Source organism: Rutilus rutilus (assembly GCF_951802725.1).
Source record: "Rutilus rutilus genome assembly, chromosome: 17".
NCBI lineage: Eukaryota > Metazoa > Chordata > Actinopteri > Cypriniformes > Leuciscidae > Rutilus > Rutilus rutilus.
The window spans coordinates 16,448,679-16,558,285 of NC_140230.1; the positions used below are offsets into that span (position 1 = coordinate 16,448,679).

The 109,607-nt window shown below is 38.3% G+C and overlaps 10 protein-coding genes across 19 annotated transcripts; 4 read left to right on the forward strand and 6 right to left on the reverse strand.

The window, feature by feature from the left end:
* Window positions 1-14,575: 14,575 nt before the first annotated feature.
* On the reverse strand, window positions 14,576-16,085 carry LOC311306821 (transmembrane protein 100). The gene has a single exon (XM_084435402.1). The coding sequence runs from the start codon at window positions 16,076-16,078 to the stop codon at window positions 15,644-15,646; it is 435 nt and encodes a 144-aa protein (XP_084291528.1). The 5' UTR covers window positions 16,079-16,085; the 3' UTR covers window positions 14,576-15,643.
* Window positions 16,086-24,824: 8,739 nt separating this feature from the next.
* On the forward strand, window positions 24,825-29,003 carry rcvrn2 (recoverin 2). Its single transcript, XM_084385866.1, has 3 exons — window positions 24,825-25,518; window positions 27,917-28,028; window positions 28,299-29,003. Exons 1-3 carry the CDS (start codon window positions 25,138-25,140, stop codon window positions 28,382-28,384), a joined length of 579 nt encoding a protein of 192 aa, XP_084241992.1. The 5' UTR covers window positions 24,825-25,137; the 3' UTR covers window positions 28,385-29,003.
* A 2,627-nt stretch (window positions 29,004-31,630) lies between these two features.
* On the reverse strand, window positions 31,631-39,561 carry LOC311306745 (germ cell-specific gene 1-like protein). Its single transcript, XM_084435300.1, has 7 exons — window positions 39,086-39,561; window positions 36,562-36,875; window positions 35,291-35,470; window positions 34,287-34,334; window positions 33,990-34,142; window positions 33,729-33,840; window positions 31,631-32,936 (listed from the first exon to the last, which is right to left on the reverse strand). The coding sequence occupies exons 2-7, from the start codon at window positions 36,755-36,757 to the stop codon at window positions 32,564-32,566; spliced, it is 1,062 nt and encodes a 353-aa protein (XP_084291426.1). The 5' UTR covers window positions 36,758-36,875; window positions 39,086-39,561; the 3' UTR covers window positions 31,631-32,563.
* Window positions 39,562-39,648: 87 nt separating this feature from the next.
* atg12 (ATG12 autophagy related 12 homolog) lies at window positions 39,649-46,512 on the reverse strand. 2 transcript variants are annotated; one of them, XM_084435301.1, is made up of 4 exons: window positions 46,376-46,512; window positions 45,467-45,603; window positions 40,399-40,461; window positions 39,649-39,873 (listed from the first exon to the last, which is right to left on the reverse strand). In XM_084435301.1, exons 1-4 carry the CDS (start codon window positions 46,476-46,478, stop codon window positions 39,814-39,816), a joined length of 363 nt encoding a protein of 120 aa, XP_084291427.1. In that variant the 5' UTR covers window positions 46,479-46,512; the 3' UTR covers window positions 39,649-39,813. The 2 variants fall into 2 exon arrangements, with proteins under 2 accessions (XP_084291427.1, XP_084291428.1); XM_084435302.1 differs by lacking the exon at window positions 46,376-46,512 and adding an exon at window positions 46,200-46,358.
* A 1,623-nt stretch (window positions 46,513-48,135) lies between these two features.
* On the forward strand, window positions 48,136-52,157 carry cdc42ep5 (CDC42 effector protein (Rho GTPase binding) 5). Its single transcript, XM_084435716.1, has 3 exons — window positions 48,136-48,287; window positions 48,428-48,495; window positions 50,153-52,157. The coding sequence occupies exon 3, from the start codon at window positions 50,161-50,163 to the stop codon at window positions 51,064-51,066; it is 906 nt and encodes a 301-aa protein (XP_084291842.1). The 5' UTR covers window positions 48,136-48,287; window positions 48,428-48,495; window positions 50,153-50,160; the 3' UTR covers window positions 51,067-52,157.
* Window positions 52,158-53,057: 900 nt separating this feature from the next.
* Window positions 53,058-59,698, reverse strand: grwd1 (glutamate-rich WD repeat containing 1). The gene is made up of 7 exons (XM_084435715.1): window positions 59,398-59,698; window positions 58,321-58,438; window positions 58,030-58,192; window positions 57,020-57,230; window positions 54,728-54,870; window positions 54,449-54,640; window positions 53,058-53,670 (listed from the first exon to the last, which is right to left on the reverse strand). The coding sequence occupies exons 1-7, from the start codon at window positions 59,609-59,611 to the stop codon at window positions 53,362-53,364; spliced, it is 1,350 nt and encodes a 449-aa protein (XP_084291841.1). The 5' UTR covers window positions 59,612-59,698; the 3' UTR covers window positions 53,058-53,361.
* Window positions 59,699-60,577: 879 nt separating this feature from the next.
* LOC311275568 (uncharacterized protein) lies at window positions 60,578-63,463 on the reverse strand. The gene is made up of 5 exons (XM_084384689.1): window positions 62,875-63,463; window positions 62,589-62,701; window positions 62,335-62,403; window positions 61,864-61,995; window positions 60,578-61,669 (listed from the first exon to the last, which is right to left on the reverse strand). The coding sequence occupies exons 1-5, from the start codon at window positions 62,885-62,887 to the stop codon at window positions 61,322-61,324; spliced, it is 675 nt and encodes a 224-aa protein (XP_084240815.1). The 5' UTR covers window positions 62,888-63,463; the 3' UTR covers window positions 60,578-61,321.
* A 1,378-nt stretch (window positions 63,464-64,841) lies between these two features.
* On the reverse strand, window positions 64,842-74,129 carry flcn (folliculin). Of its 3 annotated transcripts, none has more exons than XM_084384811.1 (13): window positions 73,948-74,129; window positions 73,611-73,658; window positions 72,170-72,370; window positions 71,938-72,084; window positions 71,635-71,856; window positions 71,356-71,522; window positions 70,231-70,322; window positions 69,652-69,815; window positions 69,447-69,560; window positions 69,148-69,271; window positions 68,425-68,550; window positions 68,190-68,292; window positions 64,842-65,536 (listed from the first exon to the last, which is right to left on the reverse strand). In XM_084384811.1, exons 3-13 carry the CDS (start codon window positions 72,368-72,370, stop codon window positions 65,329-65,331), a joined length of 1,668 nt encoding a protein of 555 aa, XP_084240937.1. In that variant the 5' UTR covers window positions 73,611-73,658; window positions 73,948-74,129; the 3' UTR covers window positions 64,842-65,328. The 3 variants fall into 3 exon arrangements, with proteins under 3 accessions (XP_084240937.1, XP_084240936.1, XP_084240935.1); XM_084384810.1 differs by having other exon boundaries at window positions 73,861-74,119; XM_084384809.1 differs by lacking the exon at window positions 73,948-74,129 and having other exon boundaries at window positions 71,635-72,084; window positions 73,611-73,750.
* Window positions 74,130-74,763: 634 nt separating this feature from the next.
* leng9 (leukocyte receptor cluster (LRC) member 9) lies at window positions 74,764-80,310 on the forward strand. 5 transcript variants are annotated; one of them, XM_084384813.1, is made up of 8 exons: window positions 74,780-74,821; window positions 74,996-75,062; window positions 75,216-75,302; window positions 76,766-76,856; window positions 77,061-77,191; window positions 77,283-77,440; window positions 77,527-77,695; window positions 78,601-80,304. In XM_084384813.1, exons 3-8 carry the CDS (start codon window positions 75,236-75,238, stop codon window positions 79,602-79,604), a joined length of 1,620 nt encoding a protein of 539 aa, XP_084240939.1. In that variant the 5' UTR covers window positions 74,780-74,821; window positions 74,996-75,062; window positions 75,216-75,235; the 3' UTR covers window positions 79,605-80,304. The 5 variants fall into 5 exon arrangements, with proteins under 5 accessions (XP_084240941.1, XP_084240939.1, XP_084240938.1 ...); XM_084384815.1 differs by lacking the exon at window positions 74,996-75,062 and having other exon boundaries at window positions 74,764-74,821; XM_084384812.1 differs by having other exon boundaries at window positions 74,783-75,062; window positions 78,601-80,310.
* A 722-nt stretch (window positions 80,311-81,032) lies between these two features.
* ttyh1 (tweety family member 1) lies at window positions 81,033-108,395 on the forward strand. 3 transcript variants are annotated; one of them, XM_084435569.1, is made up of 15 exons: window positions 81,033-81,796; window positions 85,700-85,868; window positions 90,443-90,672; window positions 93,522-93,633; window positions 96,181-96,521; window positions 98,052-98,147; window positions 98,400-98,472; window positions 100,060-100,135; window positions 101,379-101,434; window positions 102,046-102,138; window positions 102,243-102,335; window positions 102,437-102,576; window positions 104,352-104,519; window positions 106,629-106,707; window positions 107,719-108,395. In XM_084435569.1, exons 2-15 carry the CDS (start codon window positions 85,734-85,736, stop codon window positions 107,800-107,802), a joined length of 1,776 nt encoding a protein of 591 aa, XP_084291695.1. In that variant the 5' UTR covers window positions 81,033-81,796; window positions 85,700-85,733; the 3' UTR covers window positions 107,803-108,395. The 3 variants fall into 3 exon arrangements, with proteins under 3 accessions (XP_084291695.1, XP_084291697.1, XP_084291696.1); XM_084435571.1 differs by having other exon boundaries at window positions 104,352-104,412; XM_084435570.1 differs by lacking the exon at window positions 106,629-106,707.
* The last annotated feature ends 1,212 nt before the right edge of the window (window positions 108,396-109,607 follow it).

The following is a 109,607-nucleotide window of genomic DNA, read 5'->3' on the forward strand; positions in this document are numbered from 1 at the left end:
TCCGAAGATCCCGAAAAAAATGTCCGTTGGTGCTTCAGTGACTACTTCGCTCGGAGAACCTGTCAATCACAGCTGTCAATCATGACGTTACACCGCATCACGTAACTAACTAAAAACCAACTTATTTTTGAAACAGACACTTGAATTTACATCAGCGTGATAAAACCAACAGCAAATGAAAGAAACCACCTTTGGAAAAAGATATTTGAAGTGTAATTTAATTGTTTAGTTGGTCTCACGTCCCGGTGAATAACACGTGGAGGCGGGGCTTATGACCTATACTAGGACCAGTCACCGGGGGGCGATCGAGACGTTTTGGCTTCACTTTTCAGGGCTTGTGCAGCACGCTTGGGTCGAACAGACCGGTGGTGGAGATAGGGGAGTCAACAAAAGCTGCCCTGTCTGCCTCCTTCATGTCCGTCAAAAGGGCTGAAGGCGGCGACAAGAAGCCGGCGTCCTCAGAACTGCGATGCAGCTGCTTGTTCTGCTAAAGGCATTTCAACAGCAAAGATTCTTCTATTCCGGAGATCAGCGAAGTGGTGATTTCGCTGAAGGAGATAATATCTGGTTGTCCTAGGCGAGGTATGGGATATTTATAGGCTAAAGCCACACCCATTTTGGCGGGCTCTGACGTGTTAGGGCGGGAAGTGCCCTGAGTGGTTCACGTGTCTGATCCGCCTCGCCATAGGTTTGTGCAGTTGCCGCAGCACAGCCAATGACCGTGCTGGACGCTCATCTGTGTCTACTGTGCATTTTTGCTTCAATATTCTTGAGAAAAGGAGTTTTCCCATAGCGTAAGCTAGCCTTGCGCAATACGAGAGACCTCTCGAAAGGGAACTCCCTTTTCTCTGATTTAAAGCTACACTGTGTAGGATTTACTCCCATCTAGCGTGAAATTGTATATGACTACCAACTGAATATTACTTTCTAGCCCCTCCCATTCTGTGGGCGTTTTAACTCCTACGGTGGCCTTATTATTTCAAATCTGCCGGCAGTCGCGAGTAATCTCCTTCTCGCATTCATCACGGTGCCACTGAGTGTAAAAATACGAAAGGCGAAGCTTGAATTTCCAGGTATGTCCCTCTTTGGCTAATGTATTTTCAAGATGGATGCGCAACATGGCTTCCATCATTCGAGCGACTTGTTCGTATGTATTCTAAATGGCAGATTATACACTTACGAGAATACTTGAAACTGCATGAGCCAATGGTCATCCCGCAGAGAGAAATAAACCAATACCCATGCAGCATAACTGCACGAACCTATGGTGTGAAAGCCAGAGCCCGCCGAAATGGAAAAGTCAGAGAAAAGGAGTTTTCCCATTGAGTCTAGCAACGCAGTACGAAGTGAACCGTATCAATAGGGAAACACACATTTCTTAAAGCTGCAGTAGGTAACTTGTGTAAAAAATAATTTTTTACATTTTTGTTAAAACGTACTCGGTTACTAAACGTAACCTCTGTTCTCTCTAGAGAGGGAACGAGTATTGCGTAAGTAGCTTACGCTGCGGGAAAGTCTCCTTTCTCGAGATACTGAAGCCAAAAAATTATCCTTAATTTTTAAAAATCTTGTCAACGCAGTGCGGCAGCCTGCAGACCTAGGGCAGGCGACTCGCGTGCCCATTGGCTGCTCTGCGGCACCTGAAGCAGCCTATCGCTGAGCCCTAGGCGTGACGTCACGTCCAATGAGCGCGCTTGGCGCGCTTAATGCGTCACAGCCCGTCATTAGGGGTGTGGCTTAGCGTATATAAGCAGGGCTCAGAGGCTGCTTCACTGGTTTCTGTCGCATGAAGCGAAATGAGCTCGTGGCGCGAGCACGGCGGGTTACGCAATACTCGTTACCTCTCTAGAGAGAACAGAGGTTACGTTTAGTAACCGAGTACGTTCTCTTACGAGAGGTTCTCTCGTATTGCATAAGTAGCTTACGCTGCGGGAACTCCCTTGTCAACGCCGTGCGCGCGCCCAGCATCCTCTGAATGAGTCCCAGGGAAAGCCCGGGGAACGCGATAGCGGAGCTGGGCGGCCAATAGATAGCACAGTAATCAAGCACATACTATGGGGGCATGGAGCGGCACAGCCGGTCCAAACTGACACTTCCCACGTAGTGCAGCTCAACCAGTAGAGCTAAATCACACAACGTAGCCCGCGCACAGACAGTGGGCTGGCTACGCGAGACTTAGACTGATAACACTTTAGCCTGCAAGGCGGGAACTTCCAGGTTCTAAAACCTAACAAATGTGGAGGGGGAGGCCCAGCCTGCCGCTGCACAAATGTCATGAATGGGAATCCCCCTGGACCACGCCCACGATGAGGCCATGCCTCTGGTGGAGTGCGCTCGAATGCCCAGTGGGCACTGCAGGTTTTTAGACGCATAAGCAACCGCGATAGCGTCCACTATCCATCTGGACAGGGTGTGTTTCGAGGCGGCGAGACCCTTGGTGCGCCCACCAAACGAAACAAAGAGCTGCTCTGAGAGCCTGGAGGCGGCGGAGCGAGAAATATAGTTTCTCAACGCCCTAACCGGGCAGAGGAGATTACTATCTGCCTCGCTGCCAGAAATCGGCAGGGCTGAGAGAGAAATGACCTGCGCTCTGAAGGGAGTGCCCAATATTTTGGGAACGTACCCATGCCTCGGTCTGAGAATAACTTTAGAGTCATTGGGTCCGAACTCGAGGCACGCGGCGTTAATGGATAACGCGTGAAGGTCTCCCACACGTTTGACTGAAGACAGTGCTATCAGAAAAACGGTTTTGAGCGTGAGGTATTTCATATCCACAGTTTCCACGGGTTCAAAGGGATGTGCTTTCAGGGCTTCTAAGACCAGTGAAAGATCCCACATAGGAACCGAAGGGGGTCGTGGGGGGTTCATCCTCCTCGCTCCTCTAAGGAAGCGGATGACGAACTCGTTCCTTCCTAATGCGCGGCCCGGCTCTGAGACAGAGAGCGCTGAAATGGCCGCGACATAAACTTTGAGCGTGGAGGGGGACCTGCCCGCGTCCAGCAGCTCTTGAAGGAAGCACAATACTTGCGAAACCCCACATGTCTGTGGATCGAGCACTTTGGCAGTGCACCATTTGTTAAACACCGACCATTTAGACGTGTAGAGCCGCCTCGTGGAGGGAGCTCTAGATTGTATGATCGTGTTCATCACCCCTTCTGGTAGATCAGCATGTAATTGTTGAGGCTCCACGCATGCAGAGACCAGCGCTCTGGGTGGGGATGCCAGATCGAGCCGCGGGCTTGAGAGAGAAGGTCTCTCCGCACCGGAATCGGCCAAGGGGCTGAATCTGCCAATGTATGAGTTCCGGGAACCAAGCTTGGTTCTCCCAGAACGGGGCTATGAGGAGCACTGTGTGGCGCGCTTCCCTGACTCTCTTGATGACCTGAGGCAGCAGAGAGACCGGGGGAAAAGCATATAGCGGGCCGCTGGGCCAGCGCGTCCTCGCTCTTTGAGAAGAATTCTGGGCAGTGAGCGTTGTCTTTTGACGCAAAGAGGTCGACCTTCGCTCTGCCGAAGCGGCGCCACAGTGACTGGACTGTTTGGGGGTGTAGAGACCACTCCCTAGGGGGAACGTTGTCCCTGGACAGTCTGTCGGGGCCCTCGTTCAGATGGCCAGGTACATGCGATGCTCTCAGAGAGCGCAGAGAGTGCTGAGCCCATACGAGGAGGCGTTCCGCCAGGGCGCAGAGCGTCTTTGATCTGACACCGCCCTGGCGATTCACATAGGCCACTACTGATGTATTGTCCGTGCGGACTAGAACATGGTGACCATGGAGGAATGGGAGGAAGTGTTTGAGCGCTTTCTCGACCGCGAGCATCTCTAGACAGTTTATGTGTAGGAGATTCTCCTGGTCTGACCAGCGGCCACAGACCGGTCTGCCTTCGAAGAGCGCTCCCCAACCTAGGTTGGACGCGTCTGTCGAGACAACTTTCCGGTGTGAGATCACCCCCATAATCACTCCAGTGTGATACCATTCGGCTGCTAGCCAGGGCTGCAGGGCTGAGACGCAGCCCTGAGTCACTCTGATTAGCGAGCCGCCGGCCGCCCAGGCTCGATGGGGTACGCGCGTTCTCAGCCAGCGTTGAAGCGGGCGCATGCGCAGTAAGCCCAGCTGAAGCACTGCCGCAGCTGAGGCCATATGCCCCAGGATGCGCTGGAATGCTTTGAGCGGAACCCGGCTGCCTTTTTTGAAGGATGCGGCGAGGAGACGGATGCGGCGGATGCAGCCACCGAGTCCAGTTCTATTCCAAGAAAGGTAATTGACTGACGGGGCGAGAGCGAGCTCTTGGTCCAATTGACCGAGAGACCCAGACCTTCCAGATGGCTGAGAAGCGCTGTTCTGTGAGACACAAGTTCTGTCTCTGACTGCGCTAGAACAAGCCAGTCGTCCAGATAGTTCAGAATTCGCATTCCCTGACTTCTCAGGGGAGCGAGAGCCGTGTCCATGCATTTCGTAAATGTACGGGGTGCTAAAGACAGGCCGAACGGCAGGACTGTGTATTGATAAGCTCGACCGTCGAAGGCGAATCTCAAGAATGGCCTGTGACGGGGAGTTATCTGGATCTGGAAATACGCGTCTTTCAGATCGAGAGAGATAAACCAGTCTCCTGGGCGGATCTGCGCAAGGATCTGTCTGGTTGAAATCATCTTGAACGGCCGTCTCATGAGAGCCTTGTTCAGATGTCTCAGATCTAAAATAGGTCTTAATGCTCCGTCCTTCTTAGGAACGAGGAAGTAACGGCTGTAAAAGCCTGACTCGCTCAGGGAAGGATAAACCTGTTCTATGGCCCCTTTGCGCAGCAGCTTCGCTATTTCTGCTTGAAGCAGGTGCGCTGCTTCCAAACTCACTTTCGTCTCCATCTGCGCTAGAAAGCGCGGGGGGCGACAAGCGAATTGAAGCGAATAGCCGTGTCTTATAGTGTTCAGCACCCATTCTGACGCGCCCTGAATAGCTTCCCATGCTTTTGCACGCATAGCTAGGGGTCGAATGGTCTCTGGGTTCAGATCGCCGCACTGCGCGGGATGGGGAACCTGTATCAGAGAGGATGGGGCGGCGCGCGCGCCGCCGGTGCTCGGACACGGGGGCTGATAAACAGAGTTGGCCAGCTGTACAGCGTTTAGTAGCTCGATCCCGGAAGATGGAGCGCGTTCTGCTGTCAAACACCCCTGGCGCGAGAGCGGCGTGGGGATTATGGTGTCTGAAAGTGGGTGCGCGTGCTCGTGAGCGGGCGCAGGATTTACACTTATAACACGGCCAGTGTTTGGGAGCTTTAGAGGGTCTGTAACCCGTATGGCAGAGCGGGCAGCGGGCAGGTATGAGCACAGAGTTGTGGGCACATTTACTACACTTAATGCTCGAGCGGAGTGTTTCCGCTTTAAGAGATAGCGCTCTGGACGCGTTGCCATGGGAACCCTGTCTGTGTGAAGCAGTGAACACACGGGAGTGGGCACTTTTTCTACACTTAATATCCCTTCGGCCTGAGCCGTAGCAACTTGAGGTAACTGAGTGGCAGAGCAAGCAGCGGGTAGGTGTGAGCACAGAGTTGTGGGCACATTTACTACACTTAATACTCGAGCGGCGTGTGTCCGCTTTATGAGAGAGCGCTCTGAGCGCGTTACCATGGGAACCGTACTTGTGTGAAGCAGTGAGCACATGGGCGTGGGCACATTTTCTACACTTAAAGCACTTCTACTCTTTTTGAGATTTATCTGGGTCGCCGTGAAAACGGCGTTTGTGTGCAGGCGAGCGAGTGGTATTACTGGCTCGTTGGCTGGTAGAGCGCAACCTAGGGCGGCCGCCCTGACGTCGCTGCGAAGTGTTGGGAGGCCGAGAAGAGCGCTGTGTAGAGCTGCGCACAGGAGGCTGAGTTTGAGAGCGGCCTGTGGCTGGGCTCGAGCGGCGGGGCAGGAAGAGGTTCATAGCCTGCGACGCCTTCTGCACTTCGGAAAAGCGATCCACTATCCCGCTGACCGCAAGGCCGAAGAGGCCGGTGGGCGAGAGTGTGGCATTGAGAAACACAGAGCGCTCTGACTCACTCATATCCGCAAGCGTCAACCAAAGATGCCTGTCGATGACGGTGAGCGCGGCCATAGATCTGCCGATGGCTTGTGCAGCGGTCTTGGTAGCACGGAGCGCAAGGTCCGTAGCGCTGCGCAGATCCGTTAAAGCTGAGTGATCCGAGCCCTTCTTGTCCAGCTCACGGAGGAGGTCGGCTTGTAGGATCTGAAGTATAGCCATCGAGTGCAGGGCGGAAGCAGCCTGGCCGGAGGCGGCGAAAGCGCGGCCGGCGAGAGCTGAAGTAGTCCTGCAGGCTTTGGACGGCAGGGCAGACTTTGAGCGCCATCTAGCAGACGGCGGGCAAAGGTGCGTTGCCACAGCTTCCTCAACGGCGGGGATTCCAGTATAGCCGTTTCCGGCGGCCCCGTCCACTTGGGAGAGAGCCGAGGAAACTGGCGAGCGGAGTCTGGCGGAGAATGGCGCATTCCAGGATTTAGAGAGCTCAGCGTGGAGCTCAGGCAGGAAGGGTGCTGACCTAGAGGCAGGCGCTGGGCGGCGGCTAGGTAGAAAACACCCGTCGAGACGATTGGGCGCCGGCTCCTTAGGTGGGGACCAATGCAGTCCCATCCTCTCGACCGCTTGAGTGAGGAGGCGGAGAAGCTCCGCGTCGACACTGGCGCGGGATCTGCCAGACTCTAAAGTCGAGGAGGCGGAGCGGTGAGAGCCCGACCAATCCTCGCTGTCAGACGCAAGCAGAGAGCAGCTGTCAGCGGCGTCATCTGCATCATCTCCCAGGACGACGGCAGTGCGGGCAGAAGCCGGCCGCTGCGCGTCGGTGAATGGCGGGGGAGAAGGAGAAAGCGAGGCTCGCGGGAGAGGTTCCGGCGAGCACTCAGCTGTAGCGTCTGGTTCAGGCGGCCTTTGAGAGCGACGTTTCTTCTTACGTGGCCCGGAAGAAGTGGCCGGAGAAGGTGGAGGTTCTTCAAATTTAGCGAGTCGAGCCCGTAGGGTCGACATCGGTAACTCCTCACACTGTTCGCAGCCGCCCTCGGAGAGAGCGCGGGCTGCGTGTTCGAAGCCCAGGCAGAGAGCGCACACCACGTGGCGGTCTCCGTCGCTGAGCGCGGCTCTGCACGAGCCACAGGATGAGCGAGGCATTTGCAAAAACGCCTCGCGCTCTTTTAGATGCAAGTGTGTCACGAGGCGAACACACAAACACACAAACACAGAGCGGAAAAGGATATAGTGCCGGATAGCACAGCAGGCAGGGAAAGCTGAAGGCGGCGAAGGCGGCCGGTGTCCTCAGGCTGAGATCCTCGGCGTGCTGGTCGCTTGCTTCGACGGCGGCTTCCTCAGAGATCAGCGATGCGAAGAGCTTCGCTGAAGAGACAGAAATCAGTGAAGCAGCCTCTGAGCCCTGCTTATATACGTTAAGCCACACCCCTAATGACGGGCTGTGACGCATTAAGCGCGCCAAGCGCGCTCATTGGACGTGACGTCGCGCCTAGGACTCAGCGATAGGCTGCTGCAGTTGCCGCAGAGCAGCCAATGGGCACGCGAGTCGCCTGCCCTAGGTCTGCAGGCTGCCGCACTGCGTTGACAAGATTTTTAAAAATTAAGGATAATTTTTTGGCTTCAGTATCTCGAGAAAGGAGACTTTCCCGCAGCGTAAGCTACTTACGCAATACGAGAGAACCTCTCGTAAGAGAACTGTCATTATGTCCTGACAGTAGAATATGAGACAGATAATCTGTGAAAAAAATTAAGCTCCTCTGGCACCTCCCAGTGGTCCTATTGCCATTTGCAGAAATACACTACTCCCGGTGAGAAACAACCAATCAGAGCCAAGAGGAATGTCTTAGCAGTGTCAATCAAGCTCGTGTACACGCTGATAACACCCCTCTCTTGCACAGCGCATACCATCGTTCAAAATTAAGATTGCCGGTGTGCCGCAGCTGTGCTAATGGCAGACAAACAACCAAAACTGCCAATTTCTCGAGTGGCACCTGCTCATAACAAAGACAGGTAAACGGAAAAAGACAGATGACGATAAACAAGCCCGTCGGAGCCCATTGACTCAGTGTCAAAACTCTAGCTGCATAACATACAGATAAAATGTCACGCACTGTGCAAAGCAACAATTGAAACCTGCTAATTCACTGGCTTGTCATGTTGCTGAAATAATGTACTAGCAAACCTTATTTAGCATTACATATTGCTAGAATAATTACTTACTGTAACGTTAATTACCGTTATATTATCTTACTAGCTATTTATAACTTATAGAAAGAGTGCAACGTTATAAAGTTACATTACATATATTGCAAAATACGTAATGATTTGAGGACCAAGTTTGTAGTCAAAGTATGGGCAGGCCATTGTCAATGTAAAGCATATTGTTGATGTTTCATCCCTACCAGTGAATGTGCCATAACTGTTTATCCGCCGTCATCGGTGGCCCTGCTTACTAGCCTGCACGTTCATGGCAGGCTCCGTTGTAGGGGAGGAGCTGTGGAGGGGGGGCTGTAGCGCAGCAGAGAACAAGGGGGAGTGACCTGTAAGTTGTGCTTGTTCAAATTTTCAGGCTAAGTCAACGTTTTCTAAAAACTCCCTACTGCAGCTTTAAGACCAGTGTCATTACAATAGGCACATTTATTCAAAAGTTATTAGTATTTTTGGAAATTTTGTTATAACTTTTTTACCACATGGTGGCGCTGCCCCAAAATTTGAGTACCTTCATGGCATGGTGCCAATGACTCATACCGAGTTTCGTAACAATGCGCTAATGCATTCATAAAGTATAGCATTTTATATCACAATACTGTATTGAAGTTAATGGCAATTTCATGTTTTGTTCTATTATAGCGCCAACAAGAGGCACAATCCCATTATTTTGTTCATGTGTTCTCAGAGTGAGCCCATACATTTGTAGGTCAAATTTGGTGAAAATATCTAATTTCGTTTTGGAGTTATAAACATTTATATATATTAACACATAAGAAATCTGTGTATAAAAAACTCAGGAACCTAAGGAGATGAGAATAAGTAAAAATAAGTCAACCACACCCAGAGTTATAAGCATTTGAAAAATGTATTTTACCACTAGGTGGCGCTGGTTCAAAACTTCTCTGGCTCCTTCAGTGCATCGTACTGATGACTCATACTGAGTTTTGTAACGATACATTCATGCGTTCATAAAATACAGCATTTTGGTACAAAATTCAAAATGGCGGACGCCTAAAATGGTCGATATGGAATCAGTTGACTCGGCATGACATCCTGAATCTAACGAGACCATTTCTATGATTTTTGGACAAACCGTTCAAATGTTATAAGCTAAAATAGCTATTTTTCGTATATCTCCGGACCAGAGGGTGCCACTGCGCCGAAACGCAGCATGTAGCCTCAGGTCATGCTTGTGATGACATGTACCAAGTTTGGTCTGAATACGATAAAGCATTCCGAAGATACAGCCTTACGTCTGCTTTTGCAAGAACTACGTAAAATTAGTTTGCACGGTATCCGTGAACGTTTGACGAATCAACATGAATTCCATAACTTTTTGTCGGCATGGTCTGAAGATGATCTGGTTCAACTGTCATGAAAATCGGAGCAACGGCCTAGGAGGAGAAAAAGTAGGTTTTCAGAGAATTCAAAATGGCGGACCAATTTTCATGACGGAAAAAACATCAAAGGGTGCAAGACTGAATTGTCTTGAGCCAAGGAATTAGAGGAAACAAGAATTTTGTTTCTAGCCCTTACAGTTCAAAAGTTATTAGCATAAACATGAGTGAAACTTTGGACAGATGGTGGCGCTAGAGGGATTGAGACTCCAAATTTGCTATGGTACAGTTCAGATCGTCCTCTATCAGTGTGCCAAATTTCATAACTTTGGCTTAACTATTGACTTCCATGACGGAAGAATAATAATAAGAACGCCAACGATTTCAAGAGTTGCCAACGCACTTTCAGTGCTTGGCCCCTAATAATAAGGGTAACAACAAACATGTGAGAATGATCAGGTAAGGGAACCAGGAAACAGGAACACAAAGCACAAGACAGAACTAACGAAAAGATCACAAAACAAAAGCACAAGGAATACATCATTTGTGACAGAAGATTATCATTATGTGCCTGAGAACAACAGCATGCTTGTGTGATATTGTTATTTAATCCTTTCACTAATTGGCTCAGTGTAGACCACAGATATTTGATACATTTAAGTTTCTTTCATTTTGTGTTTCAGTATGACAGTCGAAATGAGACGGTAAGCTTTTTTAAATCTAATTTCTTCACAAAGTGTTGCTGGTATTAAAAGTGAATGATCAATTATTGATATGATGTTGTACATTAAAAATGACAAATATTTCCATTGCAAATGCCATTCAAGGTGTCAAAATATTTTTCTCTTTCCATATCTTCGAACTCGCAGTGTAATGGATTTGCAGGCAATGGAGGCAGTTTCTGGGCCTCTAAATGAGGGAATTGTCTCTATCTGCAACATCTGCAAGTCCCTCTTGGATGCACATGTAGATCCCAACACTGGCACATGCTCCAATTACAAACAAATCAGGAAACATATTAGGCATGCTGAGAAGCGCCTGAAAAAATCAGAGACAATGATTAAAGGAAAACTGGGATGTTTGGATGAACGCATGGAGCAACTTACTAACGAAAAAGGAAATGTTGAGCAACGGAACAAAGAAAAACGCACGGCCATGGATAAATTACACATCGAGAAGAAATCTGCCGAAGAATCATTAAAAAATTCTAAAGCAGCTTTGGAGCAAGCTAAAAAAATTGTAGCATTAAGAAAAGATGAAATAAAAAGAGAGACGGATAAGAAGAACACAGGTAAAGGTGTAGCAATTGCAGGGGCAGTAGTGACTGCAATACCAGTTTTGGGATGGATTGCTGGTGAGAAATCATCTCTGATTCACTACTCTTTATTTCATCATCAATATAATGAGTAAAACTAACCAGTATTGGTGGCTGATATGATTTCTTGCTTTCCTTTAGGGCCAATAATGATGGTTACGGGAGCATGTGTATGTGAGGATGCCTCAAAGGCTATACGCGATGCTGAAGATGAGCTAAAAAGAAATGAGTCCCAAGTGAATGACAACAGCATAAAGGTGTCTAATTACCAATCCAATATCTCTACCATACAGAATGAGATTAAAGAGACTGATAAGACGCTGAATAAAATTCAGAGGGAGATTAAAGAGGTGAAGCAGCATCTAGAGGTCACAGCTGATTTTCAGCAAATAGTCAGGGAAGCTGTGAACCTTCTGAGTGTTCTTAGTGGAAGAGCCACTGTATTGGAGAGGCAAACTCAACGTTTCATCCTCTCTGGGCCTGTGATGAAGTGCATGGAAGATGTGATGAAGGCAGCAGGAAAAGTTGGAGAGAATCGGCTCCTTTATAGTCAGGGTGTACCAGACTCCATAAATACTTTGAAGGAGAATGTTGGAGGACTGCTAGCTTTATGCAACTCACCCAAAGATTCTGAATATGACAGCTATTACTAATCATCTAAATGTAGAATGCATAGAAACTACCTTACAAGCAAGGCAAGAACCAAATAATGACATTATAAGACTTTGACATGCAAAATGTGATATGATAAACAGATGACGATAAACAAGCCCGTCGGAGCCCATTGACTCAGTGTCAAAACTCTAGCTGCATAACATACAGATAAAATGTCACGCACTGTGCAAAGCAACAATTGAAACCTGCTAATTCACTGGCTTGTCATGTTGCTGAAATAATGTACTAGCAAACCTTATTTAGCATTACATATTGCTAGAATAATTACTTACTGTAACGTTAATTACCGTTATATTATCTTACTAGCTATTTATAACTTATAGAAAGAGTGCAACGTTATAAAGTTACATTACATATATTGCAAAATACGTAATGATTTGAGGACCAAGTTTGTAGTCAAAGTATGGGCAGGCCATTGTCAATGTAAAGCATATTGTTGATGTTTCATCCCTACCAGTGAATGTGCATGGAAGATGTGATGAAGGCAGCAGGAAAAGTTGGAGAGAATCGGCTCCTTTATAGTCAGGGTGTACCAGACTCCATAAATACTTTGAAGGAGAATGTTGGAGGACTGCTAGCTTTATGCAACTCACCCAAAGATTCTGAATATGACAGCTATTACTAATCATCTAAATGTAGAATGCATAGAAACTACCTTACAAGCAAGGCAAGAACCAAATAATGACATTATAAGACTTTGACATGCAAAATGTGATATGATAAACAGATGACGATAAACAAGCCCGTCGGAGCCCATTGACTCAGTGTCAAAACTCTAGCTGCATAACATACAGATAAAATGTCACGCACTGTGCAAAGCAACAATTGAAACCTGCTAATTCACTGGCTTGTCATGTTGCTGAAATAATGTACTAGCAAACCTTATTTAGCATTACATATTGCTAGAATAATTACTTACTGTAACGTTAATTACCGTTATATTATCTTACTAGCTATTTATAACTTATAGAAAGAGTGCAACGTTATAAAGTTACATTACATATATTGCAAAATACGTAATGATTTGAGGACCAAGTTTGTAGTCAAAGTATGGGCAGGCCATTGTCAATGTAAAGCATATTGTTGATGTTTCATCCCTACCAGTGAATGTGCATGGAAGATGTGATGAAGGCAGCAGGAAAAGTTGGAGAGAATCGGCTCCTTTATAGTCAGGGTGTACCAGACTCCATAAATACTTTGAAGGAGAATGTTGGAGGACTGCTAGCTTTATGCAACTCACCCAAAGATTCTGAATATGACAGCTATTACTAATCATCTAAATGTAGAATGCATAGAAACTACCTTACAAGCAAGGCAAGAACCAAATAATGACATTATAAGACTTTGACATGCAAAATGTGATATTTCTGAATGAAAGCATTGTATAACAACAAACAATATCATAGTAAGACTTTTGTATTTTAAATGGTAACAGTAAAAATAATAATCAGAACATTTATCTATAAACATTTTAAGTAATATTTTATGCAATATTTTAAGGCTGCAAATATAATATAATATTTTAGGCTGCAAATATTAGCAATATAACAGGCTGCAAAATTTTAAGTTTTAATATTTCTATATAAATATATATCTGGAAAAAATTATTATTAAAATGTTAAAATACAGTACAATTGCTGAACAAATTAAAATATTTATTTTTAAAAAGTGGGGCATTTTACAGAGTGATGAATTGTTGAGAAATATATTCCCAGATCCTCCAATGAAACGGTATATATATATATATATATATATATATATATATATATATATATATATATATATATATATATATATATATATATATATACTGTATATATATATATATATATAAAAAAATTGTATATCTATTTAACACCCACTTGAAAGCTCCTGGTTAGGGGTTAACCCTAAGGGTTCATTTAAATATCACCATTGTAATCACTGTGATATAATATTGTGCAAGGTAAAACGTTTTTATATGTAAAAACAAACAAGATAAATTCTATTAAACATTTTATTAATTGCCAAACTACTGATGTTATTTAGGCTAGACTGGAATGTCCTCAATGTACGGTTTGGGGAAACAAAAAGATGATTATTGAACATAAATATGCCATTAAGAGTATCAAATGGCAAAATATTTAAAAAGTAATGCATAATAAACCCATCTACCCGAATACTGTATCGATCATGTGAATATTAGGCCTACTATTAGGAAAGGGAATAAAGAACTTAAACTGAAACAAAGAGAGACGTTTTGGATTAATAAACTAAAGGCTAATCCAAGATTACTATTATTTTATTTTTTACATTTGAAGTGGTGTTTTTGAGTATGGAAATAAACTGTATTGGTGAATTTAAAATGCTATAAAGAGATGTTGGTCACATGACAACTGTTTACTAATCAGATGATGTAATAACTGATAAATGATTCTGCTTTCACCATTTGTTGTGCTGCTGAGGAGAGCATTGGCCGAAATGCCTAAAAGTGTTGAGATTTGTATATGTAGCCATCCGATAATAAAGGCTTTATAATTTAAAAGAGTGCCATTGTCATTGTAAAGTTTTCTTTGATGGATTATTAAAACGTTTATTTAAAATGTAATGTTTGAAAATACATTTGTAGTTTGGTAAGTGTCCACTATGCACATTAGACAAATAGATGACAGTCATGATAGTTTTCAGGCATGCTTTTTTAATATTGCTGTAACTGTAAGTTGAGCTTCGTCTGCTGCAACCAAATAGATCATATTTTGTTTTGTTTTTACAGCTCCTCATTTTTGTCTTCAACCGATTGCACACAGATGGATCATTTGAACATGAAAATGAGAAAAGTTAAGGACTTGCCAACGTCAGTGCAAAGCTGTGCATGATTAAAGTACCCTATATTTTAGCATATTAGCTTTCTTTGATTAATGTTTTTTCAATGTTTTTTCTACATTGTATAACATATTTATGTAACATTGTTCATTTTCTCACTAATATTAGTGCTAAAAACATTAATGATAATACTATTATATAATATAACAATAATAATTTATCACCACTACTGCTAATAATACATATCATCATCATGATATAAAAAAGAATAATAACTTGATTATTTAAGTAAATATACATCTTTATGAGAGGCAGTATAACATTTTACAGTATTCAGTAAATCACTGCAAAGAATAATACAAGTGACCAGCAGATGGAGACAGATATTACCGTTTTTACACTGAACAATTAATTTGTAAAGTTTCAAAGATGTTTTAACATGCAGTTACACAAGTTTGTCCGTTACTGTAAATTTGCCTCCCTAATGATACTTTAGAGCAAGAAAAAAAATCTTTTAAGTCTGTTCAACCATTTCATTGTTACAATTTGTTAATTTACAATTAATTTAAAATAGCACTGGCACATGGCATAAAGTAAAATTATTAGTAGTAAGAATAACAATGTTAAACAAAATAACACTTGAAAAAAATCTGTAATGCCTTTTTTGTAGTAGATCATCGTTTATAAAATCCAACTTGTGCTTTCAGAAAAACATTGATAAATGACCCAAATAACACATACATGATGTTTGCACAAACCAGTGCATGCATATGTAGAAAGGCAGTGGGTTTTCTCAATCACACAAGCTGTTAACAATTTTAGATACCCCATACTGTATATTTGCTAAACTATGCAGATGCGATGAATTTGGGCCTGTTGTCATTTTATTGACAGCATATGGCAATGAAGAAAATGTAGTTTATGTAATATATTGATAAATCAAAATAAGTACAAAAATGGATTCAAGGGCTTAGGTTTAAAAGTTAAAAAGCTGTGGAATAATATTAATTCAAACTTAAATGAAAAATGTAAGTCTAATAGTCCTTTGAAGAGTGGTAAATAAACTGTTTTTAATAAATACACAGGAATGCAGAAAGAAATGTCTCTTGAGTGTTCTGAAATCACACAGGACATAGCCAAGTGTTTCCTGTAACAGTGAACCCAATGAATTTCCTGTGACATTCCTACATGATTAAGCAAACAGTGATGGAGAAAAAGAAGGATGAAGCAGCAGCAGACTCATTCAACGAGAACAAAACTGCTATGTATTTTTTCTCTTCACTGCTCTTTTACACCGTGACTCTTTTTAAAACAACTTCCGCATAATCATTAACCAACACTAAATTAGCTTCTGCCCTCTCTCTTCTGGCCATCATTCTTCTCTTTTTCATTAAGAAACGGAGGACAAAGATCACGGCTACCAGACTCAAACTGGTAAGCAGCAGTACCAATCCAAGAGCCAGAAGGTGTGACGGACCACTGTTCTTGTACTCCAAATGGTCCCATAAACCCAATGACACGATACTCAAACCAACCAGAGTGCCCCAAACCCCAAAGGCCAACATACAGGTGCCACAGGACAGCTCCGCTCCCCCCGTCACCACCGTGACACCGGCCACAGAAACCAACCCATTTGGTAACGTTACAGTTTGAGATTTTGGATCATATTTCACGGATTGGGACGGGTTAGGCTGGGATGAAAGGTCCTCGGATGTTGCCATCATTAATGTGCTCCACAAAAGTAATATCTTTCCAAAGTTGCCTGCCTCTTCTGTTGATGTTTGATTTTAACACAATAAATATTTTAGGAAGCAGTTGTCCACACAGACTGTGCTTCTTCTGTGGTTGTCCTTATCTTTCCTCATAGGGTTGTGTCAGTCATTTCTATACTCCCTATAAATGATACAAAAGCACAATATACATCAGCATAATAGCCTATGCATAGAAAATGACATTGTGATGACAACAAATAAAGTTATAAATTATAGAAAGACTACTATTAAGTGAATCAATATCCATGTATGAAAATGTAGACCACATACATTTTAGAAATATTGATTGTTTTTTTAGCTCTCATTATAAGAATGACTTATGTCAAAATTAGTATTATCTATCAGTATCTTGGCTAGTTAAAAAAATTATAATAATCATTAAGTGTCATATAAAGTACACTACCAATCGTAAGTTTGGGCTCCGTAAGTTTCTTACGACTTCTTTCAATAACATTTCAAAAAACGTATACCGACCCCAAACTGTACCTTAAAATTAAAATGTTATAAATATGTGTTGATTGAATACAAACATATCAAATGCATAAATATGTATTTAGTCAAATGTATAAATTTCTCACCTTTTTCTTGCATGTAAAGAGTCACACCAATATATTTGTATTTCAAAACATGAAAAAAAAAAATTGTGTTATATTATATAAAATATTGTTAATCCAGTCTTTTCCCTAAATTTCCCCAGTGTAAAAAATGTTCTCCAAGGACATGTTTTCTCTCAGGCAAGAACATGTTAAATGCGAGTGCGGTGCTCTACGACCATTCACATAGTGTATCACTACTTGCAGACCAGCCTGTACCCACCACAGAGCCGGTGAACTGTTGTTTTTATTTTCCTTATCATTTGTTTGTTTCCATCGCCCCTTTGTGTCCCTAAGGAAAGCGATGTCTGTCATTAGACAACATTATGACCCATTAACTTGTATTTATCTAAGACTCCCTCCCTTCCTCTGCTCCCACCCTCACTCCTGCCTTTGCTTAAGAACCGGCTGCATTTTTAAAAGAGGTATTGTTTTCTAGGCAGAAAGTTTGGTTTTTCCTTCGAAAGAAATTTCCCCTGCCCTTTTGACATTTCAATCGCTATCCTGTCTGCGTGCCTCATTCTTTGCAAACAAGAAATTAATTTTGTTGATTTACCTCTGAGATATCTCTCATAATCATTTCCAAGCTCAAAAAATATCTGAAGCCAGTTGGGTTTGAGTCTTTTCAGTAAAGAAACACTGAATTTGTTTATCAGTGACATCTGTTCTTGTTTAGGTATTCCTAAAGATCTACTCATTCAAAGCCCAAGTTGATCCGTTGAACACCCAAAGGCATAAGATGTTCATTAAACATTTGAAAACACCTTGATGTCGGTAAACACTTGCATTAGAGGGTGTTTCCTTCCAAATCTTGTGGCACAATTGTTGTTTCAAATGACTGACGAGTCAGCCTGTTTGGTGCTGTGCACCTTCAGGAAAGGGTACAAAGTATTTTTGATAGATTGTTTATTATGTTGTCATTTTCAATGATTCACTACAGTGACATGAAACCACACTCACATAACATCCACAACAACTATAGGCTAAATATCTACTAGTCCCAGCAATCCTTGTAATTTGCTGTTAATGTGGGCACATTGTAATTAGCTCTGACAACTAATCCAATAAATGTGCTCTGGAAATTCCTGGAATAGCACAGAGAAAATCCCTGTGCTAAAAGAAGGAACAGTTGCGTATGTCTGGTGTTTCCAAGGGAGTTAAATAAATCCAGGGTGATTAAAGGCAGGGCAGACCTGTATCAAAAGAATGTTTTGGAAAGTTTCAAATACAGCTTAAGATTTAAATGGGGAAATGTATGGGCACAGGGGGAAAGAATCCAGACGAAATGTGAAATGTTCCCTTTTTTGTCCTGTCAGCACTGTAAACGGTTTAAATTGTATGCTGAATAGACTGGGGGCCGTTTACAGGACACCGTTTTCAACTAAAAACTGAAAACTTTTCATGCGTTTGGGCCGTTCATTTACATGACAACGGCATTTTGGGGGCCTGAAAATGCAAGCTTTTGAAAACGGGTTTCAAAGTGCACGTTTTTGAAAAAGATGCCGTTATCGTCTCTGTGTTAACTAATAAAAACGTGAATTTTGTGAAAATGGTGATGTCATGTGCATGCGTATTACGTGTTCAGTCTATAGGCGCATGGTGTTAGCCTATACTTTACAAAGTGACATCGCCAACTAATGGGCTGGCAGCATAATACAGTGTTTTTAATTGTCTTTGTGGATCCATGTGAATCCATGGGGATCTTTGTGAAAACGTTGTCATTTGTCCACGAAAAATGCACTCATCAGTGCCAAACTCGTCAGTTTTGATCAACAAGCATGTGCATTTAGTTATTGTGCAAATTGTAGACAATTGTACTTTTGCACAATAACTAAATGCACATGCTTGTTGATCAAAACTGATGAGTTGATTCTCAGTGAAACTGTCAATCTCTTCACAACTTCTAAATATTCTTTCATCGTGTAAGCCATCACATGCAAAATTATCCATTCAGTTATCCAAATCTGACAGACATGCATGTATTTTCCATAAATATCTGGCATGGTACGTCTGCTAAATTGACAAATGACCTGCCATTGCAATAAAATAGGAATCACAATCAACCAATCAAGTTTGGAAGCATATATGGAGTTTGCCAACAACACGATCACTACCATTTTTGAACATGGAGGACCTTAGTTTTATTACAGCATTTTTTATACAAATCGGTATTGTAAAGGTAAATGCAAGTCTATTGGTACATTCTACAGTATATCCACACAACAACCTCATGTTGGTGACAGAGCAGCAGTATTTAGCCATCAGCAAGAACAAGAAATTTGCAACATGGTCATTGCCAACAATTCCATCAGGCTAAGAGATCCAAATTGCGACATAAATGACAATGATGTCTTTGCAAATATAAATTCTGTCAGCATTTCCATATAGACAGAGTTTTGAAAAGACATCAAATTTGACATTTGCCATTTGAGAGAAATAGTAAAAGAGTAAATGAGCTGTGGTAGTATGTCCAGGTAAACCATTGGTGTGCAGTTAGTACATTGTCCAGTGAGTTTTACTGTACTTAAGATACCTGTATATATTTCTTAAAAGTTTTAGATACCCATTAGAAGAGAAAACATTTGCTAATCTGTCTAGAATAAGCCATGTAAAGTTAACTTTACATTGTTACTGTTTTACTTTATTGAGAATAATGGAGTTAGAAAGACATGAAACAACCCACATTCTAGTTTTTGAGGACGAGGTTGGGTTCAGTCTGGCCAAAGGTCAGAGACGTGCAGCCTCAATCTCATTGGACACCGAGCAACAATTGGCACACCAGGCCAACGTGGGGGTAATATTACAATGTGTGCTGCCATTTCAGAGAATAGTGTGAGCACACATATCCCACACATTGGGCCCTATAACACCCAACTTCTCCTGGCCTTCCTTAACACACTTTCCAGAGACCTACATGAATAAGAAAAAGGTTTAGTTAGACCATTTTCCAAATTTATGTTATCGTCTGGGATAATGTCTGCTTCCACCGAACCAACATTGTTAGGGAATGGTTTGCTGAACATGAAAGAATAACAATGTAGTTCCTTCCACCATAATCTCCATTCCTGAATCTGATAGAAGAGTTTTTTTTCAGCATGGAGGTGGAAAATATATGAACATCGACCGCAAGTCGGTGTCTCTGTTAGATATCATGAATGCTGCTTGTGAGGACATCAGGTGATCACTGCAGGGGATGATTGCATCACTCAAGGAAATTTTTTCCCCGGTGCATGGCAAGGGGAAACATCAGATGTGATGTTGATGAAAATCTTTGGCCAGACCAACAAGAGTGACAGGATTTCCACCTAGATTTTTTTTTCCATAAATGTGTAATAAAGACGGAAGCAAATGCAAGTGCAAATGAGTGTTTAATTAACATAAGTTCTCTCAGGAAAGTAAGATGGGTCAGACGAAGACTCAGTGCAGGCAGAAGATCTCAAGAGGCGATGATCAGACACAGAACACAGACAGCAGGAGAGCGTGACGCAGGGACTGAGACAGGCGATCCTGAAGTGATGAGATGAACCAGTGGTGAGATCGGAGTGAAGCAATCCAGTGTCCAGGGAAAACAGGAAACATGGGGAAAACAGGAAACATGAGGAAAACAGGAACAGGCATCAACACTAGAAACATCAACCAACAATCTGACAAACACAAGACGAAAGACAGGGCATTAAATAGGCTAACTAGATGGTCTGCAACTGCTGCTGATGATGATAACGAGCGGTAACGCCCACATGAAACAATCAGTGCAAACGAGACACACACACATACACAAACACACAAGACCAGAATGAGACAGCGGATCTACCAACCGTGACAAAATGTAATTTTGAGGCAATTTTCTGTTTAGTATTTACAGTAACATGAAATTTACTGTAATATGAAAAATACAATTGGACAAGTAAAAGGTTTCAGTTTACATGTAACACATTTGTTCAAAAATAAATGCACTTTTTGTTTTGGTGACATTGACCAATTTACTGACACAATAACTAGGTTTTGAAGCATGAATGAAATACTTTGGGTGAGTTATACTACATTTTACAGACATGCAATGGAGTTCTGATGTTCCAGCAAACAGTTTTGACAATTGCCCTTACAGTTTAGAGAATGTTAAGACTGTTTAGAAATATGTGCCAAAGCGATTGAGAAAAACTGTAAACATGTGAGAGTCAAAAATCATTAGCTGTTTGGTGAGACACAATTTTAAGCCTAAAAAAAAAAATTTGACTGTTGGGTTGCTTTTTTTAATGTATGTCTATTGTTTATGTCTAATTTATATTAATATTCCATAAAAAATAAGAATGATCAATTTTCTTTTTATGTTTGCTTTAAAGGAGTTGTTGATTATGATTTCACTTTTCTAACTTTAGATAGTGTGTAATATTGCTGTTTGAGCATAAAGGACACCTGCAAAGTTACAATGCTCAAAGTTCAAAGCAAAGGGAGATATTTTCTTTTACAGAAATCGCTTTTTAAGGACTACAACAAACGACGGATAGGGACTACACCAGCTTCCTTCCGGGTTAGTGACATCACAAACCCTCAAATTTACATAAACCCTGCCCCTGAAAACACGCAACAAATGGGGTGAGTCTATGAGAAGAGGAAGAGTTATTGTAGTAGAGCTCAAGCTGTCGCATCCGTCTTTTCACATTTATTGCAATACAGTATGTAACACAAATGCAATAGCATGTCACTCTGTAGGCATCTTACAACAGTTCCCACACGAGCGATTTATAGATTATCATGACAGAATATGCGAATCAATGACTTGAAGATAGTTAACTCCACATCAGCTACATAAATTCATCAACTAACCATTCAGAAATGTCCTGTTGCATTCTACATGTTGTCACTTCTTCTTGAGTCTCTATATCATTGTCCGACTCCAGTTTGAACATAAAAGGCAGAACAGTTTCTGACATTTTAGTGCATACAAGCTGCTAAGGACACGAGCTGTTGAAGCTCCGCCCTCTGTGCCAGGAGCAGCAGCTCATTTGCATTTAAATGGACACGCACAAAACAATGCGTTTTTGATCACCCTCAAAAAGGGACAATTTTAACATGCTATAAAAAAATATCTGTGGGGTATTTTGAGCTAAAACTTCACTTACACACTCTGGGGACATCTGAGATTTTACATCTTGTAAAAAGGGGCATTATACCACCCCTTTAAATGCTCATGACATGTGTTACCTGCACAGCAGTCTTTTTCTTTACATTTGCATGAAGTTTATCACTTTTTCATACTCTCAATGCATTCTCCGGTCTCTGCTGTTAATCCCACGATCCACCACCCAAGCGTTTTGCTCTTTCATAGCAATGAATTGAAAACACCCCTTTGCTCGCTCCTCAGCAGTGTAAACGCATCGTTATGATAGAAAAAGCAATGTGGTCGATAATATTACTATGGAAGAGGTGTGTCACTAAAGCCCAGAGAGAAGTAAATGTCTGTTACACGCAGCTAAAATACTGCCAGTATTTATTTAGAATGACCCAACAGAATTGTCGTGTGTCACAGGTTCAACAATCTAATGATATTTACAAATGAACCTAAACACAGCTGCTACTAAAACAGCTAGTCACTAAACCAAACACGACCTCATGAATTTATTGGAGTAACAACAGTTTATGTGCAAGTGAGGACACCACAATCAGTGAGCAGGATAAAGTCATGTTGCTTATGAGTTTGACACCGAACTAAAAAAAATGCATAATACAGTAAATTAGAAAACCAGCACCAGAGATGACAACAGACCCAATAAAGGACAGATGGCAAGAAAAGTTGTAGAGAGGTGAGGAGTACAGGAATGAGATTAAAAGAGGGATTGTTCCTGGAAATGAGGGTACGGCAGATGTCAGGTCCAGGCTTAATGATCCCCCGATTACAACTTGCAAATGAAACACCATCAAACAAAACCCAGAGGTGTTTCGAATTAACCTCACTGAACTTGATATTGACATCAGCAAAAGCTGCTGTGACTGGATTCACGCTCAGTGAAAGTGTTGACAGTTCGTAAATGCTTCTTCAAATAAAACAGATAAAGCTGATTTTTTAAAAAGCCATATAAAACATATAGCAGGTGCTGCTATATTTCTCAACATTATACTTCTCTTATAATAGCTTTGGATTGGCCCTGCCGTGGTTTCCCATGTACACTTATCTAAAGTAACATTAAATTGAAACAGAGGTAAGACACACCCAAATTTAGATTGGTCAAGCAGCATTTGCTGTTCTAAATGGAAATTCACTTCTTGTCTTTGCAAACCAAGTAAGCAAACCAAACTTGAATTGATGCCAAATATTAGTCGTCACTAATATGACGCAAAACTTGCGGTAACATACGAATCTATTTAATCTACTTGGGAAAACAATTTCAGAGTCAGTCAGAATAAAATCAAATGTTTAAAAATTATAGAAATATTTACCTGGCAATGAAAACTACACACGGCGATCGTGTGGGAAGTCTACCTACAGACTCCTCCAACCTTTTGCCAGTTTTCCTTTTAAACCCAGATAATTCAATATGCTTACCAAATGGTGGTGTCTGTCATTATAATTAGATTTTGGTCCCCTATTGAGGGGTTCACAACTGTGAGATCAGAATTTGTAATTGAATGGGTTCTTGATACCTGTAGAATAATACTTATTTCCATACAGGAGGTAGTTTGAATGGAGGATCTGGGGGAGGGCACACTTTTAAGGGGCACACCACATTTCTCATATTTTATAACTTATTTTAGCTTTTCATTATGGCTGGGAGAATGAGACCATTTTACCAGGCGCACTGAGACTTTAAATGATACCAAACATGTATAGTTACTTTTTTGTACACACTTAACATTGTTTTTTGGAGGAGGAGAAGAGGGGGAGCAGGGGGAGATGATAAGACTATAAAAATGAGGTGTGAGCTGCACTGTGTGCTGCATCTCGGATGTTGCTGTTACATTTGCAAGAGAGAGTTCAAATGGTAATTCTCATGAGAGTCTTTTGTTTTCTCGAGGGGTAGCCCAGACTTGCTGGCACCCGCCTTACAGTCACAAAAGGTCAGTTTGGTTGTCTGGATGCTGCTTTCTGTGCCAAAGTGCATGGATGTCTCATTAAGAGGACTAAGACAGTCAGTTGAGGACATGACTGTATATTCAGGACTCATTGTTAATGACTTTACCACTGCACTTTTGCTGCTGAAATGATTTGGAGTCATCTTATTCTTTCACAATAATAAACATTTACTTGTTTTGTGAATTTGGGTTCTATACAATTGCCTTATAGTATTTCTTGATATCAGTCAGCTGTGATCCAAACAAAATATGTCGCCCACCTAGAAAGTTCTGTAAATAAAGGTTCTCTAGAGTTTACCTGCAAGGTTGATTAAAAGAAAACCAAAATTACTACTATATCACATATTTATTTACTGCCATTTTTAATCATTTTTAATTTTATAATTAGTTAAATATGCGATTTGGAACAATAGCTGGAAATTGCACTTCAATGCAATGTATAAATTCATAAACACACATATAGTAGAAGGTGTGAAACCTTACTGATTTGTGCAAAGTTTTCTTGATTTCAAGCCAGTTTCGCAATTTCAACATGTTAAATAAAAATGGAAGTTATCTAAATAATGTTAAAATTGTGACATATTTAAAAGAGTAGAATTAAAAATAAGGCTTGATACGTCACACAAACTAAATGTTTATTTTGTGTGACGTTACATGTTTATCATCAACAAGCTTAAGATGTAGGCAAGTGACAGTTTTATCAACTGGCCCAGAACTCATTTACACAAACGATAGATAGATAGATAGATAGATAGATAGATAGATAGATAGATAGATAGATAGATAGATAGATAGATAGATAGATAGATAGATAGATAGATAGATAGATAGATAGATAGATAGATAGATAGATAGATAGATAGATAGATAGATAGATAGATGTTGTTTTGATTGTATTCAGGGTTATTACTGTAATAATTAAAGGAAGGGGATAGTCCCGAGCTGTTGATTTGGGGCTCAGAGGCTCAGCCATGTCAAATCCCTCTTTAGCGACTTAAACCTGTATTCAAAGGTAACAGCCTAAGTTCACCTGCCCCACCCTCACTCACTCATTTACTCACTCAGCCACCGTCATAAATCAGTGGTCATTCTTCCCTCTACATTTGAGAGCTTCATTACAACAGACATTGTTCATTCTCTGCTAACTCATCTATAAATCCATCATTTTCAAAGGAGTTTTGAGGGACATTTTGGGGACATTAATTACAGGCACCCAACAAAAAAAGAGATTCTCTGAGAACATCTCAACAAGAGCAGCTTCAAAGTAGAGCGTTTCTCTGATTGGGAAAGGAGGACCCGACAAACAACACTTCCCGAACCCCTACCTGTGCCCTCCACCAGCTGCCAAAAATGGGGAATGCCAAAAGCAGTGCTATGTCCAAAGAGATCCTGGAGGATCTCAAACTCAACACCAAATTCTCAGAGGATGAACTGGCACAGTGGTATGAGAACTTCCAGAAGCAGTGCCCGTCTGGCCGTATCACACCAGAAGAGTTTAAGAAGATCTACGAACGTTTTTTCCCAGAAAGTGACGCCGCATCATACGCCCAGCACGTCTTCCGCTCCTTTGACACGAATGATGATGGAACGTTGGATTTCAAGGAATACATCATCGCTCTACATATGACATCAACTGGAAAGACGGAGCGGAAGCTGGAGTGGGCCTTTTCACTCTTCGATGTTGACAAGAACGGCTACATCACCAAGTCAGAAGTGGGAGAAATCTGCCAGGTAGGTCAAATGATATCTTCACAAATATGAAACGTTTGTGGCACTGTTGTGTGGCTTCCCTTCAAAATCATAGCATAAATGAGTGAGTGTATTTTTGTAGGGAGACTGGGGCTAGTTGTCACACTATTTTACTGCAGTTTCTCAGAGTATCACATATTATAGAACATTTCACCCTTATTCCCCAGGAAAAAATGTACCTTTAGTGAAAACATGCCCCAATATGCAGGGGATGTTGTCACACAGGGGCAAGTTGTCACAATGGAACCTGCCATTAAAAAGCCTATCATTTCTGCAAAACATTAATAAAAAAAAAATGTAGAAGCAATGTTGTACAATTTTTCAATGTATAACACTTAAAGAAGCGACAACATGCTAAGATGCCAACTTACCCCAACCAGTCATTTATAATAAATATGTGTCCTGAAAAAAGTTCAACTTTTATGGTTAAACTCTCTCTTCATTACAGCTGACTGTTCTGAATGTATCCCAGTGTGGTTTTAGTGTTCACTTGTTACAAATGATAATATTAACATTTTAGAGGACAAAATTATTCTGATTTAAGATGTTTGAAACACATTAGACTCAAATCCTTATAGTTACTGAAATACATCCCTATGCAGTCTTAATACAGACCACTTCCCCCATGTGACAACTTGCCCCTGCCCCAATATAGTGCAGATGCATTCTAACCTTTCTCCTGATCAATGAACCAGACTTTAAATATTATCTCTATTCTCATTCTAAGTTTTGTTTTGTCAGCAATGTACTGAACACAAACAAAGCACAAGGCATCATTAAAAAAGAAGCCAAATGTCTTATCCTGTAACTTTGAGTTAATAAGCCAGTGCCTTGGAGCATGGCTAATGGAATTGGCCGATCCCAGAATAAGCTTGAACAATAAATGCACACAGAGGCCTTTTCGGAGGTGGACAGACAGGTGGCTGGGGAGATTACGGTGTGAGAGACCTTTTTTTAGAAAGACTCTGGATCAGTGGGTCATAGAAGTCACAGTAAACAGTGGGAACATAAATTGCATATTACATGTCCAGAAGGACAAACATGAGAAAAAAAAAAGCAAGAAAAGAGTCACGGCGATCGGTACAGTAATATAAATTAAAGCATTGGAAGAGAGTACACCACCACGAAAACTTAAGATGCAATATGGATACTATTGGACAGGAGATACACTTACCTTTTTGATGCATTGTTTATGGCATTGTTTATGGCATTAAGGCATTTGTGGATGTATATTAAAATGGTTATTCTCACACAGCTAGTGTCAGATAAGCATTGACCTCATACTCAGGCTTTGTGATCACTGGTTTAGTGGTTTATAAGTGTAAATGTCTCTGTCATCATGCCAGTGACTGAATGCCAAAGAGTAGCTGATTAAAGACTGGGCTTGTTGAGGCCAGTGAGTGGTTTTGGCAGGAGCTTTGGTACTGCATCTAATCTGTATTATTCTTACGTGTCTTATGTGTCAGAGATAAACATCTCCTCAGATCACTGAACCACTCAGATCCAGGTCAGCTGTGGTCAGGCAAAACTAAAGTCTATGTTAATAACCCTTGGCATTAGTGGTCCTAATCTATGATTACCTCCAGACAAGCATCATCAGAAGAGCAGATGGTCATTCATTTGACACTCCCAATTATGGCTGATGAATAATGAATAATGTAATAAAATATTGCATAGCCTGTATTGAAATTTAAGGTGTTTACTTTTGATGTATTGGGGAGAAAATGCTATGAGATTGGGAAATGGTGGCTAGACTATTATTAATAATATTATTAAAAGGCAAACAGATTATATATATATATATATATATATATATATATATATATATATTATAACAATGACCACAACAAATAATATATATATATATTAACATCAGTTAAATTTAAGTCGTTGTGTTTGGATATAAACCAACATTTTTCAAGTTGATTGATGTGCAATTTTCTTTGAGTTCCAATCCCATAATGTGTAAATGAAAGAGAAGTTTTAAAAATTATTCAGGTTACACTATATTTCCACTTTGGACATTCTACTAAGTAACTTTGCAAGTTTGTCAACTAACTCGCATTCATTTCCACCTACATGGCAACTAACTCTCATTAGAGTATTAGTAGACTGTTAGGTTAGGGTTAGTAGAATGAGTTGACATGTACTTATAGTCAGTAGAATTTCTGTTAGGGGAGCATCATAATAAAATGTTAGCAGATATTAAATAGACATGACTGGTATAGTTGATATGTAGTTGCAAAGTTACTTTAGGTAGAATGTTTAAAGTGGACTATCGAAAAAAAAGTGTTACAGGTATTCAACAGAGCATGAGCATTAGTCTGTTATTTTTCCTCCCTTCTCAACTTCACTTTTCTTCCATCTTGTTGATCTTCAGGCTATCTTTAAGCTGATCCCTAAAGAGGCCCAAGAGGATCTTCCAGAAGACGCAAACACTGCTGAGAAGAGAGCAGACAAACTGTGGTCGTACTTCAATAAAAAAGATAATGGTAATGTCTTTGTTTTTATAGTTTTAGTTTTTAAATAGGCTAACTGTTTAACTATTTGTATATCTTTTAAAATAATACAATAGATGTATTATTATCAAATATCTGCCATCCCTGGATACATGGTAAAAGTTTCAAGTCTGTTACTTGAATATACATTTTCATGATGGTAGATGGTACCATTGTAATGTCAAAAAGCTGCTGTTAAAAGCTATGTAATATTGTCCAGTAACATTGAGGGTTCTCACCCTCTCTTTCTCTTTTTTTTTTCAGAGCGATTGGCTGAGGGCGAGTTTATTCAAGGTGTTCTTGACAATGAAGATGCTATCCACCTTATTCAATATGAGCCTAAAAAGTAACAATAAAACGAGAACAATAACACTGTATTTTTATTATCATGTGGTTTCCTTTTGTGCTCCCTCCCCCCCCCCCCACCCTTTCTTTTTCATTTAGTTTGTTTTTAACTTTTACCCCTTTAATCTGGCCACATCTGTCTGTTTCTTGTATTAGTGTGAAATAATTTTGTCAATATCTGAAAGCCCATTAACTGCAAAATATTTGGAGCGAGTCATGATAGATGGAGTGAGGATAGGTTAAAGTGATTATTATTAAAGATTGTAAACTGATAGTAAAGTGTCACTGCTGGGAACATTATGTGTTGAACTGTGTGAAAATACACTTTCTGAAAGATGAAATTATAACATATACTCTTGAGCTGTAAGCAATCTTTGTTTTCTTTATAAAATGAAATGAGAGCTAGATAATTCATTTTCCTCTTGTAAAAGAAGTAAAATGCAGATGAAGGCCAACTAAAAAAAAAAAGAAAAAAAAGAAAAGAAAAAGAAAACAATTTATCATTCAGGATGATTGCACAATATATTCAATAATGTTTGTCATTTAAATTGTGCAAATCTGTTTTTTGATGTCCGTAGCTGAGGAATTAAACTAAAACAATAAAAGGCTACCATGAGTCTCACTATTCTGAGTCAGTATTTGTGAATTTGTGTGTAATTGTTTGGTTGAGGTGAAGAGTTCAAGTAAACCGCTGGAATGGGCAGCACATTAATCTCTGATGGTCTGCTAGCGGCCGAGAGGTTTAACATTCTCGTGGCAATATTTACCCGTAATCCTAGATTATCTTTGTGTGTGTCAACGCAAGGCAAATTTGGGCCAGATATATACTTCATGCACAACACACAGGTAAATGCGAGTCTGTATGTGAGAACTTTCTAATATTGTGTTGAAGAGAGTCATCATTATGCTCTTTATAACACTGTTTACTAACCGTTCCTTTCCTCACTGTCTTAGTCCAAGTCAGGATTACTAACATAATCGCCTGTCCAACATTGCAAAGTAGACATTTCAAAATCTCCAACTTCACAGTCCATCCTCTCTCTCCAGTCTCTTTAACTCTTTCTCCGCCATTGACGCGAATTTCCAGTGTTATGCCCAATTTCAACTCCTTGCAAAATTATTACCTCCCTCGTTGACGTCAGTACTTGATTATCTAATCCTAACCCCACCCCTAATCCTAATCCCTCCCCCACAACTAATTCTAAACCTACCAATACTAGGGGGGTAATAACTTGGCGGGGATCAGAATTCGACACAACACCTGATTTCCGTGTTTTCACTGTTATATGGTAAGGGGCGCTATTACACATCGTCTGAAAGAGTAGGCTACTGAATCTCCTGATCAAAAACACACTGGTCCCTACATACACCGGGTGCAATGCACGAGGCAAGTGTTTTTTGCTAGTTTCAGCCTGACGCAGTTATCATTTTCACATCCTGTGCCACATTGTTATAGCAAATGCATTTGCATCCATTTGTGCGCCCATGTCTGAAAACGAGATATGTTCAGGCACATTGTTGACGCGTTGCTATTTTAAGGCAACTGAAATAGACTGCACCATTAACCAACAAAAACCTGGTCTAAAGTCAATGGCGCAGTATTTATTTATTTTTTGTTAATATGAGCCTAGTTGGGTGCACAACGCGCACACATTCTGCTTATTACACACACAGGGCACAGCAGCACACAAACATGCAAAATATTACAAATAAAAGGATTACAATGTAAAAGATTATTATTGTGTACATAAAGATATGGTGGAATCCGGCTTGTCCCATAGATGGTCTGCTTGCACGCTTTAACGTTGCGCACGAGCTGATCCGTTTTTCCTCTCTGGAGACGCGTTCAGTTTTTCTGCTTGCAAATTCCGCCATGTAAGTAGCGAATCGCCATGGTGCGAGCACAACTGGCTTTTAAAGGGAATGGGAGATGAGACTCTGATTGGTTTATTGCACGTTACGTCCAAAACACATGGACTACTCATTAAGAGAATAGGAACAACCCTTTTAGACCATGCCAACCATTTGTCCCGTCATTAAACTAGCAAAAGTGAATTCCGACACGCCCTAAATGCACTTGTGCCGTGCACTTTAGACCATGCACTTAGATCATTAAAATAGGGCCCACTAACACAGGTGAAGGGAAGAAGATCAAGAGATAAGCAAATGCATTTGTAAAATAACGCGATCATCAATATTAAACAGCATATAAATCAAAACTGCTTAATGTTATATGAAATGTCGACCCATGACGAGCTATGACTGAGCAAGCATTAGGGGTGTTGATGGACTCGATCTACTCCATGTTTTGATCATTGTTCTGAATCCGATCCAGACGTAGTCTGACAAAATCATGATTTTCTCAGCTTTTTGCTCAAAATTTTCTTAAAGGAGAACTCCGGTCAATTTTAACATTGAGCTCACTTTTTTGTACATTTGGAGTGCTGTCAGTACAGAGAACAACGACAAAAATCGGTGTTGCCTACACCGTGTTATCCTCGTTTTAAAATTTGCACCCTGTTGACTTCAATGGGGCAAGTTTTAAACCTGCTTTTAGCCTCTTAACATCCTTGATGTGTCATTACAAGTGCACAGGTCATGTGAGTGATTCCTTCTGAGTGAACGATTGTCGAGTTCACGCGCATAGGTTTAGTACCTATGATCACGCGCGTGAACTCGACAATCGATTACTGTGGACTTCGACCGAAAACAGGATGTAAATACAGGTATGTGCGCTGGCTGAATAAACATCATTTTTTATATATTTCTTTCACATCTACTGCAGTCAGATTCACCCGCGTTCACTCCGAAGGAATCACTCACATGACCTGTGCTGTGTAATGACACATCAAGGATGTTAAGAGGCTAAAAGCAGGTTTAAAACTTGCCCCATTGAAGTCAACAGGGTGCAAATTTTAAAACGAGGATAACACGGTGTAGGCAACACCGATTTTTGTCGTTGTTCTCTGTACTGACAGCACTCCAAATGTACAAAAAAATTAGCTCAATGTTCAAATTGACCGGAGTTCTCCTTTAATGAAATTTACCCACCGTCAAGTATAAAAAAGAATGCATTAAGCTAGAATAAAGTGTTTTGTTTGTTTGTTTAAAAGCAGAGGGTCTGTTCTTTCTTTTGATATATTGCATGTTCAGATATTTATAATATTCCGGGGGCCATGAAACTTGTGAACATGATCCAAAATGACGGCGGGCAACTTTTTTCAAAAACACTGGCGGGGAAAGAGTTAATATAGGCTATCATTTTTACCTTTGTTTTGCCATATTGAACATTTGTGATAATGAACTTGAGCCGTTAGAAATACAAGGAACACAAAGAATGTCACATTGGACAACAGTGAATGTAAGTTACAATATCATTTACAGTAATGACTATACCATGCTCTACTCTCAGAAGTAGTAGAAAACCTCTTGACACAAATTGATGGATGCAACAATTCCACATTTAGTAAATATTTCAAGCATTTTAGATTTTGTTAGTAATAATATTCTTTTAAGCAAGTCTGTACATTAGCCAGATGGTTTTCTGAGCAATTAAATTATTAAATAACACAGATATAGCATAAAAGATTAGACATAACAGAACACATTTTTGTTTAAAATATAACAGATGAGATGCATAACTAAAAATAATACAGGCTTCGTGATCTGACACAATCTCAATGTAATCCACTCAAGAGTTTCATACCTTTCAATACATAAATAAAATTTCCTGGGATTCTCACACTTGGAAATCCAATCACTGGATGATTTACACACACCTTTCTCCTTTCTCACATCTGCTGTGTGTCTACATACAGTATCTCTCACTCATACTGACTGAATTTCAGCCACACACATACCCAAAAAAATCATCTATAGGGACATTTTGCATAGACAATTTTTGCAAGTCAGTCAGTTAATCAGACAAACGAAACATACAAGGCCTTTGTTGTAAAAACTCAAAGGTATATTTCACCCAAAATGCAAATTCTGACATCATTTACTCACACTATTGTCGTTCCAAACCCGCATGACTGAAAAGTAGATATTTTAAGATATGTTGCAGTGTTTTGTAATGCCAACCAAAACTATTTAATTACCAACATTCTTCAAAATATCTTCTTTTGTATTCCACAGATAAAATAAATGAATCGAGGTTTGGAACAACATGGGTTTTGGGTGAATCAGCAAGGAGAATCTATTCCTTTCATGGCCTCCTTCATCTCATCTATCTCTCTCTCGCAGTCCTCACACGTATCCGGTCTGCATCCCCCAACAAGCACCAGGGTGGGCACATCTTCCTCTTGCACCATTCTCATGCTTCCATTGGATGCCCACACAGAGTCCATCATCCCATTCGGGCACTGTAACAGGCCACTAACGGAGTAGAGCCCGCCCCCTGGGACCACCTCATCGTAGGATGGAGCGTGGGTTGTAGCGCGGGCCTCTTCTAATCGAAGTCTCTGGCGGTGACGCATCTCAATGACTGTTTTGGTGTAAGAATTAAGGGTCATAACCGCAGCACCCATGCAGCAGCTGAAAGACACCCATGCCAACCTTGGAGTTGAGAAGTGAGAGAAAGGACCATGCAAAAGAAAGAGGGAGATTAACAAAGATCTAGACAGGATTTACAGGCTTTTGTCAACATTCAGTGAACTATTTCTCAAAAATATCTAATTTTTGACATTCAAGTGGCATTTAGCATCATGGACAAACCAGGGCACAACATGTCTTCTATATTTGGATATATATTAACATACTGTATGTATATCATATAGCTTTGACGTTCCATATTTGTAATATATGAAAACTTGAACGATATTTGATATATAATACAAAGGGGAAGCGAAAAAATCTTTACAAATATTATATTATATATTTGTATAGTTACATCATGTTGCTATTATTTGGATATTTTTAATGGTGATGATTAAATAATGACAGAATTTTCATTCACTATTCATTCGCTATTTTTTTTTTATTGCTGCAAATTGTAAACTATATTATCGCACAGTATATCCAACTTTATATCTGCCCACATACCGTGTAGTACACTCAAATAAAGCAATATTTACTACATAAATAGCAAATCTCGACTGCTTGATTGCTTGTATCCTTGCAAAACAAACTATATTAGGTGATCACCCAGCTCTAATCTACTAAATGCAACTAAAAGGCATGAAAATACTTAAGATATGATAAACATTAACATCATGATTTTCTGCAAAAGCTACTTTGAAACAATATATATTGTGAAAAGCGCTATACAAATATACTTAAAATTCAAACTACACTTTTAATCGGATCCCAACCAAATCAAAATGAGATATTGTATGCAAGTGTACTCACGCAAATGACCAACCGTAGTCCCAGGTCTGAGGTCTCCAGTCTTTGGGCCCAACAATCACAGTCAGCTGAAATACGGTGGTGTACATCATATGAGCCACCATCCCTAACAGTCCTGAAAGATAGAACTAGAGGGAATTAGGACAATATAAGATGACTGGTATCTAGTCTATGTAATGCAAATGATCAAAATATAATTCTTTAACAATAATTACCAAAAACTGCAATACCCAAATGTACCACAAGAGAGAAGCAATCTCTTACCTGAGAGCACAGTGCACATGGCTGCAAAAGCGTTGATTTTGAGCGCATGCATTTCTTTATGAGCACACAACACTTCCACCCACATGAGTAGGAACCCTATCCCCAACAAACTGATGTACATGAACTCAGCAATCATTGACAACCACAGAACACCTGCAGCAGGCACAGAGGAACACATGCATGGTACACTTACTTATATGAGCATATACTGTACAAAGAGAGGGAGACTTATATATATATATATATATATATATATACATATAATTTCATGAACACACACATGCACTGCACTCTCACCATGAGTCTCTCCAGGAGTAAGATCTAAGAACCGGCGACATCGTTCTCCTGTAATGTAGCAGAATGAACAATTATATCAATGAAATCCAATGTCTGACACACAACAATACAATTATTTTAATGACATATAAAGCATTTTAAAATGGGTGTACCAGTTTGGTTTTTACAATTTCTTTGACACTAATTTGGCACTAATTTTTCAAAACTCAAGACATTAAACTCCCAACCAATGATCAAAATACACATTTTTCATTTCATTGCAATGATCTAAGTGTCAATTAAAACAACTGCTCAAAATGATAAGTAACTGCTGCATCACTACATAAATGCATAGCTTTATGAAAATTTATGAACATTCCATGTTATGATCAAAAGGTTTCTGGATCCACTTACACCAATTACTGTGGAACATGAACCAGCTGGACTACATTATTATTTTGGATGTAATACTTCATCACCATTCTTTTTCAGACACTGTTTCTATGGCCCCATGTTTGACATTTGACATTGACATTTGACATTACTGTGCAGGCCCTTGTTGAGAATCCAAAAAAGTGGTAGCCCGTTACAAGTGATTGTTTTGTGTCTAGATTTTGAAAAATTCCATCAATGTCCTGAAATTAGTATTAAAGTTATTTAAAAAAAAAAACGCCTATGACTTTCTTTCCTCCATAAAACACAAAATAAAACATTTGGCAGAATGTTCATGCAGCTCTTCTATAAACTCATGCACTATTGCAAGATTTGAAAAAGAAAAAAAATGCATTGCTGCATCTCTGAAATCTTGTACACATATTCAAATATAGCGCAAATTCTGCATTCAGTTTCATTGTACGGGAAAGAGCAGTGTGAAAGTGAAGCCTAACATCTCCTTTTGTGGTCCACAAACAGAATGACATAATCGACATTGTGACTTGACGGTGAGTAGATAATTTTAGGGTGAGATAATTTCCATTTTTGGGTGAACTATCCCTTTGATGTCTCTCGATGAGACTTTTTCTTACCATCAGCGTGTTTTTCACAAGACTCCCAAAATCCTGTGTGGAAATATCTGAAGGTGTACTTGTCTTCTCCCGTCTCCCAAATGTAGTGAACTGCGTTGGCCAATTGCCTTTGACGAATCCTGGCCAGTTCCTCCCTTCGCTTTGGTGGTAAAGTGCCCCGTGGATCTGGGGTGGGGCTTTCTGAAAAGAAAAAAGAAAAAGACAACCAATTAGCCTGTTAGTTACCTAAATAAGTGGAGTGTAGAAGCACTGTAACTTTTCACTGCTCGTATCACTCCACTTGTCTGTGTTACAGAATCCAGACAGTCCGTCAGTCATATTGGAGATTATTCATTGACTCTTTCTACAGACTAGCCTACATTATTACACCAGTAGGTATAGACAATCTTTATAAAGTGTTGGGGCTAACGCATTAATAAAGTGAGTTACGTAATCAGATTACTTTTTAAAAGTAACTAGTAAAGTAATGCATTACTTTTAAATGCATTTTATCTTGGTTACTTTTTCAAATAAGTAACTCAAGTTACTTCCCAAATCAGGACTAATGTGCACATAGTAAACATAGTTATTGTAGTTAGACTAAATGTAAGCATGTGTTTACTCATCGCACTTGCATAAAGACAGATTCAGTATTCCTCAAAATGAATAAAACAACAGCGAAATGCAAACTCAGAATATTACGCAAACCTGCGATAAATAAATGTGTAAAAAACACATATATTTTATGTATTTAATCTCACTTTATAAACCAGTGTCTTTGCTGCTGACTTTCCATGATACAACTGAATTAAGAAAAGCATCACATTTGTGTTTAATTTTGTTTTTATTGCTGAAATGAACTGTTTGTTTCAGCTGCGCCCTACTGTACAGCCGTGAATTTGTATTTCCTTCATCCTGAGGCTTATTCGTTTCACTTTTGGTGCGAAAGGGCCTTTACATTTGCTAAAAATATATAAAAAAAATTTTTTTTTACTGTTTATGAATGAGTCATTGAATCAGTCACTCAACCAATTCATTCAAAACACTGGCTCATTCATTCAGGAGCAAAAAGCTACTGTTGCTTGGAGATACTTTCATTTAATTTGGGACTATTTATGTTGATGGGTCAAATATGCAGAACAATATTGTCTCTAAAAAGTAAGTTACTCAGTCATAACTTCTTGTAATATCACACTCTCAATAGTTATGTTGGTCTGAATATCAGCACGATTGTGATTTATCACACCGGTAAAATCAAACCAGAAGATTAAGGTGCATGTGATATATCATACCTGTAGTGTAAGGCTCACTATTGTTCTGGCCGCAGTTCTTCATCTTGACAGGTGAAAGGCAGAGAGGTTTGACCACCTTGTGCGTTCCTTCACACCAGTAAGACGTGCAGAAAGCCAGCACAGATAAAGCAAGGGCAAGGGAGGTCAGGAAAAGAGAGAGCAGGGAGCGAGAACGCCTGGACATGTGGTCCAACATGCTACCCAGAGGTAAGGAAGGGCAAACAGGGATGCCAGTGTCCACGCACAAAAAAAAATCTTTTGGGATGAGAATGAAATTGAGAAAATTATATAAAGCAGAAATGAGAAAGAGATCCCTGTGACAGATGGTAGGATAAATGAAGATGTGGATTTATTAAAGGAGAGGGTCAGACAAGGAAAGAAAACACAGGCGTATACATTTAAACTTTGTTCTTGGCAGATGTTTATTAACCAAAGCAACAAATGAAAAAAAATCTTGCAGAGTTCTAAAAGACAGATTACATTAACTACACAAACACATCTTACTACTTTAGCACTACGTGTTACACGGTTTGGCATTCGTATATCATTATTAGATAGATTTTGTTAGCTAACAGATTCATTATTTGTTTGATATTTTTACATTAAGTAATTAATTATTATTTTCTATCGCCAAATTCTGTAACGCAAATCACTTCATGAAATAAAATTTCTTGATTAGAATTTTTTAAATATTAAAATATTTTTTATATTAGTGATCTGTTATGTTGCTTTGAAAACCAAAGGCAAATAAATGTACTAATTACTTCTTCTAATATGAATCATATACATTTCTTCTCATAGGTTTATACCCCTTGCGGAATATGTAAGATGTTAATAATTATAATAAAATAAGAGGGATCATAAAAAATTGCATGCACTGTTTCACATTAGAGACAAAATAATCACTTAATTTACACAAATGAACCAGTTCAAAAGTTTACATACCCTTGAATCTTAATACTGTGTGTTGTTACCTGGATGATCAACAATTTTATGTTTTGACAGTTGTTCATGAGTTGTTGGCAGGAGCAGTTAAACTGCCCAATGTTCTAGTGTTATTTTTATTTTTTTATTATTATGTTTATATTTTTCATTTAATTTAAAGTTGTGTTTAATTTTAAGTCATTTTGTTGCGTTTTTTTGTCATTTTTATACGTTTTTATAAATTGTTAGTTAATTTAGTTCTTTAAACTAAATGAAAATGAGAAATGTTGCAGCTAGATGAGATACAATACGTTTGTTTTACTTTAAGTTAACAAACATGTTTGTTTAATGGTTTTAGTTTTAATTTCAGTTATGATAATAATCATGCACTGTTCTTCAGAAAAATCGAATTATTTTGTTTTCTAGCATCTTTTGGGTTTTTTTTTTTTTACTCTTTCCAGCAGAGACCATATGATTTTGAGATCCATCTTTTCATAACGAGGACAATTGAGGAACTTACAACTATTACAAAAGGTACAAACATTCACTGATGTTCAAGGCAGCACCATGATGTATTAGGAACCTATAGGGTGTACATTTTTCTTTTTTAGTTTAAAGATCATTTCATTTACCACTTCAGAGACTACATATTTCCCAGAATACAAAATAATCCAATTCAAAAAGTTTACACCCCCTGCACCATCTTGAACATCAGTGAATATTTGCACCTTTTGTAATAGTTCTGTAGTTCCTCAGTTGTTCTTCTGTAAAAGATGGATCTCAAAATCATACAGTAACTGTTGGAAAGGGTTCAAATATGCAGAAGAATGTGCAGGACCTGAAGAACAGTAGGAAGTTTTACTGCCTGTTATGTTTATTCAGAACAGTACTAAAAAAAACATGCAATTTTGCAAGGGGTATGTAAATTTATGAGCAGAACTGTAATTTAAAGGTAAATCGTGTTTATGAAATGCAGAATAAATGATACGGAACTATTACTGATATTCCCTAACGCATCATCCAGTCTACACTGAATGGGATTAAAAATGAGAAAAGGAAAGAGAGGGAATTCAAAGGATTACGTTTGAAGTTACGTGATGAAATTATTAGTTAAGCTCTTGCATTAAGTCTAACTTTACTTGTAATCCTCTAATAATCTGTTTTAATCTGTTTGGGCTTTGTAGGTGTGCATGTTTTTTTTATTTTTTTTTATGCTTTTAAGGATTCCTTTGCATTATTTTTATCCTTAAACTCACATTAAATTCAGATATATGAGCATGTAAGATAAAAACTGTAGTTTAATATATCTGAATAAACATGACTACATTATAGATTACATCAACAAAACTCATTTTCAAAACTAAAAACAGTTCTTTAAGGCAACATTTGCACATTTTCACTTTTTACAGAAAAACAGATCCTAAATGTAATTTTATTTGAATGTGTTTGTAAGCGTTACGAAAGGCATTATGTGTGCTAATCAAAAGAAATGCTTGAATCATGAGTAGTACCAGATGTATCTGCAGTATCGAGAATTAAATGTAGCTAAATTTCACAAGAAACTCAACATTATTCTGCATTAAAAAAAGCTGATTTTTACCTGTGCACATTAATCTTCTTACATCATGTCCATCGTAATAATTCCCCCCTGTTTCGATCCATTCATTTTCATCTTTTTCTTCCTTCTGTGCAGTTGTTAAACAACTCTTTGGTTCAGCATGCAGTTTCCCCTTCTTACCCTTCTGCGATTATTTCTGCTTTTCCCCTTTTTTGGTACAATCCTGCCCAAATCTCCTCCTTTTCCTGCCTTTCCTTGAAAATTGGTGTCACACTCTACCAAGAGCATCCATAATCCCTCTTCAGTCCATCTGTTAGCGCCATCTCCATCTTTGTATCCTGTCTTCTTTTACATCACTCCATCCCACCCTTTTTAAACAACCCCCTGTCCCACCTGTTCTTCACACCCCTCTGTGTCTCCACTTACGTGACCTGTTGTGTCCTGGGGCATTACCCACCCCTCCTGTAAAAAGTAATCACTGTGTACTACTGAGAATTACATATTGTCCTTGTCCCTGTAAATCACTTCAACACAAGCTTAAATATAAAAAACATTCAGCAGAATTTGTTTTAAAAAGCTTTAAAAAAGTCCCAAGAGATGATGCATTGTTTTATAATATTATTTACACTTTATTATTTACAAAAAAAACAAGACATGAAAAATGTATACGTTATAAAAACAATGATGATGCGTATGGGATGTTTTTGTTACTGTATGTGTACAGATGTATAAATGAAAGGTGGAAACGGGGAAAAAAGAGAGCTGCACGGTCAACCCCAGGCCTGGGACTTGCAGTAATGGAGAACTAGTTTCCCATCACTTCCAAAACACTGTAAAACAGAGTAGAAGAACAAGGTTTACCTATTAAATCAGAGAAACACATTGTTCCTTCACAGAAATCCCCACCGAAATTGCATTAACCTATTATATATTCATTATACAGTATTACACAGGTCATGTTAAAAACAGAAACTTGAAACTAGTCACTTGCGTATAGAGGACTGTTACGAGTTTCAAGTCTTCTGAATAATGCTGAATTTGTCAGCAAAACAATGTTACATGTAATTACATGTAATTACTGTAGTAATGACAGTAAATTATGCATAATTACATCCAACTAAACCCAACCATGCTTCTAATCCTAACCCTATAGTAAGTACATGTTAATTGATATTACCTGATACCTCTTGAATGTATAATTACACTGTGACTAAGACACATTAAAATAAAGTGCAACCAAATGGCCATCTGAAATGATTCCAGTCTACTTTCAATTTTCTTAAAAAGCCAGATGGGGGCAGAGTAGCATTTGGCAAAACACACACACGCACACACACACACACACAAAAACATACCTCAAAAAGGACACCCACTTCTTGGTCTGGTGATGGAGCAAATGACTGATTGACATAAATGAACTGGTGGAAGAGCAGAAAAATAAAGATAAAGCATTCAGTACAGAAGAGCAATAAGAAAAAACGAGTTAATCTCCTTTTTTCTGTTTAATTTCATGAGTAAAATTACTTTGATTGGGTTGGTTCATAAATACAATTATTTATGAGAAAAATTACATAAATTATACATTCAAACATATATATACAGTGAGGAACATAAGTATTTGAACACCCTGCTATTTTGCCAGTTCTCCCACTTGGAAATCATGGAGGGGTCTGAAATTGTCATCGTAGGTGCATGTCCACTGTGAGAGACATAATCTAAAAAAAAAAAACCAGAAATCACAATATATGATTTTTTAACTATTTATTTGTATGATACAGCTGCAAATAAGTATTTGAACACCTGTCTATCAGCTAGAATTCTGACCCTCAAAGACCTGTTAGTCTGCCTTTAAAATGTCCACCTCCACTCCATTTATTATCCTAAATTAGATGCACCTGTTTGAGGTCGTTAGCTGCATAAAGACACCTGTCCACCCCATACAATCAGTAAGAATCCAACTACTAACATGGCCAAGACCAAAGAGCTGTCCAAAGACACTAGAGACAAAATTGTACACCTCCACAAGGCTGGAAAGGGCTACGGGGAAATTGCCAAGCAGCTTGGTGAAAAAAGGTCCACTGTTGGAGCAATCATTAGAAAATGGAAGAAGCTAAACATGACTGTCAATCTCCCTCGGACTGGGGCTCCATGCAAGATCTCACCTCGTGGGGTCTCAATGATCCTAAGAAAGGTGAGAAATCAGCCCAGAACTACACGGGAGGAGCTGGTCAATGACCTGAAAAGAGATGGGACCACCGTTTCCAAGGTTACTGTTGGTAATACACTAAGACGTCATGGTTTGAAATCATGCATGGCATGGAAGGTTCCCCTGCTTAAACCAGCACATGTCAAGGCCCGTCTTAAGTTTGCCAATGACCATTTGGATGATCCAGAAGAGTCATGGGAGAAAGTCATGTGGTCAGATGAGACCAAAATAGAACTTTTTGGTCATAATTCCACTAAACGTGTTTGGAGGAAGAAGAATGATGAGTACCATCCCAAGAACACCATCCCTACTGTGAAGCATGGGGGTGGTAGAATCATGCTTTGGGGGTGTTTTTCTGCACATGGGACAGGGCGACTGCATTGTATTAAGGAGAGGATGACCGGGACCAGGTATTGTGAGATTTTGGGGAACAACCTCCTTCCCTCAGTTAGAACATTGAAGATGGGTCGAGGCTGGGTCTTCCAACATGACAATGACCCGAAGCACACAGCCAGGATAACCAAGGAGTGGCTCTGTAAGAAGCATATCGAGGTTCTGCCGTGGCCTAGCCAGTCTCCAGACCTAAACCCAATAGAGAATCTTTGGAGGGAGCTCAAACTCCGTGTTTCTCAGCGACAGCCCAGAAACCTGACTGATCTAGAGAAGATCTGTGTGGAGGAGTGGGCCAAACCTGGTGAAAAACTACAGGAAACGTTTGACCTCTGTAATTGCAAATAAAGGCTACTGTACCAAATATTAACATTGATTTTCTCAGGTGTTCAAATACTAATTTGCAGCTGTATCATACAAATAAATAGTTAAAAAATCATACATTGTGATTTCTGGATTTTTTTTTTTAGATTATGTCTCTCACAGTGGACATGCACCTACGATGACAATTTCAGACCCCTCCATGATTTCTAAGTGGGAGAACTTGCAAAATAGCAGGGTGTTCAAATACTTATTTTCCTCACTGTATATATATATATACACATACATACATACATACATACACACACACACACACATACATACACATTTATATAAATAATATTTATTAATAAAAAGGTTAATGCAAATGTATTTATTAAACATATTTATGAAAACAGACAACAGATATTTAACTTGACAAAATGTTTGTCAAAATGTATTGTCTAGGAATGTAGATCTAAAGCAGTGGTTCTCAACCGAGGGCCAGGGCCCAATAGCACAGTGAATGGCAGCTCTGGTCCTGGAGTACCGCAGCACTGCACAGTTTAGAAAAAGCCACTTGAAGGCAAGCCTGCAACTTTAGGCAAAAAACAAACAGAAGCGGTACACAGAAAAGGAGACAAGAGGCCTTTTTTAATGGATGTCAATGAGAGAGGCTTCACTACACTGAATAAACCGCTTTTGTGAGGAAATAGCTTATTTAATGAATGGACAGTCTGCTAATCTTCCACGTGTTTTATGCCAAACAATACTTTTTTTGGTAACCGTATGTAGATTTTACTATAATAGAAATGTTATTTTACAAGAGAAAGCAGAGTAGGGAATGTCACAACAGGTAGGACTCATTTACGGCATTACCACCAGCAGGTGTGTAGTGGCATTTAATAATTGTGTTGTGTAATATTGAGTGATATTGTATATTGTCTAAAGAAAATAAACAAAACATTTTTGTGGGTACAGTGTAATATCATATAGTTATAAACTCCTTTCCAATTGATTATTTAATTAATTAAGGTTTATACATAGTTTCCATGACAGTGTTTAATATAAATGTTTTCATTACTACAAGATGCCAGTTTGCTAAATTTCAAATGATTATTAAACAGAAAGCACAAACTATGCAAAAGCGGAAGCCCTTCCGGCGCACTCAGTGTCCGAATTCACTGACCCGTTTTCATTCACTCCCTCAAGTGAACTCATTGAGACGTGGTCTGGGAACCACATGTTCATTTTCTCGTATTTGAGGCGTGGTTTACGAATGCCCAGAGCCGTTTATTGGGCGCTACGAATGTCTATCAAATGCGCCTGTACGTAGCTCATAGCCAATCGTTTCAATTATACCAGATGACGTATGTAGAGCGACAGAAATTCGACAAGGAAGAAGACGATGGGTCAGAGATTTATGTGCACGATGGCGTTCAGCGACTAAACTACTTAGAACACTATCTAAAGGCCTGTTCACACCGGGACGAATTTCGCGCGCGATATTCTCCGACGTTTAACGCCTCGTGACTAAACAAAGGGCGCCAATGTGAGTGTGCACACCGGCGCGAAAAACGGCACGCGTAAAAGCGTCATTTTTTAAAAAACGCCTCGGGTTCGTTTTTTTGGTTTGACGCGCCGCGTCAAAAACTATCTGACCAATGAGATTGGCACTTTTGTTCACGTGTCTGGAGCTTCTGAAGTTACAGTAAAACACAACTTGAGGGCGCTCAAACACAAAACGGTCTTGCCGAGCACACATACGTAACGGCGAAGAAGATATACACCAAGTAGCGTCTACACTGCCGGGAAGAAATAAGACGAGGAAGATGCAAGGCAAGATGAATGTAGAACTGCTGGTCTCGGTGTCGGAACATAAATAACTATATGACAAACGCGACAGCGACTACAAAAATCTTGATAAAAGAGAACTGTTATGGAGTGGTTTCTGTTTTACAGTAAGCGCCATCTAATGTCAGGGAATGAATTTGCATGTTCACTCGGCACATCGTCAGCGAAAATCGCGTTGAAAAACGCTGGCGAATAACGCGCGCCGATATTCGTCCAGGTGTGTAGGGCCCTTAAGGCTGCAACGAAAGGTAACTTCGCGTCTGATGCCATGTTGGATCCATAGATATAAACAAACTGCTTCGGTGTGTCGCATAGACGTCGTCATCGTCTTGCTGCTCCCTCCCCGTTCTGTGATTGGTTCCCTTTTTGAGGGGAAAAGCAGCGTGAATGCCCAGCAGCGTGAATAAAATCGCGCTGCGCGCAAGGCAGCATGGGGAAACCCAGGCTAACTATATGGAGTAATGTAGGGAATAGTAAATGAGGGTATATGGGGCGATTTCAAACACAGCCCATCTCTGATTTAGACGTCTCCCTAATCAAACACACCTGATTCAACTTATCAGCTCATTAGTAAAGACTCCAAGGGTGCGTCTCAATCAGCTCCCTAGCTTGTGAATCAATATATCATGTACACAAATCCGGCCGCTGGTAAGGACCCTGGTTTGCTACACATTGGTACAGTGATTACTCAATTTCCGGCAACATGACTAAATACAATGTCAAAGTACAACATTGTAGAATGCTGCAATCTTGCAACATTTCAGCTGAATATTAATAATAAATGCTAACTAGATGCGTTCACTACCTGTCTAGCGATGTGCGTTTATGCTGACATAAATCTTCTATCGCGTGTCATTATATTTATTGAGTTGGCTTGAGCATTTTATGTTTTGTGCTTCAGAAATGTGACGAATTTTCCAGTAAGGGTGCATAGTGAGCATCGATGCTCCCTGGTTTTTGCGGTGTATTGTGGGATTTTTAGGGAGCAAACGTTTCGAAAGGATTTTGCGATTGAGACAGCCCTTTTAATGGCCGTCAGATATTGTGTTGGACAACAACGGGAAGCATACGAGTCAAAAAAGTTAAGCCCACTGCCCAAGCATACTTCATTTTTTATGTTCCGTGTCTGCACAGCTTTCATAAGTACACTAACTCAACAGGATGAGCGCAGACGGGCATCTTAACACAATTGCTTTTCCAGACTCTACAGGATATCATAGGGCAGCATTGAGTCGTGTCATTTACAGGATGTTTACTCAGAGGAATAGAAGAAAAGTAGCATGCATGCAAAAGTTAAACAAGAACCCAAAAAAATGATAATAAAATAAAACGGAGAATGATATACTGCTTTGTTTACTGTTCTTGGAACAGCGTGTTGTTTTGTATCGCCCTGTACAACAACTGTACAATATATGCACAGTTGCGTATTGCCACCTACTGGACTCTTCTGTCTCAACATTCACCTTGCACATGCGCTGTTGTACGCGGACCCTCCTGATGGTGAAAATTATGTCTCAATATGAATATCTTTAAGAAGCTTTCAAACTGGGAAAAATTAGTGGTTGTGTTCTTTTGTTAATAGGCACAGTGGTCTGGCAGAGGAGGGAGAGTCCACTCTGCCTTACACTGCTTTTTAATGAAGGGAGTTGGTCATGGTGGGGTGAATAACATACCAATTGTTCACTAGGCTCCAGTTTAAGAAAGCGTGAGATGAATTGAGCGAGTGACTGTACGGTCCTCCCTTTCTCCACGGACCATTTTTTGGTCTTCATGATGGGCGTATCACCGACAGCCTTCAACAGCACATCAACTGAAAGAAAAAATGATAAAATAATTCACAACATACTCAGAAAATCATACTTATTAAGAAGCTGAAACTTATTATAGATTGCTCTTTTAACAGTGTACTTAAGTGTGTTACGAAACACAATTGTACTCTTAAAATGAACAAACACACAGTCCAACTTTACATTGAGTGTCATTAACTACTAGTAACTTTAAGTTGTATTATTTCGATTCATTGTGTACATGCATGTTTTACATTGAACTTATATTTAAAAAAGAACATGCATGTAATTACAGCTGTAATTAATTTAAATACATCTATAATTAAACTGCTGACAGTTTCCTTATCCCCCCCAATCAATAATGCTGCTAAAGGATCTGCAATTAAACATTATATAAATACAATAACAGGGTACGATATGGCCATAGTCTCCACAAAGGGGTTCCCAACGTCACAATAAATTGTGATTATAGTCCTCTGTATTATCTTGTCACCTGTTGATTCTACAAGAATGTTTTAGGCCATTCGGTTAATTAAAATAGCGATTATGCCTAATTTTCTTTAAAATCTTAACAAAAAAACAACTCTTACAAACACTTTCATGGTAAAGAAGCACATGCCTGCTTGGCCAGCCATTGGCTGCCTACATACAAACGAGAAGTTCATTGGCTGGCAGAGCTATCAATCTTTGCGAAAACACGGAAGTAGCTCGCGGATGACCTGCCGAAATAAACACTGCAGCAGCGTTTAGAAATTAATTTATAACAGTTTCTCAGGTCATGTATATAGCTCATACTCTTTTTCTTCTCATCCGATAATCCAGTGTGTTCAGTGACAGTTTGTTGTATCGAAGGTTCATCTTTTTGATTTTCTGTAGGAGATTCTGCGTTGTCAGACATCCTCCGACGTACACGACTGGCAGCAACACTGGAAGACTGCGCATGCGTCCTGAGCTGAGCTGAATTTTCAAATTAAAAGTCTCTGAGGGCGTTGTGTTTTTAAATAGGCTACCATACAAAGCACATTTTATCTAGTTTATATAATTAGCTTCCATTCAGTTTAGTAAATTAAATTCGTTTTAATTTAGTGCCAGCAGATTATAAGAAACCGTATATGCTAATCCAACCACAGGTTGGCAACATTTTCATAAGAATGGTTATAGATAGTTAAGAGTTAAGATAAGAACTTCTGGAAAGCTTTTTGTTAGTGTGTAGGTCTGACAAGTGATGAATAGATATTTATGCATGCTGGTATTTAAGAGATCTACTGATATTGCACTTCAAATGTAAGTAGCCAACACTTCTTGACTCCACAGACTTTATCCCTTAACATTTTTTTACTCACAGTACAACACTAAAGGAAAGTATTCCATTCAAAAGATTGAGAATTCACAGGGGAGCAAATATAAATCCATGTATAAATAGGGCCTATTGTTCAGACTTATTTTGGCATTGTAAAGATAAAAATGGATTTTGTTTCATTCTTGAAAATGGATATTCTCTAATCCAGTGAACCACTCCTTCAGTAATGCTGGGTTTTATACGTGACCTCATACACTGACAACACTTCCAGCCATTCATCATTGTATTAGTAACCCTAGTGATAGTGTGTGACATAAGCTGTGCTAAGAAAGAGGAAGTGATGTGATGTGATTCATGGCTCAGCTGCAGCATCCTTGAATTATCTTTCCAGGCAGGATATGTAGGCCACCAAAGCAGAAAGAATGTCAGTTGCAGCCTTTAATCTACAATTCATTCAAAGATCTCAGTTTTCTTAACCCTATAGCGTCATATTTGATGCATGAAAGGAATCTAAATTGTCAACTAAATTAAAACTTTGCCGAAAGACCTGTTGTATACAACCTTCTGTCCTCTGATTGATACATTTACATAATTTAGCCTATATATAAAATGTATAATTTATAGGCTATATAAACATTTATAAAGGCCTATTTTTTATATTGCGTCTAAAGGTTGAATAAACTGTTCCATTCTCAAATATTTATATTATTTCATGTCACGCTTTTAACACAAAGAAATCAAACATTTGTACTTCTATTATAATATTAATGGTGAAAGTGATAGGCCCATACATGGAGATACAAAAACAAAGCAGAGCATTAGAACAGGTTCTGCTTCGACAAGCTCTGTGCAAAATGTTGACAGACGGGATTCCAAAATGTGTTTTCATTGTGATTCACCCATGGCAATAAACTCAAACACACAATGTACAAACAGTCCCACACAATGGTGTAACAGTAACTCTTATATTTTAAATAGTCTCCTCTCCTCACAAAAAAAAAAAAAAGTTCATTACTTTTTTAAATGACCAATTGCCTTGCTCAACTTTTCATTTTTCACTTGTTCAACCCTAACAAGCCCCACTTTTACTCCTAATTCTACACTTGAGTGAGGTTTAAAATTCAAAAAGAAAAATCATGTGAAATCATTCTGAAAGGAAAACAATGCAGCGCTGCGTCAGTCAGTAAATACTACTTTCATTCACTATTACAGCTGTTGCCAAAGCTCTCCCATGTAAAACTCACGTCACTTCCTTGCCCATCCCTAAAGGAAAAAAAAAAAGAAATATCGGAGAGAAGAGCGACGCCAGAAAAGTCTGTAAAAGAAGGAAAGCGATATTTAAAGAATCATTTGGTTAAAAGTGGAGAAAATAGGTACAATCCCGTTGACAAGCACACGGTGATCAAAGTAAGTCTAATTCCCTCGTTTGGAAGGAAACCGATTCGGTAACTCCGTTGGGCGCGTAACTTTTGCAGTTACTCCCACTTTAAGAAACCTTCATTGCATTAAACTATAAATATTATTTTTTGCTTTTTGCTCTATTACAGCTTCATTTGGACAGGGCGACGCTTTCCTGGGCAACAGGCAGGTCTTCTGCTTAAAAATTTAATAGCTGGTAAGTTACTTGGCTGTAATTACTTTATTTCGTTTTCATCGACTGTGTGTAAAATGTGTATAAAGGTGTTTTACCTCAGAAAGTACGTTAAACCTAAGATTTTTACTTTATACCCGTGGTTAATAGATCTGATAAAGACGACTAGAACTGATACCCTTTCCAGCTGTTGCAGTTGTTTATGAAAAGGTTAGGACCAGTCTATGGTTAGGAGTCGGACACACATTTCGATAATTACTCTCTCTCTCTCTCTCTCTCTCTCTCTCTCTCTCTCTCTCTCTCTCTCTCTCTATATATATATATATATATATATATATAGACTTCTCGGATGATAAAAAGAAAAAAAAGGATTTTAACAACTAACGTTAGGCCTATAAAGAGTAACTTTTATTTAATTATTAAATCATTTTGGCAGTTAATAGTATTATAAACTATCCCTGGGCTTCAAATGTGTTCTATAGGCTCCAGAAACGAGTGACATTTCTGTCTGTCAATTAATTCATCGATTTAAGTTTTTAAAAGATGTAGGATAACCGTGGGCACGCTTATAATGTTTCTCAGACTTTGCGTCCCAACCATAGACTGTAAAAAAAAGAAAGAAAAAAAAAGGTCTCAACCTCGCGAGAATGCTCGAGGCAAGAATGCATTTAATCACGCTCTTCACTTACAAGTCCGAGCTTGGATTTGGCGTCTGTCAACTCCTCTTTTTCACAACCTTTACGCAATCATAGCTCTTTTTTTGTGCAACGTAATGATTTCATACCTGTTTATTGATAAAATCCATAAATATACAAATTTAAGACCGTGAGTCTTATACTGTAATCTCACCTCACCCAAAATAGAGCAGTTGAGTCCCACTGGATTGAAACTTCAGCTTTTACAGAGAAAACAGTCTGAGGAAAGAAATGTTGGAAAGTCAATAACAAGCAACATTAAATTATATAATTAACTATAATATAATAAATAAAGTGATATAATATATTCTATTTATGATTTAGGGAATTTAGAAATGTGGATATCAAGCAACATTATATAATTATAATATAATACCAGCATAAGACAAAAAGTTGCTGCCTTAAATTTCAACTTGGTTGTTTAAGTCATTTCAACTTAAATGACATTAAACTGACTTAAAAAAATGAGTTGAATCTTGTATGAAAGTTATTTTGTTGAGTTAAAGCAATGTAAAAACATATGTTGTCAACTTTTTGATCATATAATTTTTTACTGTGTTATTATATTAATATAATACAGTTAATATAGTATAAATGAAATTTACGAATGTGAATAACTAGCAACTTTAAATAATAATTAACTATAACATAATATAATATAATATAATATAATACACTGCCTGACTACAAAAAAAAAAAGGATTTAAATATGCAAGTGTCTTCCTACATGGTTGTTTAAGAAATGAAAAGCTACACACTCCATCAGTTAGGGTTAGAAGAACTGTTGCCAAACATTTAACATGCTAGAAACATAATAATCACTGCAATAATGATCCAATCATTGACTCTTAAGCAGTTGTCTATTTATATCCAGACAGCAACTTTTTTTGGGCGGGGCAGTGTATAATAATATATCATATATTTAGTTGTTTAAATGTTTTTATTACACCTTTCCCTTCATCTTACTTTGCAATTTTGCTCCTCAGTTGCTACCATGCCACTCCACAAATCATCTCGAACCCCTCGTCTGGACCCCACCATGATCTCTGCTCCCCTGGGTGATTTCCGTCACACCATGCACATTGGTCGTGGTGGAGACGCTTTTGGTGACACCTCCTTCCTGTCCAGCCATGGCCCCTCTAGTCCTAATCCCAACTCTGTGCAACCAGTCGGGGAAGCCACTGTAGAGACCACAGACATTCAGATGAACCATAATGATGATATTGAATATGCCAAAGAAGATATCGGTCCAAGTGAGCTCCGGCACGCCGATTCAGTTTCCTCCTTTGACCTCGACTTTGATTTAGGGCCTTCGATTTTAGGAGATGTACTGGGAGTGATGGATGGACTGACCATGGGTTTTCACAAAGACAGCGAAGAGGTGTTTAGTCCCAGCAAGAGCACAAGAGATGTGATGATGTCGCCAAGGAGTGCTGCCAATGAGTTGAATGAGAGGATGAGAATGGAAAGCGTGACCAAAGAGGTGATCCAACAAGATGAGCAACTGAACGAGATGAACGGCGTGAAATCAAAAGGGCTCAGGCCTAAAGTGCGATTCAGCGACAAGCGTGATGAGATCATCGGTCGGCAGGAAGCAATTGAGGGGCTAGACGTGGAAGGTGAAGAAGAAACGAGCTTGAGACCAAATAAGGAGATGCAGGAGATTAGTGGGAGAATAGTTTACGACAAAGACCCAAGACAAGCAGAGATGGTTAATCGGAAGGAGGACAACTCTCCAAGCATCTCTTCCTCAATGAGCTCAGAATATGAGGGAGTCTCACCATTGGACCGGAGGAGAGAAAACCAACATCTTTCAGAAACAGATTCAGAGGAGGAGGGCGTCAATGGAGAACAAGGATACACTTTTGAGGACGAGTTCGATGATGAGATTGGCCTATAAGAGGACATTTGAGCGATTTGAGGACCAGAAATAAGTCATTAGCAGAATTGATGGATCATGTGAACAGAATCATTCTTTTAAAAAAATCCAAACACGGAGAGTTAATGAAAATTTCCTTCTTGAGGTAATAACCGGACTATTTGGAACTCTCTTTTCCACACTTTTGAAGTTTACGATGGTGTTTGCTCATTTTCAAGTCTATTTTATGAAAGAAAGACAATCTGACAATCTTATCTTTTTATTGGATTTTATAAGTACAAATTTTGAGAGTCTCCCATGGTCAGTGTCGACCCAAAGAATAACCCAAGAAAAATGTTCTGCATATATTCCCAAGGTATATAAAACTGTTTAATATTTCCACTTAATAGTTCTGTTATAGGGCACTTTACCTTCTTCAGTTAACTGGATACAGCTTTAATCTCAATGGAGAGTGAACACCTGCAGTACAGACTCTTTTTTTTTTTTTTTTTAAAGCCAAACACCACATTAATTATTGTTTGTATTATGGTTATATACAGTGCCTTACAAAAGGCACTGGAGATGTTTTCCATCTTTGTCTTGCTTAGTACTGAAAAGCCAGCGAAGAAGCTTTTCTTTTTGTGGGAAGTTGCAAGGTTGCTGAATGCATTCACAAATGCTGGAATTTTCTCCTGGGAGTTTTCATTATTACATATGCATACATACATACATATCCTAAAATGCAATAAGGAATCAGATTGCTTTTTGTTTTTGGAGATGTAGTCTTTTAGAAAGTGTAAAAATGAAATGCACACAATATAGTTACACACTACAAAATAGTCTTAAAGCTAAACAAGTGCAAAATGCATAGTTTTTAAACTGTGAATCAAAACCAAAACTCATATTCTGGTTGATCATGTAGCTTTTGACCAGATTCATAAAGGGAAGCATGAAAAGCTTTAAGAGGTTGGGTTTATTTTTTTAAAGCAATTGCTTTTATCTTGCTTTCACATTTGTATGATTTGAATACTATAACGGACAATCAGTAATTATTTTACACTCAAAACCACTCTGCCAATTGAAATAATGTAGATAGACCAAAATGTGTAATTAAAGTTTTATAAAACTGCAAACTAGCATTTTGTATTCTTTGAATGTGCTGATGGAAGGTAAATGCATTTCTGTAATGCTATTTTTATTGATATATAATTTTTATTTTAAAATCAGGTAAATAAATGAATTCTTTACTATCTTTATCTCCCTCCCATTTTATTTTGATAGTATCAGTGAGGGATCATTTTTCCTGATGTTTTTATTTATGTATGTGTAGGTGGATGGATTTTTAGTTACACACAAAACTTTTCAGAATAATTCTAAATGATGTTATGTTATTTTTGTAATTCCTGTTCTCCATCTACAAACGCCACATTCATGACCATCATCAACCAAGGATCAAAGTAAAAAGCTAACAATTGCTGGAAGTGGAGTACTTGCAATTTCTTTTTAAAATTTGTTAAAACCGTAAACAAGCTATTTCTTCATACTTACACTGGAGGGCATCCTTTTATATTAAAACCATTTCCTCTTTGAATTCATTAGATATTAGTTTTCATTTCAGCCTTGAGGGAAAATTCAGAGCACTCATTGGCTGCATAAAAACCTAAATTGTATTTAAAACTTTTTTAATTCAAGATTCGCATATAACGTGATTTTATCTTATCAAATTTCCTTCAGTACTCTTTAAAATTGTTTTGTGCAAAACATATAAAAGGAATTGAGGAGTTTTCAATTTTTTTTCATGAAGAAATAAGGACTAACAATACATTTTTCTCTTTATTATAATATGTGAAAAGGCTACTATGGTTTTTGAAAATGAACCTTAATAAAAACCTGCAGTCTGCCTTCAGACCGAAACATCTTCCTGTTATGTCCATTAATTTGCCTGAGAAAACAATTCTAAACGTTTTTTTTTTTTTTTATTACTGAACTGAAATGTGGAAAATATGCTGATTGTAAAATAAATGACGTTAACAGACAACCAATAGACTTGATGATTCAGAACGGAGTTTTAACGAATTAGTAATTTGTCACATACAATTACATCATTTCTGTCTCAAGAAGTTGAAAAATTGGTTCTACAAGTACAGGAAAAGGGTGGGAAAATGATAGAAATGCATACAAGTCATGCATACCGAGATGTTCCATTTATCCATCTATGTATATGTACATTAAAAATTATACACATGCACACTGTTTCTGCCTGAAACAAATCTGTCCAATCTGTCTGTTTCACTCACTCACTCTCTCTCTCACACACACACACACACACACACACACTTAAACCGAAATAGTTCTGAAGATGTTGAATCCTGACAGCGCTGTGGAAATGAGAACTCCAGGAATCTGTGGGTGCCAGTGGACCTCCTTCACTTCTTTCTGGCCCTGGTGAAGGAACAGTAGCTGTGGTGGTAGCTGTTTTAAGCCCTCTGCCTGTCCTCCCACGTCACATGATTCCACTGACAGATCCCATTGGCTGATGACGTCATCAGCTCCAGAGGCGGCAAACACACTAGAGTCAACAGGGCTCCACTGGACCGATGTCACGGGTGCACTGTGCTGCTTAAAACTGGCCACTGGATGTCCAGTCTGAAAAAAAATTAAATAATCATAATAATAAAAAAAACATATCTATACACTACCAGTCAAACCTCTATGGTCAGCAAGATAAAAAAAAAATCATTTACCAAGAACCAATTAAATAGATCAAAAGTTACATATTTTTCTAATGTTAATTTTTTTTTATATTTTAAATAAATACTGTTCTTTTGTACTTTTATATTCAACCAGGAAGAAACATTTATCCTTTAAAAGAATGTATCATGTTTCCCACTAAAACATTAAGCAACACACCGTTTTAACAATAACTAGACATTTTTCTTGTGCACTAAATCAGCATATTAGAATGATTTCTGAAGGATCATGAGACACTGAAGACTGAAGTAATGACTGCTAAAAAAATACACCTATAATAATCACAATAAAGTAAATGTCTAAATATATAAAACAGAAATTGAATTGAAATAATATTTTACAATATTACTGTAAATGCAGCCTTAATGGTGGGCATAAGAGTTGTTTTATTTGTTTGTTTGTTTTTCATAAATCCTAGAGACCATGAACAATTAATAGCTATATATTTGAAAATATCCGAACTTTACAGCATTTTTCAGAGTACTGTAGTTTGCAGGTAGGTTGTTCCAAACATCCTGGAACAATATACCAGGATAACAGTTCTGCTATGGGTTTATATGACCTCAGTTGCGTTAGTCTCTTCACGTGATCCCAGACTGACCTGTTTCACTTTGCTATTTTCCTTTAGTTGGATAATTAAACCTTATATTAAACCTTATATGCTCATGCTCACCTGGAACTGCCTTAAATCCCAGACTTTCAGGAGGCCATCATCTCCTCCAGACAAAATAAATGGTTCAGTCCGGTTCCAGCTGATAACATTGACATCTGAAGAATGAGCCTCATTGGCTGAAAGCATAGAATTCGGTGGTGCCCTTAAGTCCCAAATGCGAATGGACTGATCCACTGAGCACGATGCAAAAACCTGGGGGTGGGAGAGAAACACTCATTTAGACATTACATCCATCAATCAATGTCCACTCATATCATCTTACTCTGTAGACTGACACACCGTGGCTTCAGTAGGTGACCACTGTAGGTCCTCAACAGACTTGCTGTGTGAGCTGAAAGGCCGTTGGTCAATCTTCCAAGTCCCACCCTCCTGTGGCTCCCAGACATGAATGTTCTTCTTGCAGTCGCCGCTTACCAGGCGTCCTAAGGTAGGTAAACATTAAATTATTTGAATCTTAGTAGTTCCTTTAGTCGCTAGACATTTATTTATATAGAGATAAGACCATGTACGGTCTGTCATATACACTGCGTTCCAAAGTATTGTGCAAGTGACATATCAGTGGGATTTCAGTACAATAAACATTTAATTATACAAAGAAAGTGTTAGTTTTATTACTCTCTAGATAACTGGTATCAATCTCAGACAGGTTTGTTAAGTAGTTTGCCAGGTCTACTTAGGTAAATGGAAAACCTTCTTAAAGAGGTTGTTTCACATTATTAAGCAAGTTACAGTTCTCATGCAATATGGGGAGGAAGAAGGATCTTTCTGAAGATGAAAAGCATGGAAGATGTTGAAAAAGGCACGTAAACTCATATTTTGTGGAAACTGAACGGATATTGTCGAACTATTATTGTCGTGATTTTAAGCAAAGAAGAGCTCGGTCAGAAAAAGTCAAACAAATGAATTGCATTAAAGGGGCAGACCATCAATTGTAGTACTAGTATGGAATTCTTCAGTGAATAAAACTATTTAAAAATGAGTCTTCATTTATTTCTAACTTTATGCACAACTGCCAGCAGTGGCTTTTTATAGCTGACCTTTCAATTCATTCTCACAAATCTTTTGATAGTTCGATAATCTCCATTCAGTTAGTTGTTTTCATGCCTTTTGCAAGAATGCACCATTTCATGCTTTTTCATATTCAGAAACATCTTTCTTCCTCCTCCCCATTGCATGCACTGAGACTTGCTTAATAATGTGGAACAACCAGAACAAGACCTGGCAAACTACTTAAAGGGATACTTCACCTCTGGGAAGATGAATGTGTATTTAAAATAGGTCATTTAAGTAGCAGAAATGTGAAGAAATTTTTGAATTTGGAGCTTTCTAGACTGAGAAAAGCCAGAAAATGTATTTTTGGCTTATGTGGATGAAAGACAACAACTCCCAGAATGCACTTGCTTCGCTGCCTTAGGAGGCCACGCCTACCGGTAAGAGTGTGCACTGCAGTTGAAAACAACAAAGCTAGCCTACGTGATGAGTTTGCGAGGGATTTAGAGATCGTCCAAAATGTCCGGGATTCGGCTTTTGCGTTCTACAGTCGCCATTCATTCATCATGTTTACTGTGGCGAGCAGGACGAGGCTGACGGCCACGGGAGAACGGCGCGAGGCCGGTGGCATCATTACTGAGACGCGCCGGGTCTCGCATCTCTCACGGAGGATCGGGAATTTTTCTTAGCAATGGTAAAACGCACATCAACCGATCACTTGTTTAGCGTTCATGTAAACACTACATTCAAATTCACCAATCGGAATGAATTCAGTTAGATTGAAAGGTGTGCATGTGAACAATGAATGGCGACTGCAGAAAGCAAAAGCTGAATCCCGGACATTTTGAACGATCTCGCCCGCCGGACAAGTCTGGGAAAAGGAGGATGGTTACTTACTCAGCTTTCTCCTACTATTCAGCTTTCTCCACAGAACAAGAGCCTTAGCTTCCACAGAAAGACGGCTGACACTGTGTACATTCTGTGAGCGAGATCCCACCCTGTATGGGCGGGCTAAAAACATGCGGAACAACGCCATCTACTGGCTGTAGTCTTTAGCCTCAGGACAGAAAATCCTCCGATGACGCAAAATGACGATTTTTGCGTCATCGGAGGATTTTTTCCAGACAAAAAATACATAAATCTCTTGTCTCAGGGGGATATGAGGGTGGAAAGCACGGTAATTCGAAAATACTACAGGTTTTCTACTAATACAAAGCTTAATGCTAAATCCGGAAGTAACCCTTTAAAAAAACCTGTCTGAGATTGATACCAGTTATCTAAAAAGATATGAGAAACAAAAACAAGCACTTTCTTTGAAAAACTAAAATCTGAATGTTTATTGTACTGATATGTCCCTTGCATAATAACTTGGAACAGTGTATAAAGTCACAATCCATAGTTGTGTTGAACTTGAAGCGGCGCTGCGCAGACAGATCAGTGTATAACATCAAAGTACCGCGAGAGGGATTAAAAAGCACATGGAGCCGTCTGCTCTCTAATCGATCTCATGGTACTTTGATGTCATACACCAGTTGGTCAGCGCTGCGCCACTTCAAGTCGAACACACCACATATTACCCACCTGGTACCTTGGGTGACCAATCAATGGCAAATCCTTCTGACATGTGACCAGTAAAACTGAAAAGGGGCGTGGCTTCCTTCTGTTGCTTGATAAAGGCCGACATCACTGATGAACTATGTACTGCCTCAAGCTGAGGTCGGAGGTCAAAAATCTCCACCTGGCCTTTCTCTGACCAGACAGCAGCCAATGCCTGTTCCCCTCGCTGGGTGACCTATTCAAGTATTAAGATAAGAACTTTAAATGAGTGAGAGATTTAAACGGGATAGGCTGGATTAAATTTCTGATATGTACATTTGTAAACATTTGTATGAACATAAAAAGATTGGACAACTGAGACAAACTGAACAAATTTCACAGACTTTGGACAAACAGAAATGAAATGTAGGCCTGGTTTCACAGACAGGGCTTAGATTAAGATAGGATTAGTTCATTTAAGACATTTAAAAAGCTTTTATACACATGCCTTAGAAAAGGAAAAGAAAAAACATTAGTGGTGGTGTGCATCTATTTATTTATAGTTGCTTTCAGTTAAAACAGCTCAAACACGCATATTAGTCTGGGACTAGGCTTAAGCCTTGTCTGTGAAACTGGGCAAATTAGTCCCTGAACAAAAGGAAGGGTCAATATCAAAAATAGCAGTCCTCGTTGCAGTTTATTGCACTGCTCACCTCTGCAGTCCTCATGGCTCCTGCAGCAGGATTCAGGTTTTACAGAGTCAGTACTAGAAAGGTCTCTTTAATGTCCCAAGTTATTGTAACTGTGACTTTAATTGTCTACCACCTGTAAACTGTAAGTGTCTTGAGGACTGATCCACAGGTGCATATGCAATAATTGTTTATGGGTCATTGAACAAGCATCAAAAACATGGTCTAAACCCTGATCTAAAGATCTGTAAATCTTGTTTGGATTTTACATAATTATCTTTAAAACAATGCATACTGAAAAAGGGACGTTTCTTTTTTGCTGAGTTTATAAATAAGTAGATTAAATATGAAAGCAACTTGACTTACTCTGACTCTGTTGATCCCACCGTAATGTGGCATCATGGCCAGTTCCAGCTGTGGTTTCTTATCCTCGTCTTCCTCGTCTTCATCACTTTCTCCATCACTGCTTTCATTTTCATCTTTTTCTTTGTCAGTTTCATGAAGATTGTGCATGCGCATGACAATAAGCCTGGATTGAGATTGAGAACATTTCATTATCTTTAGGTCTTTGTAAGAAGCCAAACATAATAAAGGTATTAGATGTTTGCTGAAGTTAATGAAAAGTAACAAGCTCTGCCAGTATTGTTGCCAGTTTACCTGTTGCTTAACGCAGTGTCCGCCTGTGTTCCAGCACAAAGCACCATCGAGAGAGGAAACTGCTCCCTCCCCTCTCCTTCACCATCACGCACCACATCAAAACTCAGACATGGGGCACCTGCAGGGGAAAGAGAAGTTCACCTATTATATATGCATTTAAGAAGAGAGCAAGTATGGTTTTGGAACAGATATAGCTGGTTATTAACGTAAAAATGCTTCTATTTTAATTCACGTTAATAAGGCTTCGAAACATTCTCACAAAACCTGTAAAGAACTCATTTTCACTAAAATGAGTATTTCACTCATTTTAAGATTAGAAAAAAATAATTTGCTCAAAGAATAATCGGTTTGATGAAGAACGCCTTAATTTTCAAGTACATTTCCCCCAAATCCCATTCTTACTATCATGTCTCAAAAATGATAAAAAGTACCATTTATGACAATACAATTTGTTTGACTAACTTTTATGTTAATTTTGTAATAAAAATAATTGTTTAGCGGTATTGTTTTATTGTGCAAAATTTGTATTGTAATATGTATTACGACATGTCAGAATGCATTAGTGTAATGAGAGTTTGTAAATTGTCATAAAAATAATGCCTCAACTCAAAATATAATAATAATAATAATAATAATAACAAAAACCATAACAATTATTATTATTATTTTGAGAAAACAAAGCCTACATTGCCATTAGGATATTGTGACAATATTTTCAGGACAATTGCACATTATTACCTGACATTTTAATTTTCAATGATGATACACATGTGAAATACACTTTAGGATCACATACCCAGACATCTCTTACCACAGATGCAAACAAAAAACTGTGGTAGTTTCAGGGTATTGTAGAATTACAAACAGATTGCAATACAAACACCATGGTCATTCTCTTGACAGAACTTCAAACTGTACCACGACACTAATACTACATGTCCAAAAAAAATGTTATTGCCATAGTACTTTATTTTGTTGGTAGATGTATGAAATATGTTGCATAGAGCAAACTACATCTATGAATAAATGGCTCATGCTTGTCTATGTTTAGTGGTCGGACATGTTCAGCAAACTGACCGGTCTGGCACTCGTGATACATGCGGTAAGCGGAGCGGTCCATCTCGAGCTCTTCTCCCGGCTGGAGCGCCTCCAGACCGGGGACATAAACTTTTTCCTCTACGTCCCCGTTCTGTCCACCTCCCTCCACATCATCCTCATCGCTTCCACTCGCCTCCATGTCCTCAAACTCATCATCCTCCTGAGGCAACGTGTCTTCATCGGCCGCGGACATTTTGAGAGAACGGACTGTTTCCGCTTCACGTCACGTGGTTTAAAGCGCACCCCGAGCCCTGTACAGAGTTGGAAAACACCCAATTCCCCGGGCTAGCGGGAATTGTTGTCCCAGACAGAGTGTTTTCCAGAAATCCTTCTTATTCTTATATCTCTAACATTTAAGTCATCTTCCAAAAATCTGGCCATTGAAATATAATCTATGCCATCCTAATCCGTTCCAATCCAGTAGCCTATTGGTTAAAATGAACTAACAATGAAAAATTCTAGTAAAGCATTTAATGTCAGTTTCAGCATTTACTAATCTAAATCAAAAGTCGTATGTTCATATTATTTAGGCTAATGGTCAAACATGAACTAACAGTTACATACAAACTAATGTTAAGAATAATAAATTCTGTAATAAATTGTTAATGTTAGTTAGGCTACTGATAATGTTAACTAAAGGGACCTTATTTTAAAGGCTTGGTCTAAGTCTTCTAACCTGGCCATCATAATCTTAAAATGGCCAGCATTCTCTTTCATAAAGTCCAACTGAAAAGTGCCCAAAATCCATCTAAATCCATCTAAGTAGATTTAAGATTGGATTTTTTACCCTCCAGATGGGTTGGTGCTAGTTTGCATGTGGTTTGGATAAATATTGTGCTAATCCAAACAAATGCTGAAATGTAACGGGGCAAAATCCTGCAACATTATGAACAACCATGTTTAATTTCAACAATATGCATCTAAAGTGTAATTTATTGTGTTTTATGTGTGTTTTCGAGATGTATCAGCCCTAGGCTATATTGTGGACAGCAGAATTGTGTGAACAATAGGTCTCTGTGCTGTCTTGCTATTTGTGCCCTCATCTGCAAGTCCCTCCTTCCAGCTGATAGAGTCCTCATTCAAACACTCTGACAAACAAAAGCGTATAGTCTCTTTCAGAAACAATCGCAATAAATAGACAGTTCAGGCAAACACCGAATTAATCTTAAGAAGATTTTATTCATGTATAAAAATCTATATGTAAAAACAGACAACACACGTACACCAAAAATGTTAAATTCATTTGAGTAAAACATTGCTTGTAGTAGTAACCTTCTCTATGCAAGACGATACTTGTAAACATGACTTGTGTAACCCTATGTCTTTTCTTTATCAGAAAGTAGCAGGTGCTGTGGTTCCTATGCTACAGTTGTATTTAATATGGATTGAATTAACTGTATTACATGAGTGTAGCTGTTCGCTCTTGAACACTGAGCGATAAGCAGAGCTTTTTGGCTTCATCTATTCTTTGCTTTTTCACTACATTCAATGTTAAAACATTCAGTCAACAGGTTTTACCTGAATTATCATGGATGACACACAATTCACTGTATAAGATGATAGAAATACTGGATAAGTGATAGAAACAATCTGTGCAAAGACATGATGGAGGAGAAAAAAACATCATTCACATACTGTACATAAAAGAGAACCTCATATTAGCCATGTGCCGGTTTCCAAAATATCCCTTTTCTCCAACAGAACTGATCCATAACTGCATCCAGCCACTTTATCCAGAGGGCATTTCTTCGAAATCTCATGCAAATGGCAAGCTTTATTTATCAGTGTAAAACAAAATTAGCATCCAAACTGACTAAAATCAAGGCAATATTAGCGGTCCTTTCAAAGTGAAGCCTTCTTCTGGCCAAGTTTTGTGGCATATTTAAAACAGATTTCTTGACTTTCACCAGATCAGACTTGATATTATCCATAGAAAAGATAAGCTCCAGTGAGTGAAAGTTGCGCAACGTGTATAGCTGTTGGTCGGACCTCGGTCGAGCTGTATTTTACCCGTCTCTCCTTCTATCACAGGCTGTTGCTCATCCACCGGTTCACGACTCTCCACATTCTCTCCCTCCTTTGGATTTTCTTGATCCTCTTCGCTTGGTGTGGGGAAGATGCAGTTATGCTCTCCGAAAGCACAATTCAAATCGAGCCATCGTGTGAAGAAGGATGAGGTGAAGGAGAGAAGTCCTTCAGGCGATGATTGAACAGATGGGAAATCAGAAAGATCTGGACGATCCGGGAATTTCTGTTTACAAAAAGATAGGGTTAGGGTTATAGGCTACTGACTTCAGATGACAGATATACAGATGTTCAATCTGTCAAGCCTACAATAAAGAATGAAAAACTTACTGATACAACATCTGATAAAACAGTGTTGTAGCAAGAAGTATGGTTTGATCAAAGTGTGTTAGAAAGAAATAACTTTATATGATGATATACCACTTTTGCTATGCTGTCCAGCGTGTAAATCAGCTCACTGATGAACCTGTACTTGAGGTGAACTCTACTGAGGTGCTGGAAGAGCTGACTCCAGGAATTTGACAGGAACACGGCAGCACTGAACACACAGCACTAAACACACACACACACACACACACACACACACACACACACGAGCAAAATGGGTTCTCTGTAACAAACAATAATGACTATCATAGTAAACATTTATGATGTTTGTTGTCATTGTGACAAACAAGGATGGCTAAGATGATAAATCAGGAGAAATTCTATAGTTTTAAAAACATGTGACAAGTTCTAAGAAATGTAATCTATCTACTCCTGTTCATACATTTGGGGGGAAAAAAATATACATAATTTTGATTTAATGATTCATAATGACAAAAAATGTCATCTAAATTGTATCAAAATTGAGCGTCACGTCAATGACCCGTACACAACTGTCATTCTTACCGGCTCATTGCACAGCGCGCTGTCGTTGAAGTAGTGAGACACGACGTAGTTCTTCGGAAACACTTGTGGCTGCAACACATTTAAAATGTCATTTTACATCCTTTGATCTTTACTAGGTTGCATGGGCTTCTCACACGTTACCAAAACCACAGAACAGCAATAAGGTCAGTGCAAAATGACACGGAGAGATAGCCTAAATGAGATTGTGAACTTTCTAATAAACAATGAGCAGTTTTTTAAAGGGCGAAACTCACGAATCCGTTCGTTCTTTCAAGGTTTATAGAGTCCTGCAGATTTCTGATCGTCGTCTTCATAAAATCATTGCACCCACTTCCTTGAACAGTCAATATTGATAATAGTAACAGCACTGAAAGGCAAAGGTAAACAAAGGTTCAGAGCATTAAAAGCCGTAAGATTTTTCAAAACAACTACGCATTTTAGTGTCGCGAACACCATACACACTGTCTGATTATACAACCATTTTAATACGCGCATCAATTGATGGACCTTCGTGTCAGTGCTGCGCGCGTATCACGTTACCTGTTGGTGACATGCTTCTACCGGCCAATGCGGCCCATATTCCCCATGTTCTTCTTAACCAAGTCCTTTTGCGCGACAGATTGTTGCAGGAAAGTTATGGAAGAATCTCAGTCTCGGTGGGTTTCCCAACTGCCTCTTTCAGAGACTACTAACCAACGTCTCCTCTTCCTCTTACTGCTGCGCTTTCTCCTCGATCCCTCATTGACAGCTGCACTGCGTTCTGTCCCTCTCTGGCTCAATCCCAGTCAGTCACTTGGAAACTCCCAACTTCCCAAGTCTTCTGGGGGGAAAATTCTGATGGAGAGCAAGATATTCCTCAATTTCCTGTGAGATGTTAGTTTCCTGTTGATTTTACTCTTACTTTCCTTCTTCCTTTATAAATCCCTTGGTTTTGAGCCTTGGCAAGCTAGTGAGCAGCACATTTGATCTGTTGTTGTAGGTTACTGGAGCAGACTGTGTTGGAGGCTGTTTGCTCACTGAAAGTGAAAGTCCTGGTGGTTCAATCTCTCTCCCCGCTCTCTTTAAAGCTCCCCACCCCTTTACCTCATTAAACAGCATGCACTCCCCCTCTTCTCCTCTCTTTATCTGTACTCAATGCACGGCCTTTCCCGGGCTTAGTCATAGTCATGCAGTCTGTTTTTAATTTCCCTCCTCCCCACTCAAGTGTCCATGTCTGTTGTTTTCTCAATCCCACAACTCATCAAGTGAAATGATGACTAAGCACATAAGCTTTCATGTCTGTAATAAAAGGATGTTATATGTTAACATGTTTATGTAATTCATACTGTTCTAAATTAGTCAGTTAGGCATGTGATGCCTATAAAATGTGAAGATTCAGCTATGCCGTCATTTATATAGACAAAGCAGTCAGATTGTGGTGCATTTAGTTCAAATAGTTACATGAAAGATTGCATCAAAGAAAGAAATGTTCTTAGTGCATAATTAATGAGTGAAATAAAACATTTTCTGTATTGGGAATTATTTTTAGTAGTAATGTTACAATGTAACGAGTAAACACAAAACAAAAATGAGAAAGTTTTATGCAAAGTAAAGCTTGCCTTGTACCATCTGGAATAAATAAATTCATGATTATCTATGCAAGTAATAGATATCGTGGCAATGATCCAGCAATTCCTACTTTGCCATCATCAATCAACCCGTGCAGACAGGAAATAGTATCCTGCAATCCTCTGAAGGGTGACATTCACACCTACACAACACATTTAACTGAATTATTTTTTTTATTTAACCTGCATTGATAGATTCATTACACATTTTTAAATCTAAAATGATTTTGCACATCCAAGATACCTAAATATGTGTGTGTGTGTGTGTGTGTGTGTGTAGAGTGATATATCACTTCTGCTCTGCACGGTTTACATATAGGAGGAAATAACCTGATCCTTTCAGTTACACTCATGCAATTGTGAAACACTAGTATGTCCTTATGTAAGAGGTGCTTATGGTAGGGGTACATGTTAGAAGTGTTTATTACAAAACTTGAGGTCCTGTAGCACTTTGAAACAAGTTGTAAAAACTGTAATGGGTTTAGGGTCATTGCTAAATATTTCAGAAATGTTCAGCAATTAAAGGGCCAGGTCACCTAAAAATGAAAATTCTGTTATGATTTACTATCATGTCCTGCCAAAGAAGATATTTTGAATACATGTTTAATAATGTTATTATTAACTATTTTTATAGTTAATAATAATGTCAATAACTATTTTTGTCCATACAATGGAAGTCAGTGGAGTCCAAAACAACACTGGACCTCTTTTTTTTTTTTTTTTTTTTGCATGGGGAGACATTTATCAAAATATCTTCTTTTGTGTTCCAAAAGAAATGTGAAAATTATTCACCACAAGATGATCACGATTGTGGTCATTAGCTGGAATAATCACATTCCACTAATGAATAATTACATCACTTAATTAAAAAAAAAAAAAATTAAGTAGCACTTTACAAGATTTACAAGCAGCATACAGTCTTTATTTAGCATGTGTGAGTTTAAAATCAATTTATTTAAAATAAGTTAACAAATAAAATTGCTGATAAAACAGACATTTTCTCTCAGACATGTCAGATGAACAGAGATATGTGATGATGACGTGAACTATAATGGACATTAACAGCATTATGTCAACTGATACTCTGCCTCGTTCCCATGAAATCAGTGTACCATGTGCTATATTAAACACAGTGAAAAAGACAGTAAATGGACATGTCTAGTCATGACTGTAAAAAAAACATTCCATTTAAATGCATGCACATGCCTTAAGTAAAAGGTTTTTTTAGGTTTCAATCCCTATGATAGCTTTTACTTTCTCTCTGTACCATGCAGATACTCAGGCTTGGCCCCTTTTTCCCGTAATGGACACACAAACACACACACACGCACTCACACATTCCTTTCATCTAACTCTAGCAATGAGTCTATTGTCCCCTTTCTTTTTCTCACTGGCTCAAAGTTCTTTCTCCACCTCTGACTGCAGTCATCAGATGGCTCTTGTAGAGCTTGCTGAGTCCTGTCATCCAAAACTTAAGAAGACGCACATTGTCCTCTTCCCCGGGCCCCGTGGCCCCCAGCAGGGCCAAAACCTTTTGAGTGTCCTCTTTACCTCTGCCATCCACCTTGGAGAACTTAAACAACACTTTTACTTTGCTGTAACAGAGAAAAAGAAGAGCATGTGGTGAGAGGAAGCACAGAAGGTTAGCAAGGGAACAATAAACAGACAAGACGAAAACAGGACAAAGAGGAAACTGGAAAGAAGCGAGTAAGTGAATAAGAGAGAGAGAGGGGGGGGAAAGGAGAATTACAGGAAAAAGGAGTACAGGCAAAATATTTCACTTTGTGATTGCTACCTGACTTTTCTAAACTGTCTCAAATAAATATAATGGCACATTCCACAAATGTATATTTTGGTAACCGTTCATTCATTGTAGTAAAAGCTATTTTTAATTATTCATTCATTTTAACTACCAAAAAAGTATTATGTAACAGTGGTCCTAAATCTTTGGCGCAACCAAAAACTCCCACATTTCAGGCCCTATTTTGTACACAATTGTGGAAAGTGCCGTATATAAATACTGTAACAGTACTTCAACAGTTGGAACAGTTTTTTGAAAGAAATGAATACTTTTTTTCAGCAAGGAAGCATTAAATTAATCAAAAGTGGCAGTAAAGACATTTACAATGTTACAAAAGATTTCTATTTCAAATAAATGCTGTTTATATCTATTCCTCTGAGAATTTTGCTAAAATATATCTTGCTTTCCTCAAAATATTAAGCAGCAAAACTGTTTTCAAACTTGATAATAATAATAAATGTTTCTTGAGCAGCAAATCGCCATATTAGAATGATTTCTGAAAGATCATGTGACACTGAAGACTGGAGTAATGATGCTGAAAATTCACAGAAATAAATGACATTTTAAAATATATTAATACAGAAACCAGTTATTGTAAGAATATTTCACATTATTACTGTTTTGCTGTATTTTTGATAAGATAAACGCAGCCTTTGTGAGCATAGACTTCTTTCAACTTTTTAATGGTATATACATACAGTGGGTACGGAAAGTATTCAGACCCCCTTAAATTTTTCACTCTTTGTTATATTGCAGCCATTTGCTAAAATCATTTAAGTTCATTAAGTTCAAAACACAGAATTGTTGACATTTTTGCACATTTATTAAAAAAGAAAAACTGAAATATCACATTGCTCAGTATTTAGTAGAAGCACCCTTTTGATCTAATACAGCCATGAATCTTTTTGGGAAAGATGCAACAAGTTTTTCACACCTGGATTTGGGTATCCTCTGCCATTCCTCCTTGCAGATCCTCTCCAGTTCTGTCAGGTTGGATGGTAAACGTTGGTGGACAGCCATTTTCAGGTCTCTCCAGAGATGCTCAATTGGGTTTAAGTCAGGGCTCTGGCTGGGCCATTCAAGAACAGTCACGGAGTTGTTGTGAAGCCACTCCTTCGTTATTTTAGCATTGTCTTGTTGGAAGGTGAACCTTCGGCCCAGTCTGAGGTCCAGAGCACTCTGGAGAAGGTTTTCGTTCAGGATATCCCTGTACTTGGCCGCATTCATCTTTCCCTCGATTGCAACCAGTCGTCCTGTCCCTGCAGCTGAAAAACACCCCCACAGCATGATGCTGCCACCACCATGCTTCACTGTTGAGACTGTATTGGACAGGTGATGAGAAGTGCCTGGTTTTCTCCACACATACCGCTTAGAATTAAGGCCAAAAAGTTCTATCTTGGTCTCATCAGACCAGAGAATCCTATTTATCACCATCTTGGAGTCCTTGAGGTGTGCTTTCATGTGTCTTGCACTGAGGAGAGGCTTCCGTCGGGCCACTCTGCCATAAAGCCCGACTGGTGGATGGCTGCAGTGATGGTTGACTTACTACAACTTTCTCCCATCTCCCGACTGCATCTCTGGAGCTCAGCCACAGTGATCTTTGGGTTCTTCTTTACCTCTCTCACCAAGTCTCTTCTACCCCGATAGCTCAGTTTGGCCGGGCGGCCAGCTCTAGGAAGGGTTCTGGTCATCCCAAACGTCTTCCATTTAAGGATTATGGAGGCCACTGTGCTCTTAGGAACCTTAAGTGCAGCAGAATTTTTTTTTTTGTAACCTTGGCCAGATCTGTGCCTTGCCACAATTCTGTCTCTGAGCTCTTCAGGCAGTTCCTTTGACCTCATGATTCTCATTTGCTCTGACATGCACTGTGAGCTGTAAGGTCTTATATAGACAGGTGTGTGGCTTTCCTAATTCCTAAGTCCAATCAGTATAATCAAACACAGCTGGACTCAAATGAAGGTGTAGAACCATCTCAAGGATGATCAGAAGAAATGGACAGCACCTGAGTTAAATATATGAGTGTCACAGCAAAGGGTCTGAATACTTAGGACCATGTGATGTTTCAGTTTTTCTTTTTTTAATAAATGTGCAAAAATGTCAACAATTCTGTGTTTTTCTGTCAATATGGGGTGCTGTGTGTACAATAATGAGGAAAAAAAAAAGAACTTAAATGATTTTAGCAAATGGCTGCAATATAACAAAGAGTGAAAAATGTAAGGGGGTCTGAATACTTTCCGCACCCACTGTATATACACGTACTGTTTATATACAAATGTAATAAATTAGACAAAATTATATAAATCAAAATGAAAAGCAACTCTTGAGCAAGCATTTTTGGATAAATTAGTTGATATTTGTATGGAATACAGACTGTCATCTGCTTCTAAAAGGATATATTTTAATGAAATAGTGGTGTGTATATATCTAAAGAAAAAGTGCTAATTTACTTCATCCACTCCTCTTTCAGACAGAGGAGGCAGAGAGAGACCACCTCCACCGACAGATTCTCATTAGAAAGAGCCACTTCGATCTTATTCAACAGAGTTGGACCTAGGAGAAAGAAAAACCAAGAAGGAAGCCACATTATATATATAGTACAAATGCAATAAATAGTGTGTCTGTTTGAATAGGGGTATACATCTTTAAAGACTGTGGCAATCCTACATGTGCCCATGTGTTTACCTTTATCCGTTGGTTGTGTGTTGGCACTGCTAATGTTGAACTGGTAAAGTGAGAGAATGTCATCATCCGAAACAGGATTTACACACCCGCGCTCAACGTTAAGTACATCCACCAGCAGAGAAAACTCTGGAAGACAGATTGAGAGAGAGAGAGAGAGAGAAAGAAAGAAAGAGGGAAAGGGGTTTCACCATTAGGATTCTTAATGAGTGTTGAACTTTGAGATGAACCTGACACTGAGTTATGAAACAATTTCACTATGTTTAGTAAGAAAACAGTCACACAGAAGTTGAGAAATATGTTGTAAATCACATTCCGACAAAGAAAACACCAAAACACTTTGTTTGAGGCCTCTGCTACATCCATGTGTGTTTGTCTTGATTAAAATAAAATACAATCATGTTATAAAAACAATATGATCCCCTGAATTGATGGATAAAGATTACGAGAGCACTGCTGCCATTTCTCAGTGTCACTTATGCATAGTGTTACTGTTTGTGTATGTTTGGCTCAAAGTGATCTCAGCTATGGCAGCACTGCAAAGATGGAATCAGAATACAATAGGTTAATGGGGCTCAAATCCCTCAGGGCTTGGATCTTACGTGTCTTTTAATGTGGTGTAGACATACGAAAGTTAAACGAACTAGCTGTGTCAAGCAAAAATATACAAAAGGGGGTTTGCAGTGAAACAGAAAAGAAACAGCAGATTATTTTACAGTACAGTACCTGAAGAGCTGACATGGGCTGGGATTGGTACATCTGGGCTAAGGCCAAGGAAGTTGCATCGATATGCTTCCTCATAGTGAGGACTGTACGGAACTGCTCGGACACAGCCAACTGGAAGCAAAGCCTGTGAAATAGTCAGAAACTGAATTCAGGATACGCTTTTAAAGATCATAAGAAACAAATTCAGTTAAGAGTGTCCAAACTTTTGACTGGAAGTGTATAGATATAACACAGATGTGCTTTATGGTGTAGACCTGGAATCACTTGATTAGTGTGATGGAAATAGGTATTTAGCTGACCTTCAGCACATTAAAAGCTGACTGGATAAGACCAGGGTCTGCACCTCTCCATATGACTTGGTTTCCCATGAGAACGTGCCATGTCAGTTGTCTGAAATCTGTGGTACCCAGGACCTGCCAATTAATCCAAAATAGCATAGTCAAATTTAATATTTATATATATTTTTTCAAATTGATGTTGGTAACAGAGTAAACATTTATTTGCCTGTCTTAAATGTCTCAATGATTTGAACTTCGGCCCAATAAGGTCCTCTTGTCTTCCATCATCAAATTGAAAGTCTTTAGTCTGTACACTCTCTGTTTGGCTGGCCTGTGAGTTTGATCCACCCCCTTCAGCACCATCCCAGGCACTCATCTCTTCCTCTTGCTCTGTGAGAGAATTGTACAAAATTTTGCGGTGAACCTTTTTTAATGCTGAAGTCTACAGTATAACCTTAGGTTATGCAGAGTCATTGCTATCATTCAGACTATAAAAGATGAGCAAAAAGCTGAACAATCGAGAGCTGTTTGTTTGTCAGTCTCAGGAGCAGAATGTTGGAAAAGGAAAATCTGGGCCAGACACCCAGTTTAACGGTTCAAAAATCAATTTGTTTTAAAAATCAATTTAGCAGACACACTAATTAAAATATTCCTACGGAATCAATAGTAACCCATGCTAAAAAAACTAAACTGAGCTGTGAATAGAAACATAACATTTATCACATTTTTAACTAAACAAAATGTTTATCTTTATTCCTTTAATGTTTTTTTCAAATAATTATTTTACTGTGTGTATTCATTTTACCAGTTTGTCTTTCAATGAGAACGAGTGTGTCTTCTGTTGGTGCTCCTTCTAAAAGCTTCTCAGTCAACCGACTGCCACAAGCTTTCAGCAACCTACAGTATAGACAATTAACAAAGTAAGAGGAATTATTATGATTTAAAAATACAAAATAGATAGGCCTAAATAGTATGTGTGATTGCTGTGGTGTTTTCCAAAGAAAAGAATCACTAATACTATTGCTCATACACATTTAGGGTTAGAGATTTGACCAAACTCCTAACCCTAAATGTTAAATGTTTGTCACAGGTACATGAATGATACCTCAAACAGTGCTGTGAAATAAAGTGTAAAATAAGAAATAATGTTACATTGTGAGATATAAAGTAGCAATTTGAGTTATAAAGTCACAATTATACAAAATAAAGTCGTAATAATGAGAAATAAAGTCAAAATTATGAGAAATGCATTCAAATATTTTAAAAGTCACAATTATGATAAGTTGTAATATTGAGATTGAAAGCAATAAAGTCGCAAGTAGGAGAAATAAAGTTAGAATAAGGAGCTATAAAGTCACAAATATGAGAAAAAGTTGTAATTGTGAGATATAAAGTAACAATTATGAGAAATAGTGACAATTGTGAGTCTCAATAAATTTGTAATTGTGAGACATACTTACAATTGTGAGACAAATTTGAAATAATGAGAAAGAGTTATGATTATGAGAAATAAAGTTACAATTGTGAGGAATAAAGTCGAAATTGTGAGACAAAGTCGCAATTATGAGAAATAGCCAATTATGAGAAATAGCCAATTATGAGAAATAAAGTTGTAATTGTGAAAAATAAAGTCACAATTATAAGAAATAAAGTTGTAATTGTGGGATATAAAGTTACAATTGTGAGATATCAAGTACCACTTATGAGATATAAAGTTGCAATTGTAAGATATCAAGTCAGAATCGTGAGATAAAAAGCGACAATTGTGAGATATGTCACAATTGTGTGAAATTAAGTCACTATTTTGAAATAGAAAGTCACAATTGTGAGACATAAGGTGGCAATTAGGAGAAATAAAGTAACATTGTGAGATATAAAGTCACAATATGAGTTATAAAGTCAAAAATATTCAGAATAGAATTTTACGCACCAGCTGAATGAGGAGTGCAGACTAGCCCACAGGTTTTGGTGCTGGGTTAGAGATGTGAGTGAGCGAGCTGCGTTGCCGCTGCGCTGGTGGGGGAACACTGCCGGAGAAAAGGCACTGTTCATACGCACAGCCCTCTGAGGACACACACACTGCTCACTGTCAAACACCTGCAGGGTAACAAACAGGACAAAACATTGTATTTTCAACACTGCAAGCAACTCATCACTCCAAGAGGCACTCCGTCAATCACGGTACTAAAGTGGGTCTGCAGTCCAGTACCTTGAGTGCTGTGTTCTGTAGACTCTGAATGGTTAGCCGCAGGTGGCGCAACAGGAATGGCCAGGAGTTGATGAGGTAGATCCTGTCCATAGCTACCACGACAATGCTGTACCAGCGCTGGAAGCCCCGTGCCAGGCTGTCTTTGATGAAAAACGTATGAGAAAAAACAAATCCATGCTGTTCGTCTCCAAAGAAGATGGGCCCCTCTCGACCAGGACAAACCTGCAAAAGCAGATGATATAAAAAGTATCTCATAGATGCATTTTTTTGTTTATTCATTGATGCAAACAAGTGTATACATACCTCACAGCTGAGGCTGCGCACACATGCCTGTCGCACCACACTGAAGAGCTGTGGCTGGCGTGGATGCTGATGGCTCAGATAGCGGATTCCTGTCTCACTGTCCACACTCACAAAGCCTGGGTGAGATGCAGGTAGGGAGCGACAGCCCTGGTGAGAGAAAGACAGATATTATAGAATATTAGAGAGAAGGACATTTGAATATATTTGGGCTGTGACAAGAATACTTTCTCACTTCACACATGTCTGCTCTTTGTGTGGCAGAGCTGTTGGCTCTCATGGTGAGACCTTCGCCCTCTCTGTCGCCCTCTCGGTCCCTGTCACCAGGAATGGCTGAACCAGGAGATGGGGATGGAGGGTGGACGGCCTCTGTACAGAATAGCGTCCGAGGGCCATGGAGTTCACAGAAGTGGCAAAGGGCAACTAAAGCGTTCATCTGGAGGAAATTGAAAGGTTATATGAGAAAATGCAATATCATCTATATATATATGTATATATAGGCCCTATATATATATATATATATATATATATATATATAGTCACCTTCCTAAAATAATTGCCCAAGTCATTTTTTCAGGTCTCTCAGAAATTGAACTGAACCTAACTTCAGAGGTTAAGTTGATTTTCGTTCTTTTTGATGCAGCTGCCATCTTGAAAAGCTTGTAAAATTGCCTAAGTCTCATTGTCTTTTGACTTAGGCAAAATAAAACAGCCTAAGTCACACTCTTGACATAGGCCATTATACTAGAGGGGTAGAATTGCATGATCTGTTCAACTGAGGATGTGGGCAATTTTACCAGAGGTGGCCAGCATCATGAGGAGATGACTAATGAAAAAAAAAATGTGTCAAAAAATGACTTAGGCAATTATTTTAGGAAGGTGACGATATATATATATATATATATATATATATATATATATATATAACAGTTTGATTTTGATATGTTTATAGACCACAACAGACATTTAATGCATAATGTTAAAGGGACCTAACAGTGATGCCAATGACTATGGTATTAAACATAACATTATCAACTGTACAGGCAAAACCATTGAACATTTTGAGATTTTGCTTCCATAACATATCTTCTTCCAGACTAGTGGAAAACATCCAAGTGTTACTACACTTTTTCTATTTGTGTCTGTAGATTTCATTAAAACAAGTTTAAAGGCTGTTTTCTCAAAATTAGTTTTTTTTATCTCGTGCGCTGAGCCAGAAATCTCCACTTAAGTAACACTTACAAGTTTCCTGTTTTATATTCCTATATATATTCTGAGGTTTTTCGCAGAGGGGTATGTTCATATATACATTCGACTTACTTATATAATATCTTATTCCTAAAAGTATGGTGATTTTTTTCTTGAGTGATGAAAAGATATCTAAAATCCTCTCTGTTAAAAGTAGGCCTATGTCCACAAAATGAAACAAGATCCAATGTTCAGATTTCTATTCTGCAAAAGATGGCATTTTTTAATTAGATAATGCCTTATTTGCATTTTTAAACATAACATTTCAGGAAATTTAAAGTGTTAATGTGTTAATGTGTTGTGATCAACTGGGGAAGTATGGTGACATATTAGGTAACATTTTTACCTTATTCACATGTGGTACCATGACTAAATCTAAATGCAAGCAAAAATTATTTATAGAAAACACAACAACACAATATCCTTACCTTTATCAGCTGAGTAGAGCTTTTGCGCCGACTGGTACTGCCAGTCAACTATTAAGAGCAAAACATTGCAATGGGGTATTGACAATGGCAACTCTCTAATGTTACAGGTTTTGCATGGCTATCAATGTCGCTTACAATGTAACGTTAATTTGTTACAAGTAAACATAAATGGCAAACTATCCTCGCCGGTGTACAGTTTACTAAATAGTCGCTGAAATGCGATCGTAATAATTAGTTTTAACGTGTTTACATTGTTAGGTCCATCCTTTTTCAGTCTTATGCATCATGTGATGGGGAAGTCACGCGCTAAGATCACAACAACGTGTGCGTGACTCACACAGCTGCTCTTGTCTCTCAATGGTCATCGGTACAGGCCAAATAATCCACGAATACGGTTTTCTGTTGTAGTTACATGGTGGCGCCATGTATATGTTGGTTATTTCGAGTGATATAATTAATTATGGGCTCTACCGTAATCCGCTGAATGCCTTTTGAGATCCCTGGTCAATGAAAGAATCTTCTGAGGAATCGGATCTTTTCGACGATTCAGTTGAACCGGTTTACAAAACCAGTCTGAATGAATCGCTCATGAATCATAGGGATAGTTCACCCAAAAATGAAAATTCTGTAATCATTTACTCTCCTCAAGTTGTTCTAAACCTGTGTAAGATTCTTCGTTTTGCTGAACATAAATATTTTTATTTTGATGCCCCACCACAACCTTTTGGTTACAAACATTCTTCAAAATAGCAGAAAAAAGAAATCCATACAGGTTTAGAACAACTTAAAAGTGAGTAAATGATGACATAATTTTCATTTGATGGGTGAACCATCCCTTTAACATTTCATTTCTCCAAAAAAAACCTCCAAAAGTTCAGGCGAGATATGTGTTTTGTTCATTGTAAATGCAATTTATATTTAATGTTTTTTTATGAGTGGAATCATGGCTGCAATAGACTGACCTGGGACACATTAAATGACAATATATTTATTATTAATGAAACATCTGAAACACGAATACACCGTAGTGTGCTGGCATATTGGAAAATCGAGTATTTATTATGCGTTTGAATCAGATTTGTATGAACAAAAGTGTTCTAAAGAATCGATTCGCTGAAATGAATCGGACATCCCAATGCTTTTGGCAAAAACTACAATACCCATGACCTGAAACCGGAAGTTGTGTTTGTGGACATTGCCCTAGCAGCATAGTAAGTAGACTTGAAAATAATAAAGAACTACATTATAAAATGTACAGTGAATGTTACAAACAACAATAAAAACAGTATGTTCAGACAACAAACATTGGTTTGGCGTGTAATGCATTTGGTTAAATCATTCGCGCAAGAATATGAGTCATTACCAGATGATGTCATCATGTACAGGTCAACATTAACACTAACCAGTCGACTCGACTTCGAACCTAGTTTGTCTTACTCTTTATGACTTGAGGTAGGATGGTTCATGCTCTTCATTATGCCAAAAAGCTTTTATACATAATATATATATATTTTGTCTTACCGACTACAGTACAATATGGCAAAATTATTGGTGTTAGGTTGCTTTCTAAATGACTGTTAATGTAACATACATTTTTTCATGAAGCTCTGTTGAAGCTGTCAAATATGGAGTTTGAGGAAGAGAGAACTCAGAGAGACATCACAGAGGATTCTGGCAGACAAATCCTCATAGGTAAGACATAAGTTACATTTATTTACACTTAACTGAGTTACACATGACATCGGGAAATTAAGTTGATAAAATATAAAAACCATGTTGTAATTCTAAAGGTTATATTGAGCATTTTATGGTTTGTAGTGCTAGTAAACTGTTTCATTTGTTGTCATTTTTACTATTTTAAAAAATATATTACTTCAAAATTAGCTGAAAATGACAAATTGATCTACTTTGATGATAAAACTTTTAGGTCACCGCCTATAACAAATACTGGAGAGGTGGAGGCTACAATGCAAATGACCTGAAGATGGCAGTGAAAAGCCTTTTTAATTTATTCATCATTTCTCGCTAAGTATAGGTTTGTTTTGAACTAAATTGCTGTAGGCTCACTGTAAGTGGAGAGTAGAGAATATAATTTTCACAAAGTAAGCTCTGCTTCTACACCACAAGTCTTAAGAGCACTTACAGGGACACGCCATTATTGTGCTATTTCCAGTTAAAACCTCCTGCTCCAAAAGCTTTCAAAGGGGAAAATTGTGCTGTGTTTCTGTTGAGGCACCCAAATTGTCATCTTTTGTTACATGGGGAGTTTTAGTTTGTAGTCTGTACCAACCTTTCAGGTAAATGTTGTACATAGAATACCGTTCAAAAGTTTGGGGTTTTTAAGATCATTGTTTTTGAAAGAAATCTCTTACGTTCACAAAGGCTGCATTTATTTGATCAAAAATAAAGTAAATACTGTAATTTTGTGAAATATTATTACAATTTAAAATAATTCATAATAATTCCTGTGACGGCAAACTGAATTTTCAGCATCATTACTCCAGTCTTCAGTGTCACATGATCCTTCAGAAATCATTCTAAAATGTTGATTTGCTGCTCAAGAAACATTCCTTATTATCATCAGTGTTGAAAACAGTTGTGCTGCTTAATATTTTTGTGGAAACTGTGATTCCAGGATATTTTTGATGACAAGAAAGTTCAAAAGGACCAGCATTTATTTGATTGTAAAAGTTTTTACTGTAACTTTTGATCTTTTTAATTTGTCCTTGCCAAAAAAAAAAAAAAAAAAAAAAAAAATCATTGAACTGACACCCAACTTTCGAACTGTAGTGTGTCTGTTTATTTTGCCACAACGGGTGTGTAAAATAAAAGTGTAGGTGGTGGGTGGAGTTGAAGACATGACTCACGAGTTCAAGCATGCTGCTGCACTGAAACCAACATTTGCTCTTAGACGTTTATTCTGTCCCTTGTAAACTTGCCTGTTTATCTCCATTTACATCTTCACAAACCACTACATGATGTATACCTTAACTGCTCTGGGAGAACTTAACTTTTATTGTCCAAATAGTTATAAATTAATCTTATCTTGTGTTATCAGTTGGTGCATGAATGTATTCATAATCATACTGCTGTATATTCACTTTGCTGTGTGAATGATTTTACTGAACCTTTTTTTCCATTTCCCTTCGTACCAGATGAGATGAAACAAGAAACTAGCCAAAACATTTGCCAGCACTTCCTCTTGGGCAGATGTCATTTCGGAGACAGATGTCGACTGTCTCACAGGTCTGTCAATCACTCTGGATGATAGAGATGCAACTAGCGAACTAGCCTTATGGTAGACATGCTTTATTATCTGTATATTTTCATTTAAACAACAGTTGGTGTCGTCTTGTAGCTGCCATAAAAGATGTAAAATTTGATAGATGTTGGGCATACTCATTGAAGCTTGGTGGATAAATAATGCATTGCTCTTTCCTGACTTCACAGCATGCTTGACGTCCCTCAAAGCAAACACTCAGAGGAAGATGAAACAACCATCACAGAAAAGCAGAGCAAGAGCCGGAAAAATGGAAAAAAGATTAATGCTGAAAAGCAGCATATAAAAACTGAGAGGGAAGGTGCGATGATAGATTTAGTGAGGAAGTGCAGACACACTTTACCTTCCAAATTCACTCTTCATGATTACAAATAGATGCCTTTCTGTCTCAGGGTGTAAGAAGAAGCCACGCATGCGTACAGCCGATGATGTCATCTCCAGAATTATATGGGACGCCTCAGTGGACCCAGCTGATTTTGTAGTTGGTCACCTGGATCGCTTCCTTGGGGTGCTGGAACGCCCATTCTCTGACTTCTCATGGGACACTCAGGTGTGTTACATCAGTACTAATGTGGTTCACTATCATGTGTCATGTATGGTCACACCCAGCCTTAACACTCATTTGTTCCTCTTTAGGTGTGTGACTGTGACTTCTCTGAGGAGTTAGCTCTCCCTCGTCACAGGATCCAGTACTTCACCTACAAAGGCCAGCGGTTGTGGGATAGAGACAGTCGCACTGACAGGGTGTTCGGCTCCACTGGGCAGACTATTTTGCCCCCTTTTGCCGGTGAGAATCAGCAGCAAGGTGAGCGACAGTAAGGCTAGGGACTTTAAGCAACAGCTGCTGAGGGAATGGCAACGGCGAACGGAAGTAAACTGTTAACTGCCGTAGCCAAAGAACACATAAATCACTAAGCAACAATAAAGAGGATGGCGTAACGGATCATTTAATTATATGTACAAAAAATGTCATAAAAACAGCAACAGCAGGATTGCTTTTGGAATTAAATGATATACAGATACCACATAACCATAAAACATAACATTTAATGATCTAATCTGTCACACATTAATGACTACGGCAAATCAGCTGTTCTCCTGTAGTAGACAGTTACAGGAGAATGTCACGAAGTTGCAGTTAAAGCCGCGCATGCGCAATACAATGCCAGAAAGCCATTGCCGTTCCATCAGCAGCTGTTGCTTAAAGTCCCCTACTATTATTTTGTCCTAGAAAACAAAACAGGCTCTTGGGCAGATGTCATTTTGGGGACAGTTGTCGACTGTCTTACAGGTCTGTCAGTCACTCTGAGTGGTAGAGACTCAACTAACGAAGTAAACCTCATGCTAGACACATTCACCAGTATTTTGCTCTGTATTGTCCAGCAGTTGGTTACTGGGTCAATGCCATATAAGAATGTACACAATAAAAAATAAAGTCCAGTTAAAAAAAAATTGTGTGTCAAGTTCTTAGAGATGTCAGTTTCATGTCAGTTTCTTATGGTTATGAATAACTTTAATACCATTTTCAAGAAAGGTTTCAATGTAATGACTGTTAGTTTGACCTTTTTTTTTTTTCTTTGTTATGACATAAGGACTTTATGCCTTAATTTTAATACAGAAATTAAAACCATGTGATTTTTAACAAATATAGGACAAAAGAATAGCATCATGCCACTTAATCGTAATATATTGGAATTATTTCATTCTCAGACACACCTGATACTGGACAACATGAAGAGACCACCAACACAGCAGATGTTTCAAATGACCAAGAGCAAGCAACTGACTTTTCTGAAGAACAGGATGAGGTTGTAACTACAATTACAACAACAAACAATAAACAAGAGCTTGAAGATGCCATGGATCACTCATTATCCGAAAATGCCGAGGAAGGAACCAGTGATGACATCTTACCATTGCAACAAGAATCTGCACCAGAAAACAAAAAGATGGCAGCTACTGAAGATCTCAGTTTGAATCATTTGGCAGAGGAGCTATCCATCACTCAGAAAGAAGAACCGGCTGAAATAGTGGAGGAATGGAAGGAGAGCTGGGATGGAGTGAGTGGTCCAGAACCAGAGCCGGTATCATTCGTTCAGCCACAACCACAGCCGAGGCGTCCACCACCACGCAGACCCACTCACTTCATCTGCTTCCGTGTGGACTCTCCCGCTGCTCTCCTGGCCTTCCAGCGCATTCAGAGGAAGGTCCTCTCCCACCTTCCTCAGTCAGAGCCGCTATGGGTGACCCCGGAAACTTTACACATCACTCTCTCTCTGCTTGTTCTCAATAGCCCAGAGGAAGTCAGCGCTGCTGCTGAGCTCCTGCGTACCACAGTCAGAAACTCCCACAAACCCCCTATATCTGTGTCTTTCCCCCTAAAACTAAGGCACTTTAATGGGACTGTTCTCCATGTGACCCCACAACCCCTGTCAGATGTCCAGAGCCTGAATTCCCCTCTCCAAGAAGCCTTCCAGGAGAAGGGCTGGCTTCACCGCCATTCCCGATGCCCTTCGTACCATCTCACCCTGGCGAAAGTGGGGAAGCCCATGACAGACAAGATATTTGAAGGGATAGGGGCTGTAAAACTGGCCAAAGACGTGAATTTCGGCAAGCTTGAAGTAAATAAACTCTATCTTTGTGTGAATGGTCACACAAACACAGATGACGGTTTCTATCAGGTTGTATGTGATGTGCAGCTGCCCAATGTGTAAATGTGTCAGAGATGATGGTTATTAAATAACTACATAAAATACTTGATGTATTTTAAACGTGTTTTAGACATACAGGTTTCCTACAGCATGACTGATTATTTTAAATCTAACAGTTGGAAAGACAATGAATTTAAGCATTTTAGAAATATGTTTGCAATAATTTCTAAATTATCTCTGTTGCAGTGAGAAAAGCAGACACAATTCTTTATATTCTTTCTTCACAAACTCAATCAAGTTTCGACAACACAAGCATTACCGACATTGAATGTTCTTTATATTTAGTCATCTTTTGATATCTTAGAACTGAATAGCTTTGACACTTGAATTTGAAACGGTTTATTTCTGTACAAATATAACAAGGTCTTCTCTTACTTGAGGTTTGTGTGTGCATTTCTTAAACCTTGTTTAGGTAAAGACATACAGCATTCACCTAATACTATTTCTTCGCGTTCCTGTTCAGTCATTCATTGCAAAATGTTGCTAAAGTGACTTATTTTTGTATGACTTATGGAATTGGACGTTAGGGCGAGTGTGTAATTTTTTTTTTGTTGAAAGTGGACTGCATATAAATAAGTAATACACCATGTATTTCAGCTATGTTTTTATAGCATAAGCTCTCAATTATTCAAGATCAAACAAACAACTCAGAACAGCTGATCATTTAGCTCCTGGAATGTCTTGAGACCTAGTATGTCCAAACAGAGACAAAAAACAAAACAAAAAAACCCCTAAATGACACATTTTATTAATATTTTTTCTTGCATGTATGCGTGTTACAGTAGCAGCTCTGTCTGAGATGTCAGTGAGGAAGTCTTGCATACATAACATAATTTTCTTTCCTCCTGGATACATGCCCACATATATGAATGCTTGTGCAGTCTCTCCATCCCTCCCTTTTGTGCTTCTCTATATAGCACCCTTCCCCCATCCTCACTCGCTTTCTCTTTCAGTGACACAGAAAAACCAACGCCACCCTCCCTCTCTCATGCATTCACATACCCCCCCCCCCCCCCCATACTCCCTTGGCACACAAATACCCATCTCTCCATCCCTCGCTCGATCTGTTGTTTTTATTGTATTTTTTAAATCCTCCTATCTCGGTTAAACCTCTGGGGCCACCGAGAGTCTAGCATCCCTTCAACCCTTTGTTTCACCACCCATCACCTACTTCATTTCTGGTAAATAATCATAAGCATTTTCGGGAATTCCCTGAGAGTTTGTGCAAAACTGAACGGATTACATTTGCAAAACCAATATTGTCTTTTTTCCCCCACAAAATATCCTCCTGTATATGGAGTACATGTGGTTTTCTCACAATCAATCACCTTTCTTTTACTCGCTGTCATTATGAGTTGTTGTGCACTCTAAATACAGTACATGTGTAAATCCCTCCATCCCCTTTTGTCTCTAGCACACAAACACCCACACACTCACACACACACACAGAGAGAGAGAGAGAGCGAGAGAGAGAGAGAGCCAAGTTCAGTCCTGATCATTGGGACCCTCAGGACCACACCGTTTTTTTTTTTGTCATTCACTTACTTAAATTAGACTCTATTGAGTTTTAAAATGGCACAATTAAAATAAATACACCATTTCCCATCCAAAATATTTAGCCAGTTTTTGAATAGCCATAGTTAGCTAGTATTTAAAGCGAACACACTGAATGGATTTCATTTGCCCTGGATGTTATGGATTTGCTACTTCTGCAGACTGAACATTTATTTTCTGTGGAAACGACATCGACGACATAGTTGTGGATTGTTTGAACGCGAATTCTGACTGAGAACAATTAATTTCTGAAGTTTTTTTTAATGACTCTGGGCGTCTTTTCGCGCGACTGTGGACGGTGATTCAAGTTCTCAGCGGGTTTCAAATAAAGAGAGTGGAACCGACGGATAGGCGTCGGGATTTGAAGGATTCATCCCTCTCTCTTAAAACATCCCTCAGGGATTCTCGCCTCGATCTCTCTCTCAAGACCTGTTTCCCATCTATCAGCGAACACAAAGACTGGGCGCACACTGGAACTGAAAATACATAGTTTTCTCTTGAAGCCCAATACAACAGATCTCATCACTCAGGATGCAACCCGTTTTAACGGTCAGCTGTCTCAGTAATAGCATCTAATCGCAAAGTAAATCACACGAGCGTGAGAGACGTGGAAGCACCACATTAGGCTGCTGCAAATTAAGGTGGGCAACCCTTTTTAAATGTGCGATATAAAATTGTATAGCCTGCTGTGCGGTTCAGTTGCCTTGTCAATTGGTCTGTGCGAAAATGTATGACAGTTCATTTATTATGCGAGTCCATTCAAACAAAAGATTCATGTAATGTGTCTTGGCGCCCTGACAAAGCGCTAGCGTGGTTGAATATGATTGCCATAAACAAGTAAAGTCAGAGAGAGATCGATTGGTCCAGTCTCGCACCGGGTCAACTCACATAAGTGCAATCAATCAGTTCTGGCCTATTTTTTGTCTGGTCATTTTGAAGGTTTCATCAATATCTATTTGATTAGGATCAGTTCTGTTGTGTGTGGATTGTTGTATATTTACATATACCTTCATAATAGGGTCCTTTAGTTATTGACACTAAACACAAGTGGATACAAACACAAACAATGGCCTCCAGTGACCTTTATGAAGTTCCTTTGGACCCTCCTTTGGGCCATCTATCCGTTCTGAGCCACAGCAGCACTAAAAGATGTCCAGTAAAGCAGAAAAAGAATGATCAGATGTGTATAAAACACATGATTAAGTAATCATTTCAACAGAGGACAATAATAGCGTTTTTAAATGTTAATGGTGTGTGACAAACTATATCATACCCTCATCATTGGCCTTTTATTGGACAATTATTTCAGATTTATTGCTTTCGAGAGATATTCCAGGCTTTGGATATTCATGGAGTTATAAGTAATTAAAATGCTTTTATTTATTTATTAATAGCATAGTTCAGTCTTAGTGACCAATGATCAGTTCGTTCATTCTTTATTAAATCAGACTACTGAATTAACGACACTGGCAAAAATATTCTGGGAGGTGCATATATTTAGAATTTTGAAACTCTACTGTTATTAAAATGTTTTGGAAAAATGTTTCAAGGACATGGTACCATTTTTAGGATACACATATGTATCATTGTCATACTCACTATGTTAAAATTTCATTTTTTATGGTTTATTGCTCATGAAATATCATAGGCTAGAGCTAAGCCAAAAATGAACGCTTCCTCATAGTATCATGAAATGGCAATTCCAACAAATCGAATTACTTTTCAGTGAGCTTAAAATAGCTTGCTTTGGATGACAAACCATCATAATTAATCCTGGAAACCATTTTTGTTTTTTATTTAGCATACTTCTGTTGTGGTTAATTACAGTGAAGCTAAAGAAAGGACGATTGATGTTAAGCAATATTCAATCCAGAATAGAAAAGAATGAAAAAGAAGATGGACAATGTTTTGTCCCTCTATTGTTCTGCACAAAATTGTTCTTCCTTGCTCCATTTCCAAACTCACATTATTTTCCTTGCGTTATGCAATGCGAACCATCCTTATAACAAGCTGACAGAATGCATCATGTTCAGATGTGCTAGCGTTCCAGTCTGAGTCACAGTCTGCATGTTTAACCGTTCCATAACACCGTTTCACTTTAATTTGGCTTTTGTTCACATATGCATTCGAGAAGAGGACACTTGTGATAATGTGTACCAACCATATACCACAATTCACCAGCTTATTGTCTTGACCCACTGCATGCTGGTAGTCTTCTCTAAGAGTAAATCAATAGGCCTAGCCTACAGACATCATTATGAACAAAAACACATCAGACACTATCGTTAGGGATATTTGTGATGGAGCCTGCAGTTTCTTGTTAATTTATTGATGTGAGATGTGAACTGTTTTGGTGGGATTAAGTGTTCAGATATGACAGACATACATTTGACAGACATGGTTTCTGTTAACCAAAAGATCTAGACAACTGGGGCAGGGTCAGCTGTTTGTCCAATCAATGCAGGACAGGGGGTGAATTTGGTAGACCTGGTAGACACTATGTCATAGTGATGTAGAAATGCATAAAACCTAGCCAGGTCATTTGAATTTTACAAATTCAAGTTATGAAGTTATTGGAATGTATCCCATGCATGTATTCCATAAATCAATAAAGGACTTGGTCTATGATGAGTTATTACTGAAAATCTAGATGAAGTCATCTTGTTTTATCATGAGATCGTAATTTAAATACAATGTAAAAATGACCCTGATGATATCATAATGATTTTTCCCATCTTGAGAACAAGATTTCAAAATATGAGCCTCATAATTATTGTGTATGTCTGATGAATGGTGTAGCACCCACTCACCCCCCTCCAAAACCCCATAATGATGTTTCAAATGTATCAAGATCTAACAGTTGCTCAAGTATCCTCTTAGAAACCTCTTCTCTTAACATTGATGATCTAATCACTTAATCCATGTTGTTTCCCAGTGGACCTCTGTACTGGTAATGAAAACATTTGTGTGTGTGTCTATCCTTAACCTACTTTCAACCTATTCCTTGTTTCCCCTGTTATTTCCGCATGTTATTCCCTTTTCCTCTTTGCTACATTCTCCTCCTTCTTGTTCTGGTTTGTTCAGAGACTTCTAAATGATTTTTCCTCTTTTATTCCCCACATCAAAAGATAAAAATCAAGTAAATAAATCAAATCACTTTATAGTCATTCAACCTGGTGAAAACCTGTGGTCATAATATATATAATGTACAGAATTAGTCACCATGAAATCAAAATTGAACATTTTTATTGTTTATGGGATATTACAGTTTATTAAAAATAACCCCTCGTAATCTTTAATCAAATTAACTTCACCCTCTTGCAGCGACATCTCTTCTCTGATGATGTGTTTGCTGGCGTGACCTGTCACTCACATGACATCACTGCAATAGCAAACCACAACCATCCAATGAACCATCCAATTTTTTTTGTTTGAGAAGCCACTTCACTCATAAATGTCACGCAACTTCTATTTCATGCCGACTTTAATAGTATATGTATATGCAATACACAAATTTACAAAATGTTCGTCTAAAAATAAATCAGAATATAATATAGTATAATATAGAAATGAATTTCACATTTCAATAAATATTAAATATTATTAAATTATTTTTCTTTAAAAAAATAATAAATGTATATTTTTATAATAGTTTTTTTTTTATATATAATTTTTATAGTGGATATATTTCATAATCTAGGTTTAGGACATTTATGAGACTTTAAATGTAATCTATACATAAAAGTATCAAAATAAATGATGATGTGTAAATAGTTTTTGAGGTAGTTTCAATGTGACTTTCATATATATAAATATATATATAGGTAAAAAAGCTGAAATCTGTTTTTAATACAAAAAAAAACTTTTAAGTGATGTATGATATAGCTGGCTCACAGTCCAATCTTGGTGTTTTCTCTTAAAGGTGCAGTAAGCGATTTCTAAGAAACAAACACACTCCTCCCATTTTTGCTCCGCCCCCAAAATGCACAAACACACAATGCAAAATAATGTTACTCAAAAAATTAAGCAAAGATTACGAACAAACGACAAGGAAGAACAAAAAAACATTGTACACAAGAATATATACATTACAAGCAAGAGTTTGTTGTTTATTCACTAGCAGCACACCAGCTCCAGACCAACAATGATACTCAAAACTGTCCTGTTACTATAGTTAACATTACAATAACAGCAAAGTTATGTGAAACATATACTCAATATTACTAAGCGGCCTTCCCGTATAGTTTATTCCAGCGCTGGAAAGTTTTTCTAATATTAATGCGGATCCTAAAGCTCTTGCCTGATCATAACCCTTCTTTTTCCAGTGATTTCTGTTGTAATGTCTCTCAGCCATCTTGCTTTCTACAGTCTTTCTTCAAATCTCCTTCTCGCTCACTCTCTCTCCTCCCCCAACATGAGTGTATACGCCCCCTACTGATTGGCTACAAGCTTGTTGTGGTTCTCGTACCAATACACTTTTAACAGCGTTTCTCAGAAATCACTTACTGCACCTTTAATAATCACATGTTTCTCAACCATTACAGACATTTGAGAAAACAGAGGTGATTTACTGCATTCATGGCGGCCATAGCAACTGTCCCCAACTACACCCCATCGGTATGGGTACGGTTATGCCATGCCATTCCTCGCCTGGACTTGACCCTGCAGACCCGAGACAGCGTGTTCACTCCAGACAGCTGGGAGTACCAGCAGGTAACCCTCTCTCTCTCAAGCACACTCAATTCTCCTCTGCCCTTTCCTTATTTCTCACTCTCAGAAACAATTTTCACATCTGACAGCTGGCGGTAGGCTTGAAGAGACACATATATTTTTGTCTCGCTCTTTATTTTCTCTCCTTTGTTTGCACCCTGTCATTTTGTCTAAGTTATATCACATATATGCAATATGTAAGGAATAATTGACGATGGGCCGTTGAATTATTAGAATAATAATGCACACCTGAGGTGGTAATGTATTATTTTTCAATAATTCAACGGCCCGGAGTCAATTATTCCGCTTACACTACGGTAACCGCACATCAAAACATTGTTCAAATGATGTATTTCAAGACATTTGTCAGGTTTTTGTCCTTAAAATGCTCTTGTGTGTGGGACTAATTTCTTACGCGTTGCTAAAACGTCATTTTAGAGCTAGTGACGGAGACTTGAGCCATTGATAGCAGGCTAATGCAGTTATTAATGCAGTTAATAACATATATATATATATATATATATATATATATAGAGAGAGAGAGAGAGAGAGAGAGAGAGATTAAGCGTTTGTGAATTACCTGGGTCTGGTGCGTCTCTCAACAGTGTTCGGCAGCAGCGTCTCTACTAACAGGGAAACTGTAAGTATCAACCTCACTAGTGAGAAATTAATGTAGCTTTTAAGTTGTCAAACTATCTTACTGATAAAATCATCAGAGCAGCGCTGACAACACGTTTCTCTGCGGGTGTGTATCCATACTCTATGTGTGTGCGTTTGAGTGGGAGAGAGAGCTGAAGAAAGAGAGTAGCCTATGTGCTTTCCGTACATAATCAAATGTAATTTTGTGGCAAAAAACATGGACATAATTTGTCATTTTTATCCTATTGTTTACTATATTTATTTGCTTGGTCAGTGTCATTGTGGGTTTTGGTTCTTTTGCTGTTGTAGGCTGTAAGGACTTTTAAAATAGCCTAAATGAAATCATTTGGCGAGGTGATATGGAACTGTAATGCCGTCAAGACCTGCCTGGAACTACTTTAGCCGTGCTTTTCCTTGAAAATAATTGCAGAAATGTCTTAGTTCGTGCTGTCAGAAATATTTACACATTGACTCGCATGACATGCTCTCTCTCCAGCACTCTTACACTCTAACACACTCTCAGAGAGATTAAACTGGAGTGTCATAGTCAAAACCATTAAAAGCATTTTTCTGTCTGCAGTTTAAAGATGAATTGACTCAAAATTGTATCTCAAATGATCTAATGTCACTCGCTAAAGAACCATAGACTTGCAGTATCAGAGACTAAAAGCATGATGGACTGATGTAAAAATGAAAACTCCATTATGACAGAGATCCTGTGTATCCTGTGAGAAAAAGTGTATGTTTCCACATCACTTACATTTTTATAAAAGATATGACTATATATATCCGACACATTAGAAAAGGAACCATGAAGCAGTGACTGTGACTTAAATGAGGATGTGTACATTCCATTTTGGCTGAGAAAATATTAAATATGTAAAAAACTAATAAATATGTAGGTTTTTTTTTTATGTACCATTAGTTTCGGTTCTCAAATTTGAATCCAAGTCCGTGATTCAGCCATTCCAGACAGACATTAGTCTATGGAAGTACTTTCTCAATAACATGCATACTTTATATGTAGGTTACCATTATCTTTACATCAGTTGGTGGTGACAAGTAACTTTATGATTGAGTCACTGATTAATTTATTCAACAGATTCATTCAACCACACTGATTAATTCCAGAACAAAAAAAATGTGACAGTCTATATGAATGATTCATTGAATCATTCACTTAACCGAATTATTCAGCATTCAGGAATGAAACACAACTAGTGTGTGTTGTGCTGTGGCTTCGTTTGGAACTTTTCTTTGTTGACAGAGCAAAAAGCATAGAAAGTAAATGGCAATATTGTGCCTACAAGTTACTAATTATTAATATCTGTTTATTGAACTCTTGTATAAAAGCCGCCTCCTTGTTGCTTAAGTAACTTCTCAAAAACATTCTAAACTATCGCTGTTAGTTCTAACGTGACATGTGAACTTAAAGGCAGTGGCACACTATGTAAGATTTTTGGATCAAAATATCCCAAAACCACTTGAACAATGTTATATATTTTGTTGATTTGTGTACTTACATTATCCCAAATGAATGTTTAAATCCAGAGAAATAAGCAGTTTTAACCAGGACACGGATCGTGTCCGTGGGTCACCTATCAATGACATCATACCCGCGTTACCCTCGTTTTGTTTTGTAGAAACCATAGAAACACCAAAGACGCTTTAATATATTATGTGTTTTAATAGACAGGTGAGCAACTGTTTGGATACATTCATCGACAGAAAACGAATCATTGTTATACAGCTCAGCGCAGTTAGTCTTTTTGTTTAAATCTCATTTTCTTGATTTACCGCAAGTACCATATTTACCATGCCTAATATCGATCTAGCTCACTGCAGTGTGCAACAAGCGTCTCATTTAGTAGCCGCCGAGCGAAGTAGCATTATAAAAACTTTCATCACACTCAAATGTTTATAATATGATAAAACATTGCTGCGTTACCCCATATACGCATGACCGGAAGAAGCGGAAGCGGTCTACGGCATAGAAAAAGCTCCACTGCTCTCGAGCCGTGTGTCATGCTTGTCTCTCTTTAGCAATCACTCCAGCGGCCTCGTTCCGCTCCAACGGCTTTCGTAACGTTAATAAATCTTTAATACATTACCGGTCATCCATGAAAATGATTTGTGCCTGAGTCCCGTCGTATTCTCCACAAGCTGTAGAGGTGAAGACAACAACTCCCATGATTCCGTGAAATCAATGCGTCATCAAGCTACCTTTTTTTTTTTTAAATTAATGACCTCTAGTGGCGAAAAATTACATGGTGTGCCTTTAACTAGCAAATATAAGTTTTAGACAAATCTGAGACACATTTTGATAGCCTATATATATGTAAATATATATGTGCATTAAGAGATTAAATAGGAACAAAATTGATGCATGCTGTTTGATGCTTTTGCTTGAGTGTGTAATCTTTTCTGTTAAAATGATACTTTCTCCTCCCCTAATCTAAGTATTCAGATTTGCAAAGTTATGTCACACAGAAATTGTAGGTCGACTGCCCACAAAAAGTGCAAACACTTGTTGATTATAAGTAAAATATTAGTAATTTACAAATCGATTACATCATTTGCAGTGCTTTATGGTAGCGGGCGATCAATGCAGACACCCATTTGTTTGTTGCAATTCTATGATTGGTGGATATTTCTCTGCAGCATCATGGGTAATGTATTTCTTCACCAGGAATTCCACTGTGAAACAATAAGATAAAATAATACGAACCAATGACTCTAACAGTAGAATATATCATTGATAAACAGCCTCAGAGTTCATGGTTGATCTGTCTTTTCAGGCTAGTGGTGACATTATCGATGCAGAAACTAAACAGCTACAGTGAGATTGCTCTTAGGAAAAGAAATAGCTTCACCACAAATGGATAAAGGTGGAAGAGACAAAGCTAGATTATGCTTGATGCCTGAATGGATTTACAGGATAAGATGCAGATGATAAGAGACAGATGTGCTTGAAAATAACGGACAGTGAGAGAGCAAGAGAGATGGCTGAGAGGAGAAATGAAAGAGAGAAATACTTTTGGGTAATAGTGGGAATTGCGAAGAGAGGAGAAATCAATGAAGAGGAGAGAGAGCAGGAGATAAAAAAAACAAGAGAGAGAATCAGAGGGAAAAGCAGTGAATGTATTTAAGTAGGTCACAGATTATTAATAGAGATCCAGTGGCGTGGATAAAAAGAAAGAAAGGGGGAGAACAGTAAGGGATGAGTGAGCGGAAGCATGGAGAGAAACCATGGGGAAAGGAGAAGGGGATCATGGGGAGAACGTGAGGAAGATGGATTGGGACCAGATTGCAGATGTATAATATATGTAACCTGAATGGACAATGTGTGTATGAATCTGACTGACTTTAATTATACCTCCCCTTTCTCTCTCTTTGAGTGGAGCATCCATGCTGTATTAGCCAATAAGATTAAAGAGACATCCTCCATTTTATGTCACACTGGTTTCACTATAGTACATGCATGTGCTTTAAAGGTATGCAGCTATGCAGTATGTAGGCCTGTATTCTGCAATTTGATGTTTTCACCAAAGTAAGATTTACTTTTAATTTAAACAATTCGTACTCAGAAATTGCTAGTAAATTTCACAAATAATTTTGAAGAAAAAAGTCAAATAACACATTGTTTTAAACACGACATTTTGAAGTGGAAAGACTGAAATAGTATTTTCTTGTAAAACGTAAACCATATTTTTTACGGTGTAACTTTATATAAAATCTTTAAGTAATTCATTTTTTGACAAGTCTTAAATGAGTTTAATGATGATCAGATTCAAGACTTGATTCACAATCTACTGCTCTTTGTTTCTTAGACCAAAGACATCATCTAAATGTCATGCGCTAAACCAGCTAGTACTTAGTAAATTAATACGTAAAAAGTATTTTCTTCCTACTCTTTTTTCCATCTTCTCTTTTCACAGACTCTCCTGGTCCTCTCCAGCTTCTCCGCCATTGCTCTCGTCCTCTCGTTGCTTGTCGTTCTCTCCTTCCTCATCCACTATTGCTGCTGCCATCGTGGTGAGGGGGGCAGGGATGCAGAGGAAGAGGAGGAAGACGATGATGCCAGCGGTGTCCATGGATACGGTGGCAAAAAAGGGCGGGGCATTTGCTGTGTCACATGGGTATCAGTTGCAGCCGTCACATTGTGTTGGTAATACCTGTTAATGACAGTAATTTTAATATGCCAGTGATTAGGCTAGTGTCTTTTGAGGATATTTTTTTAATTCAAAAGTCAAAATTCTAAATTTGAAGTTCTATTTTATATTTTGCCCTTGTGGCACCATAATCATAGCCTGGAAATCCAGACCTAAATCTAAAAGATTAATGGTCTGGCGTCGACTAATGAATATCGCCCAGCTCGAGGGGCGGCACCAAGCATGCGTTTGAAAATCTCACTGCATGCAATTGGATAACACTACGACCAATCACAACAATAAACCCCATACGCTTAGCTACCAGCGGAGCTAACTGGTGGATTAGACTCTTACCGTATCCGGTCGGCAAAACAGCAAAAACGCCCTTCTTGCAAAGGAACGATTCGAGCGCCGTCTTCTGTTCCTGTTTTAGATAAAAAGCCAAGTCTAACTTGTTCAGTGTAACGTAGTTTAGAGCTTTATTTATCCCTGTGGGGATGATAATGACTTCGATGTCACAGCGCTGTCGTCATCTGTTTAGCTCGGCTCTGGCCCGCCTATAATAGATAACCCGATGTGATTGGTGCAGCTCAGATCGAGGGGCATATTTAATGAGCATCATTATTCGACACCAGAGTAACTCGCTGAGCAAATTCAACTTGTGCTCTCGCGAGAACTCTGGATTACCAGTGTACCATAATCATGCAATACAAAAAATGATATCTATATTGTTTGCGTAAAAGTGCGGTTACACTAGACTTTAGACACACATGCAAATATGGAGAATGGAAACACAAGCACATACAAAGTTAAATGTTTCTCGCGTACCAGAATACCATTGAAAAGTTTGGTGGACTGCAATATTTGTTCCATATAAAGGGGGTCGCACAACGGACGCGCAGCTCGGCGCCGCGCCGCGCAGCGCCACGTCTTTTAAATTCGAACACATTATTCTCTATGAGAGTACACACACCGGCGGCGCCTTTCGGCGTCTGTCCGCGGCGCCCAGCAACGGCTCAGGGCCGTGTTCAAAATCCTGCCGCGCCACAGAGCGTCATTTACATCGTTTCATATTAAATTTACATTTATGTGTCTCAAATCGTAGTTAATGTATATACGGACTTCACCCTGTGCTGCAATATACATTTAGTTTTATATTTATTTACAGAAATCAGAAAATTGCTGATGTTATCGGATTTTCAGGTGAGAGTTGTCCTAGACGTGGCGCGGCGCTGAGCTGCGCGTCCGGTGTGCGACCCCCTTAAGTCTATAAAGTCTGCTATATATATATATATATATATATATATATATATATGCTCCTCCAGAATTTCTGTGTGTATTGTGTTATATTTTTGATGCGCAACAACAGGACTTTGATGACATCATCTGTGTCTTGTTTATGACTACTTCAGCGATCAAGCAATTTGCATCATTTAAAGATTAGATGACATTTAGCACCTGACATCATCTATTCAGTCCCTGTGGGAAAGTACTGATGAGTGAAAAAGAGAAATGTTCCCCACTGTATTTAACTTGCGCCATGTTGTGCTTTCACTCATCAGAGTGCAGAAACAGTAAACTGTTCAGGGCTTCTATTATTAGCAACTGCCTTTATCTGTATAAGCGAAATAGTTTTCCCTCCCCCATTTCTAGGCTTGCATTAGATAAAGAGATCATGATTTCTTCTAAGCTCATTCATATGCACAATTGCAAAGGATGGTTGTTTTCCTTCAATTATACAGAAACATCCCATTTAACATATTTATGAATATGAAACCCAATGTTTTTTCAAGCCTCATTGATCTGAACCATCAGCATGATATATTAATGCTGTTTATGTCACACATAAAATGCTTGTGTAAATTATCATTGTTTCTATAAGAGTTGGTTTGGTTTGCTCTGTGCGTGACTTCATGATGCAAACGTTCTGATGTGGCACGTGTTCCGCCCCCATGACATCACCCCCTTCCCATCCATGTTGACCTCTTTTTCTGAGGGATTCAAAAGCTACATGCTGATTTACTGCGAGGACTGCATATAGGCATACAAACACCTTTACTGCTCGCATCGCAATATTAATTATAGTTTAAAACACATAAACACACTCTTTAGCTTTCTTTGGCTTAATCTGGGTCAAACAGCGAGAGATTGGGCTGTGCTATTTTTGGCAGGTTTGAAAGGATTGGACAAGCATCTGGTCTAAGCATTAATCTGAATATTTGAATGTGAAATAGATATGTAAATGAGTGGATTTTCAGTGTTGATGGTTTAGATTCCCGTACTCTTTTTTTTTTTAGTTTGTTTGCATGAAAACCATTTAATATGTACACTATCATTCAAATGTTTAGTTTTTTTTTGTTTTTTAAGAATTGGCAAGGATGTATTAATTTTATCTTATGTATTTAATTAAATCTATAAGATTTCATACTCAAATAACTTTTTAACTTTCTTGAAATGTATCAAAAATATATTTAAAAAAGCATTTTAGAATGATTTCTGAAGGATCATGTGACACTGAAGACTGGAGTAAAAGCTGCTGAAAATTCAGCTTTGCATCACAGGAATAAATTACATTTTAAAATATATTCACATAGAAAACAGTTATTTAAATTGTAATAATATTTTACAAAATGTCCTGTATTATTGATCAGATAAATGCAGCCTTAGTGAGCATTAGACTTCTTTCAAAAACATTTAAAAATCGTACCAAACCCATATTTTTGCAGGGTAGCTAGATTAAACATGTCTCATTTGGTTTTCTCTTTCTCACTTTCAATTCTCTACTTATGCTGTCTTTCCTCCCTCTCACTTTCTCCTTCTTTGTCTCCTCTCCTTGTTTCCTTGTTCATATTTCTGCTTTTTGTAGTGTTGCCATAGGCATTGGTTTCTACGGCAACAGTGAGGCGAACGATGGGATGTATCAGTTGACCTCATCCTTGCTCACTGCCAATTACACGCTGGCTTCCATCGATCTTCTGGTGAGAACAGAGATGCACACACACACGCTCATACATACACAAAAGCTTATTCCATCCATCTCCTTTTGAAGCGCCAGGGGACCAAAAGAAATACAGGATGTTCAGCAAACACACTCCATGATTTTATTACACTGTGATTGCCGAACAGGGGAATTCAGATGAGTCTTATCTGTTTTGAATGTGTGTGTGTGTGTGAGAGAGGGAGAGAGTGTTTGAATGCATTTGTGTGAGATAAAATCCTCTCTGGGTATTGATTTGGCTGGTTGCTCAAATGGTCAATCGATGAATGTGTGTCAATCTGATTAATGACCTGCTTTACTTCTACTGTACTTTTATAAGACCCTCTCCATTCATTCCCACTTTTTCCCACTCCATTCCATTGTCCTCTATATTCCACACATATTTTCCTCTACTGTTTTCGTGGTAACACTTTACAATACGGTTCCATTTGTTAGCTACATAAACAAAAACAAAAACACTTGTAAAGCATTTAGTAATCTTAGTTAATGTTAATTTCAACATTTACTATACATCATTAAAATAAAATGTTGTGATAATATGGGCCTAAGCTTACATGAACTAACAATGAACAGTTAATAACATTAAAGGCCCAATGAAATCAAATTTGATTTTGAATTTGAATTTTATAATGGAATATTGCAGTATTTATTATAAATTCATGTGCCGTCGTAATCTTTAATCAAAAAAACTTCCCCTCCCTCTTGCAGCGACATCTCTTCTCTTCTCTGATGACGTCACTCACATGACATCACAGCAACAGAAAACCACAACAATCCAACGATCCAATCAAATCCCGACGAACAAAATCAAGTCCCGCCCTATATTTTTTCTTGTTCGAAAAGCCGGTTTACTTGTACATGCGTCACAATAAGACTATCACAACTTTTGTTTCATGCCGACTTCAACAAAGGTTAATAAATACTGTAACTGTATTGCTCATTGTTAAAGTGATAGTTCACCCAAAAATGGTAATTCTGTCATTAATTGCTGACCTCCATGTTGTATTCCAAACCCATAAGACTTTTGTTCATCTTCGGAACACAAATGAAGATATTTTTATTCAAATCTGAGCGATTTCTGTCCCTCCATTGACAGCTACGCTACTACCACTTTGATGCTTCAAAAAGTTCATAAAGAGATTGCAAAACTAATCCATATGAATTGAGCGGTTTAGTCCACATTTTCTGAAGAGACACGATCGCTTTATATGATGAACAGATTGAATTTAGGATTTTATTCACATTTAAATATTCATGAACTCACACATCAGTTGAGATAAACGGAAGCTCAAGCATGTTCGCTTGACGTGCGAGAATACAATGAGGTTCATTCCCGTGTTACTCAGCACGTTTGAGCTTCCTCAAGAACCAATGAGGTTCATTCTCGTGTTACTCAGCACGTTTGAGCTTCCTCAAGAACCAATGAGGCTCATTCCCGTGTTACTCAGCACGTTTGAGCTTCCTCAAGAACCAATGAGGTTCATTCTCGTGTTACTCAGCACATTTGAGCTTCCTCAAGAACCAATGAGGTTCATTCCCGTGTTACTCAGCACGTTTGAGCTTCCTCAAGAACCAATGAGGTTCATTCTCGTGTTACTCAGCACGTTTGAGCTTCCTCAAGAACCAATGAGGCTCATTCCCGTGTTACTCAGCACGTTTGAGCTTCCTCAAGAACCAATGAGGTTCATTCTCGTGTTACTCAGCACGTTTGAGCTTCCTCAAGAACCAATGAGGCTCATTCCCGTGTTACTCAGCACGTTTGAGCTTCCTCAAGAACCAATGAGGTTCATTCTCGTGTTACTCAGCACGTTTGAGCTTCCTCAAGAACCAATGAGGCTCATTCCCGTGTTACTCAGCACGTTTGAGCTTCCTCAAGAACCAATGAGGCTCATTCCCGTGTTACTCAGCACGTTTGAGCTTCCTCAAGAACCAATGAGGCTCATTCCCGTGTTACTCAGCACTTTTGAGCTTCCGCAGCAACCAATGAGGTTTGTTTTCGCGCTTCAAGCAGGTTTGGTTGAACCTCTGTTTATGTTCGCTGATCAATGTTTATATGTGAAAAAAGGCCTAAATTCAATCTGTTCATCATATAAAGCAGTTGACTCTTCAGAAAATTTGGAATTAACCGCTAATCCAATTCATGTGGATTATTTTTTTACGACCTCTTTATAAACTATGAACTTTGAAGTATCAAAATGGTAGTTGCATTGCTGTCAATGGAGGGACAGTAAGCTCTCAGATTTCATCAAAAAGATCTTCATTTGTGTTCCGAAGATGAATGAAAGTCTTATGGGGTGAGTAACATGAGGGTGAGTAAATGATGACATAATTTTTGGGTGAACTAACCCTTTAATGTTAGTTAATGCATGAACTAATGTCAACTAATGGGACCTTATTGTAAAGTGTTACCATTTTCTTTTGTATTTAAGCTAGTATGTTCATACATCAGATCTGGGTACAAATGCATTGGGTTCATGCCATTCAAAGTGAAATATTTCATTATAATCTTCTCCTCTTGAATGTCCAGGTTTCAGACACCGTGGCCGGGCTGCAGCAGTCTGTCTCAGGACCCTTGACCTCTTTGGAGGATGTGTTTGGAGGACATAAGCCGGCGCTCGTGCCCACACGCTCCTGCAGGCGTCTTTCAGAGCGGGTCGTGTCTATCCTCTCCAACCTGACTCTGGGAAGAGGTCTGATTCCCATCGGAGATGGATTTTACAGGGCGAATGGAAGTGAAAGCATAGTAGGAGCACTTACCCCAGCCCCACCTTCTGTAGCCACCACTCTCAGTCCATCCGCCAACAGCATTCCTGCGCCCTTCTCCCCAGGCTGGGCAGCCAACACTCTCATGGTGAATGAAGACTATAGGTGAGGAGATGTCAAAAGCAGATTTGTCCAGATTTGTGTGTTCAGTGTTGATAGATGTTGATCTTTAGTTGATAAAAATATATCGTAAAACAATATGCTCAAAAAGGCCATATTCTATGCCTTGAAGAATTTTATTCTTAGTCAAGATTTTTGAAGCTTAAACTGTCACGGTCCATAAAAGTTATTTATTGTAAAAGAGCAAAGAAAATCTTTTTTGTCCATAATACAATCCTTTGAAACTGATTAAAATATTGAAGTGGAAGAATGATCCTCTGACCCGTGCTGTTCAAAAGTTTGGGCTCAGTAAGTGTTTTTGAAAGAAGTCTCACCAAGGTTGCATTTATTTGATCAAAATACAGTAAAAACAGTAATAATGTGAGATATTATTAATGTTTATTAATTATTAATGTTTTCTATTTTCTTGTAAAATGTAATTTATTCATGTGAAGCTCAAAAAAAGTAATATTGTGAAATATACTTACAATAACAGTTTTCTATATTAATATATTATAAAATGTGAATTTCTGTGAATTTTCATCATCTTTACACCAGTTTTCAGTGTCACATGATCCTTCAGAAATCATTCTAATATGATGATTTGCTGTTCAAGAAACATTTCTTATCATTATCAATGTTGAAAACAGCTAGATATTTTTGTGAAAACCATAGAGTTCAAAGTTCAAACGAACAGGATTTATTTGAAACATAAATATGTTTTTTAACATCATAAAAGTATTTCCTGTCACTTTTGGTCAGTTTAATGCATCCTTGCTAAATAAAAAAATGTAATAAAATAACTTACTGACCCCAAACTTTGAAACAGGATGTGTGTGTATATACAGTACAGTGCAAAAGTCTTAGGCATGGTTAACCCATCTTGGAGACGTTCCCGCAGTTCTTCTGGATTTAGTCTGTCTCAGCTTTTTCTGTTTCTTCATGTAATCACAGACGGACTCGATGATGGTGAGATCAGATCATCCTGGCTGTTGTCAGATTCCTAGTGCATACAGGAATCTCACTGGATTATTACAATTAATGGCAAAAAGAATGTTTGGAAATGTAAACTGATATTTCCTACTGACACACTACAGCAAAATATATAAATAACTGACTTAAAAACTTTTTTGGGGACATTTTTGGGGTGGGGATATTAACATGCCTAAGACTTTTGCACAGTACTGTATATATATATATATATGTATGTATATATATATATATATATATATATATATTGTGTGTGCATTGTAAAAAATAAATAAAAAATCAGAATCACATCAGTATATAGCAGAGCTGAATATGACAACATTTGAGGAATAAATAAATGATAAGAAAATAAATAGTGGCAAATTCATTTGGTTTCTAGTGTTATTATTATTATTTTATTTATTTGTATTATTATTTTTATTTTTTCAGTTTATTTGCCATTGGCAGGTGTTGCTAAAATGTGTGTGTAGGTTTTGAGATTTCACTGTCTGAAAAGCACTGTATTGAAGATGTTCTGAAAATGTCTGTTCTGTGTTTGTTGTTTAGGTGGCTGTCGTACGTGCTGCTGCTTTTACTGGATCTGGTGGTGTGTTTCTTTATTCTTCTGGGTTTAGCCAAACAGGCCCGCTGGCTACTTATTCTGTGAGTTACACTCATTTCTGAACTGCTTTAAGTGAGTGTCTGGTAGATTTGATATGCACACAGCATTCCTGTATAATGTTAAAAGAACATAAACATTCATAGTAATGTTTTATTATGTATATTATGTTTCTGAATTTCCTAAGATAGAAAATGCGTACAGAAAAAGTGTAGTTTTATTTTTGCGTACTGACACCCACTCAGCCACAGAGAGGCAGATGGTGAAAATGTGTGTGTGTGTGCGTGCATTTGCAGGATGACAGTGCTGGCCTGGTTGGCTCTGTTTCTGAGTTGGGGTTCTCTCGGCCTGGAGACGGCCACAGTGGTGGTGAGTATTCAAGCAACGTCTAGCCCGAAAGAAAAACAACAGCTCTCCGCAAGCGGACATCCAGCACAGAATACCGCCATCTGTGTGTGAATGAGTGTGTGTCAGCTCGCTTTGCAGAGGCATTTGTGTCCAGCCAAAGCTCTGTGAATGTGACTTTAAGTTTTCAAAGGTCAAACCAGCCAAGATGCAGTCACTTATTGTCTGCTTATGAAAGAGGAAGAGAGGAATAGAGTGTGTTTGTGCGTGTTTTATAATGAAAACGGTTTTCCACTCTGGGAACTCAGCAGTCATGGCACAATCCCAAAAAGGGAGGAAAATAGGGCAGAGATTAAAGCTTCAATGTGTGTGAATCTGAGTGTCTGTGTTTCTAAAAAAAAAAAAAAAAAGGGAAACATGGATGCTGTGTTGAAGATGAGCATAAGAGATCTTAAAAGCAATAGGAAAAGAAAAAGAAGCGAGTGAGAGAGTGAGTGTGCTGAGAGGAATACAGCATTAATGGTCAGCTGGACTTCAAAAATATATGAAAATATAAATGTAAAATTACAAATGTAAATACTCTGTTCAAACCGGTAAGTAAGGGAAGTTTAGGGAAGAAATTTCTATTTTTATTCAGCAAAAAGGCAATATGTTACAAAATATTTCTATTTTCACAAAAATATTAACTTTGATAATAAGAAATGTTTCTTGAGCCCCAAAACAGACAATTAGAATGATTTCTGAAGGATCATAGGACACTGAAGACTGGAGTAATGATGTTGACAATTCAGCTTTGATCACAGGAATAAATTACATTAATAAAAAAGAATTAATAAAAATTCACAATATTATTATTATTATATAAATGCAGCCTTGGTGAGCATAAGATACTTCTTTTAAAATCTAAAACTAAAAAGTTCACCAAGCTTAGATATTTGAAGGGTAGTGTATATATGAAGGATAAATATGATGGGTCACCAGTAAGAACCTCAACCAAAATCTTTAATGGCCATACCGATGATGAGAAAGAAAGAAAGAAAGAAAGAAAGAAAGAAAGAAAGAAAGAAAGAAAGAAAGAAAGAAAGAAAGAAAGAAAGAAAGAAAGAAAGAAAGAAAGAAAGAAAGAAAGAAAAGTGACAGGACGAGATGGCAGTTGCTGGCCTTCAAAACAAGAGTTTCATTGTCCAGTTCCAGCCAACAGGAACAATCGCCTAGTGCTTCCCCTTTATACACACACACATTCTCAGTTTTCCTGTCCTCTCTCCAGCGCTCACTCTCTCTCTTTCTCCTGACCCTCTTTAGTCCTCTTGTGAATCTCTTGGTAATATGAGTGCTATTCACTTTGATTAATTAAAGTGTGTGTTAAAGAGACATACAGTGCAGAGCGGACAAGAGGAAAGATCTGAAAACTGGTTGAGGGATGAGAAAAAAGATGAGGATTTAGGGGCAGTTTGCATATGTGTCAGTGAATACTGTAGATCAATAGCAGTCTGAGCAGTGGGACGAGTGAGACTGAGGGAAGTATGTCACTTGGTCACTGTGCCACACTGTTAACATCTTTCTTCTGTATTTGCTTTTGCTCAATTCCCTTTCTTGCTCTTTCTCTCTCAGGCCCTGAGTGATTTTTGCTTTGACCCAAACACATTTGTGCTTAACTCCACTCACTTCAACTCTAGGACAAGCACAGGTGCTGTAAAGCTCTTTCATACGCAATTGCTCTGTTTCAAAACTTATTGAGTTGCCTACATTGGCAGCATCGTAGGGCATCAGTTACAGTCCCAACGTGAAGGCTGTTCAAAAAGGCACAATCTGTGTCATAAGCAAATTTTCAACTGAATTATGGCTAAAAAAAAGGTCCAAAGGTCCAAATTCTGTAGGTTGACGTGACAAATCCTTGTGACCAACTTGAACCCATTGCAAAATCCGTGTGGAGAAATGGTTCTCCTTCATGGGAAAATGACTGGATTCGTTAAACAACAGTAAATGTAAACATATTTTTAGCTGCCTACTAAAATATCTGTCAAGCGTTTCTGTCTAGTTAACGTTGACAGAGAAAACAGTCAAAACGCAGAAAAGTGGAATGCAAAATTGTTAAAATTCATCAAACAACGGTAAATGTAAACTCTGCATGCTAAAATATCTCTGTCAAGCGTGTTTGTCTAGTTCATGTTGACCAAGCGGCAACCATCCGGTCTCTCTCTTGAATCCAACACGGTAGTGACTTAAACTGCAATTCATCGATTGGCCTCTAGAGGCTCCAAAAGAGAGTCAATCCCATATACCCCCCATGTTAAAATGCCCAACTTTGCAGCAGAAAAAAATATGTTTACAGCCTGGTACAAAAAGTGGTTTTGGTCTATATAGCTCATTTTGCCCTTCATGACAACTGTGAAGGGGGTGAATTTTTTTACAACTCATCCGTTTAAATTATATTAAGCCTTAAAGTTCTGCATAATTAAGGGCGTGGCCACTTGAGTGACAGGTGGATTGCCGCTGATGTCACTACTAGCCGTTTATCTGCTGTCTGTTAGCTGTCACGTCACCTCAGCTAATCCCGCCTCTTTGGCCATTTTCGGTTATCCAGGAGTGACGAACATTGACGCAGCCAAGATGGCGATGGCCGGCTCCGCCCACTTTGGGCTTCAAAAATGCTCTTCAGAAGCCTATGGGTAACGTCACAGATACTACATCCATATTTTTTTACAGTCCGTGATGTCATAGAAAACAATGGAAAAGCAGCACAGTGGAATGCAAAAATGCTTCTGTGTGAACGGCCACTTGGAAGGCAGCTGCATATGTAGGCAGAGAGGCAACTCACTAAGTTTTGGAACAGAGCTACCTGTCCATCTGCCCTCATCTCTGACGCACACACAGTCTTACCCACGCCTTGTATCTTTTTATTTTCCTCGCTCTCTCTTTTCTCTAAATAGAAATCCTGGATTATTACCTAACCTGCAGCAGGAAAATGAGCAGCCCGTTTCAACAGGTGCGCAATCTTGTTACATGGCAGTGATGTCATAGAGATTACTAAAGCAGCAAAAAATGTAATGTTGATGATATCACGAGGCAGAATTCCCCAAGTATAAAGAATTATAATGATGTCACAAAGCACAGATTAAGATTAAAAAGCAATGCCATTTATGTCACGGTGGGGATGAACAGAATAAAGAGGATTATGACATTGTAATCAAGATTTTGTAATCAAGACCTAGACTGACAGTGTATTTAGAGGGACTGATGAATGAAGAAAGGAATTTGATGTCATAAATTAAATTATAAGGACAGTGAAATAACAATATTGATGTGAAAACGAAAGGCCAGTGTAATAGAACTGCTGCTCTAGTGAAAAGAAAATGATTTCTGAGTTACTGTAATGAATATTACCTTTAATATAGTCCATAAATGATACAATTGTTTTATAGCCATTGGAAATTATTATATTGCTTCATAAATCTATTTAAAGTATGTTCTCTCTCATAAAGAGGCTGAAATGGATGTGGTGTGAATCATGCCTTCAGCATTAAAAAAACAGTTACAGGTTTTAGCCTGTGAAATTCTGTTAAATCAGTGAAATTCTGTTTGTTGAACGGGCATAAGATACTGACCCAGTCCCAGAGAGCGCTATCCAGCATCCACTCTCACCTTTCCAGTCTGGAGAGAGACGCCCTCCCACGGTTCCCAAAGGCAGAGGTATGTTAACACTGCTTTCAAACTGACAGGAAAGATCAATAGCAGCCGTACAGTTAAGTGGATCACAACACACTGCTTAGCTTCGGTGTTATTTTCCCTTGTAGAAGTCACTCAGGGAGGTACAGCAGATCCTCAACACCACTGAGGGAAACTTCCACCAGCTGGTGGCACTTCTCAACTGTCGAGGGCTGAACAAGGTAAACATGGCATCCTGTTTTCACCTCAGCCTGACTGCAAGTGAGAAACTATTAAAACAAACTGTCTCAATCTCCTCCCTGTTTTCATGTCGCTCTCTCAGGATTATGTTGACTCTCTGAAAGGCCTGTGCTATGATGGGATGGAGGGCTTGCTCTATCTTTCCCTGTACTCGTTTCTCTCCGCTTTGGCGTTCACAGCTATTCTTTGCTCCCTCCCTGGAGCCTGGAGGAGTTTCCACAGGTTAGGTGAACTTCATCGCTCCACCCCATCTATCATCCCATCTGCTGTTATTTTCAGAAATGGCATTTCCGATTATATTATATATAAGTTAAGATGGATGAGCTACATAAAACAAGTAGTGTTGCACTTGAAGTAAATATTAGTTTATACAGCCTATATCATATGGTAATATATATATATTTACATTTTTTAATTGTTATTAATTTGATTATAGACGTTATTTCTAGAAAGCGTGTAATAAATCAAGAAACAGAAAACTGCTTAAAATGCTTAATTTTTCTTAAAATTTCATAACATATATTTGTCATAACATATCATAACTATGTGAAATGTTTACATAAAAAAATTACATTCATTTCCCAGTATCTTGTATATAATGAAGCTTGTTTCTGCCACTGAGTAAAAAATAAAAAAGGTAATTGCAATTGCGAGAAAAAAAGTCAGAATTCACAATTAATTACTTCTTTTTTTATATATATTCAGTGGCGAAAACAAGCTTCCATAGGTATATGCACCTTTTGCTTTAATTCAGGGATTCCCAAACAATTTTTTTTTTTTTAAGCCAAATATTTACATGGGATGAGATTTAAGTTAATATTTCAATAATTTACACATTTGCATGTTCATGGTTCTCTTATGTCAGTTAACGGTCACATGACATCCAGGTAAACAAATAAAATATTGCATCTTTTTTAGTGTTTTTTTTTTTAAATAAAAATGATTTATTTACTTTAATTTTACATTTACATGATTTAATTAATTATTTGCTTCATCAACTCACAAACCCCAGTTTGGAAAACCCTGCTTTAATGCATGTCCCTAATTTTTGATCATTACGTTTCTTTGTTTTACATTTTTCAAAAACATTTAGTGTAGTTTCAGTTTTAATTAGATTAGATTGAATACCAGATTTCCATTGTGGTCTTAGACTTTTTGCAGCCCACTGTGTTCATGAATGCAGAAAGGGCTTGATGAGAATGAGAAAGCACATTTTTTATACAGAAAAAATGTGCAAACAAAAAATCTTTCAGAATAACCCAAGACTGAGGAATGCATAGTCTATGTCGATGTATGTGTAATGTGAATATAGAGATTAATGCTCGCCAGGAATCTGAAAAACTAAACAAAACAAATGACATGATTCCATCATCCTCAACTGCAAATGCAGCCGAACGTTAATGGAGGTCCAGTATGGTTTGACTTAAATGGGCCTGTGGTAACAGAATAAACACTGACAACTGCTCTTATCAGCAATGCACAGATGAGAGAAATAAGATCTCAACTTAAGGGCATTAGTGCTTAAATGCACTTCACTCCTTTTATCTGGATATGGTATGGTATTAATGTCGCTATTACCATTAGTTCAGAAAGCTCAGTCACTTACTATTGATTCAGCCTGACTTGGTACACTCCCTCGAAGTGCCTGATGTTGGAAAATCAAATTGTTTAAAGTAACAGAGGTGACTGCAGTTCTTAATAGCAGTAAAATTGTGTTCAGAGCACAAACTCCGTTTGCACAGACAGTAGATGGCAGATGCATAGATTACTGAAATGGCGAAGAGGAGCGGGACAGATTAAAGGATTACCTTCTAGACTGGGATTATTTTATTTCATGGCAATACCAACATGTATGTAGTTAAGAGAGATTTTTCAGTAAATGTCTTTAAAGCCTTTGTTTTTTAAAAATGCATACATAACATAAAGCATATACTTATTTCATGATGTTTTTTCCCCACTTTTTTTTATGTTTCCATAATTCATACTGGGTGGCATAGTGATTCAGAGGAATACGAGGACTCCGACAGCGAAAGCGAGGACCCCTTCACTTCTCATCAGGCACGTAGACCGACGGCCACGGGCTCCCAGCGAGGGGCCTTGCCCCCCTTCTATAGTTACCAGGGGGCCGGCTGGACTCCCCCCTTTTCTAGCGCGCCTCCGTTACCGTGAGTAACACATGCACAGACACACAGACAGACAGACAGAATGACCCTACCCATAAACCAGCACAAGGTTGTGTACATCACTCACACATAGCTCAACAGCAGAACCTCAATTTTTCTCCTTAATCATTTTACTTAAGTATCTGGAGTACTAGGAGTGCCACTCACAAATTAAATGAAGGAATCAAATGTCAGTTTACTAATTAAAAATAAAAAAGTTTTCAATTTATATATAAAATGTAGTTAAATGTAACAATAAAACAATAAAATTAATAACTATTCATACTGACAATTAAATGGACATATTTAAACCTATGTAATTCATTTAAGTTTGAAATGTTAGCTAAATGTAATGAACTAAAATAATACTTCAATAGCTTGCAATTAGAAAAAAATTACATTTTCTAAATGCTTTTCTTTATCCATTTTTCAAAGTTTAAATCATAATAATTTTCTAGCAATTAAAAAGTATTTAACATTTGTCACTACACTACCATTGTATTATATTCAGCAAGGATGCAATAATTAGAAAAGAAATGTATAATGTAAATGATAAATGTTTTTAGATTTCTATTTCATATAAACACTTTTCTTCTGTTCTGTTCCATTCATCAAAGTCGTGAAAAAACTCCTGGCCTCCACAAACATTTCAACATTGATAATAATAAGAAATGTTTCTTGAGAACTAAATCAGCATATAATAATTTCTGAATGACGATTCATCTCTATTAGGACGATTTTAAGTGCCCTTGTCAGACACTATTGGTGTGAAAGTACGCAAAAGTGACACAACACATTATTTTCCATAAAAAGTTACTAAGTAGGGAGCAATGCAATATTGTAATGCATTACTTTTAAAAGTAACTTTCCCTAACACTGATCATGTGACACTGAAGACTGGAGTAATGGTGCTGAAAATTCAGCTTTGCATCACGGGAATAAATTACATTTGAAAATGTATTAAAATAAGAAACACTTAATTTAAATTAAACTGTTTTTTATTGTATTATTGATTACTAGACTTGGTAAGCATAACAGACTTACCGATCCCAAACTTTCGAATGGTGCATTTTTAAACCTGTATATTTATTAGTCCATTTTGTACATTTTTATTTTTGAATTCTTAAATTGATTATTTTTAAGTGGCACTTCTAGTCTTCCATATTTGTCTAGGCATTAGAAACTCACATATTCTAGTTCCTTGCTTTAGCAGCTATGCATCTAGGTTGTGTATGAATGACCTTTGCACTATAAAATATACATATATACAGGCATACGTGCATACAAATATAGAAAGTGTTATGCAGGCAGACAAACACATAAAGCTCCAGTCACACACAGACAGGTAGACAGGTAGGTGTTAGATGGAGCGCACAGACAGACAGACAAACACAAACACATGCACACACACAGACAGACACACAGACAGGTGTATATGTCACAGTCCAGCCAAAAAAAACAGACATGAGTCCAGAGGTCTGTCTGTCTGTGTGTCTGTCTATCGGTCTGTCCGTCATTGCAAGACAGACTTAGATCCACCAATCAGAGACGATCCACAATATAGGTAAAGTCCCGCCCCCTCTGATATTTCTGTCCGCTGTCAAAAATCATGCTGTCCAAAATACATCGCTCTTTTCAGATCTATGGCAATCTGCCTTGCAGTTTCTCTCTCCCTGCTTTATTACATCCCCTGTTTCTCTCTCTTTCAATGATTCTGTTTGTAAAGATCATGTGCTATTTTCATAACATTAGATCTGACGCGAACACTTTTTCTCACTTCATTCACATTTCCATATGCTTTAAAATGAAATAAATCCAAATTCTATATACTAAATTCATATTTATATATATTTCACATTCACGTCTCCTTTTAAATATCCTTCTCTGTCCTCTTAGATTCTAAAGGTTCTTAAAAGTGAAAATGTCACATCTCTCTAACTCTCTTCCACCTTTTCTCTTCCTGTTTCCACCCTGGATCCCGGCTCTCGTCCTTCCCTGCTCTGTGTCCCGTACTGTGGCATGTCATTCTTCCGTCTCTTTGCTGTCCGCTTCCTTTCCTCTCCATTGTCCTTTACCTTGTTCCTCTCTGCACCTCTCTCTTTCTCTATGCAGGACTCCAAACGTTTCCTCCAATGGCAACCCTGGTTATGAGAACCTGCCTTTGAGTGACAGGCAGTCCCCACCCCCCTCTGTGAGTTCCCTTGTCTTTGTGACATCACTGCAATCTGTGGCATTCTCATGATTCTCATGAACAGACTGACGGACAGATCAGACCGAATGACCATTCGCTAAGCCCCGCCTCAAAACGTTACTGACCAATCGCCATCTGTCCACATTATCAGACAAGCTTTGCTCTTTTTTTAATATAATCCTATAAAAGTCCTGCGTGTTTTGAGGAACATGTACACTACCATTCAAAAGTTCGGGGTTGGTAAGATATTTGAAAGTTTTTGAAAGAAGTCTCTTATGCTCACCAAAGCTGCATTTATTTAATCAACAATACAGTAAAACTGTAATAATGTGAAATATATTATTATATATTTATTATATAAAATATATATATTCACATAATAAAGTGTAATTTATTTTCAGAATCTTCAGTGTCACATGATCCTTCAGAAATCATTCTAATATACTGATTTACTGCTCAAGAAACATTTCTCATTATTATCAGTGTTGAAAACTGTGGAAACCAATATAATTTTTTTCAAGAGTCTTTGAAGAGAAAGTTGAAATAGAAATATTTTGTAACATTATAAATGTCTTTAATGTCACTTTTAATCATTTAAATGCATCCCTGCTGAATAAAAGTATTAACTCTTTTAAAACCTGTTTTATTCTAGCCGGAAATTTCCGTCAAAGGCGGGGAGAGAGTTAATAATCTTACTGACCCCAAACTTTTGAACAGTAAAGTGTTTCTGAACAGTATTGTTTAAACATAATTTAATAGTTTACAGAAAAACATTTTCATTGTCGTACTGAAATAATTTTTTAGTAAACAAAAATGTGCTGTTTAGAGAAGCTTGGCTGAGTTTGCAACATTGTGAAAAAATTGTGAACAAATGTGAACAAACAACTGTAGGATAAATAGGATATTAATTCATTAATGAATATTCACTTTTCTTTCCTTTTTTTTTTTTTTTGTTGTGCTCCTTCTCTCGTGGATCTGGCTCCTCTTCCATGCGGTTCTCTGAAAGTACAGTACTCTCCCAGCATGCTGACCGGCTACGGCGCCAGTCAATCACACCCCAACCCCTCCCATTCAAGAAACCTGTACTCGCACTAATTATTTTTCTGTATAGTAGAAAAAGAAAGATATATAGCAAGGTTTAGTTTTCATATGGATGGACACTTTATGAGACGAGAGACTAATTTAAAACTCTAGATGTTAAATATCTGTGTGTAACGTCAGTACCATTGAGTCTTTTGGGTGTAACAAACTTACAAAGTGAGTGACAGATAAAGCCATCCGCTTCATTTAGTCGTACGACCCTGTCACTTCCTCTCCCTCTAGTGTCATGCTGTACATATAGCTGGTGGAAACAAGATGGTATTGACGTTACAGTAGTGGTCTATTTTTAAATGTATAACCACTTTATTTTGGAGTTTTTATATTGTTATATGTAGTCACAGATGCATAGTGGCGATGGCACAATTTCTTTGTATGATTATGCAGTTTTCTCTTCACCTTTCTTTCTTTTTTTTTTACTATTTGACAGGACCCTATTTTATAAGTGGAAATTCTGTATTACCTTGTATACCCTCTGATACTATATAATTATTTATTTATATGATATAAATATATGAATATATATTCACTGTATAAACGTTTGATTGTTAATGCATTTTGATGATCAAAAAAAAAAAAAAAAAAAAGAACCTGTAAAAAACTGTTGAGGGCTAGTGTGTGTTTCCTCTGCTGGCTCTGAGCAATACAACTGCGTTTTGCCAATTGCAATGCAATGGCCACAATGTAAGCAGCAATAATCATCAGGATATCTTGCATACACCATCTGTGTCTGTGTGTGCCAGAGGTCTTCAAGACATATATATATATATATATATATATATATATATATATTGGAAATTACATTGGTCCCTTCTTTTGGCTATATCAACCTGTTGTTAATCCTTAAAAAATGAGTTTCTATGGTTTAATGCTCCTTTTGAATGGCATCCTTTTTCACTACAGAGTCTAATATAAATGAAATAAAAATAGAGTAACAAAAGTGGAATGTCTGAAAATGTTTTTGTTGTAAAGCACCACAAGCATCTCGCTATATAAACCTATAGTGGGTTTAACCTATCTAAAACGTTTTTATATAAAGGCCAATATTTTTAATCGTAATATTCATTTATATAATATTACACAATATTATATGAATATTATGATTGAAAATATTGCCCTTAATATAAAATATTTAATTCACATGATATTTAATTTATTGGTAACACTTTACAATAAGGTCTCATTTGTTATAAACTAACAATGAGCAATATATATTATTACAGCATTTATTAACCTTTGTTAATGTTAGTTATTAAAAAATATTTGTTCACAGTGCATTAACTTAATAGATACAAGGTTTAAATGTTGAGCTTAATATGAACTGAGAATAATAAATGATGTAGAAGTATTGATCATTGTTAGTTTGTTAACTAATGTAGTTGACTAATGTTAATGCAACCTTATTGTAAAGTGTTACCTATTAATATTAAAACAATTAAATATTAAGCAATTTCAGCTGTCTAACCATATAAAAAACAGCATGCTGTCCATTTATGTCCAGTACTGAATCATTAAATGAAATAAATTACAGCAGGGATTACGGGGATTATCAAGTGTTATATTGCTGATATAAAAATTTCAATGTGTATGAATGTTTTGAATTCATATTTATTTTATAGCCTACGTTTTTCGTGCTTTTTTGTGGCCTATTTGCCCTAAATTGTGTTTAACTTCAGACCCTGCTCTGCACTGATCATTTCTGTGAAATTCAACTGACTGAATCATTGACTTGGATTAAATATCATTTATATGACATTAAAATCCAGCTCGGATAACATTAATCAACGAACGTTAGTAATCAG

Bases quoted from the DNA above. Each gene is read 5' to 3' on its own strand.
- atg12 (XM_084435301.1), bottom strand. From the start codon at position 46,478: ATGTCTGACAACGCAGAATCTCCTACAGAAAATCAAAAAGATGAACCT. The intron at 40,462-45,466 runs GTATGTTATTCA...CTCTTCCACCAG, and splicing joins TGGAGCCTAGTGAACAATTG to TTCATTTATGTCAATCAGTC. The intron at 39,874-40,398 runs GTATGTTTTTGT...TCTGTTTTACAG, and splicing joins AAGTGGGTGTCCTTTTTGAG to TGTTTTGGAAGTGATGGGAA.
- LOC311306821 (XM_084435402.1), bottom strand. From the start codon at position 16,078: ATGATGGCAACATCCGAGGACCTTTCATCCCAGCCTAACCCGTCCCAA.
- LOC311275568 (XM_084384689.1), bottom strand. The intron at 61,996-62,334 runs GTAAGAATGACA...GTGTGTGTTTAG, and splicing joins GCGCGCTGTGCAATGAGCCG to TGCTGTGTGTTCAGTGCTGC. The intron at 61,670-61,863 runs GTATATCATCAT...TTTTGTAAACAG, and splicing joins TGGACAGCATAGCAAAAGTG to AAATTCCCGGATCGTCCAGA.
- cdc42ep5 (XM_084435716.1), top strand. From the start codon at position 50,161: ATGCCACTCCACAAATCATCTCGAACCCCTCGTCTGGACCCCACCATG.
- rcvrn2 (XM_084385866.1), top strand. From the start codon at position 25,138: ATGGGGAATGCCAAAAGCAGTGCTATGTCCAAAGAGATCCTGGAGGAT. The intron at 25,519-27,916 runs GTAGGTCAAATG...GTTGATCTTCAG, and splicing joins AAGTGGGAGAAATCTGCCAG to GCTATCTTTAAGCTGATCCC. The intron at 28,029-28,298 runs GTAATGTCTTTG...TTTTTTTTTCAG, and splicing joins CTTCAATAAAAAAGATAATG to AGCGATTGGCTGAGGGCGAG.
- ttyh1 (XM_084435569.1), top strand. From the start codon at position 85,734: ATGGCGGCCATAGCAACTGTCCCCAACTACACCCCATCGGTATGGGTA. The intron at 85,869-90,442 runs GTAACCCTCTCT...CTCTTTTCACAG, and splicing joins ACAGCTGGGAGTACCAGCAG to ACTCTCCTGGTCCTCTCCAG. The intron at 90,673-93,521 runs GTAATACCTGTT...TGCTTTTTGTAG, and splicing joins GCAGCCGTCACATTGTGTTG to TGTTGCCATAGGCATTGGTT.
- flcn (XM_084384809.1), bottom strand. From the start codon at position 72,370: ATGAACGCTTTAGTTGCCCTTTGCCACTTCTGTGAACTCCATGGCCCT. The intron at 69,816-70,230 runs GTAAAATGAATA...ATTCTCTCACAG, and splicing joins TCTCATTGAAAGACAAACTG to AGCAAGAGGAAGAGATGAGT. The intron at 69,272-69,446 runs GTCAGCTAAATA...ACTATTTCACAG, and splicing joins CAGCTTTTAATGTGCTGAAG to GCTTTGCTTCCAGTTGGCTG.
- grwd1 (XM_084435715.1), bottom strand. From the start codon at position 59,611: ATGTCCGCGGCCGATGAAGACACGTTGCCTCAGGAGGATGATGAGTTT. The intron at 58,439-59,397 runs GTCAGTTTGCTG...TTTCCCCTGCAG, and splicing joins GTATCACGAGTGCCAGACCG to GTGCCCCATGTCTGAGTTTT. The intron at 54,641-54,727 runs GTGTGTCAGTCT...TCCCACCCCCAG, and splicing joins GGTCACCTACTGAAGCCACG to GTTTTTGCATCGTGCTCAGT.
- leng9 (XM_084384815.1), top strand. From the start codon at position 75,236: ATGGAGTTTGAGGAAGAGAGAACTCAGAGAGACATCACAGAGGATTCT. The intron at 75,303-76,765 runs GTAAGACATAAG...CCTTCGTACCAG, and splicing joins TGGCAGACAAATCCTCATAG to ATGAGATGAAACAAGAAACT. The intron at 77,441-77,526 runs GTGTGTTACATC...GTTCCTCTTTAG, and splicing joins ACTTCTCATGGGACACTCAG to GTGTGTGACTGTGACTTCTC.
- LOC311306745 (XM_084435300.1), bottom strand. From the start codon at position 36,757: ATGTTGGACCACATGTCCAGGCGTTCTCGCTCCCTGCTCTCTCTTTTC. The intron at 35,471-36,561 runs GTATGATATATC...TTTTCTTTTCAG, and splicing joins TAGTGAGCCTTACACTACAG to AAAGCCCCACCCCAGATCCA. The intron at 34,143-34,286 runs GTGAGAGTGCAG...TGCCTGCTGCAG, and splicing joins TACTCCTGGAGAGACTCATG to GTGTTCTGTGGTTGTCAATG.